The following is a 113,496-nucleotide window of genomic DNA, read 5'->3' as shown; positions in this document are numbered from 1 at the left end:
ATTATTTAATGCCTCTAAAATATAGAGGATCCAGTCTGTACAAGTGTTTTCATTCATAGCAAATATAGCAAATTTTGTTAAATGAACCGGCTAAGAATTGAATGTCTAATATTGAACTGGTAGATAAATGGAGAGTGATGAATCTGTGTAGATAGATACTTCAACATGGTCACCTGTACTGACCAAGCATCCTGGTGAGACTAAAAGATTGTCTCTTCATCACTCATTCTACACCTAAGGCGTTTTGCTGCTGCTTTTGTCCAGAGAGATTTACAATGAGTGAGCTAAGGAGGAAGTGTTAGTGTTTTGCTGTTGGGTTTTGCTGGAGGACACTCTGATAAAAACACATGGCTGTTGCAGGAATCAAACGTTTCATGGTCTGATTTACAGGACGGTGTCCATCCTCCACCTGTGTCCTGTGAGATGTCTGTGTTTTCCTGTAAACTCAGTCCATGCAAAACTGCATATTAGTTTACATCCTGTTTGCATCAATCTGGACAGGAGGAGTTTCTATGTATTTTGCATCATTATTTTATCCAGTGTGTTTGTATCTTTCCAAACCATGTACAGATTATTTTCTATTATCTACAGTATGTAGACAAACTGCAAATTTACAAATTTGATGCCATATGCAATAGCTTCAAATTAGCATTTTGAACTATAGAGAACATTAGAAAACATTGTTAGTGGTCAAGAGCTTTTTTTTTAATTTATTTTTTAGCTTTTTCTGTCATTCAAGTCCACTGATGGTGAAATGGAGAAACCTTATACCACAATTGTTTTAGGGTGTAATGCAAAAGTAATGTAACGAGTAGAGTAACTAATTACCTTTCTCAGGGAGTAATGTAAGTAAGTAATTCATTACTCTTAAGAAAAGTAACAAGTAAGGTGTAATTTATTACTTACCCAGTAACGACCCTGACACTGATACGGACAGAGGTTATCTAGGTGTAGGTGCGCCTCGCTGTCTCTCCGCCTCAGTCTCCACCCTGCCTGCCAAAGCTGCTTCTGACCCAGAGCAGAGAGGACAGGAGACACGATGGAGGGGAGACGACCTGTCGCGCTCTTTGTCTTGGGTCAGTACATTTACTTGTGCATGTGTTTAAGTGCATCTGTGTTTAAACGTGTGTGTGTGCATGAGAGAGACTGCTTGCTTTCGGTCTTAAACTTGATATATTATCTTATTACAAGCTTATGATTCATGACGTCTCTTTTAAGGATTCATCTCCAGAATAATATATATATACATACATACATATGTATATACATATGTTGTGGAAGAAAATTTAACATACATGTATGAACTGTGACCCTTGTTCCATAACTTTCTGTGACTGAGGTCTTGTTATCAGAGTGGCTCCTGGATGTCCCTGAGATGTCTATGGAAGCCCTAACTTATCTGTTCTAATGTCAGCACACCCTGTACATCCTTGGAAGATACGGTGCATAAAAGACTGGTCTTCCTATTCCTCTGGGAAGAAGTGTATGTAGCCTATGAGCTGTGTGCATCTCTTCCTCTCATGAGACTCCTATTAATAAATATATATTCAAATTAGACAAACCTCTGACTCAAGAACTTTTTCCTCAACATATGTATATATATATACATATTTATATATTTATATACATTTTGTAGAATAATTCATTATTGGATGAAGTTCATCATTCAGTGTCTCTAAATTATAGAGGATCCCATCAGTAAAAGTATTATTTACAGCTCAGGATACCTACTATCCCTCAATAAGTTGTTTTCATTTGTCTGTGTTAATTTTTGAGCATGTGTCATTTCTTTTTCCAAATCTATCTTCTCTCTGTTATTTTATACAGGGCTGTCTATGCTTTCATCTTGCCTCCTTCATGAGTATCACTTCATAGGAGAGAGAAAGAAATGGCCTGAAGCCCTGAGCTACTGTAGAGAGATCTACACTGACTTGGCCACATTGCACAACATGGAGGATTTAAGAAAAATCCATCAAATTATTGATGACAACAAAGCAGTTGAGGATGCCTGGACAGGCCTGAAAAGAGAAGGCGAGAGGACAGGTAACTAACTAGTTGAAAGCACTCACGGTACAGAAATTGCAATGCTATGTTTCAGAGCTTATTTTTTAAATTCTGAAGTTTTAAAGTGGTAATCTGCAAGATCCTTAGTTTTGCAACATGGCGGTCGCAGGAATCAAACGTTTCATGGTCTGATTACAGGTCCTGAGAGACGTCTGTGTTTACCTGTAAATTCAGTCCAAGCTAAACTGCATAGTAATTTACATACTGTTTGCATCAGTCTGGACAAGGAGTTTCCATGTATTTTGCATCAGTATTTTATCCACTGTGTTTGTGTCCTTCCAAACCATGTACAGATTATTTTCTATTATCTATGTAGACAAATGGCAAACCTACAAATATGAAGTCATATGCAGTAGCTTTAGATCAGCATTTTGACATAAAACCATAGAGAACATTAGAAAGCATGGTGAGTGGTCAAGAGCTTTATAACCGTCACTCAAGTCACTCCACTGATGGTGAAATGGAGACTTTTTTTTCTCACACACATAAATACAAATGAAAAAATACATATGAAAATGGTGCGGATTATTACTTTAAACTTGGGTTCTTTTTCTCAAGTATTTAATCCAATTTATACTCAAGTATGTTTTATGTTTAAGTCAAAGCAGTTATTCTGGACTAAAACATAAAAATAGGTTTACTGACATGAGCTAGAAAGTATTAAAAAATAAAAACTATTCCCATCCTTTGGCTGGCAACAAGTCATCAAATTACACAAGGACTCGGAGCATGCACTAGAGGTCTGCATGGGCCTGAAATTTAAGGCCAAGTCCGACCCGTACCTTTGTCGTTCAATTTAATTTAATTAATTTAATTTAGTGCCCAAACCCTGCCCACACCCCATCTGTTTAATAGAAAATCAGCCCAAGCTCGGTCTTAATCTAACAATTGCTGCAGGCTGGGTGGCAGACTTCTAGCATGCACCAAACCTTAATGATTTTTGCTTGTATTTTTGTAAGGTATTCTTTTACTTGAATCTTTTTCTAGACACATGTACGCCAAGTCTGAAATTTAACAGAAGTTAACAGTGCGCTTGCTTGAGTAAAACCGTCAAGTACTCTATTTACCTCTGCTAGGAGCCTCTGGGAAATGGCAGTGGTCTTTGGCAGATGAGGACCAATATGGCGAGGGTGAGAGGGACTACAGGAAGTGGGCTAGAGGACACCCTAAATACACAGAGGGGGACGAGGACTGTGCTGTGTTTGATCGAGGATACTGGCACAACACACACTGCTCCGAGAGAAAGTTCTCATTCGTCTGTTTGTCAGGTGTGTGTTGCAGCTAATGCATTTGCGTTTACCAGAGCTGGGGACTTGAGTCACAGTTTTAATCACTTGAGACTTGACTTGATGCATGAAGAGAAGACTTGAGACTTGACTTTACTTGGGTTCTGGTGACTTGGGACTCGACTTTGACTTGTACTTTGACGACTTGAAAAGGTTTCTAAAGTCTTGACCAAAGATCTTGTGTTTGTGTAAATGACTCGGTTTGAAAGTGATGAGATTTGTGAATTTAAATTCTGTTTTCTGAATTTGTATGGAATGACTGAATTTATTGAAGTTGAAACTGATTATAGAAATCAAACTCATGATGCTCTTACCAAGTTTTTATCCTATTAAAACCATAGATAGATAGATATTTAGTTAGATATTTAGATATTTAGTTTTCTTTAAGATATTAAATTGATACTGGACTCTTGATTTGTTCTGACTTGACTTGCTGTTCTACATTTAGACTTGAGACTTGACATTAATGACATGGACTAGACTTGGTAATCTACATTTAGACTTGTGCCTCAAGACTTGAGACTGACTTGGGATTGGAGCAAAGTTGACTTGGTCACACCTCTGGCATTTACAAGAGGAAATCATGTATTTAATAAATTACTGCATTTGTTGTTATCAAAAAGTTGTTGAGTTGTGTTGAAGCGAATAGGGTAGGACAGAATTACATTGAATTGCACTGAACTGAATTACTGAATTGAAGCGATGCTCTGTGGCTTTAGGGGCCGGCCGTGGTGTGTATACCAGAGTAGACGATCCAAAGACCTGGACCGAAGCTCAGCGCTACTGCAGGCAGCACCACACGGACCTGGCCAGTGTGAGGAACCAGGCTGAGAACCAGGAGATCCAGAAGGTGGTACCAGAGACACAGCAGGTCTGGATCGGTCTGTTCAGAGACTCCTGGACTTGGTCGGATGGGAGCGACTCCTCATTCAGATACTGGGTTTCAGGAGCGCCTGTAAATAACCCACAAAAGAACTGCGTCAGATACTTCAAAGAAGGAGGAGGATTGGTGAATCGGTTATGTTACATTAAGAGACCTTTCATCTGTTACAAAGGTGAGTTGGTGAATTATGAGAAGGGGTGAGGTGGTGATGATAGTAACGGTGTGTGTGTGCGTACATGCACATTTGTGTGTTTGTGTGTGTCTGTGTAGTGGACATTTGTGTGTATCTCTGTGTGAGTGTATTCGTGTTTTGTGTGTGTGTGTGTGTGTGTGTGTGTATGTGTTCATTTAGGCCATCATCAGATAGGACGCGTTTTCCTCCTGCTCAAATGAAACGATTACATTCCTCCATCACAAATTGGATTCTGTGACAATAACACAACATTTTCAGCTAAAAGTTGGCTAACGGCAACGTTTAGGCAAGTAAAACAACTTTGGTTAAGGTTTGGGTTAAGGTTAAGGTTATGGTTAAGGTTAGGCGACTAAAACAACTTGGTTAAGGTAAGGGAAAGGCTTTGGTCATGGTTAAATAAGAAAAACATAGCCTACAGTACCAGTCAAAAGTTTGGACACACCTGATTGAATGTTCTATGTTTTTTTATTATCTTAAAGCCATTTTGATCTGAAGGCTTCTACTTAAATGCTTGAAATTTGTTTCTCAGACAAATATAAACAGTGAACTTGATGCCTATGTATGAATTTCTTTCCAAAGCCTTTGTCTTTCCATCAAGGCAAAGGGCAGCTGCTTTAAAGAATCTAAAATATAAGATAGCTTTGATTTGTTTAATACATTTTTTGGTCACTGCATAATTCCATTTGTGTTATTTCATAGTTTTGATGTCTTTATTATTATTCTAAAATGTGATAGTAAATAGTAAAAATAAAGAAAAATTTGTGTGTCCAAACTTTTGACTGGTAGCACATGTGATCATGGTCTGTGCATATGCATGACAGCATGGGCTAATCAAAAGTCTCTGCATAACCAATGTGTGTGTGTGTGTGTGTGTGTGTGTGTGTGTGTGTGTGTGTGTGTGTGTGTGTCTATTTTTTGCATATTTGTACTGTCAAAGACTCTCGAAGGCAGGTGCTGAGACTGAAGCTGAGCCCACAGGACTCCTCTGTTGACCTGAATGATCCTGATGTGATGGAGGCCATCTTGAAGCTGGTGAGTCTCTCTTCCACCCCACTACACCGTACCATACACAGGCCTTTTCTCATCATTACCGCAGCCTGACATTACTTCCAGATGACAACAGACTTCTTCACCTCACTTGCTCCCTTTGTGCCTCTGTCTGCTCAATAGTTAAAGTTGATGAAAGAAATCATTTTAGCCAATACCTTGATGATAAGAAATATTAGAAACCGTGACATTTAGTGACAGTCTCACTTTTTTATAAAAGTCTGTACTCTTATTCCCATTTTTTATTCCCAGTATTTACTCCTAGTTTTAAGTTTTATTTATGGCTGCTTGTTGGTTTTATTTTTTAGAAATCTACCTCCGCATAAGTCTACTTGCTTCTCATGTTAAGATTTTTTTTTCATTTCTTTCTTTTAAGATGATTAGTTTTTTTCCCTTTTTATCCCTTTTTATTTTTCATTGGAAAACAACGGGAAGACATGTTTGTTATTCCGTTGCTGAAAGCTGAAAATTAAATCCTTAAAATAAAAAAGAAAGGGAGGGAGAGGACAACTGACTGCTTGTGTTGTTCAGATGAAGGCGAGGCTGAGGGAGAAGGGGATCGCCCAGCATGTAAAACTCACCTGGAGGATTCAGCCGACTGGAAAAGTCTTCAGCAAGCAGAACCAGGACAGGGATCTGAAATAAATCAATTACATGTTGTGCCTTATATGCTGTTAGTTATTCATACGTTCTCAGAGGAAAGCAATATCCCAAATCAGATCTCCTCTTCCTCTCATTTACTTTTCCTATAGACGTAGATCAGTTTGGTTTGGTTTTTGACCATTTTCTCACATTCTGCTCCTTAGAAACAAGCCTAGGACTGTCTCATGCTTCTCACTCTGCTCTTTCATTTGGTTTCTCACATGTCTTAATATGCACTCACGTTATTCTCAGTCTGTAATGGGTCAGTGAGGAGAAACATCTCAGAAATCTGTCAGTGTGACATCTACAAATGAAATATCATGCTTTTCTTATTTGTCTCCAGCACTTCTTACAATGAATGCAGATGTACAGTATATTCCCATGTGTATCTCTTTATTGCTCCTAAGGGGGGATTTAGGAGAAAGAATTCAGATATCATTGATCCTAAATGAATACAATATTGAGATATGCTGTATTTGACAAAGAACATGTATCCTTTGGAGGTCCTGATTTAGCCTAGGCCTGTGTGAAACAAATAAACTTCTCTAAAATCAAAATCTTGAGAATTTTTTTCCCCTATGACTTATAGTTTATTATTATATAAGTAGTAGTAGTAGTAGTCCTAGTTGTTGCTGTTGTGGTAGAGGTAGTAGCAGTTGTAGCCTAGTGGTTGTGGTAGTAGCAGTAGTGTGAGTAGTAGCCTAGTTGGCTACTAGTAGTTGTAGTAGCCTAGTAGTAGTATTAGTAGTAGTAATAGTAATTGTAGTAGTAGTAGTAAGTAGTAAAGAGCAAAGGTTGCAGCCATGTCTTTCACCACTAGAGACAGCCAAGTCAAGGAGTCTGCTCTGGACCAGACGACGGCGACGCCCAAACTTTTACGTAAGGAAGGAGGGAGTAGTTTCTTTCCAAGATGGCGGCGACCATAGACAACAGCAATGCCGTACAGGCGACAAAGAAAAAGCACCTCGGGATCCCCGAAGCAACATTTGTGGTGCGTAAACCATGACATTTCACACTGTATCCGCTGTCAGCATCAGGATCAGACGGTTGAAAACACATACACATGTTTCTATCTTCTGTGCGGGCGTGTCTTCCTTGCTACCAGCTAGCTAACCTAGCAGGTTAGCTAAAACATTTAACGCTGCTGGGCGGCTACTCACGTCCATGTAGGGAAATAACTGCTTGGAAGCAGCTCGCCGGTGTGCTAGCTTGTTCTTGCTTTCACGTAAATTGCCTAGCAGAAGCTGACCCTCGCTTCCTCGTCCTATTTAAGCTAGCTAGACGTTAGCCAGTCAACTTAGTTGCAAGTTATGTTGTTAGTCTGCGTGGAATCTAACTTGCTGTCAACCGGGATAACGTTACCATAAATAATCGTTTCTAACAGTGTAGTTAATCTCTTAGCTAGCTAGCCCATTCATTAGCCAGTATTTCAGTGCAAGACCTAGCCCAACTCATTCGTAAATAAGCACTTTAATAAATCCCGGTTGAATTTTGTCCCCAAAGGAATGAATGCATGTAGCTAAACTCGGTAGCAGACTAACAGTTGGCTTGTCATCAGGCTAACTGTCAGGAACACTAAAATGAACCCATTGTCATGCAATCAACATAATATAGGTGTCAATTGTGGCACTGTCGGGTTAATTTGGATATTCTGCCTCTGATAATGTGTTGGCTCATTGCTGTGCTGGTTTACAGGAGGATGTGGAGTCGTTTATGAAGCAGCCAGGCAATGAGACAGCAGATGCAGTCCTGAGGAAGCTGGATGAGCAGTACCAGAAATACAAATACATGGAGCTCAACCTGTCTCAGAAGAAGCTCAGGTAAGGCTAATCAGAAGCACTGTATTCACCAAGCACAGGAGTTTGTCTTGGTGCCACTGGGGACATACTAACAACTTATTTTCACAGTATATACTTAAACACGTGGTACAAGGACAATAAGATCTGGCTTACAGTGCGAAGGGAAGTGTGAGACGTACTAGTATGGACAATAGTCTTTATATACCACTCTATAGTTCTGTATTCAGCATTATTTAGCTTTGCGTGCTGAAGCAGCAGACATGGAAATGAACCAGGCTCGGAAGAAACTTAACCACAATTGGCTAACTTAGTCCTTTGCTAATGATAGAGCTTTCATTCTCAATTATTTCTGATAGAGTGGATAATGCAGCCTTCTCAAGCCAATTTGAATTTCAGAGAAATTCCTTGTTTGAATTTAGCCCATCCTTGGTGTGTATACACTGACACACACACACACACACATTCCTCTAACAACATCCACATGTGTTAGGCTATATAACAATATAGTGACTTACTGAATGCTTTCTTTTCTTGACTAAAATCTCTCTTTTCTCTTGGTTTGTAGGTTGAAAAACCAGATCCCACAAATCAAACAGACGCTAGAAATCCTACGACACATGCAGAAGAAAAAGGTAAACCAGGAACAGGGTTGGAAAACCTGGAAAAGGGGATTTTCCAGGAGGGTTTGTGTTTTTGTAAATGTAAAGGCCTGGAAAGTGATACATATCCACAAGGTTTTTGAAATGTCATGAAAATGTGTCTTTTAATTTGTTTCTGAAACGATCCAGAGGTTAATCTTGTCTTCTGGTAAAAACATGTATCTTTTGAAGGAATAATAACCAAATAGCAAATTGTCTGATGGCTGTTCTAGCCAAAAGAAGACGCTGGACATTCAAGTTAGCTATTCAACAAAAAATGTACAATGTCATTTGAACACAAATGCTGACAAATTTTTGTCATGTTATTTGCGTTGTATGCCATTGGATTTTCAATGAATTGGAACCATGCAGAACTGCAGTGACTCTGCTTTGTCCTCTTCATCACACTCTGTACCCTCATCCATCATTACCTCCTCTTCACTCTGTTAAAAATTGAGAATAAAAACATTCCCTTTTTCATCTCTGAGCACAGTATTTGCAAAAAACCACCCCACGATTTTACAAAACATATCTCAAGTTGGGGCTTGAATGTGATTGATTGAGGAACACCTTTTGACTTTCCATATGTTTCCTATGCTCTTTTATTTTTCCCAGGAAACCACAGACCCCATGGAAACACACTTCCTATTGGCTGACAATGTTTACTGCAAGGCCTCAGTGCCGCCCACTGACAAAGTCTGCCTATGGCTAGGGGTAAGTAGCAGCTTAGAGTCCTCCTCAAATAGTACATTGAAACATGACCACATTGTCATTTTCCTGTACAATAAATCAATCAAAAAAACAAATCAAAAAATCATAATGATATTCTTTATTCATATGTCAGTTATCTAAAATCACAGTTTACAAAGTGCTTCACAAGACCGCATAAAAACATGAATAGTAACATATATAAGAAGGAGAAAATAATACTAAAACTTACTGTTGAGCTTGTGGGTCTAATTCAAAGAAACATGTAGTTCCATCAGATCCTGTGTGTTTGGTAAATGTTCATATCATCAGCTGCTCCACAGCATCACTTTGTCACGTCTTGGCTGTGTAGGTTAGGTTAGATTTGGAGACCTGGGCCTGTTTTACAGGCTATTTTTTGGTCTGTTGTAATTATGATATTCTAAACATGATCTTTGCTCTTTTAGATACTTTTTGAAATCGCACCCTTGAGTGGGGTTTTTGACATGAACACTCACAAAGAGAAAGGCTTTCTCTTTACCCAATCACAAGTGTCAGTTCTTTAAATCGAATGCCCTTCTGGGATAAATAAATCCCTATTTGTCTTTTGAACCTACTTATCTATTGGAATATTGACCTATTTATCTATGTGGCGTGAGCCAATTGAGAGACGGTAGCATAGGGTTAGGTTGGTACTTTCTGATTTAATTTCACTCAAAAAAGCAAACGCAATAGGAATGAAGCAACAGAAATGTGCAGGAGAGGTCACAAAATACGTGGCTGTTCTTGACCTCACCTTAAAGCATACCAACTCATTTTCTATTTTTTTTCTATTATTTTTCTTTACACAAACCGACTTGTTTAAATAAATATCACTTCCTCCCTCACTTCTTTTACCCTCATTCACCCCCCCCCCCCCCCCCCCCCCCCCCCCCCCCCCCCCCCTCAAAGGCGAATGTCATGTTAGAGTACGACATCGACGAAGCCCAGGCGCTCCTAGAGAAGAACCTATCCACAGCGACTCGTAATCTAGAGTCACTCGAGGAGGATCTGGATTTCCTGCGAGACCAGTTCACCACCACCGAAGTCAGTATCCTTCCGCCTAGATGCGTAAACTGCCCAGTTTTGGGTGACAACTGGCCCCAAGGTGCCGGGAAGTTCTGTAACGCTGTGGTTTGTTCAATTTTCTTGCACTTGTTGTAACTCTTTTTCTAACATATCCCCCATTCATGTTATTTCTTGTTTTAGTGCAGTGGTTCTCAACCTTTTTTGTAGTCAACATTTTTCATGTCCAGCACCGTACTGTAAAAAACACCACCTTTTTATATTGTAGTTACAATAGACGTATTTGTAAATGTAAGAAAAACAAAAGAAAGGATGCAACTTAAGTTCAAACCTGAGACATTTATTTCAACTTGTTCATGTTTAGTCTGCTGCTACTGGTGTTTACATTGACAGCCAGTGATGTTTGTCTGGCAAATTCAGCAGATTTTTATGTTTTCATAAAATTCCCTGCACCCATCTGGTTGAGAAACACTGTTTTAGCAGCTGATATATTAATTTGGTCGACACTTGAATTAAGAGCCAACTGTGCTATGAGTGTAGTTTTTTTACATTTCCTAGGAATTTATTAAGCAAGGCTGCTCCATCACAGTGAGATAAAATGTTACAAGTTTAAATGGTATCATTTATCCAGATTTCCCTCTTAAACATAAGTAAGTTTAGTCTTAAATGTTTACAGTTTTTATTTATTTATGTATAAGTCTCCCAACACAATCATTATTACCCCTGCAACCTGCACTAGAACCATAACTGGAAACTAAAATTACCTCTCAAGCTGCAATATGACATAAAATTTAAAGAGGAAACAGTAGTTTAGTATGACTGTTCCGTCACTGTGCCGTCACTCTCCTGCCATCATTCCTTAACCCGTTGCCCCTCCCAGACATGGCGCGGGTCTACAACTGGGACGTGAAGAGAAGGAGCAAAGACAACCTCCTCAAATCAGCCGACAAGTCTTAATATCGACGGGACAGCGCCCCACATCCCCCCCTGCTAACTATCTTCCCCCCCTTAGTGAAAAAACAAACCCCCGTCCCCCTCTTGTCATGTACATGTTCACCCCAGAGCCGGGCAGACGGAAGGCATGTTTGAAATGTTTCCAAAAGTTGCGGTGCGCTTGATTTAACTCACTTATGTTTGGAGTGAAAAGTGCAGGTGCCGAACGCAAAGCCGATTAAATCAAGCGTACCTCACACTTTGTTTTTGTTTTTTTTAATATGTCTTCTGTCCAGATCCCAAGCTCAATCTTCCACCACTACTGTTTTCTGTTGATTTGTTACTTTTTAAAGTATTTTTTCAAGTAAAAACTAACAAAAAACAAAAGGCAACGAGGCAGTTTTTGTATTCTTTTTAGTGATTAAGTATATTCATATTATTTTTGGAGGATCATCAGTGAGGTTTCTCTCGTGTTGTCTTTCTTCTTGTCATTCTCTCCACTTACTGACCTGGCACTTGTGTTTTTTCTGACCTGTTTACTGTTAACTATGATCTCGTTCGGGACTGTTGGTTAGGTTGATTATCGTACTTAGTAGAATCGGGCTTGTAGGATGAGGTAGATCTCAACGGGTTAGAGTAACAGAAGAAGAATACAAGGCGTTATCATTTTGGACTGTTTCGCCTCGTGGTGCCACCGTTTCACTTCTATCAAATCAAAAGTTCACAGGAGTTCAGAAGGATCTATGTTCCCGTTCTGTAGTTCTGTTCCCAATCTGCGCCTCCTCCTCCGTCCCTCCTCGTCCATCTCTTCCTCTCTTCTCCGGTTCTCCTCCTCCTCCTCCTCCTCCTCCTCCTCCTCTTCTTCTCCTGTTTGCCGCTGTTCTGTCTGTATTTATTTGTCTCTCACTGTACCCATTAAACAATGAATGAAGTAAAAGAAGAAAATTTGGGGAAAGAGATAAGACCTTGACCTGGTGGTCTGTGTGTGGTTTATTGTGCCGATGAGAAGCTGTAGTCCTTTCAGGTATGGGGTCAAATACCTTTCAGTCCAGGAAGTGTTTTTTCTTTAAAATCCAAATGCTTGTGGCATCTGAGATAAGTCATATGCAATCTATTGAGTAATAATTGAGAATGAACGCTCTAATGAAGTACAGTTTCTAATTGTAATAAACACAGTTAAAGCTGTATAGCACTTAAAATGTTTCAGTTGATCGAAGTAAAGGTTTTGCAAATTCCCACCGTCTGTGTTCATCCCTCCAGTTCTGGCTTCTGGGGCTTTTTTCCCTCTCTTCCTCTTCCTCCTAACAATTGTCTAAAAACGTTAACGTTTTCCCTCCTTATACCTTTTCCTCTGCTCTCAAACTTTGGACAGATTGGCTTAAGTAAGCTGCAAGTAGAGCAGAGAGGTTAAGGCATTTTGATTACAGCCAGCAGAGAGACATACACAAGTATCTAGACTTAAGTTTGTGCATTCAGACAGTAACTAGTAACTATAAGCATATCACCTGCTGGGTTGCAGTTACTTCTATTCATCCCTTACTGTGTACTGTACATCCTCAAAGCTCAGTGTTGCCACCAAGTGGTTATATGTGGAACTACAGCACAACAAGCTTGAGACAGCAAAAAGAAGCAGTGCTAATGTACAACAGCATTATTTTGCTTTTTAGTCTATAATGAATCAAATATGAAAGAGGATTTTTTTGAGAAATAGCTATGTTTTTTATACCCTTCTTTTCCCTCCCCTGTATTTGATTCCATTATAACATGTTACAGTTATTTAGAAACCTGGCTTGGATTGTAGCTATCTGTGTTTCTTTGATTATTCTGATCGCAGGGTTTTATGTGAAAGAGAAGCGAGGCCTATTAGACTGTTTCCAGAACGACATGCCACCATATTGGAGGAGATACAATGACAACAAAGTGTAAGATTGCATCGCTGTTGCTTCTTCCTGGCAAAACAAAGAAAAGTGACCCATTTCTGAGCAGCGACAGGACGTTCAGATTGTGCCGTAAGAGGAAAAATAATCATCTCAGAATACCAAACAGACTGGACCGGCCTGATTATCACATTACAGTCCTGTTATATTCTGTCACTCCTCCAAAATGGTGGCTTGTTCCATATTGTGTATATATAACTCTCCAAATATTCCAAAACTGGCCATTCTTGTTTAAAGACAAAGAATAAATTTGTTACTGCTTAGTTTTCTGATATTTTACCTCTGAAATGCTCAACAGATTTGGGCCCAAAGCAAAAGCAAACCCAAAAAACCCAACAACCTCGACCGAAGAAGAATATCAGTGAGAGTATGTTTATTTTTTTCCAGTCACATTTTATTCATTTTTTTTTTTAGTACATTTCAGTTTGTTGATAGATAAGTGGTAGAGCAGAGGAAGAGAGAGTGTCCCGTTTTACCCGGTGGGATTAAGGACAGTAATATATCGTCTGTACAGCTCAAGAGGGTTGAACAGAAGAGTGAAAGACCATTTTCTTTGCACCATGGCTCCTGTGAGAGGAAGCGTCACGTCCAGGGCAGGAAATAGACATTTTCACCCACCAGGCACAGTGGCTGACGGATCCAGAAATACACCACCCACTGTCGCCATTTTACCAGCCAAACATGAGTTTTTGAATGCAAGATAACACCTAGATGATGGAGGTTTACCTACCAAAGTGGCAGATGGAGTAGAAAAGCCAGCCACAGGCAAAACTTAGCAACATTCAGCTGGTGGCTGATGTTTGTTTCCTACCCTGGTTCGGTTAGAGTCGTTGGATTTTCCTTCGACCCCTCAGATGTTTGTGAGGAGTATCAAAGAAAGTTTGCAGAGTCCCAAGGCAGAAACATTGCTGAGAAGCCATGGCATGTAGCTACTGTAATTCCAGTGGGAAATTAACACCAGGTAGGAAAAGTATTGTTTTCTCTAGAGGCCACAATGTCTGGTAAATCCCCAAAATCACAAGCCAGTTTCAGCATCTTACCTACCTGACTAGAATAAAACTGGTCCTCCAAATTATTTTTGGCTGCATACCAAAGTGGCAGGTAGAGAAGACAAGCTCATCAGCCACAGAAAAATATTAACCAACATTTGGCTGGAGGCTGGTGTTAATTTCCCACCTTAGGACACTGGCAGGCTGAATTTCAGATGAGTTTTCTTTAACCTCTTGAACAGGGAGGCAAAAGTCACAAGGGAATGATGAAGCTTGAACATTATGTTTTGACAAAAGTGACAACAGCAGAATTAACCGGCCCTCGACGCACCCCCTTCGTTGGAAGATGAAGTTAGTCCAGCAGTGTTACATATTCTTCACGTGAAAGCAACCTTACACAAATCAAACACTGCCGAGGGGACTGGCAGAGAAACGGTGCAGCGTCCCAGTAAATCACTCTTTACATCTGTCTGGAAACGAGCCAAAAGCAGATTGCAATGCCGTCAAACATGGAGTGCTTTCCATCACATGAAAGCGGCTCCCTTCAAAGTGCCCTTCCTTGATCCCTTCAAAGGTCCCGAGGTGACTTTGTCAGCTTCTCTGAATCTCCATCTTGTTACTTGCACCAAGTCGAGCCTCAGATCTATAACGGGAGAGTGAAGCGGCTCATAAAAAAGGGAACAACTTCATGAAATGGAGTGCAGCACTCAGCCAGAAATGCTTCTTTCAAGTGCAGTAACATCATGTGACTTACTGTACTGCACTGGATTCAGGGAAGGGAACGAACTTGCTTTGTCCACAGGCTACAGTGTCTAGAGAAGCCCAAAAAGTCCCGGCCACTTCCACCATTTTACCAGCTGACTAGGCTTTTAGAAAAGATGAGGACTTCCAGATATTAGTTGTGTGCAGCGTTTGGCTGGTAGCTGCTTATTCCCAGTCCGATTGACTGGAATCAGCTGACTAGTGACCCAGTCCTGCCCATTTGGCTCTCTAAGCATGACTGCTTCAGGACTGGACCAGACTGAGCTGGTCCAGTCCTGACAATGGCATCATGGCCTACTGGCATCATGGCCGACAAGCTGCCATGATGGTTCACTCTGAAAAAGGATGTGTCACCTGTCTGTCTAGTTGTCACTGGTGAACGACACACATTTCTGATACTTTTCAACACAAACTATATTAATAACAACATGGTGTGTCAGTCGGCGTTGCTGTTAACATGTTTGTGTTGAAAAGCAACACAGACGTGTCATTTCAAGACGTGATGAAAGTCCATTCAATCTGATCTGTTTTTCCTCTGCTTGACCTAACCTGGGCAAAAAATCTATTTAAAATGCGTGGATCAAGTGGGAAAAATGACTGGCAAAACAAGCCAAACTGAGCTTCCTCCAGGTTTTCAAATAGATTCATGAAATTTATTTACTTAAGCGTACTCAAATATGTAATTTTTTTTGGCCAAGTTTTGGGATAGAAACATGAGCAACCAAGAGCTGAGTCGAAACATCCCAATCAAGCATCTTTTCTTTCACTGTAGCTACTTAGAAGATCTTTTAGAGTGGAAGCAAGATATTACAGAGCAGAGAGATAACCAACTGCGTGCTGTACAGCGGAGCAGGTCGACCAGCTGACTGACGTTTGGTGAAAGTTGGCCCATAAGAAGGCAAGGCGGGGCTACGAACACAAAGGGACCGCATTCAGGTACAAAAGTAGTCTGGACACTCGCTCGCAGTTTTCTACCATGGTGTAAAAACCCAGTCGGACCTTTTCTACGCTTAACACTTCTATCCTGCGTGCTTCATAACGTCCGGCTATCATCTCAAAGTTGAGTGACTTTGGGAACTGTTTCAATTTGTGTTTCAGTAGAGAGCATTGGTAATGATACAGCTTATAATGAGACTCACTGAAGTAGAGGCAGACAGCTTTTTGCCGCTGTCGTGGAAAAAAGAAAACATAATTGCAGTTAAGGTGTTTTTGTTACTTGGAACTGTGAGTTTCATGACCCTCAGGCCCTTGCAACCTGTTAGAACCTCATTGTACCATTTAAAAAATACATGGGTATGGGTTTTTTATCTTTTTTCTAGTTCGCCACCCTCCTTCAGCAAGGAACATTGCGGTGCATGGAGCCATGGAAACGGACCATCATTCAAATAATTTCCAATCATGTCTCAGAACAATCAGATGAACCATGTCAAGGCCTGGGGGCGGGAAAGACCTGTCCCTTTGACTTGGAAAAGACTCTCATTCACACGTAATTGCGCACATTTTCCAGTGATACGATGCTTAATGTAAAATGTCACCCTTTTCTTCAATGATACATTCACATACAAATACAATGAAACAAGCAAAAATGTCTTTGGAAACATATCTAAAGAAGGCATACAGTGTGTGAAAATGATGCACTTTATCCTCACTGACCTATATCATGGTAACTATGGGGGGAAAGGCATTGGATGAATGAATTAAAAAAAAAGAAATAGTCAAGCAGGGATGTAGCAAGCCGTCCAGGATTGTGTATCAGATCAGATAGTCACACAGAGTAGAAAAATAAAACGATAATGCAACGATATTTCTCTCCTACATCTAGAGTCGCTTCGTAATCAGACAAAACAAATTCTTCATCTATTGAGAGGAGAAGAAAAGGAACCACTTAAAATGTAGATCCAGCAAAAAAGTATATATAGATCTATATCTATATCAGGCCATCCAGGTACTTGTGAGGTACAGTTAACTCGCTAACGATGCTACCAGTGTCTCTCTATTCCCTCTCCGTATTAAAACGTTATTTATTCACTCCATTTTGCAGTCTGTTGACAGCAGAGACAGCCAAATATGTAAAGGTCGACATGGCTAACACAAGCATAAAACAGATGACTATATTTGGTTCAGCAATGATCTAAGAGTATGTGGTTCGGATGGGAATCTACAAGTGGTGGATGAGGGTGTACCGTGTTTTTCCACTTTTCTCCACCTTTTCCATACAGATGCAAACAGCTGGGAATTCAGTAAAAGTGGAAGTTGAGCATACACTCCCAGTAGGACAGTGTATTTTCAGATCACCGATGCATCTAAATTATGAATATTGCCCAGAAAATACAAAGAATGGGTCGTTTCTTGTAGCTAACAGACGCTAATTAAGGCTGATAGCATTTCCATCATGATTCCCATACTAAAATATTAATTCTGGTGTCGACATTCCAAAAAAGGCAGATTAGCAAGCAAACTGAAATACAAAATAGATGTTTAGTTAATCTGTCAACTAACATTATTTTATTCTAGTTATTTTGTTGGATGTGAATGCGATCTAAAAGTGGCCCCAACTTCTGCCTTTTTCATGTCTTTCTCCCAGCCCTCCTGTATGTATTGACAGTATGTAAATAGTTTGATGGGATCCATGAGACTATAAACCAACGTAATACTATCATTTACCATCTGACTCCACATTGCTTTGTCTGTCTTTAAGGGAAAATCAGGCCTAAAAACATTGGTGTAACAGTGAAATAACTACTTTAAACTGCCGAAATTCACACTGAAATGCCAGTAACTATGTTAGTTACATCAACCTGCAGCTTTAGATACAGGCGATGCAGTGCATTAAACTTAAAGTAAAACCTCTATGTTATATTACACACACACACACACACACACACACACACACACGCACACAAAGAAAGGTATGGAAATCACTCGCTCAGAACAAAATCTAACCCCTGTACCTGTGTCTATGTTGGGTTGCATTTATTGAATGCACTGAACGTCTGCCAGTTGGACTTTCTTTGCATGATTACAGTGTGGTACAATTCTATCTGTATGCGTGCATTGTGGGTAATGTTGTGATGTTTTTTTGGGGGGAGGGGTGGAGTCCATTCCTCCGGTTTCCTGTATGCTGCTGCCATGGTTTCCTCTGTGTGGTCCGGTCCCTCGCTGTCCATTTCGCCTTTTGAAATCAATTCTCTCTGGTTTGCTGTCCCAAAGTTCCCAAATGAGACTCCACAGTTCAGGTGGACAGGTGCTGTCCAGCTGTAGGCCTTAGGTGTGTCCAGCATTCCCACAAGTCCACCTTAACAAGTCCCCAGGTAATGGTGGACAGTCAGGAAGCTTCTGGTGCGTTCAATGTCCCCACGAGTCCGCCTCACTTGGTCAGTTTAGCTGTACACGTTTCCTAGAGTCGGTGTCTTTCTGCTTAAGGAGTCCTGCAGGGATTGGATCGGTGACAGTTGTGTTGTTACAGTGCGGTATATTAGCTGAATGATAGTGGACATAACCATGTAATCAAAGTCCTCCAAGCTTCACTGGAGGCTGAAATTGTTTTGTAAGAGGAATAATGTTGTCTCTGGCAACAAAACAGCAGTTCTGGGAAGAAGACTTGACCCTTCCTGCTCTCCTGCGTTCAATTTCAGACTTCCAGGACTCCAAAGAGCTCTGATAGCTGAATATAGAGCAAGATGGGGTTGGGCAGAAGAGAAACTCTCATAAACAGCAGGAAGGTTGAATCTAAGGTTGCTGACTATAACTTTTTGAATGGTATGTGCTAAAATGATGCTAGACACCAACAAAAAAAGGTATGTGGGGTTTTGTTTGTATGTGATCATGTAATTGCATATTGGAGGAGAGGAGGAGATCAAGAAGGGGAGGAAGGGAGAAGAGATGAGGGAAGAGACGGGGAGAGAAAGGGAAGATGCTGAGCCTTACTGGAACTAGAAGAGAAAGAGAGAGGAAGATGAATCAAGTGAAGAGCATGGCCCTGACTCAGCGAGGAACCTAAATGGACCCTTTTTCTAAGGCTGCCCTCCTCAGCACAGACCTTCAGGTAGGGATCATCAGGCAAGCAGCCAAACAAAAGAAAAAAAAAAAAAAACACCTAAAGGAAGTGAGTCACGCGAGCCCCCACGAGTCGACAACCGTTTGTGTCCCTTCCTCTCCGTGAAATAAAATGTATACGAATAGAAAAGGGCACAAGCCCTGCGCTACCCTGCCCCGCGCTTCAGATCTTTTTCGTCTTCATCAGCCAGTCTTTTCCTCAGAATCCCTCGCTCATCCTCCTCCATATCCAATCAGAACAGAGAACAACAGAGGGTTACCAATAGTTTCAGTCAGAGGGCCGACACCCCGACCAGCCAGCCAGTCCCCTCTGAATCCTTCCCGGATATCCCCCCTTTCGTCACCAATCCCATCGTTCGAGCTCTTCCCAGATCAACAGAGACAGCGGCGGTCGCTCTTGGTCACCTCCTCCGAGGAGTGAACCACGTTGGGGACGAACCCGCTCTTGACGCCCTCCCAGCCCTCCTGGATGGTGATGTCGCCGGACCGCACCAGGGCGAAGATGTCTCTGGTCAGCTCGGTGAAGGCGTGCTCCACGTTGATGGCGTCGCGGGCCGACGTCTCGACGTAGCGCATCCCGTACGCCCCCGCCAGCTTCTCTGCCTCCTGCCGGGTTACCTGCAAGATAAAATGAGATGAGATGAAACTTCCCCGTGGGGAATTTGGGCAGTAGAGTGCTTTCAGCTGACGTGACGCACACTCTGGCTGTCATAGTCGAGGTCCTCAGCTCTTGGACAACAGTGGCTGAGAATGGCTGATTGCGTTTTTTAAACGTACAAGTGGACAGTCTCAAAAGAATTGGAAAACGTGACAAATTTCTGTGCTGTTGACGGGGAACTCATCATTTCCCCAGTGATAGGTCGGAACAATTTTGTGCTCAGATATCATCATCTAACACATGAGACTGAACAACAACATCCAATCATACGTACTGAGTAGTGTTGCTAGTCTACAGTGCTGAGATGTTGTCAGCTATGTGGCCAGTAACTTACAATCTTCAAGGTCCACAACTGATGATGAAAGCAGACAGATCAAGATGATGAAGAGTTAAGTGGCTAAGACTCAAAAGTGTTCAGTCTGAGATGGGGCCTATACCTTACACAATTTCCTGATTTATTATTGTGTAATATGAGTGTAGTGTGTCTTGTACAGAGCATTTTGCATGTCATCTTGTAAATATCAGTGATCATATTCTTGCTTTGTGTCCACCAACTGCCCCATGAGAATTAATCAAACGATAAAGACTTGCTTCAGATCCAAATGTGCATTGATCTAAATGTGGACAGAGGACTCTTTTAAAAGCTGCAGACTCCAATATATCAAGTGTAAATTAAGTAACATTTAAAATAGCAAACACATTACCCCTGGCATGAATTTTAACACAATTTATGAGAAATTGAAACACTTATTCACATTCACTTTTACACGACGCCCACCTGACGTTGTGCTTCCAGGTCACACTTGTGGCCGACCAATAGGAAGACGATGCTGTGGGGCTGGACGTGGCTGCGAGCCTCCTCCAGCCAATCATGGACGTTCTGGAAGGAGCGGCGATTGGTGATGTCGAACAGGAGGAGCCCGCCCACCGAGTTGCGGTAGTAAGCCCTGGTGATGGACCTGGAGAGGCCGTGAAAGGGAGGGAAAGACGGAGGTCAGAGTCAGAAACGCTTCATTTCTCAAGTGAAATAAATATGCAGGAATTTGCAAAAAGCCAGCGAAGCAAAAGCCCACACGCCGAGTTCAAGGCGTCTAATGAGAGAGAAACCGACAGAAAGTGAGAGAGTGCAGATTTAGAAAGAGAAGGTTGCTTGGTGATGGGGCAAGAAGGAGTGATAAATTCAGGGAAAAAGAGATTCACAGGGAGAGAGAGAGAGAGAGAGAGATGACAGACGAGGTGTGAAAGAGGGAAGGAGGCAGAAGTGAAGGAGGTGTCAGGCGGAGGAGCTGAGAAGTCGTGAACAAATGAGATGGAGAGAGAGGAGGAGAGAGGATGACAGAGGAGCTGCGGATGAACGATCAGGGCTGAGACGGTAATCTTCATGATTTTGCCAGATATTATGACCACGATTATTCGTTTCAGTTATTTAAATAGCAAAAAATTCTTTCATTTTCTAATTTGATTTCATTTGGGAAACAGAATAATACATGGTTAAAGATAAAAAAAATGTCATGCATATTTAACCCCAGAGGATAGCACAAACAAGTGTCGCTTAAAACACTTATTTTCTCTTTGGAAGACAAAATAACTGGACATACAATACAAAACACTGAAAACAACACAGTCAAAAGATCATAGAATATACGTGACACTAGCAAAATTTTCTTATCACTGGCCTCTTCACAATTTGTTCCAACGGAAAGGTCTGACTTTTAAACATAGCTTTGGTAGGACAGTTTTTGATTTGATTTGACTTGATTTTTACTGCACTTTTGCTGCATTTCAGAGGCTTTTCCACCCTGACAAGAATACAATTCTGGGCGGAAAACACTGAATACTATTTATTTTTTAGCATGAAAATGGAAAAATGTAGAGATATTGGAATATTGGCACAAAACATCAGTGATCGGCAGCTTCGATACAAAAATAGCGGTGTCTGTATCTGCAAAAACCCGTATCAGAAAAGAGAATAATTAACTGCAGCCCGACTAGGAGGAGTGCTGCAAGGGATTCTGACAAGATGTGACACCGACACCCTCCCCACACACACACACGCACACACACACATACACACACACAGCCACCACCACCAGAAACATAAATATAACAATGAGAGGGAAAATTACAGGCTGAGTTGGAGACGGAAACAGAGCGGCATCATGAAAGAGGAAGAGGGGGGAGGATTATTCGCTGGAGAGAATACAGTAAGGGAGAAGAGTAGGTGGCAAAAACTCAGAACCAGCGAGTGATTCACTTGATTCGACACACACACACACACACACACACACACACCCTCACATATTTATGGAGGGAAGGATGACCACACAGATGAAACGACACTGACGAAGACGAGATCTGTGTCGTCGGTAGGAGGAAGAGGGAAGGAGAGGAGGAGGACAGACGAGGAAGATGAGGTCTGTGTGGAGGTTTTTACGCACATCCTGAATCTCTTCGCAAGAGCGGGACATCAGCAAAAATCAGCCAGAGCGTCAGGGAAAATCTTTCATATCTATAAATGGAAAGAAAAACTATTGCTACCTCGCCTTACAACCACGATGCCTGAACTATAAAAATGTAGAAAGGAAGAACAAATTCAGCTACTCTTGAAGGATGCATGGTCTAAAAAAATGTCTTCATTTTTTCAGAAAAAAATATTGTTTTGGCAGAAAGCTTTCATCTTAAATACCTTTTCAAAATGGCCTCTTAAAGTCAAAATGGCAACCATAGTGGACTTAAACCAATCATAGAATAGGTCAAAGGTCAATGTCTGGGAGGCAAGCAACAATGAAGCTTGAAATTTGCTTGATATATGGGTCACACAGAATAAATAAATCAATACATACCTCCAAGAACAATAATAATAATAATAATGATAAAAAAAAAACAAGCATTAGAACCTATAAAAAAATTATTTGTGTTAAAAATGTTGTGTGTACCATTATTAAAATTAAAGATCCAAAATGCTTCTCTCTTTTTCCTGATGGCAGTAACATTTGTAATACTCTCAGTACCAATAAAGATGAACATTATGAGGATATAAATGCAATGTAGGCCTATCCATTTTAGGGAAAAAGATGATATTGAAGTTTATTGTATCTCTAAAATACAAAGGATCCAGTCTGCACAGGAGCTGTCATTTTCTTCATCAAGGACTTAAAATCCTTTAAAAAAAAAAGTACCATCATTTAATGTTTAATAGGTACCATTTTCCTGCCAGTGGTTAGAGTAAGAAATAGTTCCAAAGTTTATCCTGAGCAGTGGATTTTATTTAAGCGATTCTGATTCGCTGTTCGGTCTCGCGGGGATGTGTCACAGTTGCTATGGAGACGCTAATCACGCTGACAGGTGAGACCAGTCTCCTTCTGTCAAGATGATGAGTCGAGCTGTGTGTGTGTGAGTGTGTGAGTGTGTGTGTGTATGAGTGTGTGAGTGAGGGTGTGCATGCATACATGTGTGAATATGCGTTTTTGCCTGTGAGCCATACATCATTTTTGCATTGTACCACTAAAAATTGGTTTCTTATATGGAAATATTGCAGTTACTTTTGCACTTTAGGCCTTTAGCTGAACTTCTAGTCAGTGAGGAGTTGGGGATTCAGTGCCTTGCTCAACGGCACTTCTACAGGACACATGGCTGTTGCTGGGATTGAACCTGCAGCCTGCCCAGTCTATCAGTTTGTTATCTAACATATCGGGTCGCAACCAGGTTCCAGGGGGTCCCCAGCAAAGTGGTGAATTGTTAAACTTCACCATTATTTCATTTACAAGAAGTTAACACAATTAGAGAATGCAGAAGAATGACTGTTTTGATCATAGTTTCTCTGTTATCTCTCTACCTACAATACAGACAGTCATGGAATTCTGGACAAAATCATATCTGACAATAAAAATATTCTCAAATTTGGGTTCAAGAGACAAAGTCTCATCAAATGGAGGTCCGTGGGTCTAATGTGATTTTTGTGATCCATTAATAGTTGTGTTTTAAAATTAGAACATCAGTACTTATACTGTACTCATACTGTACTTCTTATAAGCTACTAACAGTAACTTTTTTTTCTTCCATACTGTTTAATTTCTGTTCGTGCAATGTTTTTAAATAAAGTAGAAAAAAAGTGATAAACATGCAGACAACATGCTGCTAATTGAAAAACACAATCTAAATCTGCTTGAGGCTGGCTTACTGTTTTGAAAACAGTGATCAATAGTCTCACATTGCATTTTAAAATGAAAATTATCACTTGGCACCATCAGCAATATTACTACAGCGTGTTTTTGAGGTGGAGAACGCAAAAGTACTACTACTAGTCTACTAACTTTCTTTTTAACTGTAACGTAACTACTTACTTTTTAAGATAAGTAGGCTAACAAAGTAAAGATTACTTTTAAAAGTTACTTTCCCCAACATGTATAGATGATATACTAACATTACTATACAAGTGCTAATAGTGTTTCTCATCTGTGTTTTCAGCACATCCCATATTTAACTAACAGCCACATATTAGGTGACACTCTAAAGGAAGAAAAGAGGAAACCAAAGGCGGTTTGGTTGATAGCCAAATCCAAAATGAAATATCCACCATTTGAAATAAACTCCTACTCTTATAAAATGACTGGTGGCATGAAAGTAAAAGCACATTATGAGTTATTTTCATACGTATGATTCACCTTAAGACCTTCGCCAGCAAAACAGGTTTATTTTGAGAACAGAATCACCTGGCTGGTGAATTTCAGGTGGGATTTTTTTTATACATAACATTTGCAGTTATTTACTTGTTAGAAACACCATCCTCGTCTGTTTCTCTACCTGTATCACCTCCATCCACATTTGAATAATGGCTATTTATTCTGTACAGGCAAACTCTACTAGTTATTCCTAAGTAGTACTTCGGGTTTTGGGACCTCTGGGCTATGTGTGTTTTCTAGGTAAACAGATTCACCAGAACCAATTGTTCCCTGCTGATACACACTCTGAGTACGAAACATTAGTGGCTGATATTGAGTACTGATCCATCCAGTCCTGTAATTCTTCTGAACAAATCTTTAACATATCTTTAGTTTGGGCTCTTTAGACACAAAATAGTTTAGATTTAACCTGTTTTTCTTGGGGGTTTTTTTCACATTCTGCTATGTCTTAAATGGCTTGTTATTTGATTTGATAAGACTTGGTATTTGATTTTGGTGATGAAAATGAAATTGTCCGTTTTCAGTCTGTTCTCAGTCTGATATCAGTGTTTGTGTTGGTAAAGTCTGTCTTCCCTCGGCCTGCACAGCGAGGTCAGAGGTCACACCGTTTTTGGAAGGTACAAAAAGCCTGAAAAAGATGTTGCACCATTTGAAGCATTGCACCATGGATAACTTTGGGTCAACAAGACCTCTCTCTCTCTCTCCCTCTCTCTCTCTGACTCTTTCAGTTTTCTAATACATCAGCACTGACATTTTTACCGGAATTGCTGAAAGTGCTAATCCTTGAATTCTTCTTCTTCTTTTTTTTTTTTTTTGGTGACATCTTTGTTGCTAAGCGCTCATTGCTGTGGTGTTTCTGCACTGCACTTCCCAGAGATCACCTGTCAATCAAACAGTGTGTCCAGTACTGTGACTTCCACATACACACTACTGACCCTATAGAAAGAGTATTGTGATACTATACCATCAATTACCATAAGATCACTATAAACTCACTATAAACACATCGTAAGTCCCTATAGGAATATTATAAGATATTAAACCACAGGAGATTTAAAAACATCATCAACAACCATGAGATCACTATAAATTGTTTCTGGTACTCAATAGTGAGATAGAATAGAATAGAATACAGAGAATAGAATACAACTGGACATCTGTTCTGTTCTGTTCCATTCTAACTCACTGTATAAAGTTCTGTTCTATTCTATTGTTTTCTATTCCATTCTAATTCACTGGACAACAATGCTCTATTCAGTTCTATTCCATTCCATTCTAACTCAGTGCACAACAATGTTCTATTCTATTCTATTCTATTCTATTCTATTCTATTCTATTCCATTCTATTCCATTCTAACTCACTGGACAACAATGCTCTATTCTATTCTATTCTATTCTATGCTATTCTATTCTAACTCACTGGACAACAGTGTTCTATTCAATTCTATTCTGTTCCATTCTATTTTATTCTATTATGTTCTAACTCACTGGACAATAAAGTTCTGTTCTGTTCTGTTCTGTTCTATTGTTTTCTATTCCATTCTAATTCACTGGACAACAATGTTCTATTCAATTCTATTCTATTCCATTCTAACTCACTGGACAACAATGTTCTATTCTATTCTATTTTATTCTATTATATTCTAACTCACTGGACAATAAAGTTCTGTTCTGTTCTGTTCTGTTCTGTTCTAATTCACTAGTGAGTACCAGAAACACACTACTGTCCCTATAGGAGTACTGTAGGATTATTATAGTAATTTTTCGTTGCATGGGGCTATTCTCATCTCGCTGATGACTCTCTCTCTCCCTCACACACACACACACACACACACACACACACACACACACACACACACACACACATCCCGCCCCTCACCTGAAGCGCTCCTGTCCCGCGGTGTCCCAGATCTGCAGCTTGATCCGTTTCCCCGGCTCAATCTCCACCAGGCGGGAGAAGAAGTCCACGCCGACGGTGGGGTCCGACACCTGGGCGAACCGGCCCTCCGTGAACCGGCGGATCAGACACGACTTGCCCACCGTCGAGTCCCCGATGACGATCAGCCGGAACTGATAGAGCCATATCGCCTCCATGACTGCCTGTCTGTCTGCCGGTCTGCGGGGGTTAGAGATGAGACGGGTGTGCGTGCGTGTGTGTGTGTGTGTGTGTGTGTGTGTGTGTGTGTGTACAGAGAGAAAGAGATACACAGAGAGAGAGAGAGAGAGAGAGAGAGAGAGAGAGAGAGAGAGAGAGAGAGAGCAACAAGATGAGAACAGCCCTATTGCAAAATCACTAGGCTATAATACTCCTATAATATCACTAGTGTTTCTCCATAGTGAGTTTATAGTGATCTTAAGTTTTTTTTTTTTTATCTTCTATGATATAATATTCCTATAGTATGTGTCTAATGTACTCAACAGTGGATTTTTTGACCTTATGGTAGTTTATGGTATTTTTTTTATCTCCTATGGTATCACTATAGTAGTCCTATAGCCTTTTTTAAATCTCCTATATTCCATATAGAACAATAAGGTGTCTGTGGTAGCGTACTCGATGACTAATGAGTGTATAGTGACTTTATGGTAGTATATGGTATTATTTTTTGTTTTATCTTATATGGTATCACCAGGCTATAAATATTTCTATAATATTCCTAGAGTGTGCCTGTGGTATTCAATGGCGACTTTAGTTATCTAATGATAGTTTTAGGGTATTTTGGTGTGGTATCACTGTAATATTCCTATACTTATAGTATTCCTATAAGGATTAACAAGGCGCTACTGCTGTTAAATGCAAATTGAATGGGCAGAAAGTAACCTGCTGACTCATTCAGTGCTAATTAACTAACCCGATGAATAGGAAGAATAACAGCTTAAAAAACACATATTTGCATCCTAGTTAACTGTCCCTTGATTAAATTACTGAAATGTAATCTTTAACTGACGACTTGGCGCCCCCCCCCCCCCCCCCCCCCTCTCTCTCTCTCTCTCACACACACACACCGCTAGCTATAGTGGCTTCATTATATTCACAGCATGATTCAATTAAAACCACGTGATTAAGAAAATCCGCTTACTTTCTAGTCACTTGATCGCGTCAATTGATGTTTTCATAAGCCTGTTTTTGAATTACGGCCATAATGCCCCTTTTGATACGAGGCTTAATGTGTCCTTCCAACTCCTATATGCTATATTAATGATGTAGCGTTGCATTAGTGGGTTATATACTTCTGTATCTCCACTTCTGCTTTCTCTGCTTTTTGCTTTTGCTATCATAAATCAGGGGGTTTTCACTTCAAGGCTTCCCCGAACAGATGCATCATCTGATAGTTTTTGTCTTAGGGACCTTTAGCTGAGTAGATTTATGTTGTTAGTCATGATTTAATAGAAATGTCTCTGGGGTGATAGCAGGGATCAAACTATGTATCTCCATGTATAAAACCTCTCACTGTACCATATTCAAATGAATGAAACGACAAGGAAATGAAACTATTCCTCCTTTGCTTTGGTTCGGAACCTCCTCTAGGGCCCCTGACTGGTCCCCGGACCCCAGCTTGAGAGCCCCTGCACTGATCTAAACGTCTCTTTCCACTCCAGCCTTCACACCAAAGCCACCCTGCTCGTCCCGGCAGGGCGGGCAGGCAGCCAGACAGCCTCCCAGCACCCTCTCTGTCTGTGGCTGGATTGCGTAGCTGGGTCGGTATGCAAACATTAGTGTCCGGATCCCGGTGAATAGCCGCCTTATGGCCTCATACCGGATGCGTTAGGGCAATTTAGGTCCACAGCCTATACAGCGTATCAAATATCCAACCTTTGGAGATTTTCCGTCTCAAACAACAGCCATATCTAAGCGATGAATCACTATAATATTCTCTATAATATTCCTATAGGGAGTTACAGCGTGTCTGTGGGGCTCAATAGTGAGTTCATTATTTTATCTCCTGTGGCATCACTATAGGAGCTTATAGTGTATCTGTGGTGCTCACTAGTGATTTTATAATGATCATATCACACGTATTATTTCACTATTAGGCTACTAGCCTGGAGCTTATAGTGTGTCTGTGGTATAGTGAGTTTATATGGTATTTTGCTCATATAATACTATTCCTTTAGCGACTTTTCCTGTGATATTTGTATAGTAGACTATGATTATAACATTTTCTATAGGATGACTGTAGTTCATATGGGTATGACTGTTTATTTTCAGGGGGGGGGGTTTTCGGGATCACTCTATAGGTTTCCCGTCAGTTAAGCACTTCATATAAATCGCAACGCCTCATGTATAGGCTATTATAGATTAAGATGGACTCCAGCCTGATCTGAAGGCGGAGAGTGTGTAGGCCTACACTTAAAAACACGTCTTATAATAGATGTTTTTATCACAGTAGGCCTGTGGGCATCATGACAGGAAGACAGGCCCGTGTCCTGTCCTAACCGAACACACAGCCTTTCCCCTTTTTAGGCTCCGCGCTTTGATAAATAACAGAAATACAGACTTAAAATAGCCTACTTGGAACAGGAGTGTAGTCTAATTTAGGCCAGAATGGTTGCTCTTCTTACGGTGTTTGGTTGCGCCGTTCAAGACCAAGAGGATGTGGGCTCCATGGCACCGAGAAGTCTGTCTGGATGGATCCTCAGGACGCAGGAAAATCACCGAAATGACGAGGGAGACTCCGGGGATCGCGGACAGGGGCGATGTGTGTGTCTTGTTTTTTTTCCCCCACTCTGAAAACGGAGGCTGGTGTAGGCCTTGTCCTCGGCTGATTTCCTCGTTATGTCAGGCCCGAGAGTTGGATAGAAAAACGCACCCGGAGCAGGTGCAAAAAACCGGATCTTGCGCTTCAGCACGAGCCACGAATAACCGGCGCAGTCTGTCTGTCTCTCCGTCGAAACCAAAATCGTCGATATAGAAGACAGGATGTTCGCCGAGAGAGGGGAATCCCGTGCTATCACTCTGTGTTTGGTGTGTTTGTAGGTTTTGCTGATGATGAAATGGCAGCAGTAGCAGCAGCATCATATAGCCTGACTCATCCCGCATCAGTACCACTACCGTAATGGACCGTGGAAATGCGCACCACGTACGAAAAATAACTATAGTAATCCTATAATAGGTCTACTATACAAACATCACAGCAAAACTATAAGTCTATATGGTAATATTATTGTGAAGCAGTAGGATATAAATCACACAAAGTAAAATATGCTCACTATAAATCCACTATTGAGTAACACAGACACAATTTACGCTCCTACAGGAATATTACAGTAATTTTTTGTTTGGGACATGATAAATGACAAGGGCCTATGTCTCTTTCAGTCAAACTATAAGTCCCTATAGGAATGTTGTAGTGATATTACAAGAGATTAAAAACATAAAGCACAAAAAGATCATTAAAACTCACCATTGAAAACCACACATAGGCTACTCAATAAGTCCCTATATGAATAATATAGGAATATTATCGTGATTTTTCCTTAGGGACATTTTTAATGTATTGGAGAGGGGGAGTGGGGGGGGGGGGGGGGGTCCTCGTTGATTTAGAGACTAGGCTACTTATCCTGCTGCACAGTTAGTGCAACAACAGGGAAGCTCACTGCGCGGTCGTTGTGCGCACAAACGCCCAGTGCGCAGCCACGGAAATGTACGCGCTGGTAGATGTAGTTTTTTTGTAGACATGATGCGCGCGCGCGCGTGTGTGTGTGTGTGTGTGTATTTCTGCCTATAGGCTACTTATTTCACCCATTTTAAGAACTGAACGACTGGCAAAAGGCATCCAAAAATCACATTAATTTTCATAGAATATAGCCTATTCTATATTTATGTATAGGCATGTAGTGGAGAGGATTAACGTCAGTGTTATAGGACAGGGAATGGATGTTGTCAATGAAGGTCCTCACAAGTATAGCAATACAAATATAACAATGTGTTTTTGTGTGTGTGTGATGGGATAGATAGATAGATAGATAGATAGATAGATAGATAGATAGATAGATAGATAGATAGATAGATAGATAGATAGATAGAGCATTGAATAGAACATTGTTGTCCAGTTAATTAGAATGGAATAGAAAACAATAGAATAGAACCGAACTTTTTTAAGTCTCCTGTGGTTTAATATCTTATAATATTCCTATAGGGACTTACGGTGTGTTTATAGTGAGTTTATAGTGATCTTGGTAATTGATGGTATAGTATCACAATACTCTTTCTATAGGGTCAGTAGTGTGTATGTGGAAGTCACAGTACTGGACAGACTGTTTGATTGACAGGTGATCTCTGGGAAGTGCAGTGCAGAAACACCACAGCAATGAGCGCTTAGCAACAAAGATGTCACCAAAAAAAAAAAAAGGATTAGCACTTTCAGCAATTCCGGTAAAAATGTCAGTGTTGATGTATTAGAAAACTCGGAGAGAGAGAGAGAGAGAGAGAGAGAGAGAGAGAGAGAGAGAGAGAGAGATTCATATTGATGCTTTGGCGATATTGTTCGTAAACGTTCATGCCAATAAAGCGAATTGAAATTAATTCAACTGAGAGAGAGAGACAGACAGAAAGACAGACAAACAGAAGAGCAGGCAAAAAGACAGAAACAAACACAGACAAAAAGACAGACAGAAAGACAGACAGAAAGACGGACAGAAAGACAGACGGACAGACAGGTAGACGGGCAGACAGACAGACAGACAGACAGTATGGAGGTGTGGTCTTCCAGACAGACAGACAGTCAGGCAGCTCCAGGCTTCCAGAAGCAAACAGCTGACAGGCGTTTCAGTCAGTTGGGTTTCTTCTTCGGGGACATGGCAGCGGACCAGGCAGCGGGAGGTGGTGTGCACACAAACCGCAGGCTAAACAGATAACAACTGCTCTTTTTCTTTTTTTTTTTCTTTCTTTTTTTTTTTTTTTACATGGCCACGACAGCAGTTTACCTTCAACAAGTTCTCCTTTTTTTTTTCTCTGCGACGCAAACTTTTGCGCACGCAGGGAGGAATTCTATTTACCATTATGGACATGAGACGGTAATTTGACAGAATCAGTAGCCTACTATAACATTCCTATACACGCTTATACTGCGACTGTGGTACTTAATAGTGAGTTTATTATACTTTATGGTAGTTTTATCTCATATGGTAGCCTCACTATAATATTCCTGTAATATTCCTATACGGATTTCTAGTGTGTCTGTGCTGATTAAAGTGTTCTTATCGTTGCCCATCTACTCCTATGGTATCGCTATAGACTATTATTCCTATAATATTACTATAGTGAGCTGTAGTGTGTCTGTGGTACTCAATAGTGAATTTAGGCTATTAGTGACACTGCCATAGGCGTTTCCAGCCTATATGATTGACCTGTTTTTGATTTTTTTTCGACATTTCTATGATAGTTTCCTTCTAAAATTACAGGGATCCTGTTGTTGTTTGTCCTTAGGGGAGTGCATGGCTCATTTGTTTATTTAAAAAACTAAGTGGATTATGTCTCTGTTTCCCCCCTGCAGACCAAACAGAGCTGCTGTCACTCGTCAAACCCTCCAGATTTTGCAACAAGCTCACTGACTTTGTTTTTTTCACATGCGGAACCGATGGTGTAATTGGAGCCCGTACCGGTCTGATTTGGCAACACAGTCTCATAAACACTCACCATGATGCAGCAGGAGCGCTTGCTCAAAGTGTTGGTCATCGGGGACCTGGGAGTCGGGAAAACGTCCATTATAAAGCGCTACGTGCATCAGATCTTCTCGCAGCATTACCGGGCCACGATCGGAGTTGACTTCGCCCTCAAAGTGCTCAACTGGGATCACAAGACGGTGGTGCGGCTGCAGCTGTGGGACATTGCCGGTGCGTAAAACTCAGTCCGGTGTGACTCCGTGCATGTACGGGATGTAGTGGTAAATACAATGTAGGTGACACATCGGTCACACTTTGTTTGGATAGTCCAGGGCTGATAGTGAACTTGCTATAAAGTGACTATAATGTGTCATTTGAAAGTCTACCGAGTTTCAGATGGTGCAATATTAGTCTAGATATATTGTAGATAGTCTATAGGTTATACAGTGGTTCTCAGTGTGGGGTCCGGGGACCACCAACGGTCCCTGAATTGTTAAACTTCATTATTTAATTTACAAGAGGTTAATCCAATTAGAGACTGTAGAAGAATGACTGTTTTGATCATAGTTTCACTGTCATCTCTCTACCTACAATACAGATAGTCATGGGATTCTGGACAAAATCATATCTAACAATAAAAACATTCTCCGATTTGCATCCAAGAGACAAAATCTTATCAAACGGGGGTCCTTCTGTGTACTAAGTTCGGGGTCCTTGATATGGAAAAGGTTGAGAATCACTGACACAGTCTATAGATGCAGCAAACAGACAAGTGACCCTGTTAAAAATCTACTTTCTGTCACCTGAAGCTAGCAATGTTGCACTATCCAGATAAAGTGTTTCCAAAAAAATCTATTTCACTTTACTATGCTTTTTATCCCTTATAAGACAATATCCTCAGTTTGACGCCACTTACGATGAAGTATACTATGTGTGTCAGCCTAAAAACTCTATTCTGCACATAAAAAGGTGTGTAAACTGACTTCAGGTGAGTTTAGCCCTCCACTACATCCCATTACCTACAAGTGGAAAATGTCCTACTGTATTTGAGGTGTTATGAAAAGAAACACTCTTTGTGTTTTGCTTATAATCCCTCACTACACTGTCAGTCTCTCTCCCTCATGGGACGTAATTTGATGTGCATACCTTGGGAAACACTTCCCCCTTCTCTCTCTCTCTCTCTCTCTCTCACATACACACACTCTGACACACACACACACACACACACTCAGGGCAGTTTATCTTCTGTCTCCTCATGCTGAGCATATGGGTGTTGAGCCACATGACTGCTGATAAGAGCCATCATTTACATGAAGAAGACAGACTGCGGCTGTTGGAGAGACGGACTTTAGACCGGCGGCCAGTGATGGCTCTGCACCGGAGACACCGGAGACACTTCATACATGCTTTTAAACTGGGTCAATGGGTCTGCCTCATACACACACACACACACACACACACACTAGCAGGTGATAATTGTATCACAGTTGTGTGTGTGTGTGTGTGTAAGTCCTTGTTCGTTTCCATCAGTTGGCCCCCATACAACGGTTCACATAAGGTCAAGTGATCGTTTTCAGGTCAAAACGTCAAACTCTTATCTGATGTGTTTCATTAGCAGAACGTGTCAAGAGTCTCTCTCTCTCTCTCTCTCTGTCTCTCTCTCCCTCTCTCTCTGTCTCTCTCTCCCTCTCTCTCTGCCTCTCTCTCTCTCTCTGTCTCTCTGTGTGTGTGTCTCTCTCTCTCTCTGTCTCTCTCTGTATCTCTCTCTCACCCTCTCCCTCTCTGTCTCTCTCTCCCCCTCTCTCTGTCTCTCTCCCCCTCTTTCTGTCTCTCTCCCTCTCTCTCTCTGTCTCTCTCCTTCTCTCACTCTGTCTCCCTCTCTCTCTCTCTATCCCTCTCTGTCTCTCTCTCTCTCTCTCTCTCTCTCTCTCTGTGAGTGAAAGAACAAGATAGTGTCTGCTGTCAGGAGACAATGCTGAGACTGCTTGTGTGTGTGTGTGTGTGCGTGCGTGTGTGTGTTGCTTGGCATGCTTCTGTGTGTGTGTGTCCTTGTGTGTGCAGAGTGTGTATGCATGCGTATGTGTATGTGGTTGGGAATATAAGCGTGTGTGCCTGAGTCTTTTTTGTATCTTGCAATTGGGATCATGTGCAGTGTTTGTGCCAGTGTGTGTGTGTGTGTGTGTGTGTGTGTGTGAGTGTGTGAGTGTACCAGATGTTCTCTTGCTGATTCACTGGTATATTAGGATCATGTGAGGGAAGTTAGTTTCCAGGATAGAACCTTATTTATATATATTCATTTACGCACACACACACACACACACACACACACACACACACACACACACACACACACACACACACACACACAGACAGTTTAAGACAATTATATTTTACCCAATAGTCTCTGTAAGTCTATTAAGTCTTTGATTATCCTATTGATTTTCATAGAAGCATTATTCAGTCAGAATGTCAGTATCATGTTTTCCCAACTCTTAGTTACAGTTTGAGTCACAGAAGATAATTTTTAACAGGATGGAAGTCAGCAGTATGAAAAACAACTTGGACATTATTAAATTTTATGCATTTCGCAAAATCTCATTTGAGACATTTCATTTTGGAATTAAATATTTATATGTGTTGAACTGTATGAATGTGATGCAGGGTGTCGCTGAAAAAGAGCAAGCGAGCTTAGTCAACTTTCCCAGGATAATTAAGTGTTCATTCCCAAACCTGAAATGTTCATTGATCAATATCAACGATTACATTATTTAGACAAATGTATTACACAGGTAAACAATGTTGCAAAGGGTCTTTAGATATCAAATAACTTAAATAACAATCTATAATGCGTTTTATTTTCATGCCACTCATATCTCAATTTGGAATGAAACTCTTCAAATACCTGTACTTAATTTAAAGCCACAATGAAACGTAATTTTGAGAGCATCTTGCTTCCTTAATGTGATGTATTTCCTGTTGAAACAGGATGTTGGGGTGGGACATAACACAGGGAGGGATTATTCAAAAGTGTAAACCAATGGGAGGTCAGTTAGGGAGAGAAAGGCAGTTTGATTTGATGGGAGGGGCAGAGGGGCGGGATTGTTCAAAAATCTGTGATGTTTTATTGGCTAGAATTTATATTTATGCCTCCTGGTACACGAGGATGTCACCACTAAAGATTTTCTGTTTTCCAGGAAGTAAAAGTAATGCCCTATTGATATAGAAATACAAGAAAATGATTGCCTTTCTTTTTTGTGGCATAAATTGTCAAATAAGTGTATTGTATGATAGTTAAAATGAGTTTAAAAGGTGATTCATTTCTGTGTGACTTTAATTATTAAAACAGTTTTCACCTTCTGGCAAACCACAAAGACTGAGACTCCCTACATCTTCAAGATCGCAAAACAAGTCTTTTTTTGGTCTCTATTTTAAGTTAAGTTCAGGCATAATGTCTCTAATAAAGTTAATCTCAGAGTTCAGACTAGCTTTAGGTATCTAATCAACTTGTCAGGTGAAACTTATGAGGAGTTCCTGCTTTGCAGCTGGGCCAGAAAGTAACAATATGTGACTGCCCTTTCAAAGCCCTTTCCAACAGTTAAACTGTTTACTCACTTCCCTATTGTTCAAGTCACATTTGCGGTGCTACAAGGATCGTTCAGTCTAGATAAACTGCACACACACTCAGTGTGGGAAATTTTTGCAAATCAACAACTAATAGCAGGAACAAAACCCCCAGCAGAAATAATGTAAACTATATTTAGTCTGTTGTCCTTTATTTAAAATTGTATTTATTTGCTCCCAGGTCAGGAACGCTATGGCAACATGACTCGTGTGTACTACAGAGAGGCAGTGGGGGCGCTGGTCGTCTTCGACATGACCCGGCTCTCCACGTTTCAGGCCATCCTCAAGTGGAAAGGAGACCTGGACTCCAAGGTAAACTGAGAGAGAGGGGAAGAGAGGGAGGGAAGAAGTTAGGAAGTAGAGTGCTTTAACTTGTTTGCTTTACAGGTTAGTGAGGGTCTTGATATCCAACATCAAACTAACTTTACTCTGATCTTAGTGAAGGTGAAGCGAGCGACAGCGGCAGCGCTTACTGTTGTTGCCGGTCGAGAAAAAGTGAGAGTTCCTCCCCTTATGCAAAACTCAACATGTCTTGTAGCTGCATTGCATTCTGGTCTATTGAGGCTGCGGTGGGTGGAGTAACTGGTCTCTCTGCCTCTTCTACGATGGATTTCTCCCTGTATCGTTGTTGAACATCGGTGCAAAATGGCAGCTCTGGGGACTGTGGATTCTGAGGGACTGACACCAAAACCTGACGTTTACCATTGATGTTTTAAATTGCTAAAACATTTTCTGCTACAAACCATTGTAGCTGCTGGAAATATCTCAGTGTGACGTGACGTAACTTGTTTGGCCAGTTGTCCACAAGAATAAGAATAATACACCAGCAAACAACTAAATGAGCCCAGGAATGCAAAGTACATCACCAGTAGCTGTTTGTTAACAGTGTTAAAGTGTGTTAAGGTGGATTTTTACTTTAGTGTGTGTAGGCGAGTGAACAGAGCGGTGGATGAGTGTGGGAGTCAGAGACTTGGCCAAGGTCTCCAGCTTTCACTCTGCTCTTTAAAAGCAGGTAAAACATAGACCTGGCAACCTCAGTGTGAACTGATGGAAGGAGGGATGGATGGAGGAAACATAGAGGAATGATATATAATGCATTTTAATTTTAAATAATTCATTTCCAAAACATTATATATGCATTTGGGGGTTAAAAATCTGATTTTGGAGCAAAACTCAACACACGTTCCTTGAATAAAAGAACGGATGAGTGAAGCAGTGAGGGAATGGTGTCGCGTTTCCTCAACTGTCTACTTCCTGGTTGCGGTAGGTCGCCCTGGGCAACGGGAGGCCGGTTCCAGCCGTCCTATTGGCTAACAAGTGTGACCAGCGGCGCCAGGGCTTGTGCTCCAAAATGCCCAAACTGGAGAGCTTCTCTAGAGAGCACGGCTTCGTCGGCTGGTACGAGACCTCCGCCAAGGTAAGATGCTGTTCTGTGTGTGTGTGTGTGTGTGTGTGTGTGTGTGTGTGTGTGTGTGTGTGTGTGTGTGTGTGCATCCCTTGTTCTCACCAGCCCCTTAAAACACAGTGAGAGAGAGAATGACAGGGACAGAAAGAGAGAGCAGAAGTTTTAGCGTTTGAAATGATGATGGTCATGACTCGGAACTTCATTGTCTGTGTGTATGTGTGTGTGTGTGTGTGTGTGTGTGTGTGTGTGTGTGTGCGTGCACGTCTCCACACTGCTCACTCACAGACACAGAATGCAAATATTATCTTACACTCTGATCTGTTGTCTCTCTTCCCTCTCCGCTCTTTCCTCATTCTCTCTTTAAACAAATGTCACGGCATTTTTTTCTCTGTGAATTTCTTAATACCTCGCTCTCTCTCTTTTTCTCTCTCTCTCCCTTTCACACACTCCTCCACTTCCCTTCACTCTTTTACCTGTACACCCATTCAAGTCTTTCTCTTTTTTTTTTTTTAAGCTGCACTCGGCAAGATGCTTTTTTTTAAAAGTTTAAATCACAAAAACAGTGAAGAGCATCCCATCCCCACCAATTGAGACACTGTAGATTTGCCCTATTTGCCCAAATATATTATTTCTATTATTTTGGTGTCAGATATGATCAGTGGCGGGAAATTTTCTTTGTGGCACAGGAAGTGTCGAATCGAAATACAAAACTTGCCCCTAAACCTCAGAGAGAAAGATGGCCGAACCTCTTCACCTCCGCTCCCACCAAACACTAAGAAGAAGAAATTTAGGTCTGAGAAGTGTGCAGGAGTGTTTTCTCATATTTACATGATTTCTGGGTAACGACATCGTCAAAATTCAAGCTTTCCCCTCGCTGCTATTTGCGAAGTGGCCCAGTGCAGCTTTAATTGACAGGAGCAAGGCTCAAACACTGTTATGTGTAACTGAGGGACTTCTGCCCCCTTTAGGGTTGTGGACAAGGATCTTATTGTTGCAGATGTGTTGCGTTAGGTTAACTGGATTTTTGTTTATCTACTTATTCAATTTGTTTATTTTTGAGACTAAAGCGCACGTTGGAAGCCTGGCTGTTTTAAGTGCTGCTAAAATGATTCTTTATACTCTCCATCTGTCTCTCTCTCTGTTTCTCTATCCCTCTCTTTCACGCTTCATCCTCTCATTCTGTGTATCTGTGAGACTAAGGCCTGGTACAAAGTTAACACAAGGCAGGCTTTCTTCAACACATGTTTGTACATATGCAAGCGCTCGACTTACATTGTACACGCACATCGATGGGCTTCCTTGAGCGTTATAACCTGCTTATCCACAAGGGGGAAGCCCGAAACCCTCTGCGGGTATTTACAGTGACAAGCACAGATCCTGTACAGACCAGGGTGCGTGTGTTCAATTCTATGCACTGAAGCACTGCGACGCGGTTCAATTACCTAATTCCACTAACAATATTTAAATACCACATGGTAATAAGACTGCTAAAGTTCGTAGGGCAGCAGAAGACGTGTTACAGTCTACAAATCCTGTTACTAACACAGGTGAGTTTGGAGCAGATTGTGGATTGAGTTCAGTGCTGCTGGTCGACTGTCAGTATATCTCCACATGACAAACATGACGTGATGTGACATCAGAGATCGATTTAGATCAATTTCTATACACTGACCAACTTGATTTTGTGCCTCTGTATGGAAAACAATGCATCTCACAGTCAAAGACGCCCTCTAGAGGCCATCTGACGAAGCGCATCATCTCACGAAGCGACAGGTGTCTGACTGACTGCCTGCCTGACCAGAATTTGCCTCATTTCAAGCTGTGCGGTGGGAAAAATGGCTGCTGAAGAGGAACAGGAACTGCTTTTATACATTCTCGATCGCAACTGAAAGAAAAAGTTTAAAAAAAAAAAATGATGGTATGCCTGTACTTTAAATTGCCTGAGAATGCAAGATGGGGAATGTTCTTCTCTCGTTTTGCCCACGCAGAACTTAGCTGAAGAGAGGCATTTCCAACATTTTTTGTCGAAATTTCCTCCTTCATCGTATCGCCTCTGATCAGCCATGACAGGACCCGCTGCAGTCTGCTGGGCTGCTGTCACACTGAGCTGCTTAGAGGCTGGGATCAGACAGCAGGCTTTGGTATAGCTACTTACAAGTCGGACACTACGACGGTTGTTGGTATGTGTTCAGAACTGCACATTTTGCTACATAAGAACGTGAGAAATGCTCCTTGTGCTGCTTGCGTAGACGATGTAACCGTCGCCTTATGTGTATAAGATGAAGGCCGGTTCAACTTCACTCAACTCTGTCTCTTTCTCCCTCTCTCCCTCTCTCTCTCTCTCTCTATCCTCCCCCTCTCTCTCTCTCTCTCTGCAGGACAACACCAACATCGACGCGGCCATCACGTGCCTGGTGGAGAACATCATGACGGTGGAGGAGGAGCGGGCGGCGAGCGGCGCCGCCAGGGGCGAGGCGGACGCCAGCGTCCTGGTGCTGCCGCGCTTCGACTACAACATGAAGGAGAAGGGACTGACCGGCTGCTCGGGATGCCCCGCCCTCAAGCCCAGAGACAGAGAGGACGACTAGGGGAGGGGGCGGGGCCAAGGCGGGGAGACAGTGGGAGGAGACGGTGGGAGGAGAGGGAAGGATTAAAGAGGATGAGGAAGAAGATTACTCTGTTGAATAATTTATACGTAGTAAGATCAATTTGAATCCTTTCCTTCCCTCTAGATACACACACACGCACACACTCACACACACACAAAAACCCCTTTCAAATGCATTTCTTCAGAGGAAACGTGCACCAGTTTTGGGGTTCATGCCTTGCTCAAGGGCAGTTAGCAAACACAAAATATTTTTTAGAAAGCGACTGAGTTGAAAAAAGCATAACTTTGTCCTGTGTTTCTTTTTCTTTTGATATTGCCATGATTTTACCCATTTTAAAGGACAGAACGATTGGTAAACGGGAACCAAAAAATCCTATTTATTTTCAACTCTTCAGCTCTCATCATCTGTGTGTATTATCAGCTGTTACTTATGTGCAAAACAATGTTTGTGTCTATATAGTCTCTTAATCTAAATGCCTTTTTCCATATGTTTCAGAGAAATCCACTAAGTAATCACATATTATGTCGAAAGTAATGTGATTACTGTACAGTAGATATGGGAAAAAATCAGCTGCATCATTCCATACATGTGATATCTACCATTTGGAAAAAGTAATGCATTTTTTTTTTTTTAGGATGGAATTGTCTGTGTGTTTGAAATAAAGATGAATTTTTAGATACACAGCATATTGGAATGAAACCCTTCAATTGGTAAACAATAGATTCAGAAACTTCAATTACAGAACCAATGCATATTGTTATTAATGTGGCCTATATGCTGCGTACATTTAACTTCCTCATTTCTAATCTCACATCCTGTCTCTTATCAAGTCCCCATGTCCGACCATGTTGATGCTCCTTTTTTGCTTTCATGCTTTTGCACAACAGAAAATGGTACTTATTCCTCTTTGAGAAAAAAACAAAACATTTTCTAATTAAAATAGGACAAAAAAAGTCTTCCAAACCTTGTGAATGGGAGAAGTATTTTGCCTGGAAATGAAGTGCTAATTAGCTATGAAGCAGCGATGTTGCAGCTGTAACGCAATGTAAATATCAAACCATGTACTTTATTATTGCTATTTTATATGAGATAAATTAAAGGAGGGTTATCTGTGTTTCTTGAGTATAAGTGAGCCGTATTTTAACTGTAACAAGATGCTTTTGGCTCGTTTCACACCCACTAATGTCTTCACAGGGCAAAAGTGTTGAGTTTGTCAGAATGGAACCACAGCTCAGCCAGGCGTCACCAGACCAAACACACTGCTGATGACGCTTCACTTAAGGTTTTTGTTTAAAAGTGACTGTGACTTGTTTTCTCAATAAACTGCAATTTGGTATTTTTGACCGGTTGTGTGTGTGTCTGTTATCCCTGATACAACTTGATGATCATTTGTGTCATCTTTCCCTCTCTCTCCCTCATATTCTCCCTCTCTCTGTCTGTCTTAATGGTATGGTAATGGAAAATGCAAAATTCATATTTCCATGATAGTATCTCTAAAGTTATAGAGGATCCAGACTGTTAATGTTTCAACCAAGGACTTAAAGTGGTAATCCTTGTGTTCCTCGTTTTTTTGTTTTGTCTCCATCTTTGTTGCTCAGCCTCATCACTGTGGTGTTTCTGCACTGCACTTCCCACAGATCACCTGTCAATCAAACAGTGTGGGCGGAGCTTGGACTTTCTGTTGATGCAGTTTGAGTGTCTCTTTTCTTTGTCTGTTCAGTCATGGTGGCTATCGCTGCTCATGCTAACTGCCCAGTTCTTCTTCTTCTTCTGTTTATTCCAAACAAACCGGAAACGTAAAACGCATCACTTCCTGTGCGCCAGAGGATTTTTCCCGGGAAAAGAGCTACCAGACACCGGCTGTTTAGAACAGACAGTGTAAACACAGAGTGAATTGGCTATAGGTTGAATCATTACTTTAATTTCCTTCATATATCTTTAAATATGAAATATCAGCGCGCATGTCTAATATTTCCTCTGCTTCTGTCAGCTTTCACTCACCGCTGTTAGTTTATAAACACAGGAATAACAAGGAGAATAACCTTAGGAGTAAGATTTAATTCCTCCTTTTATTCTTACTGTTATCACTGTCATTGTATGAATTATATTTTCCTTTCTATTGTTTTTTCTCACGTTCCTGCTGTTCTCTGTATGTTTTGCTCTGCAGCTAAAAGCTCACACATCAGCCCTAATTACATGGAAGATTGTCAAGAGCAGTGTGTGTGTGTGTGTGTGTGTGTGTGTGTGTGTTGCTCAGCTCGGCTGTTCCCACTTGCCATCCATCCTGATGGGTAATGCTCTATAATTTTACTCCCACCCGCCTGTATATTCCCACTAACCGTGCCAGAAAATGCATTAGCAGCTGAAGTGCCTTAAGAATCAGACTCTGTACACAAATACCCTTTATTTTCTCTGGCTTCTCTTTGCTGAGCATGAAAGCTCTCTTTCCTAATCACCCTGCTTCACATTCATAGAACAGCCTGCTTTCACACCTGGTTGCTGCCCAGTACAACCATAATCTTGTGCAACCGGCTATTGAGAAGCTCCACTGAAGCAAGAGGGGATAAGTGCCTTGCAGGTAAGGAAAACACTAATTTAGATCAACATAGACACCAAAATTATCCATGTGTCCCCGGTAGATCACTGGCTCTGTGCTGCATGCTAACACTTTACCATTCACTATTTTGAGTGATAGTAGGCAACATAGCATTACCTAAAATAAGAACTCTGACCTTTCAGTATTATGTTGTCAGCGGGTCTGTACATTCATATATTTTAAAGATAAAAATATCAGTAACTCAATACAGCTGCTGTACCTGGGTCTATTTCACGTGAGCATCCACGTATTCATCCGCTGTGCAGTGATTTTTAGCTGCACACAGTCTCCCACCACCTTAATTTCCTATGGAAACAGGGAAAATAGTTCCAGCTAGCGCAAAACAGTTATTTTGCATCATATTTTGAGTACATTTTACCAATATTGCTTTACAATTACAATTTTGCTTTAGAGTGGCTACAAGTTCTCATCTAGTTGCACTCAACATAGTGTATGCTAAAGTGTTAGCATGTAGCAGTGGAGCAAATTTTCTACTGGGGACACATGAATGACTTTGGTGTCTAGTCGACCAATGAGCCAATCTCCATATCTGTCCATATTGCAACATAGCAAGTAGTTAAGCAATGAGGAGGCATTTTGAATGGTTGCTCTGCACTTCATTTTTCATCCCAGGTCTTGGTTTTAGGTTTACGCATTGCTTTGAAATATAATTAATGTGATGCCACCTCTTGTCCACCCTATATAACATGATAAGAAAAGAGAAGAGAAGATATTATAGCACAACATGACATAGCATAACATTACATAAGAAGAAGCTTCAGTGATCCTCAATGGCGCAAATTGGGTCAATTCAACAATAAACAATATTATACAGATAAGAATACAACAAATACATCATACAGTACTGAAGAGTAAAGCTAGTGTCTTTATCATGCTAATCCAAAGCTCCAATGAAACTGAAAGAATTCTCACTCTGTTGACAAGAGACTTACGGAGTATCAGATGTTTACAGTTTATACATGTATGAATTTACAGTCTAATGCTAGAGCGTTTATGCAGAATATGCAGATTTTTTCAGATTTACTCATGAAAGTAACATATGTTCAGAAACATGTACCACTGCAAGACACAGCATACTGCAGTTTGGCAGTTTCTTGGCATGAGATCGAAACGAGTAACTGCAACGTCCTCGGTTGGAGTTGTACCTGGGACACCCAATCCCATCTTTCCTGCCTCTCTCTACTGTAAAAGTATCAAATAAATCGAAAATGCCCCAAAAGATCCTTTATATCAGAGCGAGGCCTGTTAGCAGAGACTTCAGCAGGGTAACGCCCATATCTGTCATCTTTCGAAATCCAAACTCTGCAGGCCGATTTGAACCACTAGAGGGAGCAACAAGCTGTGACTTTCTTCAAAAGTGAAAAAAAATGTCTGTGCACAATATGGCCAAATACTTAGAGAGTGGCTGCAGTCAGTGTGTATAACCGTTCAGTCATTCCTATTTTGGAAAGTAAAGATTCAATCACACTTGATTGTGCAGCACAGATCTTTCTCTCCGTCTCTCTGTCCTCTCCTGCTTTCTTTTACCTTTCTGTCATCTCCCTTGAGTGGAATATGTTGCAGCTCTATACATGGTTATTTCCCCACTGACCTCTATTTTTAGACGTTGTCAGCCTGTCTCTCTTTCTCTCTCTCTTTCTCTCACATCCCCTGCTGTTTCCTCGGTGCTCCTGTTCTCTCCGATCATCCAGATGCAGTGTGTGTTATCAGAGGAGCAGAGACGCGGATCGCAAAAGCACTGCAAGAAGAAGAAGAAGAAAGAGCACAGAGTAGAGGGGGATTCTGCTCAAGGCTCGCCAGCATTAATGATAGGGGCCGATTGTTGGTAATTAGTTTAGGTGAGAGGAAATCTGAAACATCTCTCCTCTGAATTTGTTTTCTTGTTTTCCCTCGGAGTCCTTTGAAGAAGAGTGAAAGGATTATTCCTGTGTGTTTTTTTTGTTTGTTTTTTTGATGAGAGACCTGTTGCTTCCAAGAGGAGTTTTACATATTACTCTGTGAGTTGGGACAGTAATGGAAAATCCTTTTATTTTTATTCCTTTTTCCTTATTTTCTTTAGCAAAAATACTTTATGTTCGTGTTATCACTTGCTCATGTTATGTTTTCAAGAGGTTAATTTCCTTTCTCAAACCCCAATTTTACATCATCAGAAGTTAATTTCCTTGCAGACCTCTATTTTACTTTGTTAAGTTATTAAGAGGATCATTTTCTTTCAAAAAAAAATCTTTTGTATCATCAGTGGGTCAATTCTTTCTCTTCTTTCTCTAATTTTGTATTTTCAATAGACTGATCCTCTTTCTCACACCTCTACATTACATCATAAATAGGTGTAAAATGGCAGATATTATGTTACTCATACCTCTGTTCTCTGTTACCTACAGGTCAGTTCATTACATGGCTTTCATTATATGATTACTCTGATTTATATTTGAAGATAAGCAGGTATTTTATTCTATTCTATTATTGTATTCTATTTTATAGACCATGGACATTACTTTAGAAAGCTTGGAATATCAGTTAGCAGTGGTTTGGGATTATTATAATATTAAAAAACACCATTCAAACTCTGTGTGTAAATCAGAATCAGTCTGTTAATCTTAATATTTTGTAAATGTTGGGGCATAACAATTCCTAAAGTGATTGAAATTAATTCGATCATGTTTGGCAGATCATGCTTGTGTTCATAATCAGGCTGAGTTTGAATAAGCCAGTGGATTTTGTTATTGAATTATAAGAATGCAATCAATTATTTGAATGTAACTTTTCCAAACCAACCCTGTCCAATAATTCCTGTCTTCCCAGTAAATCCAGTCCAGATGTTCATCATGCAGCTCACTGCTGTCAGGATTTCCATCGCTCTGCTGCTGATTCTACAGTCTGGCAGAGGTGAGCGCCGTCCAGTGCGTCGGTATACAACAGGTAGTTTCCACCTCGATCGTTTCAACCATGCTATAAAACCTAAAACTGTGGTAACTAGGTTGATTTTTATGAATCTTTATGAATTATCTTTCTTGTTTTGTCCACTTTTTTCATTCCTGTATATGTTAACATTTAAGAAAATGTCCTTGCGTTCCTTCTTTCTATACCCCCTATATCTCCTCCTCTTTCTTTCCACACCTTGTCTCTCTCTCTCTCTCTCTCTCTCTCTCTCTCTCTCTCTCAATTCAGTTCAATTCAATTCAATTCAATTTGCTTTATTGGCATGAAAATTTACAAACAATGTTGCCAACGCATGACGGTACAGAGAGAGAGAGAAAGAGAGTGTGTGTGTGGGTACGACTTAAGTCACTTTCAGGGACACAAACCAGACTTAAGACCAGTTGATTGGGGACGGCTTGTGCGATTGGGGACAAAAGCCGTGTCCCCAATTGGTAAAAAGCAGATTTTTGGGTCAGTGGTTAAGGTTAGGGTTAGGTTAAGGTTAGGGTAAGGGTTAGATTTAGGCAAGTAGTGGTTATGGTTATGGTTAGGGTAAGTCTCCAGGAAATGAATGTAAGTCTATGTAAATACCCCAAAAGTGGCATAAGTAAGACTGTGTGTGTGTGTGTGTGTGTGTGTGTGTGTGTGTGAGGGAGAGAGAGAGTCATCAGCGAGATGAGAACAGACCTTGTGTATGTGCGTATGTGTTGGTCACTCACTGTGTTTCCTTCTCCCAGTCTGGGCTTGTCATCCAGCTCTTTGAAGTTGTGAATTCGGATGCTTGGGAGTTTGTTAAGGAACATTTCTCCGGCTGGTTTGAATTTTTCACATTTTAGGAGGAAGTGCATCTCCGTCTCGACCTCACCTGTCGCACAGTGACCACATGTTCTGTTTTCTTTTGGTTGCCATAATTTCTTATGTATGTCTTCCTGTTTCGATTGCCAATTGGTGGTCACTGAACCACCAATCTCTCTCTCTCTCTCTCTCTCTCTCTCTCTCAATACCTTATTTTACTCTTGTTTTGGCTTGCTATCCAGTATCAGTTTTAGTTAATCCCTTGCTAAACTCTGTGCTATATTTGTGAAAGGTAAAGGCAGCAGGTCCCAGCAGGCCTTGTGCATCATTAAAAGCACCTTGCATAACCTCCTGTCAGCACCTATAAGGTCTCTCTCTCTTTCTCTCTCTCTTTCTCTTTTCTGACTTTTTCCTCCTCTTTCTTCCAGCCCAGACCTCCGGTGACGACTCCATCCCGAGCCCCCAGTCCCTCATTAGCCTCCTGCTGCTGGGCCTGACGGCGGTCGTGTCCGGCTGTGTCTACCTGTGTGTCCTCAGATACGTCTGCGTCGGCTGCTGCCAGCCCATCGCCGTCGGCTCCGAATCAGAAACCTTGTCTGGGATGGTGTGAGGTCGAATATGACTCATGTGCCGTAAAAAAAAAAAAAAAAAAGTCACCTGGGAAATTTCCTGCTTCACATGTGAAAATTACATTTTTCACCTGTGAACTGTCTGTGAAATGAAATTCTTTTTTCCACAATAAACAAATACTGTCACATCACGTAATGACAGGTGGCAGCGTGAGAAAACATGTTCACATGAAAAGGAGAAAAAAAAACGGGAAGGAGGAAAATAAACACAATACAACACTGTTCACATGTGAAATGGGAAATGTCACTCTTCACAACTGGAATACATTTTTCACATTAAACAAATTCTGTCACATGTAATGACAGAAAACATGTTCACGTGTGTGGGGAAAAAAACCCACTTTTCACCTGTGAATTGAAATTTTCACATTTGAAGTAAAAACTATAATGTGAATATGAATACATTGTTCACATGTGAAATGGGAAATGCCACTCTTCAGATCTAGAATTAATTTTTCACACTCAACAAATACTGTCAAATACATATAATGAGAGGTGACAAAGCGGGGAAAAAAACTTTTTTCACATTTGAAGTAAAAAACTGTCACATGTGAATCGGAATTCAACATGTGAAGTTTAGCATTGCACACGTGAAGAACTGTTCTCGCCTGTGAATTTCCTCTTTTCACATTTGAGAAGGAACTTTAAACCAGTGGTGGAATGTAACTAAGTGCATTTACTCAAGTACTGTACTTAAGTACAATTTAGAGGTACTTGTACTTTACTTGAGTATTTCCATTTCATGCTACTTTATACTTCTACTCCATTACATTTCAGAGTGAAATATTGTACTTTTTACTCCACTACATTTATTTGACAGCTTTAGTTACTAGTTACTTTGCAGATTTAGATTATTAATACAAATTATAAATCAATTAATAAATTGTGATATATTTTTATAGGTTAAGGTACCCAGCAGTATATAAAGTAATTAAAATTAGCTCCACCTTTACCAGCTGCAACATTAAAGCTGATGAACACATTAATGCATCAATAATTACAGTCCAATAACATGATATATATGATTCTGAAATGGGCCATTCTGCATAATGACTACTTTTACTTTTGCTACTTTAAGTACATTTTGATGCTAATACTTTTGTACTTTGACTTAAGTAAGATTTTGAATGCAGGACTTTTACTTGTAACAAAGTATTTTTACACTGTGGTATTGCTACTTTTACTTAAGTCAAAGATCTGAATATTTCTTCCACCACTGCTTTAAACCAAATGTGTCACATGTACTCAAGTCAAAACATGCGACACAAAACGTTCACGTGGTTTACATGTGAGTTTGTATGTTACATATATATATGTATATGTATTTAGCGTTTTCACATGTGACCCTAGCCCTAATCCCTGTCCCTGCAAATTCCACCTATGAACTACTTGAGCGATATGTTTGTTAGACTAAAAGCTCAGTTTTCACAAGTGGTTTTAACATGTGAAGATCAAACAGAGTGTGAATTATGAAAATCTTTAACATGTGACACTTTCATCACACATGAAACCTGTGAACAAATGTATCACATTGAGCTAAAAATATACTACATGTGCAAAAATGAATTGAACATACAAACACACGGTATCTCCTTTCTTTCTCAATATATCTTTTATACACTCTTGTTATATATTTTATTCTATTCTTTTATGTTCTGTTGTATTCTATTTGTAATACATCCTGTATATATTCTACACAGTACTAAGGGAGACTACGCTCTCAAGACTCTTCATACTGTCTGTATCCGTGTCTTTGAATAAATAAGAAAGAAAATATTTTAAATGAAAGATGAGTCACTTCATCTTCCGTCCGCAGCTGAATAGTAATAGACCGAGCGGCTCCGCGAGAAGTAGGCTATCAAGTTTGCATCTTAACAGATCCAATTAAATTTTATCAGTCTCATAATTCAACAGCTTCACATCTCTTAAAAGCTCAATGAATGAATAAGTAATCTGAGAGATTCATTAACAGGCAGAAGGCTTTGCAGCAGCATTTCATATTTTAGCCTGCAATTATACACACACACACACACACACACACACACACATGCACAGTCACACATGGAATGCATGCACTAGAACACACACATGTTGCTCTAAGAACATTCTAGAACGCTGAGGAACAGAACATGAATGAGTGAAAAAAAAAAACACATGTTGACAGCCCTTCCATTGATTTACACTGATTCCAAGTCTGCAGCAACCTAATTATTTACCAGCTACCTTTTAATCACTCAGACTCTTCTGAAACCTGATGGATTTTTACCAGCTCTTGGAGATTCTACCTGACATGAACCTGAAGTGACTGACAGGGAGGAAAAATCTATGGGTTGTGCGGCAGTCAGACGAGTTACTAACAGCATATTAATAGACTTTACACTGTCCGACTGGTCAAAGTAGTTGATAATTCCCATAATGCCTTGTTTTATTGCTTTGTTTATAGATGCACTAAATCCTGTGGCAACCAGAGAGCAGGTTTGTGATCTCGCTTGCTTTTTTTTGTTTTGTTTTTCTTCTCATGAACGCACACTACTTTGGAGGAAACTTTTCAGACAGCACACATGTATTGGTAACCACTGTATAAAAGCCATTACACCCACAAGGGTCTTCCTCACTGTCATTACAGCTCACTCCATAATCCCAGTAAAAACGATCCTCTCTGACATTATTGCTACAGTCTGCACCTTGATCCCTCTGTCCTCTGTCTTCGCCTCTGTGACTCTTTTCATCTGACCCCGCTCCCCCCTTCAATAGTGTGATAATGGATTTATTCATATCTGTCTGGGCACATTCGCCTCGGGCAAGGCAACTCCTCATCCGTGATTGACAGCCGCTGATAGAACTCTCACAGGACGGAGCAAGCCTAGTCTGGGAGCCTGTTGCCAGGGGCTACGGGCTCCTGCATCCACGCAGTTGCCATGGAAATCAGGGAGTTCTGCCCTTCTGCCTGCAGATGGCAACAGAGTCCAACTGAAGGAGAGAGAGGGAGTCATGAGTCTGCCATATAAGCTGGATGTAGGATGTGTGTCAGCAAAAAGGAGGTGGGTTTGATTCCCGGCCCGGGTCGTTTCCGAGTGGAGTTTCCTCTTGGCGCCCCGGTTTCCTCCAATTACATGCAGCTCAGGTGGCATGGAGACTCTGAATCTGCCTGTAGGTGTGGGTGGGAGCGTCTGTCTATGTGTGTTAGCTCTGTGATGGAGCGGCAACCTGTCCGAGGATTCTCCCTGTACTCTGCGCAATGCATGCTGGGATAGGCTGCAGCCGCCCATGACCCTGAAAAGGATTAAGCGGGTAGAGAAAATTAATGAATTAAATTGCTGTATATGCTCCTTATATAAAGTCATGTTTTTGCTTCTTTTATTGCATATCTCATGTGTCTATTAATTATGACGTGAAGGCCAAATCTCCAACAAGCCTTTAGACCGTAATTGCAACAAAAACATAATTGCTAATCATCTATCTCAATGAGGAACAACTGATTCATCCCAATGGTGAAGCTGTTATAGGTTAAACTCAATTGTGAGAGGCTGTTTTCCTTCAGTACATGTTGGTTTACGTTCGGCTGTGACACTAAACGTAAAAAAGAAAACAAAAAAAAAACACTGGGAACTGAGCACTGATCTCTGCAACACTAACCACTTCCATTTCCTATTTCTTCATTTCTACGTGCCCTCCCACACACACACACACACACACACACACACGCCCTCTCTGTGGTTACTATGATGACAGAGACAGAGAAATACAGTTAGGCTGACAGCTGCTGCAGCTTTGACTGAAAACTCTTACTGTCATCTAATAGGTGGAGTACACACACACACACACACACACACACAGACTAGGCATATTTTGGATGGTCTTTGCTATTGGATTGCTGCATGAATTCACCTGCTACTGGGGTCAGCGGAGGAAACGAGTGCAGCCGACTGTATTTCCCACCCTGATGGGAATCTGCTAGTTCTGTAAACCGAACAGAAACCGCCTGAGACTACACCCCAGGGGCTGCAGGCTGAGCCAACACACACACACACACACACATATATACACACACACACACTCCATCATCAGGCACTACATCAGTGAGTTATGATATCACTCAACCTCTCTCTGTCTCTCTCTCTCACGCTCTCTCTCTCTCACACACACACACACACTAATGAAAGGCATGCACACCCAAAATAGGATTCTATATAGGTTTATTGCATTATAAAAGCCCACTTGCATCTATGCAACTGTAATAAATGTGAACAAGTTATGACTGGGAACAGCAGCCGAGTATCTAATTACATCCATAGGTGTGGAAGAGTCTGGTCTGCAGCCGCCTGCAGTTGATTTATTCAGCTCACAGATCCGGTGTGATACCTACTGTGCAGCATGAGCGGTTCCCACAGATTTTCAGCACACTATGTTCCATAGTCTGGAGTCAAACAAGGACACGGCGTCTGAGAAATAATTTAATACGACCTTAAATTTGGATTAAAACGACACATAAAAATGCTTTAATTAAATGAGTACACCGAACTAGAGGTCAATTTGTTATATCATAGTGGTAGAAGCGACCGTATAATCCAAATAGAGATGAAATTTGAGGCATTTGCTTCATAAATTCCGTTACAATTGCATCCATGCCACCTTAAACGCTACACGCACCCCTCGGGTCTCCGCCAATGGACCATTGCTTCCTTCGAGTGCTGTCGGAAATATTGCGGTTAAAGCATACATAACATACTCAGCGAAGTCCTAAATGGATTTTGTTTTATGGTACCCGGGTTGCCGAGATGTGACGTTTAGGGGGATGGAGAGCATGGACACCGTGTCAACAATTGATGCTAAAAGTGATGTATTTTATCATAGTTTTTGCTACTGTTTGGAGTTGTATGTAAATGATTTGCACCGTTGAATGTTTTTATTTCACTCGTTTAAATTCTAGCATAACGTTTGGATAAATCAATTAAAACAGCAAATACGTGCTTGATGCGCATTTCTGCTCTTTCTTCTACCGCTGTAGCACAGAGCGGCTCTGTACTACTTGGTTTCTAAAATAAAAAACAGCTACCAAAATTGTCTTTCTTGACAAGGTCGGATTTGTTATTATTTCTGACCAAAAGCATTTGAATTCGCGAAAAGTCATATTTAAAGCTCATAGATTCGAATCTTACGAGGGGCACTTGAAGGCAGCATAGTTCTGAGATCAGCTGATTTTTTACGCTGCCATTTTGTCCGGTAGAGAAGCAGGCAGACAGTCAGTCCGTAAGCGGCGTAAGGAGCTACTGGCGAGACTTTTCAGACAGCGGGACAGTACTGTCGGTGAAACGAGCCGATAATGTGGAGGCGGCAGCCGAGGACAGCACTTACTGAGATTTAGGACCGTGAAGGAAAATAACATAACGGACGGAGCTGTCATTTTTAACGGATCCGCCGGTTCGGCTGTTCAGTCACAGGCTAGAAGCGTTCGCTGGCTGGGCTGACTGGCTAACAGGCTAGCTAACCTGGCTAGCTACCAGGCTAACGTTAACGGGTCCTCGCGTCTTTTCTCGTCCGGGGAAACTGCACCTGTCAGGGCTGTCAGTTTCAGAGTGTCGTTCTGTTTACTTTAAACAATGTGCTGCTCAAATCTAAGTGACTTTCTTGCCCGGGGGAGGTTTTAACACACACTTTGCCAAGCAACCTGTGATAGCTAACAGCTAGCTGCCAAGCTAACGACGGCAAGTTGACGTGGAGGAACTCGGATTTTTTTTTGGATTGCATATAGATTGTTGTTAATGTTGGCCAAACTGTGATTTCATACGGATTCATTTTTTTCCCCGAGCGGACTTGTCTCTTCGGTGATCCCAAGCAAGGCGTCCAGGTTGCTAACCAGCCAGTTAGCTATGTTTATTTGTGGCCAGAAAGTGATTTCCAGTGTTTACAAATTCCACAGTGGGACTCTTTCCTGGTTCGAATACTGCAACGGAAACATTAGCTAACACAAACTAGCTTAGATTAGTGTCGTTGTCTTTTGTTTACTAGATAGATAGTTATTCCGAATAAATTGTTGCCAAACAATTCAGTTACTGAGCAAAACCGCATTTTAGCTGGTAATTGTGGGTTTCATTCTCATGCCAAGCTGATAAACCGAAATTCTTGTACCTCCAGATTTTTGCCACCTGTGACCTGACATTACTGCAGACGAGACTGCACAAGTTTTGTACATTAACTGTAGCGCACCTAAAAAAACCAAAGGGTGCCTGTTTGCCCCCCTTACCTCCACTTGACAGTGAAGTCACGTTCAGCTATCCCGCAGGGAGTGATCCATTGATCGGATCATTATTGTGCTATTTTAGCTGATTGGGGAAAGGCAAAGAGAGAAAGAATGTCGGGCCAATCTATCACGGATCGGATCGCAGCAGCGCAGCACAGCATGACCGGGTCGGCTATCAGCAAGGCTGTCTGTAAAGCCACCACACATGAAGTCAGCGGACCCAAGAAGAAACATCTTGATTGTGAGTATGACTGTAGCTGTGTTGTCAACCGCAAGGGCTTCAAAAGCAGACATACCGGTCCTGGGCTTTCAGTGCTGAAGCTCTGCAACACACATTCCTCCATACACCGCCTGGCTGGTTGGAGAATGTCAGTGATTCCAGCAGTAAGACATTCAAAGGAGTATGTGGATTTTACATTGATTCTTCTTGACAGTTATAACCCACCTGCAGTCTGTGAACACCATTTCATGAATTGTGAAGGCAAGTAGGCCATTAGTGATAATGATGATGATGGTGGTGGTGGTGATGGTAGTCAATACAAACATCATTGCAATCCTTGACAAAATACACAACTCTTTTGAGTGCAGCCTAGCCCTAAAATCAACTTTTCCCATCAGACCTGGCTGCCCAAGAAGGACAGACTGTGTTCTCTCTGCTTCCAATGAGAGATGGAGACAGATTCTCTGAAATTGCACAGATAGTTAGAAAATATCAAACACATTTCCTCATAATGCAGCCTTTATTTTCCCATAACAAATTGAAGTGTAGGGTGTCTTTGGAGAGGAGTCAGTGTCAACATGTAGCATCCTCTTGCACCTTTGGAAAGAGTAGTCAAGTGAGCTCCACATGCAGCAGTTTCTGAATTGTTCATGTTAATTCTCTAGATTGTTGTTTTTTTTTTTTTTTTGATTGATTATTTTGTGACTATATGGACAATGGATTAGGCTGTGCAATGCCAGTAAAGCCCATTGGAACTAAACTGAGTCATATTGAAGGTGGAAATGATGCAAGTGGGACAACAGAAGCATGACTGGATAAATTCATAAGGACTAACAACAAACACATAAGCTTAATAGTAGTGTTTTTTCTATAATTCAGTGGGACAAAATGGTCTGCACTGCTTCTGGGAAAAGTTATTTTAAGTGTAGAGGCTGCACATGTTCGATCCATGTGTCAGCTTGGCCGCCTCACATCCGTCTCCAGTCGTCAGCTCCTGCTCGCTCACAAGACTCAGCTGCTGACGTTCACCAGCAGCCACGTATTGTCACCGCTCCTTTGTGAACTTGGCCAGACCTTCACAGCCTATACACCGCGTCTCGCTTAATCATTGTAGGCTATTGATTTCCCTGTGAGAGCAACGACCACAGTGCCGTAGGGGGAAAGCTCCGCCGTCAGCGAAAGGGCGAATCACATGAAGGCCTGATCGTCACGTTATTTGTCCATTGGATGAATTTTACCTTGAAGGTGTAAGCCTGTTGTTGGGCTGTCAGGTTCATTGTGTTGATGTCATGAGGAAGGAGGGCAGTCGGCTAGGAATAGAGGCAGGTAATTGGTTTGGTTGTCAGTCAGTCGGTAATTTAGTCAATTAGCCTAGTCAATTATCAATCTGGGAATGCTGGCTGGCCGTTGGTTAGTCAGCCAGCCAGCCAGCCAGCTAGTCAGTCGATCAACCAGTCAGTAATGAACACAAGCAGGCAGTTGGTAAGGTAGTTAGTCAGTCATTCACCCACTCAGTCAACAGCTGGGAAAGCTAGGGGGCAGGTCTGAAAGATACTGACAAGAAATCGAATTGCGATTGTTTGACAGAATATTGCAATTGCGATTTAAACTGTGATTCATATCATCAAGTTTTTCTTGTCATACATTTTTTAGAACTTTAAAATTGTTTAATGAAAAGTGATTTTGTAAAAAAAAAAAAAATAGATGCCAGTGTGCAAGATTTACTGAGTTTGAGTATGATGAAAGGTTTTCATCAATATTGCACTTTTCATTCATGGACCAAAGATTACCCAAAGCACTAAATTACCTTGTTTAGAAATCCACACAACCTCCACTCTTTCTTAAGCAATTAAATGCAGCTTCTGCAATTTGGAAATTACAGAAGTTCATATTGCGATTTCATTTGTTTTGTTTTTGATTAATTGTTCAGCTCTACTAAGGGGACAGTCAGTGACTCAGGCTGCCAGCCAGTCAGCCAACTAGCCAGTCAGCCAAGTAGCCTGTCAGTCAGATACTATAGTCAGCTAACCAGTCCACCAGTTAGTGAATTGTGTTCCTGCAGAACCATTTATCAAGGGTAAGGGAGAAACCTTTGGTAGGCTATGGGAAGAGACCTATAAACCTAGGCTATGTTGTCTCAAACTTTTTTTTTTCCTGTTTTCCTTTGAGTGCCTCAATTTCTCACAGTCAGCCCCCCCCCCTCCCTCCCTCAGCACCACCCCACCTCATTTTCTCTCTTTCTCTCCCCTTGGCTTACCTCGGCACAAATTCACCGCAAGCAGCTGTGGCTGTCTGACAGCAAGCTGTGAATGATATCACCGGCGGTATTTGCATCCAGACCCAATAACCGAATAACCCTTGCAGAAGTCTTTCAGCGCTGCCAGCGTGGAGCCGCCCGGCAGCGAGCGCTCTAGGATTTTTGGGGAGGCTACTCGCCGGAGCAGCCATGACATTCACGCACCATTGGAGAAAATAAATGGCGTTTTAAAGCCATTTAGTCTCATGATTGGGACTGTCCACCTCAATTACCCCAGGCTTGTGACTCACTGGCAGAGATGATGACTCCCTCCCATCTTCTTTCAAAAGCTCTTGCATCTATTGAGATTATTGTCACACAAGTCTATTGGTCAGATGATTCATATCAGATGGGGAAGTTAAAATGTTTGAATATGTCTGTGGCCGTATGTGTGTACACTCGCTCTCAGTTTGCATGTTGTCAAGGTGAGCGGTATTATGTGCTTTATCCAGTTTTCATAAGCGGTCAAGTGCTTGCTACACACACACACACACACACACACACACACACACACACACACACACCGCCACAGAAGAGACCACTTCTTTCTGCTTTGGCATCATTGAAGCGCTGTTTGTTTCGCCGTCTTATAGCTGTTAGAGAGAAGTTGTGACATTTAAACTCAAGTCTAGTTTCCCCTCTGCCTACACTCTGTTGTCATGGCAGCAAACCAGCCACCAGCCAACTGGCTCGTGTTAAATGGAGTTAAATTGACAGGGGAAGTTGGATGGTGAAATCGGCTGCAGCCATAGCAATGGCGCTACCCATTTTTGTAACCTTTATTTATCCAGTTGAGCTCGCTGTTTGTCGAGCATGTCTTAAGGGCGGTGAGTGAGAGGAAGCGGGAAGAGTTGAGTAGAGGGTGGACTAACCCCGAGGAGAGAGTGGTGGCCGAGTTGTGGTCACAGACTTCAGGGTGGATGAGTCAAGAAGACTTGGTGACACTGAATAAGGCCTAGCTGTTTAGACAGTGAGGTAGAGGGCAACACTTTGGGTGCAGTGAGTTGGGAAACTACTCTTTAACTGGGGGAATTTGGGCTCAAGCTCCTGTGTCAGCAAGCATCCTCCCTGCTGAAGTGTCTCTGAGCAAGACATTTAATCCCCACCAGCTCCAGGGTTGCGGTCGCTGTAGCTGACCTCTGACCTCCCTGTGGAGGCATGGCGGGCAAGAGAAAAGAGGATTTCCCTATGGGGATCAATAAAGTATCACATTAATCAAGAGTAACTAAACCCCAAACCCAAATCTGTGTTGAAACCTGACATCAAATGGTGAAATAGAGTACAGAACTGGCCATCTGCTATTGGCTGGTCTTTGGTGCAGTACAACAGGTGATGACATCACCTGTCATCAAAGATCAGCCAATAGCAAGTTATTGTTGTCCATGGAGTAGCCTCAGTTTTGTTGCTTTGATCACACAGAAACATTTTGTTGCCAGGATACATTTGAATGTTTTTTTGACCTTTTGGCTTGCTTTATTGTTTGTTGCTAGGAGCGTTGCCCATCTACATTGCTCATGCATCACCACCCTTAGAGGACTTCTTATTCTACAGTCCAGTCTATTTCAGAATGACACAGTGCTGATTTAATAATAGTTAGGCCCAGAAAAAAATAATCTTTTCTTATTCATAGGCCACAGTGGCTGGTTCATCGCCCAACATTCATCAGCTAGTGTCCCTATTTTACCCACCAGCTAGATTTTTTACACTACATTAGCACCTCCAAAAGATGTTGATTACTTGCCAAAGTGGCAGGAAGAGCAGACAAACCTACAAACCACAGCCAAAATTGGTCATTTAGCTGGTGTCTGGTGTTATTTTCTCACCTTGGTTAGGCCTCTCTAGGGCCATTTTAGACTGACCTGCATGCCATTTTTAACAGAAGTCTTTTCACAGCCTTTGGTCCAGTTGCTTAGTTAGGCTATGCTGCTGCTATTGGGGGCATTTTCAGGCTTTTCTACTCAGTTGCAGCTTTTTTACCAGCTGACTAAGCTACTAGCCCACATGTCCTTTGATATTATCTTGTGTTGGGCCATTTTTAGCCAAACCTTAAAACTAGGTTACACTAACATGACAAATTGATGTGGTGTTAGAGTAGTTCTCCGCACCACCACTTTGACTGGCTCTCTCTGGGCTAGAGTGTGTGTGTGTGTGTGTGTCTATGTCTCTGTTTGTGTCTGTGTCTCTGGGTTAGATTAGAGAGCCGGAGAGAGACTGTGTATTTATGATTGTGCTTGTTTTCCTGTGTGTTTAGTGTTTGTGTGGTGCCCATGTAAACTTTATGACACCTCTTTTCAGACACAAGCTTTTGGGTCACCTTGGCTGACCTCCTTTGTTTGCATGGGAGTGTGTGTGTGTGTGGGTGTGTGAGTGGGAGGTGTGTGTCTGTGGGAGTGCGAGTAAGTGGTGTGTGCAGATGTGGGTGTGGATAGGAGTGTGTGCAAGTGGTACTTGAGAGATTATTTCAGTTATCTCAAGGTTGTGGTGCAAATATTTCCCTCATACAGTAATGAATAGGAATATAGGCTTAATACTTGATACTGTGCTGTGGAGAAGGCAGGGACACAACATATTAATTTCTCTCCCCTCTGTATGCGTTTTTAGTCATGTAACTGTGATTCCTCCCTTTGTTTCTTTCTCTTTCTCTTTCTCTCTGTCTCTCTCACACACATCGTACACATATTAAATGCTTTATTGGAATCCATTAAATCAGACTAAAAGGATTCAAATATTCCACGGGTTCAAAATGGTTTAAGGACATTTAAGGATTCAAACACAGCAGTTTGTTCCTGGTATTTGTGCTGCCTTGATTCCAGCCCTGATAGACTTGCTAGTGGGTGTAGCTCGTTGTTAATGGGGTGGGGAGGCCTGTGTCTTAAGTGATTGTAGGTAAGTCTATTGCTGTCCAAACAGAGCGGGAAAGCCCCTCCCTGGCTGCATAGCAGAGATAGGCCGAGTTTAGACTAGCAGGGAGGAAAAAAGGCTTACTGCTGACTGTCTGAAGACGTCTGTTTCAAGTGGACCCCAAGGGAACGCACGTGTGTGAGAGTGTGTGAGAGTGTGTGTGTGTGTGTGTGTGTGTGTGTAGCACAAAGAGGGAGAAATTGCTTTGGTGTCTCTGGTGAGAGTGCTTCAGTCTCTGGGAGTGTGTCTGAAATCAGATGCAAACACGCTACATACTCACACAGAGAATGTGTAATGCATGCTGCACACTCGAGTAGTGATGAAGTATACTAATATCAGTGGACAGTTCACATTGAATTATAGTCAAACAGGACATTGCATGACCAGGCCAAGCTATAAAACAGCTCAGATGAAAAGCAATATAGACTACTTTTTTCAAGGGTATACATAATTTAGAATTCTATAAAATATTTGTTACATTACATAAAGCCTTAGTTATTTTGGCTACATTTTATTAGCCTGCATGTCAGCACTTGACATTTGGCATATCACTGCTATCAATTCCTGACAATTTTTCTTATTTTGCATAATGCATCTTCCCCCTCCTTTACTGTCTGTCTTCTGGTAAAACCCTTTATCTCTAGTTATCTCTCCTCACCACCACTACAGATAAATCCCCTATTACTTTTTGTCCACATTGCTTATCACGTACCACACTATGGAGCAAATACAGCAAAAAGAAGGCGAAGCTGCTCGCCCATGGAGGCCACTGCTCCATATAGCCCTATGTCTGAATTTTAAGTTTGTCTCAGAGGTAAATATTAGTGCCTGGCCAGCTAACTCCCAGCGTCTTACATGATGTAGTACTGAGGTAGCCTAGATGCCATCGGGAAGTATTCTTTACAGTCAAACTGCTGTATAGGAGCATTGGAATATTATCACAAAGTAAACTCATTTTTGTCTCCTGTCACACAAAATGAGACTTAAATGTTATTGAGCTTTTTAATAATTTCATGCGTCGAACACATTAAGAAAATATTCTTTTATATAAAATAAAAGACCTTATTACATGATCAGATTATACATGGAACATGCACAACTTTAATCCAACAAATATACATAGATAGACCTGCTCAGTAATACACATAAGCACTTAATTGGTCTGAGAAGTGATTAATCAAATTATATCCCTTTCTCTCCATGGGGAGAGAGGCAGGCACTAACATACACCTGGATTTATTCTGACATATTTGCAACCTCAACGCTAACAGCTAGTGTGAACTACCATAATCCAAGCACACTGCGAGCTAACTGTGTCGCTAACCTCTATGGTAAATTACCACAAGCAGGCTAACAGGCTAGCAGGCTTTGTAGGACTGTTGCTTCATCATCCGATCATCCGATCATCCGAAACATTACTTGGCAGCATACTCTGAGTTTTTTTTCAACCTTTATTTCAGGAAAGTCAGCTGAACATGCTTGCTCTTTTTCCAGCTCCACCAGTTCTCTACTGGAGGAAGGTGGGGGGGGGTTTAAGTGCCTTGCTCAAGGGCTCCCTGCTGCCCCCTCTGGCTAAAGCAGCACACATTCGACCTCACACACACACACAAAACCAACACACTGTACTATGCAGTGGAAACACACTCATAGTAATTTTACATCACACTTAGTAAGTTAACTGTGGATAGTACGCAGTTTCAGACACATTGCGTCTCTCTTTCCGTGTCTCTGTTTGTTTGTGTGTGTGTATTTGCGTGTGTGTGTGTGTGTGTGTTTTGGAACATTCAGTGCTCCTGTTCTCATCCCGTTCTGATGTTGGGTTATTTTTAGCCGTGTTCTCTCAAAGCCTTTGGCTGGGTTCAACAGCTTGTTTCTCTTCCCCCTACCCTACCTCTGTGTGTGTGTGTGTGTGTGTGTGTGTGCGCCTGCCTGCCATTCTCTGTCGGTGTCACTCTCTTTTTTTGACAGAGACCGGCAGACATTCCCCCAAGATACACACATACACACACACACACATGCACACACACACTCAGACATATACACAGCGACTTCAATCCTATTCACTTGACAAGATTTCCAGAATCCCCCATGAAAACAGTGCAGTTGGAGAAGAGTGTATTTGTGTGAGTGTGTGTGTCAGTCTGTGTGTGTGTGTGTGTGTGTGTGTGACTGAGAGAGACTGATACACAAAAGAGAGGAGAAACGGCTCTTCTTTAAAGCCTCAAAGGGGGAATTAACGCTATAGAGCCAGAGCTCGGCTATTAATAGAACAACTTCTGGTGACTCTTTCTGTCTCTCTCTACCCTCTCTCTTTTTTTCTCCCTGTCTTTCCCCCTCTCTCTCTCTATTTCTCCCTCCACCCTGCATCCTCTTCCTTCCTTCCTTCCTTCCCTCCTTCATTCCTGCTTGGTCCGCCCTGCCTCCTGCAATCCTCTGTCTCTCCTCCTCTCCTTCTGTCTCTTACAATTCTTCATACCTCTCTCCTCCTCCTCCTATCAGTAGGATTTGGGAGTGGTGTCAGGAGAGAGAGAGAGAGAGAGGGGGGGGGGGGGGGAATCCTCTTTTGAGGCAAACCCTTTCAGCAGTCGGTAACGGAGACGGACAGAGAGGAGAGGGAGATTACTAATACATGCCAGACAAGGTGCTGATAATGCGGTGCGTTAATCTTTCACAGATTGGGGCTTGCACTCCTTCTGGTGTCTTGGTGCCTTGTCTGTTTACCTTTTCATCTGTGTTGTGTGTGTGTGTGTACACCCCTTCTGTTACTCAGTGCCTGAATGAAGGTCAATCAACTCAGTGGCAGTACTCTTGTTTTTCAGTTGCAGTGCGATTCAGCCCTCGCTAATCTGAACATTTATTTGGTGATTTCCAGGTCTAGAAAAGTGTGGGACTTAAACATAAAGTCTGGAAAGACACCACTATGAGGCAAAGGTTGGTTTGTACTAATACACATATGACCACACATGTCCCGTAGTCATAGATCTGCAGTCCTTTCACATGTTGATATTTGTTGTGAAGTAGGTTCTCAACGTGGGGTCCGGGGACCACCAGGGGTCCTTTAGACACTTTCAGGGGGTCCCCAGCAAATTGATTAATTGTTAAACGTCAGTATTATTTAATTTACAAGAAAATAACACAATTAGAGAATGTAGAAGTATGACTGTTTTGATCATAGTTTCACTGTTATCTACCTACAATACAGACAGTCACAATAAAAGTATTTTCAGATTTGGCTCCGAGAGACAAAATCTCATCAAATGGGGGTCCGTGGCCCAAATGCATACTAAATTAGGGGTCCTTGATAATGAAAACGGTTGAGAATCACTGGCCTAGTTGACATTCATTATCAAGCTGTTAGCAGGGTGCATCGTTTTGACAAAAAAAAATCGAAACCAGTCATGGTCTGAATGGAAATACATGTAAATACTCAGCCAAAGCCAATTCACAGTATGAAACAAGATAACAACCTGTTCCAAAACATGTGTCTTTTGTTGAATGTATCAACAAAGAAACCCCAGCCACTGTGCACGACTGATACAATCGGATATTCTTACATCACCTTCTTACATCACTACATATTGTATTCATTACGGCTGTTGGGTTGATCGTGTGAAGTTTGGACGTCTGGGGTTTGCGTAAGCGAGGCTCTTCTCTTGGCGATGCTGCGCTGTTTTTTGGGGTAATGCAGATGGTGAAAGTGAGCAACTGTGTGAAGTAGTGCTACATTCACACTACAGGTGAAAGTGGCCCAAATCAGATTTTTTTTGCCTACATCTGACATAGATCAGATTTTTTTCAGAGCAGTGTGAACACCAAAAAACATCTGGAATCTGATCTTTTTATTTCTTTTTTTTAACAATATTTTTTTGAAAAGAAACGTAACAGTACATGACATACAGCTGGCCGGAAGAACAAGGCATTTTTAAGGTTTCGCAAAAACAACAACCCAAACCCATTTTCCCTCAACCCAGTGCATTTTAAATCAGATTTGGGTATGTGGTCCTGGATCCGATGCATAGGCCTATCTGATACGTGGCAATGCGACCTGAGTCTCTCCAGTCAGATCAGAATTCATGTGGTTTTTACCTCACGCTCCACAGCACAGATCACTGTTGTTGTCACTCTGCGTCAGCACACTTCAAAAAAAGATGGAGGACAGCAACAAGATGGAAGTTATCTTCATCAGCAAACGAAGCCTCATCCGACCTCCGCTGCAAATATTCCTTAAAAATGATATGTTGTTGTTCAATTGTGCATGGAATTATAGGTAGAGGTCCGTTCATACTGATGTCGGATATGGGTCGCAAATCAAACATGAATGAGAACAAGCAACAAAATCAGATCTGAGCAAGAAATCGGAATTGAGCATTAAGGCCTGTATTGCCTCGGACGTCCTCTTCAGAGGATAGTTGGGTGGCCTGGTTTTTAGAAAGATCACAGGTTCGATCCCTGTAATAGTCAGTGTGTGTGTCCATCAACAGTCATCTGTCCTGATTAAAATGTCTTTGAGCAAGATGCTTAACCCCTACTTACTCATTGAAGGTCACTCTTTATAAGACTACCAGCTAAATGACTAAGACCTTGAATTTCTGTTTCCCAGAAAATTTCCCTATGTATCCCTGTCTTTATAAGGAACTCCTCCGATGTGAACTTGACCTTCCCTCGATGGTCTCTAAAGGGATATGACTCAGACTGAGAGAGACAAAGTAAGGCAGAGATATCCCTCTACACCAGACCAGGGGTTTTAAAAGATCTTGAGGTGGGGTTGAGGAAGGGGAAGCTGATCCCAAGTCAGTTTTTAAGGGTTAATTCACTCTTTATTCTCATCTTCTTCCACACAGTTAGCAGCAGCTCATATGTTATCCTAGAGGCTTGGTAAAATAAACTAGATCAGGCTTTCCCAACCTTGATGTCAAGTCCACTGATAGTAGGGTTGATTGGGGAATAAAATCCACTAAATAATCAAAGATGATGTGAATTTATCTTGTTGGGAAGACTGGATTTTCATTGTTCAGCTTCTAGACAGATCTGCACTTAATGCCTACCTTTTTAAATGTGGCACAGTAGGCTCCCATTTTGGATTGTGGGGCTTTTTCAGCCGTTTTTGGCACCATTGTATCCGCTCACAGCATGGCTAATGATCCCATGCGGCTGAAATGGATTAAACATAGGAGAGTGGAGGAGAGAGGGAGCACAGAGAGGGGAGATGGGAGAGGAAGAGGAAGAGGAAGAGGAGTGGGGAAAGCGATGACCAGAGAGGGAGGGAGAGAGGGGAACGGGGGGGGGGGGCAGAAGCAGGGGAAAGAGCAGGGATGTGATCAGGAACCCGAAAGCAGGAAAAACAGAGATCTGGTTAAAATTCCAAAAAAACCCCTGAAAACTAGGAAAAACAACATCAGAAAGACAGACAGAGAAAGAGAGATATGGAAACAGAGTCCGAGAGAGGAAACAAGTCTGAAGTTTGCTTGCAGACCAGAAGGGAAGAGGAAGGAGATGAAAGGAATGAAAGGCAAGAGTCGGGGTGTGTGTGGGTATGTGTGTGTGTGTGTGTGTATATGTATGTGTGTGTGTGTGTTTGGGGGGTTAAAGAAGGATGACAAGATGAGAGGAGACCACATTTCGAAAGTAGCCAGCTGGGCCAGATGTGATCTCTCTCTCTCTCTCTCTCTCTCTCTCTCTCTCTCTCTCTCTCTCTCTCTCTCTCTCTCTCTCTCTCTCTCTCTCTCTCTCTCTCTCTCTCTCTCTCTCTCTCTCCTCCTGCACTTCTTTTTCTGCTTGATCTGACCACCTGCTCTCTCTCGCTCTCTCTTTCTCTCTCTCTGTCTCTCACACACACGCCCACACACACACACACACACTCAAGTTCAACCTTGTAGATGCATATTGGCACGACTGACAAAATACCCTCAGAGAAATAACAATCATGTCAAAGAATATTGAGAAATATCTCAATCTCTTGGCTTACTGTATTGAAGGATCACTTGACTTGAGTGCATCCCCAGCACACACAACACACACACACACTCTCTTCCTCATTCTGAGTATAGTGGTTCCAGCTGACATACTGGTCCCTCGGTACCAGGAAGTGTCTGGGCTATTGTGGTCCAATCAAAGACCACAGAGGTCAACAGATGACCAATAACAATGGACCTCTGACAGGAGAGGAACAGAGAAGGTCACTGTTGGGAATGAGATCACCTTCTACTCAGCAGTCATATATATGTGTGTGTGTGTGAGAGAGAGAGAGAGTTTGAGGCGCTCGGCTCATTTCTAACTTGTATAGAGCATAGAGATGAAAGATATTGACAAAAAATCAAATTGGGATTATTTGACAGAATGTTGCAATTGTGATTTAAACTGTGATTAATATCACCACAAGTTTTTCTTGTCCTAATTTTTTAAGAATTTTCAAATAGTTAACTTTAAAGAAAAGTGATTTTGTGAAAAAAAAAAAATGTCAGTGTGCAGGATTTACTGAGATTTATGATGAAAGGTTTTCATCAATATTGTATTTGATTCATGGACCAAAGATCATCTCCAGCTCTAAAAAACCTTGTTCAGAATTCCATTTTGCAGCCTCTGCGATTTGGAAATTGCCCTAACCCTAACCCTCATATTCCGATTTCGATATTTTTTCGATTTAATTGTTCAGCTCTAATAGAGCAGCAGCAGTGTTCTGTCTCGGGCAGAAGGGGAAGAGATGGGAAAGACGGAAAGCGAGAGAGATGAGCAGGGAGAGAAGACTGAAGAAGGAGAGAGAGGAGAGTGGACAGTTTTTTTTTTATTATTTATTTTTGTTTGATTGAGAAATACATACCATGCGAGTAGTAGTCGTTTTTATTAGGTCAGGTGTTGAATGTATCCACACTGAATTCTAGCTCCCCCTTAGACCCGGCTTTGAATGTGTAATTGTGTTAATGTGAAGTCTATTTTCATACGGTACATCCTGTCTCTGCGTATGTAAAGCACTGTTGGGTTTCGCCCTACACCTAGTGTGTCATTCCAGCATTGTGTAACTATCTTGTAATGTGTCAGCGCCAATTAGCCGGGTCAGAGTCCTTGTGCAGCTGTTGCTCGCAAGACACTGAAGCGCCGGTCAGAGCGGCTGCAGCTGAGGATTGTTAGGTTGAATCCAGTGGTCTTATGTATTTTTTTTATTTTTTTTTTACATTTGCGTTGCGAATAATTGGCCATGGTTGGCAAGGAAAAAATGGACCTGGACCTGTTTCTGCCGTCGGCCATGTCGGCAAGATAAAGAGAGAGGAGAGATAAAGAGAGGAGAGGAGGCTTGTTGAGCCATGCGTGGATTCCTGTAAAACGTCTGGATGAAGAGACACTCATTTCTCCCCTCTCTCTCTCTCTCGCTCTCTCTCATTTTCTATCTGTTTTCATCTTGGTCATTCCCCTCTTTCTCTCTATTTTTCTCTGTTTCTTCTGTATCTCCCTCGCTCTTTCCCTCTTATCCTCTAGTCCTCTCTCTTCTCTTTCTCTCTTGTTTTCTCCTCTTTCTCCCCATTCCTCCCTTTTCTTTACCCCTCTCCTGTCTTCTCTTTTCTCTCTCCCTCGTCTTTCTCCTTCTCAGTCTCCTTCCTTTTCTCTGTCTCTCTCTCTGGTCTGGGATCAATGGCATCTAATGCCTTCCACTCTGCCTGATTAAGTCAGCACATGTACCCCCTTTACATTATCTCTCTCTCTCTCTCTCTCACTCGCACACACACACACACACAGCGTCCCCACAGACCTAATCAGTTCTTCTCTTAGTTCTGTCTCTCACACCACTCCAGACCTAATGAAAAAACATGAGCGCTGTTAAAAAAGAGAAGAGATGGACAGATGAGGGAGGGAAGACAGAAAGAGGGGGTAAAGACAGAAAAAGAGAGAAAAGTCGTGTGTGTATTGATATATGAATATGGACTAATGTGGTATTTGCAGAGTGTAGCTAATTCATTAACGAGGCCACCAGTCTCTCTCGAAGCCTGTTTGCATCACAGAGTTATTAATTCTTTGTAAATCAGTATTAGTATATGGAGTCTAGGAGTCGGGAGAGAGGCAGAAAAGACAAAGAGCAAGACTGATATTCAGCATTATGCGCGTTCAACATGCTGATGCATTCACACGGCTGGAACGTTTCCCAACAGGAGCGCCGTCTCCGCAGGCATGAAATCCTGTGATTTATTCTCCCGCCAGTCTCTCTGCCCAAGACTGCAATTCAAACACACTCCGGTACCCACTAGACATCGTTCTGGTCGGCTGTCAGTCACGCCGCGGCTAAATGGATGTACTGTAATGTAACATTGCATTACATTACTCTACGCCCATTTGTATTGACAGAATATTGCTCGGCGTGTGTGTGTTTGTGTTTGTGTGTGTGTGTGTGTGTGGTGGGGGGGGGAAGTGGGAAAGCTGCCATGTTAAGTGAGTGAAGGAGGAGGAATACGCCGGACTGAAAGTCTGGTGTGTTTTGTTAGCGTGTGTTAGTGTGTGTGTGTGTGTGTGTGTGGGCAAGTGCTTCTGGGAGATAATGCGTTAAGTGACTGAAGGAAAGAGCGAAGATGTGCTTCAGTGGATGTGTGTGTATGTGTGTGCGCGCGCGCGTACGTGCGTGCGTGTCTGATTATGATGATGAAGTCTCCCGACGGGACTCTCCCTTCTACAGTCTTCCAGTAGTCTAATGAGAAGCCGTTTCCGTAGTTACCAGGTGTGGGAGCCGGCAGCCCATAATGTCCTGTGGTGAAGAACAAAGGAAGGAGAGAGGAGGTGGATGGAGAGAGAGAGAGAAGGGGTGGAAGTAAAGCAGAGGGAATAAAAGGGGTGGAGGGCGCTAGAGAACAGAAAAACCCTGATGTCTTGTGTGTGAAGGATCAATTTAGCTGTGTGTCTGTATTTATGTTTGTGCTTGAGAATCCTTGCGTGTGTGTGTGTGTGTGTGTGTTTCTGCATGCGTGTGTGTTCCATCTTGTAAGCATGTGTGTCTGCACTCTATATTGTGTGTGTGTGTGTGTGCTGGTTAGCATGCAGGTAGTAGGTTTATGTCTTTACATTGTTCATTTTTTACTATTTTCCACATTTTAGAATAACAGTAAAGACATCAAAACATAACACAAATGGAATTATGCAGTGATCAAAAAAAGTGTTAAACAAATGAAAACTATCTTATATTTTAGATTCTTTAAAGTAGCCACCCTAGAAATTCATACATAGGCATCTACTTCACTATTTATATTTGCCTAAGAAACGAATTTCAAGCATTTAAGCATAAGCCTTTAGATCAAAATGGCTTTAAGAAGTGTATCTTCTTTTGAGTGTGAATGTCTGTATAGGCGCCTATGCATTAGAGTGTATGTGTCTGTGTGTGTGTGTGTGTACCTATTCTGTGTGTGTGTCACAACACAACACCACCTGAATGAGACCTTTTCTCTCTCTCTGGTTTCTGAGTCGTGTAACTCGACGTTCCTCTGCCCCGAGGTTCAATTTCCTTCCAGCGTCAGGAATGTCAGGTTTCTTCGGCAGCGGATGCTATACTTTGTCCGTGAATGAATGACACCTGACCCTTCTGCTTCTGTGTCTCGAGAGAGAATAGAGAAGAGGGAGATGGTGCGACAGAGTGAAAGTGAGGAGGAGGAGGAGGAGGAGTGGGTGAATGGAGAAGGGGAGTGCAGGGAAAGTTGTACAGCTAGAACCTGTCCTTCACGCTTTAGCCACTTAAGAATTCAGCCGGAGTGTGTGATGTGTGTTTGTCTGTCCTTGGTGCGGATCTCTGTGTGTCTGTATTTTTGCGTCTAGGTGTGAAAAGCCATTTGCTATCATCCTTGATCAGGGTATCAGTTAGAACTGAGCAATTAATCAAAATAAAATCCAAATCGCAAATATATGGACTTCTGCAATTTCCAAATCTGGGCTGCAATTAATTGCTTAAGAGAGAGTTTCGTCCAAAATGGATTTCTGAACAAGGTGTTTTAGAGCTGCAGGTAATATTTGGTCCATGAATTAAGTACAGTATTGGTGAAATAAATGTAATAAAATCAACAATTTTAAAGTTCTAAAAAATTCATGACAGGAAAAACTTTGAATCGCAGTTTTTTTTAGTTTCGCAATTGCAATATTCTGTCAAATAGTCACAATCACAATATCTTACAGCCCTAGTATCAAACCTTTCAAAGGGTTTTTTCTCAATACTTCTCTTTCTCCTTGTGTGACTGTCTGTGTGTGTGTGTGGTGTGTGTGTGTACCAGATCTGATCCACTGCACCAATGAGATGAACGTGAGCGTCCCCCAGCTGGCGGACACGCTGTTCGAGCGCACGGCCAACTCCAGCTGGGTGGTGGTCTTCAAAGCCCTCATCACCACCCACCACCTCATGATGTACGGCAACGAGGTGAGAGGAGAGCGCACGCACACACACACACACACACAACACACACACACACACACAAAGGCACATTCACACAAACACAAAAATCCTCCAGGGCGGTTGACGGATGCCGCATCAATAAGTTATGTTATTACTCACTCACACTCTCTCTCACCCACTCATTCTCATATGCAGACATACATAAACATATTCAGATTATTTATTCATGGCCATATCAACACAAGAATTAGTGGGCGGGCGGGGGGGGGGGGGGATGCATATGGGATACAAACGGCGTGTACAGCTACAATCGGACACATGGAGAGAACAATCAAAATGGCCGAGGAGTGCAGAGAAATTAATTAGCTCTGTACCAATTTGAAGCAAGATGGGAGAGAGAGATGGAAGCTAATGAATAATCAAATAAATTAACTTAATAAAAACGAGCTTGAAAGCCCATTTCATGAAAGCTGGAAGAATAACACAGTCTCTGCAGGGATTTGTGGTCTGGAAAACGCAATAATAAATGCAAATTCAACCGATCCTCGCAATGTTTGGGAGAACTTGCACTTCTGCCGAAGCAACATAGTGTTTATAGTTTTGGCCAGTCATCACACTTTTTTTTTGTTATTGTCCAAACAAACCATGCGTCAACAAATGTGTCTTTTCTTACTGTAACCGATGACTTTGCGGTGCAGTTTGAGTCACTCCTGCAACTGTAATAAGCTGAGTGCACTTTGTTGTTTTTTTTGTCTGAAGAGCTCATATTCGTAACATATGGACTGATTTCATTTGGTGCCTACTGTGCTGATGTGGACTTGAATGTATATCTTATAAAGACCATTTCCTTTGAAAAAACAAAAAACAAAAAAAAACTCTGAGCCCATGTTTTTCCTGTAAATTCTAAAATTGATGATCACTAAACTTTTTGCAGTAGTTTCTGTGACATGCAGTATGCATATTATGAAGTGATTTTATATGAGTCTTTCTTAATGTCTAGCTAGTTATGGAAAATTTAAAAGTTTTGGTATCTCTTTAGTGCCACTGTAGTACCTTTTTTTCCCTTGACTTTACCAGTTCCTATAATTTTGCTGCAAAAAAGCGACTAAAACTGAAAATGTTATCAGTTTTCATTGCTAAACGAAGCATCTTTGGTTGCAAAACTCGTGAAATTGTGGAAATTGTTTTATAATAATTGGTAGTCATGCCCATGTGTACGTGCGTGTGCATGCAGACATCATACATATTATAACATACATTCACATACGCTAACACTTAGTCACTTGGTCACACACTCTCACACAAACACACAAGAACTCCTGAAAGCCAACACACCCTGTGACACATCCTTTTAAATTTTAATTCAAATAGGGAAGCAGTGCTTTCTTGTATAGCTAGCACAGTTTATGTTACGTAACACTTCCTTTTGTAGGTTCCCGTTTATTGCATTAAACTGAACACCCAGTGAGAAGAGGAAGGATGGGATTTGAGTTCATAGATTTTTCTCCAACTTCACTGAAACTAAACTGCAGGTCTGGCTAAACTCACTGCTACTCACCTTGGTGCTTTAGGTGTGGGAAATTACTCAGTAAAGTGCTTCAGAATCAAAATCACTCTCGGAAATTGGAATTGGAAATATACTGACAGCTTCCATAGAAACATACTAATCTGTGAAGGACATACAATGCAGAGGGACTAAAGGCTTGCAGACATCAGATCATCAAACGATTATGTTGGCTTTAGCTGTGGAAATCCCCCTCACATTTATGGTAAACCAAATCAAGCTAACTAGGTCACTGTAGAGCACCAGGAAGCAGCGTGGAGGCGCTCCCAAGCTGCAGGCCAACTCACATCTCCTCAACTTCTTACCTATCGGTGGGACAATAATCTATAATCCCTAGATCACATTACAACATTACAAGAAACAAGAGTTAGTCCTGTGACGCTAGAATGATGATGAAAGTGCTGAGAAAGGAAGTGAAAAAGGAGACATAGAAGGGATCTTTTTTTGCATTAATATAGCTTTATATTACCATATTTTCTCACCGTTTTTCTCCTAATCATGGGGAAGTGGTGATATTGAAGTGATGACATGGCCTTTCTGCAGACCTAGGCGGTTGTTCAACTTTTTCAGCCTGGGAACTAAAGGAGAAGTTACATTTCATTTTGAAGCAACAGCAAAACATCCCTGCACACTGGATACTCATTTATAATCATATATTGTGATTTTAGCTTTTGCAATTAACGCAAAATTCAGCAACATTAAATTACATTTTCTCATTACATTTTATTTCGTATCGAGAGAGAGAGAGAGAGAGAGTGTCCAGGTTGTAGTGGCGCGACTGTACTTCACCAGGCTGTGTTCATCAGTGCTGACGGAGGCTCAGCAGCCAGGTGTCTCCCCCCCCCCCCACCCCCCGCGCGGCCGTCCCATCCATTACGGTCCGAGCCGAGAGAAACGGGGCCGTAAAAATTAGAAACCACAGACCCGCAGAATTGGGGTCAGCGGCGTGGACGTTTCTTCTCAGATCGACACTCTGACCGGTTGCAGTTTGGCCGCCGTGCGACGTTTGATAAACGGTCTGACGGCGAAGAGCATTTACATGTAGTGAAAGTAGAGCAGCGGCACGCACGCCGCAGACAGCTGCTCAGGCAGGTGCTGGACTCAGTGGTAGACCGTATGCAAAAGTACAAGTCACCGTTGCAGTCGGTTTACTTTTTTTTTGTGATCAGTTGTTTATTAAATTACATAAACACATAGGAATATCACAACAAAGAGGGGGTTTAGTGAGGAAAAAATGAAAATACGATGACTGTATGAACCACGCTGAACAAGACAGCAGACAGAGCATATACATATGGATATATATATATATATATATACACACAGTCAGTTTATTAGCACTAAGTAAAGGGACATTGCTCTTGATCAGATTATTTGCATCATGGCAATTATACTTAAGTGGAAAAAACTTTTCATAACGATGTGATAGAAATGAGCATTTACATAGCACATGTGACTCAGAAAGCTTGAGCGTGTCAGTGACAGGCGCATCATTTGAATATTCAAGTGATAGACCGATATATAATGGTTTGCTGATATATCAGGCCAATATTGGGCTTTTATTATATATCGGATATCGACCAGTCAGTGTCATCTACCTCCGATATGATGGATGCACCTCCCTGAAATGTTGTTTTCTTTTGCACATTTTTCATATAATTGTTCAAAAATGTTTGGGGAAATTAATTCTAATCCTAATGTATCCCAGAGTTCCCCTGCCATTGAATACATGCAGTGGGTCACCCTGCCTTAAGGGGGAGAATTTCAGTAGTCTGGGTTTCACTGGAGAATTGTAGTCTCCCATTGTCTCACTGACAAGAATAAAATTCTGGAGGAAACACTGAAAACTTGTAATTTTTTGGACATAAAAATTATGAAATTTAAAGTTATTGAATATCGTCACAAAATATCAATTACTGGCAGATCCAGTCCAAAAATATTGGTACTGGTATTGGCTTTCAGAAACCCATATTGGTCGAACATATTGGTTTTAGCCTTCCAGCCTTCTGAATCTCAAGTAAAACACTAATTTCCATTTCACCAAAGATTACATGGCAGCCATCTTATGTTGACCAAAGGACAACATGGACACACATGCTATCTGGGTAAACACTGGGTATAGATAACTGGATACTGGTGCCGCCAGTCTCTCTTTATGACTGTCTGCAATGCAAATGTCTCACTTTTCACTCTGCCTATACCAGTGCAGTCCAGGAGGCGTCCTTTCTATCCGTTTTAATTCTGTGATCTCAACTTGAATCTAAATCGGCGGCCCACAGTACGTGAGCATATTTAACTTTTTTCTGCTGTAGCGCTCATTGTAAGTCTCTCTGGGTAAGAGTGTCGGGGAAATGCGAGTGGACACCAAGGCTCCTTTTAAATGCTGGGCTATTCTACTCTGCTGTTCCAGTTTGATATATTCAGTTCAGGCTTTCAGATCTAAAGTGGGAATTCACCATTCATAGCAAATAGCAGGTCAATTAAGTTGTAATATGTTTTCTTTGCCTCAGCTGCCTTATTCGCAAAAGGGGTTGGGATCTTGATTGGATTAATGGCCCATTGTGGGGTTTTTTGTGTGTGTGTGAGAGAGAGAGAGAGAGAGAGAGAGAGAATGGTCGACAGGCCAGTATTGATACTCTTTCAATTCTTCACCTCCAGTTTTTCCTCCCTGCCAAGAAGCAATCCTGGCTCGCTCCCCAGTGACACTCTGAATCTTATGGGCGATCAACAGACAGTCAATATCTCCGATCACGATTTCACTTTTGTGCCGGTACAAAGCCACTTCACCGGTGCGTCTTAAAGAAACACTGTGCTGCAGCATCCTAATGTTGTGCCTGAGTGTTTCTGCCTGTGGGTGTTCAAGGCTGTGAATTGACACACACACACACACATACACAGGATGTCCCGGTACTTACAGTGTACTAGTCAGAGCAGAGACAGATATACAAAAGACAACATTTCGAACAAAAAGACAAAAAATACACTACCAATCAAAAGTTTGGACACACCTGATTGAATGTACTATGATTTTCATTCTCTTAAAGCCATTCTGATCTAAAGGCTTCTGCTTAAATGCTTGAAATGTGTTTCTTAGACAAATATAAATAGTGAAGTTGATGCCTATGTATGAATTTCTTTCCAAAGCCTTTTGCCTTTCCATCAAGGCAAAGGGAGGCTACTTTAAATAATCTAAAATATAAGATAGTTTTGATTTGTTTGGTCACTGCATAATTCCATTTGTGTTATTTCATAGTTTTGATGTCCAAACTTTCGACTGGTAGTGTCGATGTTTAGATTTGGATCACAGACAATCTAAAAATACAAGTTTTGAATGGGGAATCTATGAGTAGGGATGAGTGTATCCCCTGTTAAAGTCTTTTCCTGCTTAGCCCCGACTCTGTTTATATCTAGTATAGACCTGGCTCCTTCTCTAGCCATTGTCCTGGTTGTTATCATTTGTGTGTGTGTGTGTGTGTGTGCCTTAGCCTCCGTATGATAGGTCGCCATGTACCAAAAACAATCGAGCAGGAAACCCCAAAACAATGGCAGGGGGAGCCGTGTTTCCACCCACTCACCCCCAGCCACGATGCTCTTATCCCCCGCCCCAACCCCTCGAGGGAGCTCCATCCCTGGACACGAGCGCTCAGGCTGCTGGGTGTCCCTCCTGAGCAAGGTTATAGGTAGAGAGAGAGGGAGGGAGGGAGGATAGGGAAAGATGAAGGGAGTGTTTACGAGGAAAACGAGAACGATGGGAAGGGGGAGGGGGGGGGAGAGAGGTAGAGGACGACATTGGAAGAAATGTAGCAAAGAAAAGATGAAGGGGGCAAAATGGGTTCATATAAAAATCACAGTTCTGTATTTCTCTGTTCTACATTTTAAATAGATTTTTGAAGGGCTAAAATCTCTTCATTAAAGGGGTATTTGACACGTAATCCAGCTGTTTTTTCCCAGCCTTTGATGTAATTGATTCTCCAAGTCTGCTCCGGTGTAGGTAATAAGATATTTGGGTGGTAATGACTTGTTTTGTATGGATTCCAAAAATCCCCAAACAACATGCTAAAATTTAATTTCCCCAATGGTTTCCCTCTGAGGCATTAGGCATTTTTAAAAATGTATTTATCATCTCATAGAGTAATTCTACATGAAATACGTGACCACTGGATGGCGTCACTCACTGAACTCATCAGCTGTCAATAACTTAAACCAATTGAATTTATGCAAGGCTGTGTACAGTTTTGGGAAAAAGTGTGTAATCATACGCATAATAAATCATTTTTTTACCTTTATTTATCCAGGGAAGAGTGACTCTGTGCCCTGCTTTATATTCACACAGTTACATATATTCACACCTGGGTGCTGCCCAGTTCAGCACATAGACTGTAAAAACAGATGGACGTAGTGAGTGAGGTGTCTGAAGGGCCATTTTGAAGCCTGGAGATTGGGTTCAAAATGATTGATAATTTTTGGAGCCGGAGCAGCCAAAGTGAGACTGAGGGTGGAGTTTGGGTCGTCAACAGAGCCACAGCGCCACCTGCTGTTGGCCCGTAATCGGCGACCTGTCGATCGCTGGACAGGCGACCTGTCAATCACTAGGCAAACAGTCCTGTTTTATATCCGGTTAATGCCACAATTATTTTGAAAAGGAGACCATAACTTATGCAAAACCTCCATAAGGAGACCATAACTTCTTGTCAAAAAATGTATTGGCTTTATATTCTTTAGCAAGAAGTTGGGTTGGGGTCCCATTGACTTGCATGGAGTTGGGCCGGGTTTGGAGTCTTTTTGGAGCCGGCTTCTAGCGTTCGAGGAACAGATGCCTGATGCCACTTCCTTATTGGCTTCAAAATTCACCCGCTTGGTTCAACACAGCCATCCACTACTGGCCACTGAGCAACTCAACTGGAGCATTTTGGGGTTAAGTGTGGCTCAAGAGCACTTCAACGAGAGTTTCTGAGGCAAGGGAGAGCAGTCTGGGATTTGAACCGCCGGCCTGTTCCTCTATCTTCAAGGCCACCGTCGTCCCCAGAGGTCACATTGTGCTGCGGTGAAATGCCCCTTTAAAGAGTTTCTTTGGTATCACCGGAAAGATACGCCTGTCATCTCTATCTGTATCACGATATCCTGCCCTCATTATGTGACTGTATTGTGTTACATGTCTACTCATCTTTAACTGAGCCTTCTCGTTCCAAAATAAGATGTCCGCCGATTGAAAAGCATGACATCTACCCCAACAAGATGATTTCTGACATGAGTGTATATTAATGTCATGCGCTATGAATTTGTATTGACAGTATTAGTTACTGTATCCTAAGGCCTGTGATTACAAAATGGCAACCGTTTTGATGACTCAATCTGTGGTATTTTTATAATGTGTAGCAATGAATTAGGTAATAGCCCCCCCCAACACACACACACACACACACACACACACACACAGTTATTTGCCAAAGGAACACAACAGAAAGTAAACTTCTTGAAACCCTACCATGTTCCCCTCAAGTATTTTGCCAGTTGAACAGTCTTTTGAATAGTCTGCATAGTTGTTTTTTTTTTTTTTTTTTTTCTCAGCACACTGTGACTTCTAGGAATGGCACAGCCCAAAAAAAATCCCCATCTGCGAGACGATTCCCAGACCACAAGGTGTAACACACACACAGCCAAGTAAAAACATGTTTGGGTGTTTGTCTCTCATGCCTCTAAGTCCTTGAAAATATTACCGATAATCTTTTTTTTTTTTTTTTTTCTTCACCAAGCGATAAGTGTAACTGTCATCGGTGGGAAAGTAACGATTTGTTGGATCAAACCTCAATGCATCTGGAATCATAACGCTGAGTCGTGACCCCGTACGTCAAAACTGAATGCTGGAGTAGAGGAGAGAATAACTCTGAAAGAGAAACATCAGAAAGAGAGAAGCTTCAGGTTTTATTGGGGGGAATGCAAACACTGTAGAACTAGCAGCTCAGTTTGTTAGTAAATGTCACGAGCTGCCTGAGAAAATCTAAATATTACTGAAAGAGAATGTATTGTCTGTGAGATTTACCCTCCTTTCTGTCTATTTACTCTTTCAAAAGAGTTCTTCTCTGTCCAATATTGCTGTCAATTGAACTGAATTGCAGAATTGATCTGAGCTAGTAATGTCACTGAATGAGAATCTCTGCCTTAGACTACTGTTGATTCACTATTATTAGTCAATTTTGCCATCTTACCTAATTCTAAATGCTGTACTGCTTTGCCAACGTAGGTTTCTTTCCTATCACGCCAATAAAGCATATCTCAATTCGAATTTGAAAGGGAGATGGGGCGAGTGAAGGAGAAGACGGAGAGAGAGAGGGAGAGAGAGAGAGAGAGGTAGAGAGAGAGAGAGGGAGGTAGGGAGTAGAGAGTCATTAAGGACATGAGAGGAGATGGGGACGGTCTGGCGAGGACACCGGCGAAAGTGCTGACGCTAGCAGGACATGCAGCGCTGGCCTGTGTGTGTGTGGGAGAGAGAGAGAGAGAGAGAGAGTGTGTGTGTGTGTGTGTGTGTGTGACAGGACTCAGTGCATTCGTGCGCCTTTTGTTAGCATAAAGTTGCGATATGAGTCTCCCCCCCCCACCCCCACCCCCCTCCAATGTCCCAGATAGCGAATGTCCCATTTGTTTCAGTGACGTCACCCAAGCTCTCTCATCACGACACTGCTTCACCTCCTCCGAGAGAGAGAGAGAGAGAGAGAGAGAGGGAGATTTAAAGGGAAGATGGGTTGAGAGAGATATTCGGAAAGACAGACATTTTGACAGAGCGAGAGGAGGAAAGAAAGAAAGGGCAGGACAGACTGAAAAAAAGGGAAGGAGGAGGAGACAGAAGGGGTTTGACAGGGACTGAGGAAGGGGAGATGAGAGAGAGAGAGAGAGAGAGAGAGAGACGGCATAGAAAACTGCTGACTCAAGTGTTGTGTCAGAGGGAACAGGGACGGGGGAGGATGTTATTTGTGTGTGTGTGTGTGTGTAAGGTCACGCTGACTCTAATGGGGGTCACTCGCCATAATAATCTGGAGACCTTGGATGCACACACACACACACACACACACGCAAAGTACGGTAGGCAGCTCGCATGTGCTTCCCATCAGCTGATGGTGTGGTGAACAGAAAGATGATGAGTCAAAGAGCGAAGAGGCGAGGATGAGGATGGATCGTGGTGCATGAACAAGGAGGTGTGTGTGTGTGTGTGTGTGTGTGCTCTTGAAGGACTCCTGCTTATCTCTGAAGCACAAACATCCTATCTTTAAAAAAAAATAACAAATAACTCCAGGGTGACCCAGCCCAGCAGGACAGACACACACACATGCGCGCACACACACACGCACACACACACACACACACAGGCAGACAGAGACACACACACACACACACACAGACAGACAGACCGTCACCACACACTTCCTCATGCCCCTTCAGGCAGATAAACAAGTTTTTCCAACTCAAATAAATTGGCTGCATCTAGGTAATCAATAGATGAGAGTAGAGTTGTGTGTGTGTGTGTGTGTGTGTGTGTGTCCATCTTACTGGGGTCGGCCATCCAGGAACTTGGGGCGTACATCTGCTGTAATTAGTGATGCTACCAGTTAGCGATGTTCGCATATACATTTTTTTTTTGTCTCCAATACCAATCAGAGTTATTAAATATTGTAAGTGCGATCAGATATTTTTGTAATTAGCAGAAAAATGTAATTTTCCACCACAAGGTCAAATCAATCCAGTGCACAGTGAAACTCTCCAGATGTCTGTAGTAGAAACTAATTGTGTTTACATCTTTGAAGCAGACTATAGCATGACTCCTGATGCTGCATTAAAGCCCATCAAGAGGGGCTTGTCATCCAGGGCCATAAACTCAATTCAATTCTATTTTTCAGCTTTTGGGCGCGGACTTCTTCTGAGCTCTGAGAAGCCGCTGTGCTCCTTCGAATGGTGTTTCTTCGAGTGCCTGGTTAAATTAGCAGTATTGTAATTAGCTCTGCTGCTGCCGCCCCTTCCAAACAATTGCGCCGCAAACATTACAATTAGCTGTTCGACTGCTTTTCATTTTAACTCCGGTTCCAGAGCGGTTCCAGGCTGCAGACATGGCCGCGATCCAGCTGCCTTCAAACAGAGCGCCGCACTGCCGCAAATCGTGGACGAATTTTGTTTACGGAAAATACTTTTTCACTTGTATTTGCATAAATGGATTAGAGATGCGGGGCGGGGGGGGGGGGGACTAAATAAGTAAATAAATAAATGGAGGGTGATCGTACAACCCGGAAACTGATACCATTAAGTCAAAATTAGCCTTGACCGGACCCAATTCTGATATTGGATATTGGATTGGTGCATCTCTGCTACCTGCCTCTGTTTACACTCTGTTTGGGTTAAGAACATATTGTATGGAGAAGGCTGTAGCAGTACCCAACCTGTGTGTGTGTGTGTGTGTGTGTGTGTGTGTGTGTGTGTGTGTGTGTGTCTCAAGCGGTGACTCATGTTGCTTGGCTGCATCATTGACCTCGCAGACACGCTCATCTACCAGCAAGACACAACTGCTCCCCTGACAGCAGGAGCCAACACGCGATTAGCCTTGTCACCTCCTAGGAACACAGACACACACACACACACACACACACACACACACACCATACACAACACGTCCCAGTATCGACACATTTTTTTTTTAATCCGATCATTCCCCTCACCCACCCACCGTCTCTTTCTGCCTCGGTTTCTTTCACACTTGGATTGGATGCAGAGGGTAAATGGTTGATTGCATAAGAGAGGAGGAGAAATACTACGTAGGAGAGAGAGGAGGAGGAAGAGGAGGAGGAGGAGGAGGAGAACGGGAGGACAATCCCTGGCAGGATTTAGGCTAGTAGTGTGTGTTTTTGCGTCTGTGTGCTTCTGTGTGTGTGTGTGTCTGTCCACATGTGTCTGTTTCTTGTGTGTGTGTGTGTGTGTGTGTGTGTGTGTGTGCTTGCATAAGAGCTGTTTTCATTGAACGCAGCCCGATCACGACTCATTCTTCTTGTGTGAATCATCACCTCTCAGTGGAACTCGGTGTGCAGTCAGTTTTGATGATTCTGAGTGTGTGTGTGTGTGTGTGTGTGTGTGTGTGTGTGAGTGTGTGTGTGTGTGTGCGTGAGAAGAGAGTAAACCAAGCAAATCCTGGCGGGTGGGGATAACAAGGTTTACAAGATGTATGGCTGTGCAAAAGTTTATTTTTTCTGAGAACTTTGTCTCTGAACAAGACTGAGGCTTTCAAACAAAATCAATTCAGTAATTTGGGGTTTAGGGATGAGAGAGGCCAGACCGCCCCTTTGACCGCAAGACCTGGGTCGCCTCGCGTCGGCCAAGCGTCCGCCCCACCAGCTCCCGGGGGTGCTGCTCTCTGTACTTTGCCCTCCACTCTGCCAAAGCAAAAACACTATTTCACTACTGGTATTAATAAAGTACACACATGATGATGGCTTTGAAGCGGCAAGAAAAAAACCCCCAAAATTCCAGCATTTTGTGGCCTTGTGAAGCTGTTTTGTGAAAATTGAGTAATGCGTTAACATACAGTACTGTGCAAAATTCTTAGGCATATGTCAAAGATATCCATAAAGCGAAGATGCTTTCAAAACTAATGAAATAAAACGTTTCTGAATATCAAAAATTTACAACAAACAGCAGTCTACTGACACACTAATGCAGAAAACAAATAAACATCTAAGATCTAAAAATCTAGAGTGCCTAAGACTTTTGCACAGTACTGTATGTAATAACTTTATGATATGTCATTTCTACTTAGATTATTTCACCCATTTTAAGAACAAACAATTGGCAAACGGGATCCAAAAAAATCCCATTCATTTTCACCATATGCGGGCAAAATTTGATGCGGATAGAATACGAAAAGCATTCCAATTAGGGGAGATGGGACGCTCTTCTCTATTGCATCCCCACTTTCTTTCTTTTTTACATAACAACATGATTTTTTTTGTCAAGTCAATTCATTTTTAGATCGTAATCCAGCCACGATTTGCTTTGTCCGAATTCTGGCGCATTCTTTACAGCCGCGGCTCCTCCGCTACAGAACCTTAGTTATATAAAAAAGACTCCTGAACTCGCTGTTTCAGGTCAGTGTCGAAGCCGTCGTGTTCGGTTACTACGGAAACCACCAACTTCTCCACTTTTGAAAGGAGTACATGGTAGAGATAGAGAGAGAGAGAGAGAGAGGGGGGGGAGAGAGAGAGCGATACAGTGGAAGACAGAAGATGGGTGAGAGCTGGATGTGGTAGCTCTATGTATAGCGCTGTGTTTTTCTGTTTGAACAACACTAGGGAGAGAGAGAGAGAGAGAGAGAGAGAGAGAGGGAGAGAGAGAGATAGAGGGGTAGCCTGGATCTAGCAGTATCAATAATACATGAGGTTGTTCTCCGATATGCTAACATGAATTATTTGACAAGCTGACTCGACCTGTTTCTCGATCTCACCCACTCCTACTCTCCATCTGTACGTCTGTCTCTCTCTCTGTCTCTCTCTCTCTATTCTTACACCTATTCTCACAATCCTCCTCTCTTCTCAGAATCGCGGATTTTCCTTGGAACAGTCTTCGTTGAATTATCTAGGGCTCGGCTCTCCGCGCCGACTCTTTCTTCCCCTTTTTAGATTTTCTTTTTTTTTTTTTTTTTTTAACTGTATCCCTGCGTTTTGTGTGTGTGTGTTCTTTTCTGCCTCCGCCTTTTGTGTGTGAGGCAGAGGGAGAAACGCAGATTCTCGTCAGATGGACTTTTGATGAGGGGAGAGAAGCCGGCACACAAGACGAGACGGAGAGAGAGAGAGCTTAGATCTCAGTCCCTCTCTCTCTCTCTCCCTGTCTCTCTCTCTCTTTCTCTCTCTCTTTGTCTCTTTGTGTCTTTCTCTCTCTCTGTCCCTGTGACCATCTTGTCAAAGTTTCTCTGTCTTAGCCTGGGTTCATTTTGCCACAGGCAGAATGCTTAACTCGCCGCACACACATGCACACACACACACACTCTCTCACACACACACACACACACACACACACACACACACAGTCAATTCCCAGTCCCCAAAGCGTATTTTCTTTGCCCTGCAACTTAAACTTGTTCTGAAGAAGTCTCAAGACAGCGTCGCCTCTACCCTCTTGCTGTGTGATACTGAGAAACACACACACACACACACACACACATAAAGGACAACAAGAAATCATATTCTTTATGCCTTTTTAAACAGTCCCAGAGCCCCTGGAAGCATGTCAGTGCAGCTGAATCCAACACACACGCCCGCTAGCATAAAATCGTGCACACACACACACACACACACACACACACACACACACACACACACACATACACTTAGCCACACACACACAGACATTCCTAGATGCTCCAACCAGCCAGCGAGGGCTGGTTTTCAGCCAAATCGGGAACTGGCAAACTGGCAAATCTCAGATCATTTTAAGTCAGTTGGACAGAGACGGCCTTAGCGCTAAGATGCTTTTGGGAAGCCTGAGGCCCGAGTTCCCATAAGCATGGAGGAAGGCCAGGACACATTCCACTCCGCTCCGTTGTTCAGCGACGCGAGAAAGACCGGATGGATCGAGGCAGTATGGCGGAAATGTGGATGATAGCACCTGCTCAGTGACCGCGCTTCAGTCAAAGTGGCGGTAGCAATAGCGAAAGTGCAGAGAAACACGGTTTGAATCCTCAGAAAATCTCTCTCTCGGAAAAAGCTCTCCTCTTCATAAATATCTAACGCTGAGCCGTTCTTGAACGAGGCACAAAAAGCCCTTGCAGCTCCAGTGAAGCTGCTCAGCGGCCAGCAGTAAAAGACTGTGGTTGTGCTGGGCAGCTCCCAGGTGTGAGTGTTTGAAGCTGTGTAAATGTGAAGCGGGGCGGTGCTGAGGAAAGAGCAAGCACGCTCAGCAAACCTTCCCTGAATAATGCTTCAGAAAAAAAAATAATAATAAAAGAGCTGCCAGCACCTGCTCACTGACCTCAGATCTGTCAAAACGAACAAGCAACTAGTGTCTAAGAGTTGGACGAGTCGGAAAGCGGAGGGGTCAAGTTTCTGTTATGATACACAGCAGTGGAAAAATGAGAGAAATGTCACCAATAGGGCTGCAACTAACGATTATGTTCATTGTCGATTAATCTGTCGTTTAATCGATTAGTTGTTTGATCTATAAAATGTCCGAGAAATGGTAACGATAGATATTCAAAGATATTCAGTTTACTGTCATAGATGAGTAAAGAAACCAGAAAATATTCATATTTAAGAATCTGGAATCAGAGAATTTTGACTTATTTTCTTAAAAATTACTCAAACCGATTAAACGATTATCAAAATAGTTAGCGCGATTAATTTAATAGTTGACAACTCATCGATTAATCGATTAATTGTTGTAGCTCTAGTCACCAAGTCTTTAAGTGACAGGGACGGGGGTGATTCATCCATCTTTGGCAGACGACTTTTAGCATGAGATTTGATCTCATTAGCAGTTTTCACTCTGTTGCTACACTGTAATTTATTGGATTATTTATTAACTCCAGCCAATCCTCCGCTCCTTCCCAAACAGTACAAGGTTAATTAATTTCTTTTCATTTCAAGACCGCTGTGACTGCTTCCTCTAGTCAGTTTTCCTCCCTCACCACTGCTGTGTGAGCACTTCAGAGTGAGTCCTCATAAGTGACTGGAAAACATAGGTGTGGTTCTGTTCTGTTCTGTCCTGTACTTGACCTTTGACCTGTGGCCTCCCCGCAGGAAGGCAAACAAAATACAAGAGACAAGAAAAGAGAATTTCCCCACAATTTCCCTAGTTTAAGAAAGTATGACATTATTACACAGTTAAATTAAAACAATAAACATATCACTTATTCATCACAGTGTCATAAAACATCCTGAGAGATTAATAGTGTTTGAGTCATGGCACTCCTGTCACTTCTGATTCATATTGTTCCTTCTCAGTAGCTGTTGGCTAATGAGCACCAAATATTACAGTCTAACAAACACTGTGTGTGTGTGTGTGTGTGTGTGTGTGTATGTTTATAGGGCTTTTAGGGCTTTAGGGCTAAAAAATATACCATTAAGTTTGGTAGATCCATTTTATCTCTTCAGTCATTTCATTAATCTGTAAAATGAGTGACGATGCCCTTTGCCAATTGGTTAGAGGCAGTTTTTAACCTTTGTCTGTTGACTGAGCATGTGCGTCTTCAACAACTTAAACACTTATTCAGTTACACACATTCACACCTGGGGGCTTCCCATGTCATCCATAGTCTTCCACTGTGGGAGATGGAGAACCTTCACTGCAGCAATTTGTGTTTTGCTTAAAGGCAGTGGTAATTGTTGGAGGAGGGAAGATATTTTCCCAGCCAGTCCACGATTCAAACTGACAACCTTACAGTTAAAAACGCGCATCTCTAACTTCTAGAGTACCACCATCCAAATTAAGGCTTCTCTCAGAACATTATATATATATATCTATGGGGGAATATGTTACTTGAAATGAATCACTCAACATTTCAAAAATATAGATTCCATCCACAAAATTGTAACCCTCTTATAACTTATATATGCTCTTTCCAAACTACTTTTCCTTTCATTTTGTTGGACTATGTGCCACTTTTCCATATTTCATATTGGAACAACGCTTTTGAAACGTTTGCTTTGACTTGGCGCTGACTTTCCTTTGTCTTTCCTCTCTCAGCGTTTCATCCAGTACCTGGCCTCCAGAAACACTCTGTTTAACCTGAACAACTTCCTGGATAAGGGAGCTCTGCAAGGTAAAGCACGCCTGCATAAACACACACACACACACACACATACACATTATACACACACACACCCTCAAAAGTTCTGTGCAAATAATTCACAGCATTTGTTTTTTGTTTTCATTTGTTCTTGGAGGAGCAGATGGGCAGGATTTGCCTCGTAGGACAATACACTGAGTACCAGAATGTTTTAGACAATCACAGGAAAATATTTGAAAGTCAAACTTTTCTGGGATTGATGACTTGCCTGACACGAGCCAAATGGTTTTGATGCATTCCACACACCCATCTGGTAATATATAATACAAATACAAAAATATTTAAGAGAAACTGTTTTTAAATGTAATGGAATGTACATATGCATAAAAGAAATGTAGTTTAATACTACAGATGGGACGATATATAACAAAATTCAATATATCGCAATACAAAAATGTGGGGCAGAAAAATGAATGGCGATATTAGCTGCATTTTATTCTGCAGTAGTCTTATCACAATTTCACAAGCTCTCCATCCAATTAAATTATTTGTACAAATGATTTGTTTACATTCTAGTGAGCCAATGCCATCGCTAGGAAGATCTGTGTCTCAGAAATAAACATAAATCTGCACAGTCTGACTTTGTTGTCAATTAACTTTTATTTATTATATCATATCATGGTTGTGTTGAATCGTGAACCCCGTATCGTGTATTGAATCGTATCATGAGATAAGCAGATCGTCCCATCCCTATTTAATACAAATGGTAAGAATCTTTTGCAATTACTAGGCTCAAATCTAACACATACACGGAGTCAGTTACCACTACACACACACTACACACTCACAGGCTCACTCACACACCCTCAGTTGTGTCAGAGCATTGACTTTGTTCCGACTCGCTCCTCTCTGCCCAGGTTACGACATGTCGACCTTCATCAGGCGGTACAGCCGCTACCTGAACGAGAAGGCCATGTCCTACAGACTGGTGGCTGTGGACTTCACCAAGATGAAGAGGGGGTAGGGGGACCACACACACACACACACACACACACACACACACACACACACACACTCACACTCATAATGTCACGCCCCGTCACACAACAGGAGCCAGTGTTTATCTTTGGCTCTAGACTGAGAGAGCAGTAAGTGTAATACTGTGTAAAGATTTTTCATGCACCACAGGAAACGTTGTATTTAGATTTAGAAGTTTTTTATGTTTAGCTGGTGGCGAGCTTTTGCCAAGTCTGGACAAATATTTGTCTTTCCATCAGCTTGGTCGAAGCAAATAAATAATCTTCCCGAACGTAGAACTAAAAACGCACCCATGAGAAAAAATGTGTTGCGAGTCTTTTAAAGACCCCATGAAACGGCATCTTTACTCCCTTGATTTGGTGTAAGAAACAGGATGTTGGGGCGGGACATAACGCAGTGAGGGATCATTCAAATGTCTGAACCAGTGGAATATCAGTGAAGGAGAGAAAGGTAGTTTTATTTGATGGGAGGGGCGGGATTGTTCAAAAATCTGTGATGATTATATTGGCTGGAATTTATATTTACGCCTCCTGGTGCAGCATGAGGTCACCATGAAAGATAATCTATTTTTTGAGGAAGTAAAAGTAATGGGAGTTAATTTCATGGGGACTTTAAGAATTGATTAGTATTAGGTAAGTTGTTAGTGTTCTTTAGTGTCCTTTAGTGCAGTGGTTCTCCACGTGGGGTCCGGGGACCACCAGGGGTCCTTATGGGGGTTCCAGGGGGTCCCCAGCAAATTGATGAATTGTTAAACTTCACCATTACGTAATATACAAGAAGTTAACGCAATTAGAGAATGTAGAAGAATAACTGTTTTGACCATAGTTTCACTGTTATCTCTCTACCTACAATATAGATAGTTTTCTGGACAAATCATATCCAACAACAAAAATATTCTCAGATTTGGGTCCGAGAGACAAAAACTCATCAAATGGGGGTCTGTGGCCCTAATGTGGACTAAATTAGGGGTCCTTGATATGAAAAAGGTTGAGAATCACTGCTTTAGTGGCCATGTTTCCTGCTGTCTAATGGTCTAATGGTCCAACAGCCACACTGGAGACTCATAAAATGGGAGTGACAGCGGGTCCGACATTTCTGGGAAGTCGTTGTGGACAGACAGTTTACAGACAACATTTCAGAACATCCCGAGCCACTTTTGAACTCTTGTGCAATGAGATTGAACCCGTTATCAGGCTGATCCCGCCGAGCCGACCTCATTATTTACTTGACAAAGCCTTTCGATCACCATTCGTTGCATAATCGCCTTATCAACAAAACACAAATTTCAACCCAAGCGAGCGTGAAAACTTTTTTTTACAATACTGAGGAAATTGTAGCCTTTCTTTCTTATTTCTTTCTTCATAATTTGCATGAAAATGTCCCTCCACAAACTGCCCTCTACAGTTGTGTTAGTTTTGTTTGTTGCTGTTTTGTCTGTTTCAGAATTGACGGTGTGATGCGTACTATGAACATAGAGAAGCTGATCAAGACCCTGCCCATCATTCAGAACCAGCTGGACGCTCTGCTGGACTTCCAGGTAACACCCCTGTCTGTCTGTGTGTGTGTGTGTGTGTGTCAAAGTTGGGGTCGATTCAGTTTCAACTCAAAATGTAAATTGAAACAACAGTTCACAAAGAAATGACACAGCCTCCATTCTCATGAATGTTTTCAAAGATTGGGTATAAGAACCTTATTATGGCTAAAGATTCCCAGTGTTTGGATTTGTGTGCGTGCTTGTGTGTGTGTGTGTGTGTGTGTGTGTGTGTGTGTGTGTGTACACAAGAAAAGAGGGAGGGGGATTGGGTGGGGAATTGCTGAAATTGGTGGGTGCATTGTGGTTTGTGCCAGCCAGCTTCAAAGAGTGATAAAAATGGATGGTGAAGTTTCTCATTGGAATGTATGTGTATATGTGTGTGTGTGTGTGTGTGTGTCTGTGTGTGTTTTTTCCACTGAAACTAAACTGACAGTTGCTAGGTGTGTGTTGATGTGCTGTGGGGATTTGGAAAGAGAGATGTTTGTGCATATTTGAAAGAGATGTTTTTGTGAAAAGACGGTGAAAGCTTTGGAGAGAAGTGATAGAGATGTCTCCCTTGCCTCCACACACACACACACTCACTCTCTCTCTCTCTTTCCCTCTCTCTCTCTCTCCTCTCGTTTTTCCAGGCCAACCCTAACGAGCTGACCAATGGCGTGATCAACTCAGCCTTCATGTTGCTCTTCAAAGACTCCATAAGGCTGTTTGCTGCTTACAATGAAGGGGTCATCAACCTCCTGGGTAACACACACACACACACACACACACACACACACACTCTCACACACCTGTACACACACACACACACACACACTTGTGAATACACACATGCTGCCTGCAGTGACTGCAACCATCTGAAGAACACTGTCCTAGATGTGTAAGTTTGTCTTGGACGTACACACACACTCATGTCCAGGAAGTATCTAAACACACACACAACAGCAGGACAGACACACACACACACACACACACACACACACACACACACACACACACATATGTGCGCACAGTCTGGTTGTCAGCAGTAGAGTTGTTTCTGACAGGCTGTCATGTAGCTGCTAAGCTGTTCTGTCTCCACTCTATCATGCACTGATTGTTCCTCCCTCCTCTCTCCTTCCTTCCTTCCTTCCTCCCTCCTTCCTTCCTTTACCTCTGCCTCCCTCTCTTCTCCTTCATCCCCCGCTCTCCCGGCCTTTTGACTCTTCATTCTACTGTCTTTATTTCTCTTTCTGCCTGCCTGCCTCCCTTCCCTCCCTCCCTCCCTCTTCTTCTTCCTCCTCCTGTCTTTCTGTCTGTAGAGAAATACTTTGACATGAAGAAGAACCAGTGTAAAGACGCTCTGGACATCTACAAGAAATTCCTTTACAGGATGACCAAGCTCTCCGAGTTCCTCAAAGTGGCCGAGGTACACACACTCACACACACACACACACACACCAGGGATGCGACTTTTCTGTGGTTTTGTTTTCTCTCCCCCCAGAATTTATTTTTTAGGACACACAGCTCCCGTTAATTTCTGATCACCTTTTTCCTGCTTTTCGCATAATTTCTTGTGTTCCTGATCACATCCCTTAAAAAAAACACACACACACACACACACACACACACACAACTCACTTAAATGCAGACACTCAAAGACCAGTTTAATAACGGATATATACTTATATATTTCTCACATTGCCATGTTTTCTCACTGCTACTGCACTGTGTGTAGCCGATTCCCCCCGCTGACGACGCTACACACAAAGACTAGACAAGAATACCTGACTTACCCTCACTGCCCCACATTTTGCCGTGCAAACACACACACACACACACACACACACACACCCGAAATAACCCTAAGATGGAGGATGTGGTTAGGCGCTCTGTTAGCTCCCTCTCCCTCCGTTCCCACACTCCTCCATCTAATCCTTTCTTCTCCCTTTCTCTTCCCTCTCTTCCTGACAAAGATGGATACTCATGTGCCTCTCCTTCGCCCAGTGCCCACAGATCATCCCTCTTTCCTGCCCTCTCCTCTCCCCTCCTTTTTTTTTTTTTTTTTTTTTTTTCCCAGCAGACTTGGAACACAGTGAGAGTCAGCTGCTGTATCTCCAGAAGCAGCGGCACACTGCTGGTTTTCTGGCTCTGCTTTAACACACATTCACACAGATGATCCCAATGAAATTCCTTTTGTCTTTTTTAATTAGGTTTTAAGGAGCTCCCCGGACAATTAAAGGGTTTGTTTCCCAGATACAATTAAAAACAGAACTGTGCTCAATTTAAGAAAGTAGATACATTGAGTGTACAAAATAGTAGACACAACTTCCTAATGATCAGTTGCAGCCCTCTTTTTCACAAGCCATTTCTCAATTGTGTCAAGGCTTCAGAATCCTTATTTAAAGCATAACTCCTGCCATTTTTTAGCCTATTTTCCCATCATTTTCCATCATGCCAGTCGGTTCGGAAAGAAATCTTGTCAATTGCTTCACTATAGAGTTACTTAGGTCTTTCCAGTGCGGTCCTAACGGGCCAATGGACTCTCCAAAATCAACCCCGAAAGCACCCAAAGCATGACATATTGACACTCACTCTGTAATGAGACATCCACAACTTTCACTGTTTATTTTGCTCTACCTTTTACACAGCAGTGCATGTAAACACAGGCGCAAAGAAAGCAAGAAATTGCTAAAATAAAGGCCAAGGTAGCATCAAAATTGTATGAGAAGTAGTAGACGTGACTGAGATAATTTACATTGTTTAATCGATGTCTCATTACAGAGCGAGTAATCAGTATGCTGGAAAAAAGACATGCTTGGGTGCTTTAAGGGTTGATTTTTGTCAGTTGGCCCAATAGGAACACTGCAGAGCCGCACACCCAGGCAAGCAGCATGTAAGTAGCTCTATAGGGAGGCAGTTGCTGAGATTTTGGGCAGCATCATCGGTAAAAGATGGAAAAATAGAGTACAGGTTGAAAATTGCTGCAGTTCTGCTTTGACCTCTTTCTCCTGCTTCTACTGCATCTTCCCTCTATGGCCGAAGTGGGTTTAATAGTTGAAATGAATAAGGTGAATTGTAAATTTCACCTGGATTTACCTGGTCTGGTCTATTTCAGGCAAAGGAAAGGCTAGTTGTAATATTCTGTACACTCAGCCTGTAATAGGCTTATGATATCTGGCAGGCTAAGTATTAATAAATCGATAATAACTCTCTCCCAAAGCCAGGAGGCGGAGAACCAGGTATCTATGACGGCATGTGGGGAGCTCCCATCCACTGTTCAATATGTGCTATTGATAAAGTTTGATAAAGCAAAAGCAAGTTGATGTTGTCCAGGTCGAATGTTCTTTATCTGTGTCCCAATAAGTCAACGTGTTCACACAAACGCTATCTGTGTAAGTTTCAAGTCTATTTTTTTTGATGATGAGGTGATTTTTTTTTTTTTCTTTAAATGTGTTTTTATGTAACAAATATCAGTGTTTGGCACATCACCATCCATCAGTCGCCATGCCCACTCTTCCCTCATTGGTCAGACACATTTATCAGCGTGCAATCATCACCGTCATTCAGCGTGAGGATTGGCTGCTTTATCAGCCAATCGAGATGCCGGAGGGTCCTGTCCGATAAGTTTTTCTTGTTTATTTCTGTTGTCGTTTATGTTGACACTGCCACTGCATGAAGTAATGATTCCCTTCTTTTTGTTTTCTTTCTTTTCTCATTCTTTTTTTTTCCTAATGGATCCCGCCCCTCTTCTTTTTTATTTTGTTTTTTTTTTATTTTTTCTCCATTTTGCCCCACTTCCCTTTCCCCCCCCCTTTTTATTTTTTTATTTTTTTATTTTTTTATTTGTGACGACAGCAAGTTGGAATAGATCAGGGTGACATCCCAGATCTCTCACAGGTCAGTGTACATCTCACCTCTCACTCTCTCTCTCTTCTTCTCTCTCGTCTTCTCTCACTCTCATATAGTCTTTCCTTCTATCTATCTTTCTTGCTCTCTCTCTTTCTTTCTCCCTCTCTCTCTCTCTGCCTCTCTTGCAACACTACATGTGCTTTCATCGCTCCATCCGTCCTCTTATCCATCGACTCGTTCCTCACCTCACTCATCCATATAGCTGTGTTCTGCCCTTTACCATTTGTTCACTAATTCCCTCTCTCTCCTCCTCTCTTCCTGCTCTCTCTCCTTCTCTCTCCTCCGCCCCACCCACCCCCCACCCCACCCCCCATTTTATTTGAAACAAGCCATCTCGTCTAACCTGATCTTACTGTTCGAGTCTAGGCAACTCCCCTCTGGTTTGATTGATTTTGCTCTCCTGCTTTCTCTTTCACTTCTTAATGCTTGTTATGGATCCAACACAGGCTCCGGTGTTGAAGTGCGGCTGCTTAAACACTGCGCCGTCAGCAGGCCTAACGTAGGTTTCACCAAGTGGATTTGAAACCCTAACATCCGACGGCTATGAGCTTAGACCTTGGGTATACAATAATAATGATAATTATAACAACAAAGGGCTCGAAAGGCAAGATAGCGTCGCTGCGGGGAGATCGACTGCATGATTTCTCGAAATTGCCAAGGATAAAGTTGCCCTTCTTCGTAGCCTAATTTTGAATTCAAGGGAATCGCTGGAGAAAAAGCACTGAAGCGTGGTTTTCAGCCTTCTAATATTTTTGCGGGAGGACTTAATAGAGACTGTGGGCATCCCCGCTTAGGCTGTCACACATGAATTTAGAAATGAGGCTGAGCAGAAGAAAGATTTTATAATTGAAGCCTTCAGACAAAGAGCCCACATAGAAATTCAGTTTAAAACTCGGGTGATTTATACTGTCAAATTGCGAAAGACCGTTTGCTCGAGTGCTCTGTGTGTTCACAGTTAAAGAAAGCAGAGGTTGTGTCCTTTTCAGATGTGAGTGTGATAATGATGTTTGACCATATCACCGTTGAGTGCTATAGATTTACTAAAGATTTCTTAAAGGGCTTCAATTCTTCCCATCTTCTCCCGTCTCAGTCAAACAAAGAGATCAAACAAAAGGTACAATGCTGAAAACATAGAATGCATGTTGTCCATCTACAAGTCACTTTCAAATTACATTACAAACAGTGAATTTCAGTATCGTAGCATCCAATATCTCATTCAGAATTCAAAATAAATAAGGACTCTTCCTTTCTTTTCCACACCGTATAAATGTATTGGGCAGTGTCAAAGTCTTGGTTTCTAAACAGATATTGAACTTAATTCTCAAATCATTATATAAAGGCCAATAAAACAAAGTGAATTTAATTTTCAACCTCATTTAAGCCGCAGAGTGAACATTAGTCGCTCTTCCTCTGTGGTGTTGTTGTATCGTCTAGTTTCAGTAGCGAGGGGTAATGTACCTGATCTCAACTGTGCACATAACGGTCTTTTACCTTTCGTTAGATTGTGAGTTAACGTACTGACGATGAAAACTTGGCATCGTTTGGTGCTTAACTACATCCAAGAAACTCCGAAATGAGACACTCACACAGCTGGGAGGTTCTCCGGCTGCAGTGGGATGTGGGCTTGCTCGTGCATTAGCGAGGCTTCGACTTGCCAGCGTGTGGACCGGCTGGTGATCGGGCGTGGGTGTTGAACTCATCGTGAAACTGCACAGTTCACTGTAGCGGTTAAATAGAGGTTCTCTCTCTCTTCTCCCTCCTCTGTCACAGACAACAAAAGGATCATACATTGTAGGTGGTGGGTTGCATACTGCATTGCTCACCCCCCCCCCCTCTCCCTCCCCTCCACCTCCCCCTCATCCTGCATGAGCATCATACTTGCTCATAATATGTGTGTGTTTAGCCACACACACACATACGCTCACACACTCACAGGCATGCTCTCACACACTGATTGTGCTCTTTTTTTTTTTAACAGTGGAGTCAATGGCCTTAGTCATAGCTGCTTTGATATGGTGTTGACTCACTATGATGTGTGTGTGTGTGTTGGTGTTGTGGCCTCAGATGGCTCATTTGTAGCTCTCACACACACACACACACACACACACACACATAGAGCTACACACACAAGAGCTGTGGCATGATGAGCAAAAGGCCATGAAACCTCATGAATAGAAAATCAGTCCTCACCCCTCCTCCCTCCTCCCCTCCGTCTTCATCTACATGAAAGAATCCCTGCTTTGGCTTTTGACTCGCTCATTTAAATTCCATCTACCCCCCACCCCCCCCTCCCTTTTAGATGTTGTTTATTTCATCTCTGTCTTGCACGCCGTCATCGCTTTAAAGTATTTGGCGGAGGTGCTTTCATAGTGAATGACCTGAACGTTGCTGTGTGATCATTATGAGAGGAAGAACATGAGCTCTGTAGAGAGAAGAAAGGGGGAGAGTTTGGATTCTCCCCTTTCTTGATCTGTCTGTGATGTCTTGTCTCTCTCCCTCTCTCTCTCTCTCTCCGCGTCTCCGTGGCTTTTAAAGTTAGTGCTGTCACTATGGGAACATCTTTAGATTCGAGGAAGATAGGCGCTCGAGTCGTCAGCGTGACAAGAGGTAGGGAGTCAAGAGATGAGGAGGAGAGGCAGGCACCCCGCTGTGTGCGCGTGTGTGTGTGCGTGCGTGTGTGTGTGTGTGTGTGTGTGTGTGTGTGTGTGCGTGTGTGTGTCAGAGCTAATATTGACTAGGTAGACACAAGCTCTTCTAGACGCCCATTCAGACCCAGTGACAGTTAAAGAAGGTCTCTTTCTCTCTGTGAGTCTCTGTTTCTTTAACAACTAGGCAACAATTTGGCAAGAAACCACCAGCCAGCCAGCCACAAAGAACACAGAAGCCAAAACACTCCCAAATGCTCTGTGTGTCTGTGTGTGTGTGTATGTGTGTGTGTGTGTCTGTGTCTGCCTGCTCTCTCTCTCTGACAGAGCACACTCACATTCCTGTGGACGGAGAGAAAGACATGACGTTGTCATATTTTCACATTGGAAGAATTTCCTCTCCTCTCTCCCCAGCCAGCTGAAATAAGCTTCAAACATCAGTAGAGAGCTGAACTATTCCTTCTTCCCTGTGTTAAATCAGTAGAATTGCGTAAGCGAGCCACTCATTGTACACTCAGGCAGCCATTGCGCTCACACTTCCCCGCTGTTTCCCATGGTTTCAGAGCAGGAATGACGCACCTTACGACCGCGGAGGACGCCCCGCTGTGCGATGCGAACATTTGAAGCAGAATTTTCGATTGCGACCGGATTGTGTTTCCTGTAGTTGCGTAGCAGCGATCCCCAGGTAGTCTGCTCACTAGCTTGCGCCTCACATTATCAACGCCTCCTGCCTGATCGCTGCCTTATGGCCACTTCTGTAGATAACCATGTGGAGACGACAGCCAAACTGTCACATTTCCTTGGCAACAGCGCATCGGCAACTGTATCAACACTTCCCTTATGTCAGCTCACGAGTTGTTTACTCCTCCAAATCGTGACTCAGTATCAAATCGATAAACCTTGACGTTATAACAAGGAGCATTATGGAGAGACAGAGAGAGAGGACAAGAGATGAAGAGAAACTGAAAGATTGAGTATCTCTTTTATCACCAATACAATAAGTGTGTAGGAATTTGTCTTTATGACACCGGTGCAGAGACATATTGACAAGTGGAGAGTTACACACAGTGCATTCTGGCACTCGATGGCAGGACCTTACAGTGCGAAGGGACACTGAAAGATATGCGGGCCAAAGAAGGCAAAGGGAAGTAGAAAGGTAAAACGAAAGAAAGAATAAAGAAATAGTAGGCTCCTATGAAGTCTGGAGAATATGCCTGTGGCGCGACCTCTCCTCTGCTCTCCACCTTTTCCTCGTTCTTTGTTTTCCAACCTCCTCCTTTGTTCTCTCTCTTCTTTGAGTCTCCAGCGTTGAGTGTTTGCTGCATGTTGCCATGGCTATTCTTGGAGCCTGATGCACTCTGTTACCTTCCTGTGAGACCAACTAACTCTGCTAACTCTGGGTGCTGTGTGTGTGTGTGTGTGTGTGTGTGTGTGTGTGTGTTACTGTATGTGTGGGCAGGTTTTTTTTGTGCATATGAGAGAGAGAGAATGGTTTAAGAAGCTGAAGGAATACTGTTCAGTTGCTTACTCTCTCTCTGTCTCTCTCTCTCCCTCTCTCTCTCCCCCTCTCTCCCTCTCTCTCTCTCTCCCTCTCTCTCTCCCAGGCCCCCAGCAGTCTCCTGGAGGCTTTAGAGCAGCACCTGGCCTCTCTGGAGGGCAAGAAGACCAAGGAGTTGAATGCAGACACCAGGTTAGACCGCTGGTTACATCAGGGTTTCTTTAACTTTTTAAGCCCGAGACCCAAAAGAGGAAAGGAGTTGCTTAGTCTATTTTAGTGTGTTTCAAAGTTGGCCACAGAGATTAAAATTAATCTGAAAATCTACATCAGTTTTGAGTTGTGACGGAGTAAAAATAAATATAAAAATTTGGATCCCTTGAGAAGTCTTTATTCTGTTTTGTCTGGGGACACAGTTTAGTTTAGACCAGGGATGGGATGATATGCTTATCTCACGATTCAATATGTGATATGGGGTTCACGATTTGATAAAACCACGATACGATGTAGTAAATAAAATTTCAGTGACAACATTATGACATGTGCAGAATTATGTTTATTTCTGAGCCACAGATCTTTCCAGCGATGGCATTGGCCTGCTACAGTAGAATGTAAACAACAATGTTAAAATGTCATTACAAAAGTGAAAATAATATCATTTGGATGGAGAGCTTGTGAAATTGTGATGGACAAGCTGTCTCATTTGTGGGTTTGCGAGTTAATATCACGATTCACTTTTCTGCCCCATGTTGCGTATTGTCACATTTTTGTATTGTGATATATTGAATATCCATATATCATCCCGTCGCTACAAGTGACCATTGCAGAAAGGTGATTTCAGTAGGAACTCTATTCAGTCTAATTCCCTGTCCTCGTCTCCTGTGGTGCAGAGCGTCCACCCTGTCCAGCGCCGTGTCGTCTCTCTCCTCCACCGGCATGTCCTTCAGCCGCATGGACGAGAAGGAGAGGCAGCAGGCCCTGGAGGAGGAGCAGGCCAGACTGCAGGCTCTGAAGGTAACAGCTCTTACACCTTTATACCTCGAGACCACTGGGTCACACTGTGGGCTTTACAGTCATGTTGAACTTTGGTAGTACCTTGGGTTGTGTAGCTTCCCGCGTGATAAAACCCCAAAGTCAGCGATTCTGTTATCTGTTGCTCCGGTAGAGGAGATTGGAGAATTGTGTTTTTTTTTTCTCTCCATTCACTGCCATTGTATGGAGGGACAAGTCTGGAAATCACACTTCTAGCTCTAGCTCTGTTACATTATCAGTTGCTACAAAGCTCTAAAGTTAACTGGATTTGTTAATGTTATGTTTTCGTCGTATCGTGTGATATTACAGCTAGTAAACAAAGTCTCTCCTATAAATGAGTTAACAGACATTTACTTTGACTACCATCTTAATACTGAAAAGTTTTATGATGGTCGATCAACATGATGTTGATGATAATTATTATCATATGGCTCATGATTTCAGTTTTTCCTATCTGTCATTTCACTCCAGGATGCCTTAAGCGACCGGTCTGGATGCACAAAATTCAGATTTTATTCACACTGCTGTCGCATCTTCAAAACCAGAAATCAGACTCACATTTTCTAAAATTGTCACAATCCAGCCACAGTGAGCATGCAATTAATATAAAGAGATGGTGAGGGACAGTGGGAAAAAGTAATGCAGGGAATGTAAGTAATCCACCACAGATTAAAATAAATACAGGCAAAGGAGATGCATAACAGCCATTTTCAGGCCCAGTGTGCATATACAGAGATAATGTAAATAATGACCTAAAACGATCTGAACTTCAGAATCACATCACAGAATCACATCACATTTTGAGGGAGAGAATAAACAGCAAACCTGCAGCAGCAACATAACACTTGAGCTAAGACGCATGGCACAAAACGCCAATAAAAAAAAATAAATAAAAAAAAAAGCACTCCACCTTGCTGCGCTTTAGAAGTCAGACTGTGTGCTGAGGATTGCTGATAGATTGCCCAGCAACTTTGCTGTTTGGTGAGTTTAACTCTAGTTGAGGATAAAGGCCAGGAGTCTCGCTGGCAAGCCGAGCAATAGAAAAGTCAAGTGTAAAATGTGTTGACATTTCTTGCTCCGGCCCTGGGAGCCCTGCCTTACAGCAAACTGTAATTGAGTAAGAGCACTGAGGCTGGAAAACTGGCACAGGGGGGCTGAGTGTGAAGGTGTGTGTGCGTGTGTGTGTTAAGCATGCTTACATCCTGGCAGAGTAGAGTATGCGTCTGGTGGTGTTGCCAGTATTTCTCTGCTTTCTTGTGGATGTGTGTGTGTGTGTGTGTGTGTGTCTAGCACATGTACATCCTGGCAGAATAGCAGCAGTATGTGCTGCCAGTGTTTTTCTGTGTGTGTTTGTTCGTGTGCGCGGGTGATTGCATTAAGCACGCTGTTTACTCTGTGCCCTTGGTTGCCCCGTTTCTGCCAAGGTCTGCTGATTACCTTTGGGTTTAGTGAGAAAGGAGAGGGAAGATGAAGTGAGAGAGAGAAAATGAGAGCGTAAGAGAGAGAGTGGGAGGAACAGAGGGAGAAATAGAGAAGTGGAGAGAGAGGGAGAGAGAGAGAGACTGCCGGGGTTACAGAGGTCGTACAAATACTAGTCCAGCTGTCTGCGCGCTCTGGAGTCCATATGGGTCCAACACACACACGCACACACACATGCACGCACGTACAAAAACACTACCACACAGAGCTACTGTCCAGCTGGGGCCTCAGCCCAAACAATAACAGCAGTTCCCATTTGTTCCTAGCTGCACTGTCTGAATATAAATGAAGGCGATTCGGCCAGGATCGGCCCGGTGCAGCGGGAGACTCCGGTTATTAAGCTGCTCGAAGTCAGAATTCTTGCACAGGTCCGGGAAAAGGTTGGAAAGTGAATTCGATCATTTCCATTTCTAGAAGTTCTGAGAATTGCTCTAATATATCTGTGTGTTCCTGTGTATCTTACTGAGCAGAGCGAGACACTTAACACTTTCAGAAGCAGCAGTTTCATTCCACCCATACTAAAAATATGTGCTCTTGTGGTTCCTCAAGGTGCTCCGGGATACACTTGTCTACCAAACAGTGCATGTTCCGAAATAGGAAAGAGGTTGTTCTTTCCCAATACATGTTCCCACATGATAAGATAAGATGAAACTTTATTGATCCCTGTGGAAAATGAGGTCATCGCGGCAGTAAAAGTAATAGGATTCAGCCGGGGGGAAAAAGATGAATGGTATACAAGCACAAAAATCCAATATAAAATAAGCAATAAAATAGAGGATAATCAATTGTGGGGTGATATAAACATAGGATGCTGACAAGTTGGCCATGTTGAATAGACTGTAGAATATAGGTGGGAAATGAGGGGAAGGAGTATGGATTACTTACATACTGTAGGTGACATTAAACCCACTGTCATTTCACATTATTGCAGTATTTTTTGTTGTAAAGAATAAGCATTAGCCATAGAGTGAAACACCTGCAAGGCTTCACAAACTCCTGGCTGAATCACCTTGAATCAACTAAAGACCACTGGCTCAAAATGTAAAAAAAAAACGTATTGCCGGTTCCTCTTTTGACTTCATTTAATTTTAGCTGTAGCAGTGGCTGGACTTTGCTGACGTTTGTATAGCTGTCGCTGGAGAGAACCGCACCATGCGTTTTTAGTTCCACCTGGGTCTCAGCAGGCCAAACACCGTGTCCTGCTGATTCTTAGCGTTTGTTTTAAATCTGCATGGAGCTTGCGGCGGGTGGGATCTACAGAACCAGGACATTCAGATAGCGTCAGGTGAGCTGTCAAGTCACTGAAAAGTACACTAAGTTTTTTAAAGCGTTCTCCTGGGATTGTTTAAACTTACTGTCTCTCACTATATTGTTCTGCATGGTTAACCCCACCCCCCATCTGGCACCTTAGCAGACTAAAACAAACAATAAAACATGTTTGCAAATCTCGGGCCCTGGTTCTCAGACTTTAATCTCAGGCCAACAAACCATCTGAACGTCACAAAGAGAGAAACACAAACTTCTCCTTTTTATGTTCTTGTTGATAATCGCATGGGATTTGGCAAAAGTGCATCTCACGATCCAACTCTGAAACGCTTGACATGGATCTCTAAGCAACACGACTCGAGAGGAATGGAGGGCTCTTGACAGGAGAGGTGTTTAACCTGAGGGCCGTGACACAGAGCTGTTGATGTTCCACAGGCTTCAAGAATGTAATTTCTCCTTGTAAAGAAGCATTTCACTCTGAAGATTGTTTACTTTGTGTGTGAGAATATGTTTCTGTGTGTTTGTGTTTGCCTTTGTTCGCACCTGTGTGCGTCTTAGAGTGTGTGAGAGAATGTGTTCTCAGTTACCATGGATTTAGGAGTTTACTGGAAACAAAACTCCTATTCATTTCCAATGGGAAATGACTGTTTACCGCTCTCTTCCTGCTTTTCTTATGTCCGTAATCACATTTGTGGTGTGTGCGTGTGTGTGTGTGGGCGGGTGTCGTCCAGGACCAGCGTCTGAAGGAGATCGGCATGCAGACTCCGCCCTCTGCCTCCCCCAGCAGCCAATCGATAGGCAGCGCCAACAACAACCACATCACACACACCCCGGAGTTGTTCACCTCCACACCGTCTACCAACAGGTACACACACACACACACTTTGACAATTGAATGAGATGAGAGCCCACCATTGGAAAAAATTACACCTACTCTTATTATATTATTATTATTGATTACATATATATATATATAAAAAAAAGTGGTACTTTTAAATATATGTCTTTATTTTCACCAAAGCAAATTCCTGTACATCGATTACACTTGTGGTTTAAAGTGATTCTAATCCTGGTACAGTAATGATTACAGTAAATTCACACACACACACACTGTAACACTCTAAATTCACTGTTCTTAACGGTTTTATTGCTCTGTGGAATGTTTTACAGCCCTTTAGGAAGCATGGATTAGTCTTTATCTGTGACAAAGGAACATTTTTACTGGCGGCTTAGCTATTTATGCTTGATTGATTAAATATTAATGCCTCGTCTCCCTGTCCTCCATCTGTCTTTCCATATCTCTCCCTCCTGTTTCTTTTCGTCTCTTTCTGACCTATTCACCCGTTTTCTTTCGCTTCCCTCACTCCTCTCTGTCTCTCCCTCCATTCCTCTCCCTTATTCCTCCCTCCCCTCTTCACCCATCTCTTCTTCATCCCTCCTTTTCTCCCTGCGCCTTCCCTCTCTCTCTCTCTGTTCCCCTCTCCCTCATTTATTTATCCCTCCGTCCCGCTCTTTCTCTCGTCTCCTTCCCCTTCCATCCATGTTCTTCGCTCTTCCCCTTACCCAACCTCCTCTTCCTCTGTCCTTTTCCGTCCCTTCTTCTCTCCTCTCTCCATCCCTCTCACTTGTATCTTCATCCTTGTTTTCTCCTCCTCCCTCCACCCATTTGCCATCCTTCCCTCCCTCCCTCCCTCCCTTCGTCTCTCTCACCAATCCCTCCCTCACTTTTCTCTCCCCCTCTCCTTATCTCTGTCCCATTGCTATCCCTCTGTCTCTCCATCCCTCCCTCCCTTCTCACCGCTCCTTCCCTTCTCTCTCTTTCTCTCTCTCTCTTTTCAGTATGCCCAATCTGAACAGTGACCTGTTTGATCTACAGCCGGCCTTCATCCCCGCTGTGCAGAGCACTCCCTCCATCTCCACCGCCAACAGTGCCTGGGGAGGTACGGAGACACACACACACACACACAACCGCAAATAACACACATATACAGACACATATATATATACACACACATACGCATGTACACATCTAAAGTGAATCAATTTCCTGAGCAAAAAGTCACTTTGCTAATAATTATTGAAAGAGTGTTGAGGCATCTCCAGGAAATATCCCCTCTAGCCATTCATTTACCTGTCCGCCCCTCCATCTATCAAGCCGTTCATTTGCCTTTTTATGAATACCATCCATGCATCATTCGCCTTTTCTTTCCCCCCAAAATTAATGTTGTGCGACTGTAGCGGGTGTCTTTGTGTAGAGAGAACACGGTAGCGCTGTACAGTGTGCGCTGTCATTCTTAGGTAATGATGTTTAGCAACAGGGTTTAGCCATAAACAAGCGCTGTAACTGTGTGTTGACACTGTAATCAACTCAAGAAACCATTAATTTTTTTTTATGACGAGGAGAAATGTCAGCCAACGTTCAGCCACCCCTCGCCTTGTTCCCTTTGTTTGTCAGCATGGAAATTTGGCTGCAGCAGAAGTGTTGGGCGACATCGGCCAGGAAGAGACACTTAACATTGCGTACTAGCTTTAATATACAGTACATCCCACCTATTTCTGAAGAAAAAAAAAAAGAGTCGACATTACAGCTCACACTATCAGCTAGCTCAAATCGACCATAAAAAAGTAGCACAAAGATGCGGTTGGTAGCGCCGTGAACGCAGAGTAAGTATTATAGGCTTTATGACAGCGGATTAAACCGGAGCCGTTGATAAAGAGTTTGGCCCGGCTCCAGAGGCGGAGCTGCTTCTTTAAAGCTTAGATATCAGCCTTTCACACTATCAATGGCTCTGACACCGGATCAGATACAACTGTCCCCTGTGCCATCCCAAAAATAGCACAAAGGATACTTAACTTTAGTGAATGTCCAAGACTGTACCGCTGCCAGTTTTTATAAAATTCAGATATCGGCTTTTCAGTTATGGCGCATGTTTCATCAATAACGCGCTCATTAAAAGCTTGCGAGATGGCGAAATTCCAAACAGCTTGACTACTAGTTATATACAGATCAAAGTGAGGTGGTTAAGTTGGGTAAGACACATTAGAGAAGAGTAAAGCTTGTAACTCTATTGGTATACCATTTACTACATAAAGATATTATCCACTTCTTGGCCTTAATATGTTTAACTATACGTGTATCCTCCATGTTTAAAGTCTCCATGAAATGAACTCCCATCACCAATAAAACCATCACCCCTCCGCACCCCTCCCATCAAATAAAATCGTCTTTCTCTCCCTGACTCATATTCGATTGGTTTAGACTTTTGAATGATCCCTCGCTGCGTTATGTCCCGCCCCCAACATCCTGTTTCAACAAGAAATGCAATCAAATCAAGGAAGTAAAGAAGCCGTTTCATGGGGTCTTTAATGTTTATCAGCTGCATTTATGAGATTTCACGTACCTGACAAATTTCTCGAAATGGTTATGCTGTAATATCTACAGTATGTCTATTAATGTTCATCATGGTGTACTGTTTATTTTCTCAAGTCAGTTGTGTTGTACTGTCTTTTTTATGGACCCCAGGAAGACTAGTGTGCACTGAGGCGTCAAGCCCTAATCTCTAATGTGGATCTAAACGAAGAATAAAAAACAAAAGGTGCACTAGTGGAGTTCCTCGTGCGTGAGCTTTACTCTCTTCTAACTGCCCGACAATCCAAGCCAACATGGCTGCACGCTGAAGGCTCCAATGGATTAGTTTAACAGGAGGAGGCGTAATCAATACCAGAGGTTTAAATCGGTGTCAGACTGCGTTCATCTGAATCAGTTATGAATGTTTTCCCTACAGTTATTTGCCTTGTAAAAACGAGGACAGGTAAAACTAGTCCTAATGGAGAGGCCACCTAGCCACTCCCATCTCTGAGATTACAGATTACATGCTTATCTTGTGCAAATTGGTCACTGACTTTACAGACGCCCTATGATAACAATTACATTTCACGTGTTATCCTGACAACTTAAACGTCCGAATCGGGCTTTAACCAGTCGTATTTAACTGCATCCCTCAGGAATGGAGAGCCAGCCTCTGCAGCAGACGGCCGCAGCCATGTCTGTAGATTTCGATGCAGTGTTTGGGAATAAGGCCGCAGCCGGCAACAACGGCCTACAACCTGCAGCCCCCGGTAAAGCCCCGTCTGTCTGACTCTCCAGACAGAGCTAGACTCAAACTAAACCCTCTTTGGCTTTGCTCGCGGCACAGTCACAGTATTTGACTAACCCTCTGACTGCTGCAACAGCAACTTGTGGCTGCTCCTAACACTGGGTGGGCGTTTCTAGCTTTCTTATAGTCTGTAATAATGACAGCGACTCTAACACTAAAACACAACAGCTTACAAACCAGAGTTGGGGGGGGGGGGGGTCATTTCACTTTTAATTCAGTCAAATCAGGAAGAGGAATTGCTTCGAAAACGCGAAATAATGCAAACCTGTTTGCAAGTCCAACTTATTAATGCATACCTGAGAAATGAATGGGCTATCGGCAGCAAATTGTCTGTTCTTTCTGGTTAGATTTTCAACTGATTGAATCAAAAGTTAACTGACCCCATCCCTGTTGGAAACTACTTTTCTGTGAGCAACTCCTCTTTCCATACTGGGTTCCTACGCAGATCTGCAAAATCTTGAAAAAGTATCGACAATTTGATCATTTCCAGGTATTAAAAAGTTTTGGTCTTGTACAAAATGGTCTGGAGAAGTACTGTGGTTCCTGATACTCCTACCTGCACATTTTATGTAGCTGTAGACCCACTGTCATTTACATATGATACTTGTGAAGAAAAATCATAGCAATAGGGGCTAATTGCCAGTGATATTGCCCGTTGGCTATCGGTGTACATCATTTGAACACCAACCAGAATCTTCAAATCCAGTCAAGAAATGAAGGTCTGGAAAAAGTCTTGAATTTTGTATAATTGTGCAGGAACCCGGTCCACAGCTATACTTCAGCTTTCCTTGTTGTGGTCTCCTGCCAGTTACGCTAACGGCTTTAGACCGATGGCTCTTAAGCGTTGCAGGTCTGGTACTTTGGCTCTGGGCCTTCTTATTAGCTTACTCTCTCTTAACCTCTCGTCGACTGGCATAATCAATCCCCGTGCTTCTCAACCCTTTTTGGACTGGAGACACTTGTGCAAAGCATATCATTTTGAGGCACGCCAAGTTATCGACCGCTCCGAAGGAGGCGCGGCAGATGGCGGCGATCGCCCGCAAAGGTCATCTGAAGCTTATTTGAGTCATGCAGAGGGGGAAGCACACGCAGCGGGCCGCAGGTCCAGACTGCACCGTCTCAAAGGAAGCCGTGTGACTGACTGTTAAAGTGAATTTTATGTACATTTATATTGTGCTTTTATTTAACATTGATTTTCTGTTAGTGGAGATATTTGATGAAAAATCACCTTATCCCGGTGTGTCATGTTCCACTGGTGTGCCTAGTCTTTGCCTAGTCTTAAGTGTAATATATAGATATTTTACGCATTTTGGGACTTGTCAAGCCTTTATTTGCATAACATTACCAATCCTTTGTGTGACATTTCTGAACAATCAATACAACATGTTTATTTATGTCTCTCCAAAGCGTGATAAGACTCTTTAAAAGATAAAAAAAACAAAACACAATTCTAGGTTTAGGTGTGTTTCCTGACTTAATCTAGCTGAGGTAATTTTCACATGGACAGCGCCCATCAATCAGCATTACTGGAAATTTGCCAAGGATTAATCAGCCAGCTGTTTTTCCCCGGCAGCCTCTCAGCATGTTGTTAAAAGTCATTTAGGATGACATGGATCAAAACTATAGCTAGATCACAAATCATATATCTGATAGGGCTGCAACTAACGATTATTTTCATCGTTGATTAATTTGTCGATTATTTATTCGATTGATCGATTAGTTGTTTGGTCTATAAAATGTCAGAAAATGGTGAAAAATGTGGATCAGTGTTTCCCAAAGCCCAAGATGACGTCCTCAAATGTCTTGTTTTGTCCACAACCCAAAGATATTCAGTTTACTGTCATAGAGGAGTAAAGAAACCAGAAAATATTCACATTTAAGAAGCTGGAATCAGAGAATTTTTACTTATTTTTCTTAAAAAATTACTCACACTGATTAATCGATTATAAATAGTTGGCGATTAATTTAACAGTTGACAACTGATCGATTAATCGTTGCAGCTCTAATATCTGAAACCAGTTTTCTGGATCTTATAACCTCACTAAAATGGAATGGAAAGACATTTGCTTTGTGTTCATTTTGGGCGTTACTATTAGGAGTAGTCGTTGCCTCTCAACTGTTACCATTCACCAACAGAAAGCATTGTTATGTGTACATGCCAGCAGATATTTTGTGAGTCCACAGTGCAGATTGTGTGTTGGACCGGCTCGCGTTGGCCTCGTTTAACCCGGCCCGCCTCCTCGGCCCGGCTCAGTAGTAACAGTTGGGGACTCGGGCGGCTCCAGTGTGCAGCCTGGTTTGGGCTTTGTGCAGACTAACTACTTTCTATAAATAGAGCTAGTGTTGAAGCTGCCACACTACAAACTACCACTACACCATCTGGGCAACTGGCAGCACCTCACACAAATCTGTGCTCAAGCGTGTGTGTGTGTGTGTGTGTGTGTGTGTCTCTCTCTCTCTCTCTTCATGTCTGTTTCTTTCTCTCAGTGTGTGTTTAATGTGTTATCTGTATGTGTATGTACTCCTGCGTCTATATATTTCTACATGTGACTGTGTGCGTGTGTCTGTGTGTGTGTTCACACGTCGTCTGTCATTTCACTCCATCCCTTCTGTCTGCTTCCACTCATCCGTTTTGTTTGTTGTTGCTCACACCATCCCGCTCTCCCCTTCCCCCTCTCTGCCGCTCCCTCCCTCCAGTTTTTCATCTCTCTCCGTCTCTGTCTCCGTCCCCTCATCTCTCCATCACACTTCACGAGGCAAGAATCACCCAGGCAACTCCTCCCCATCTGCTCTCCTCCTTCTCCATCTTCCCCCCTCTTTTCCCACGTCCTCTACTCATACTTGTTTTTTCTCTCGTCTTTGCTGTCTCCTCCATTTCCTTCCCATCTTCTGTTCTTATTCTGTATCTAAATCCCTTGTCCGCTCTCTGCTAACATCCTACTATATGTGTGCTTTTGTTCGCTGAGAGTTTACGGTGTAATTGCTCTGTTTTTATTACAGAGATTTCTTTTTTTTTTTGTGTGTGTGTGTGTGTGTGTGTGTGTGTGTGTGGGGCGAACCACAATTCGCGTTCATTTCCGATTGGAAAATTACAGTTTTGTCTTTGTGATCTTCTCTTTATATACTCTCCATATCCCATCATCCATATCTGTTCTCCTCGCAATTATTTCCTTTTTCCTTCTGTCTGCCCAGACTCAAGGATGTGATTTTGAGTTGTTTTCAGCTGTTTCTTAGGGTTTGCTGGTTTCTGGCCTTATAATTCCTATAAATGTTCAATTTTCAATGGGAGAATGCTGCCTTTATTCCTTTTTTTTATCGTATCTCTGTCTATTATCAGGCTATATCTGTTATATTTCTTATGTTATCTATATGTGTTCTCTTCTCCACTCTGTTTGCCAATACTACATTTTCCTTTTGGCCAGCCAAACTCAGGACTAGACAAAACTCTCTTTCATTTCTAATGGGAGATTGTCATTTTCCTCCCTTTTCACTGCTTTTTTCGTTTTCCTGCTCACATCCCTGTCTCCTCTGTCATGAATATCTGTTTGCAGTCTCCGCTCTCTCTCTCTCTGTTTATATTCTGTTGTCTTCCAAGAATCAGGAATGCATTTTGCCTTATTTCTTCTCAATATTCTGCATTTTTGGACACACAGTCCCAGTTTTCTTGCCTTTCTCTGTTCCTGCTCACATCCAGTTCAGCCTGCTCCTCCTGCCTGCTACACTGCCACTTATCTGGGTCTTACCCTCTCTCCCCATCCTATTTTTTTTTATCATTTGCAGTTATTTTTTTAATTTTTTTTTCCATTTGAAGAGTTTCATTCCAAAATGAAATATCCACCTTGTTAAAATGTGACTCCCACCCTTACGAAATGATTCCTGGCATGAAAAGTAAAACCCGCTAAGGATTATGGTTGGAAGTTATCAGCAAACTAAAGACATTTGCTTGCAAAATACCACCACATTAGATACTGCAATCAGTTGTATTTTTAACATGCTGAGCACTGAGTAACAGGCCTCCCTCTCAAAATGTCCAGTGTTTTGGATTCGCTCCATTCCCTCCCATTGACCGTAAACTCTCCTCCATCCTGCTGAAACACCTAACTTAACTCAGATGGCATTATCCTCTCCTCTCCTGGCCAATCTAATTTAATTCATTACAACTCTTCTCTCTGCTCCCTTCATCATCTCCTCCTCCTCCTCCTCCTCCCTCCCTCTTCTCCTTTCTCCCAATTTTCTTGTTTTCTCGCTGCCCTGTGGTGTGTGTGATCGAGTGAGTGGGCTTGTTTCAGTCTCTCTCTCTCTCTCTCTCTCTCTCTCTCCCTCTCCCTCTCCCCTCTCCCCTCTCCCTCTCTCTCTCTGTCTCTGTGTCTCTCTCTCTCTCCATGTCCTCCCCCTTTCCCCTTTATCTCTGCCTCTTGCTCTCTCTCCATTGCTCTCTCAATTCAATTAAATTCACTGGGCTTTACTGACACGGTGCTTTAAAAGAAAAAATCACCCACGTTGCCAAAGTATTTTATCACAGTGACAACAATAATGGAAATGCCAGCAATAGGAGGGAAATTAGAGTCAAGAGACTAAAAAAAAAACAGTGGGCAAAACCCCTCTCTTCTACCATGTTTCTCTTTCTCTTTATACATCTTTCTTCCTCTCTACCTCCTGTTCTCTCCCCTGTCCCCATCTTACCCACTCTCTTTATTTCTCCCCTCTCTCCTTGACTGTCTCTCTCCTTCCCTGTCTGTCTCTCTCTCTCCCTCTCTTTTTTTCTGTCTCTTTCTCCGTCTGCTTCCCCTCCCCCCCCCCCCCCCCCCCTCCCTCTCTCATCTGCTAGGCTAGCAGGAAACAGTGTTTTCTGAATCTCCTGTGTCAGCACCGCTGTCAGACCTACATGGTGCTTCCTAACTAAATATTATTCCTCCCTCTTTTTTTCCACTGTCCGTTGCCTTTTTTTTTTTTTTTTTGTTCTCCTCCTCCTCCCTGTTTTGTTCCAGCAGGGATATGTCTACCCCAGCTTGTCTTGCATTCACCTCCCGCTCGTTCTTGTTTAGTTTTTTTTTTTTTTCTGTCTTCCGTCTGCTCCCATCTTCTTTTTTTTATTTCTCTTGTAGTGTGTATTTTTTTCACCCTATTTTCAGGGCTTGAAGGCAGTAACACTGCCAGGGTTAGGGGTTCAGTTCCTACTGGGGTTCAATTCCCACCCATACTTCACATTATTTATTCAATTTATGACCTATGAATTGTAAATGCATGCTCTCATGGAATTACAGTATATCTTATACTGTAATTCCACTGTAATTCCATGCTGCTTTGATGTCCATCACATACGTTATGTTATGTTATGTCCAGTTATGTCATGTTATGTCACGTTATGTTATGTTGTTATGTCATTTTATAATATGCTATGCTATTCTATCCTATGTTATGTTATGTCACGTTATGTCACGTTATGTCATGTTATGTCATGTTATTTCACATTATGTCACGATATGATATTCTATCCTATGTTATGTTATGTCACGTTATGTCATGTTATGTCCAGTTATGTCATGTTATGCCACGTTATGTCCAGTTATGTCATGTTATGTCACGTTATGTCATGTTATGTCCAGTTATGTCATGTTATGCCACGTTATGTCCAGTTATGTCATGTTCAGTTATGTTATGTCATGTTATAATGTTATGTCCAGTTATGTCATGTTATGTCACGTTATGTCATGTTATGTCACGTTATGTTATGTTGTTATGTCATGTTATAATATGCTATGCTATTCTATCCTATGTTATGTTATGTCACGTTATGTCATGTTATGTCATGTTATGTCACATTATGTCACATTATGTTATGTTATGATATTCTATCCTATGTTATGTTATGTCACGTTGTCATGTTATGTTATGATGTTATGTCATGTTATTTCACGTTATGTTATGTTATGTCATGTTATGTTATGATGTTATGTCATGTTATTTCACGTTATGTTATGTCATGTTATGTTATGATGTTATGTCATGTTATGTTATATCATGTTATGTTTTGTTATGTCATGTTATGCTATGTTTTCCAGGCTGTATTAGCCATGTTATTTCTTCCTGTCTTAGCCATGTTTTGTGACTATCCTCTTTCTTCTCATTACTTCCCCACTTTTTTTTGCTCTCGTCTTCCTCCCTTCATCTCAGCCCTATTTTCTTCTTTCTTCCCAACACACACACACACACACACAAACACTCACACACACTCACACCTCCAGGCTTCCACCAGCAGAGTAATATCCAACCATTAGCTGGATGAGTGCTGACATGGGAAGTTGTTAACACAGACAATTATCGACACACGCGCACACACACACGCATGTGTTTGCTAACACAGGAAATTACTCTGTCATTTGTACCCACTGCCCATGGACAAGAGCAATCAGTTTTCAGTCTTTCACTCACTCTCTCTCCCTCTCTTCCCCCTCCCCTCTCTCACTCTCTCTCTCTGTCTCTCTCTCTCTCTCTCTCTCCCCCTCTCCCTCTCACTCCCCCCCCCCCCCCCCCCCCCCCCTCTCTCACATACATGCGTATCCATAACTAATCAGTGTTATGAGTCAGAGTGTGTACATGACAGCTACAAACGGATAAATCACTCATGTAGAACAAGTGCTGCAAGCTACTGAGTCAGGGATTACAGGCTCACTGCTGATAGAATGGGGCTGCTGTGTGATGATGGAAAGAGTAGAGTCTGGATAGAGTGTCCCACACGGATAGAGCTGCTTAAAACCGGAGCCTCTGTCTAGGTAAATGTTAGAAATGGAGCCAGGAGAATTGAATTAATAGAGAGGTAGACTGGGAAGCTAGCTCATTGGCCACTTTCAATGTATTAGTGTTAGCCTTGTTAGCACAGATTCCCAGTTATAAGTAGGCACAACAAACCACATGGCTCTGCTTCATTACCAGTCAAACCATGAATGGATGTTTTTGAAAAGTTTAGATAAACGTCGGCATGGTGAATTAGACTGGGAGTCTGTGGGAATTATACTGAATGTGACGTTGACTGCGGCTCTCGATTAGATTCAAGATAAAATGTAAAGTGGAGCAATTTTTAATAACAGTCTCGCTCGTTCTCTAAGTGTCTCTCCTCACCTCCAGCATGCCTTTTGCTCAGCTTCTTTCAGATTGCCATGGCTTTACATTTCCATCTATCCCATATATCAAAGGGTTTTTGTGATTTTGACACAGCACATAGACAGTGCAGCACATGTACAATATGAACTGTGTTTGCACTTAATGCTTGTGTGTCTGTATGATGTTCTTATGTTATTTCTATTCAAAGGCATATTGAGGTTTTGAGTTTCTGAGTTCTCGCATGTGCTTTATCAGCATATGTACATGTATGAATTGTGTACTCTTGGCTCTTTTGACCGTGTGTGTGTGTATGTATGATTGTCTGACCTCATGTGTGCCCCCGTTCAGGTTTTGATGCCCTAGGAGACCTGTTGAAGCCTACAGTTCCCACACACAGCGCGCCTCCTCCTCCTCCTATGGCCATCCATCCTGGAGGAAAGCTGCTAGCCAACGACCTCGACTCCTCTCTGGCCAACCTCGTGGGCAGTGAGTGTATAGACACACACACACACACACACACACATACACAACTGAATTCATCAGGCAACAAATGGAAAGACACACACAGGCATTAGGCAATCATTTTCTCTCACTTTCTATGGAGCAATATTTTGCTGGTAAAACTTGTCATTTAACACCGATGTAAACCAACTGAAGTCAAGCAAGTGAAATCACAGAGACGATGTTGGAGGCTGAAACGCCTCCCCGTCTCTCTTTTACTCCTTTAAACATCATCACTCAGTTCCTCTGTATCCCTCTCCCTCCTCAGATCTGCAGTTCGGTGGGACCCCAGCCAAGAAGTAAGTATCTGAGTCGTGACGATACCTTTCTGAGTTGTGATCGGTGTCCAGGCTGCAGGATTTATCCGCTGACAAAACAAATAGGCCTCCCTGCCATATTTGTCTGTACTGTTGCCAGCATCCCTACCTACACTCTGCCTCACCCACAACATCCAGCATCTAGCACTTGAAGTCGAGACAAATTTGTTATGAAGTGTTAAGTACTTTTAAATGCCTCGGTTTGTCACAAAGTGCTTTATAGAGCGTTAAAAACAAGAGCGCCACACACGCATTCAGCTGTATGTTTCAGAAATACGGACAAGACTCTAATACTGTTTAATTCATGAGGCACCTAATTAAGAAAAATTAAGAAAAAATGAACAAGAAGCCAGTTGGCACAGAATCTAACAGTAAAGAGAGCAAACATTTTATTTTTCTCCCACCAAACGACTTGGCGGTTGTGTATGAAATTAGCCTCAGGTTGGTCAAGTAAATATGCAGAGAAATCCCTGATGGTGTGCTTGTTTTATTAATAATGGTAACAATAATAAACTTTATTTGCATAGCACCTTTCATGTAGAAATGTAGCCCAAAGCACTTTGCATAATAATAAATAAAAACAGGAAATTAAAGTTGAACAAAATGCACTACCAGTCGAAAGTTTGGACACGCGTTTTTCTTTTTTCCACATTTTAGAATAAGAGTAAAGACATCAAAACTATGAAATAACACAAATGGAATTATGCAGCGACCAAAAAAAGTGTTAAACAAATCAAAACTATCTTATATTTTAGATTCTTTAAAGTAGCCGCCCTTTGCCTTGATGGAAAGGCAAAAGGCTTTGGAAAGAAATTCATACATAGGCATCAACTTCACTATTTATATTTGTCTAAGAAGCACATTTCATGCATTTAAGCAGAAGCCTTTAGATCAGAATGGCTTTAAGAGAATGAAAAACATAGAACATTCAATCAGATGGGTCCAAACGTTTGACTGGCAGTGTAGTTGATGCAAAATGAAAGAGTAAAACAGGATGAACAGGTTATTAAGACTAAAAGAGTGAGACAAAATAGGAATATAAAGCTAAAATCCTGCGTGCATAATGTTGTAGTTGTTATGTGTCCTTATCCAGGCCAGAGATGCAGTGGAACCAGCCGGGCGAAAAGAAGCTGACGGGCGGACAGAACTGGCAAAACAAGACCATGTCCACCACACAGTGGAGCCCCGCCCCCATGGCCCCGCAGCCCATGCCTGTACCACACGTGGTGAGGAGGCGGAAGCACACTCCTGGCATGCTGAACACACACACACACACACACACACAGTGGTAGGATGGGGATTTCCCTACAGGAATCAGGATGTCTCTTGGTCCTGAAAAAACGTGTTTAATCATCTAAACTCAAGGCATTAGAAGCTCTTGAATACAGTTAGATAACAACATTTCTAGTCTTAAATCCAGTTTTGGACACTTTAAAATGTTGTGGTTTCTTACTGCAGTGTTTTCAAATCAGTCCCAGTCACACACACATACAGTATATTCTGATAGGTGTGCAGCTGTTTGCATTCTTAGGTGTATTTCATTGCGAAATTAGTCTAATATTTCATTCTAGCTGGTAAAAAAGGTGTTCAACTTTTACATTTAACTTGATGAAACTTGCAGAAACCCTGTCAATAGAGAAAAATAAAAGCATACAGTGTATCCACACACACACACACACACACACACACACACACACACACACACACACACACACACACACACACACACGAACATGATCTCTGAATGCTACACGTGTCTGTGTGCATGTGGATGTTTTCCTCTATATTTTGTCGTTTGCAGTGTCCTGTGTGCAGCCGAAGGTATTGGTGTGTGTGTGTGTGTTGAGTTTGTATATCTGCCTGTGCATGCTGTGTGTGTGTGTGTGTGTGTGTGTGTGTGTGTGTGTGTGTGTGTGTGCGTGTGCTGAGCTTGCCAGCCCCTGATTGTCCTCCTGATCTCTGGACTGCAATTTCTGGCTGACAAGGACAAACTGTCACTAACCCTCCACTTCCTCTCTCTCTCTCTCTCTCTCTCCCCTTCTCTCTCACTCTCTCATTCTTTTTTTTTTTTTCTCCTCGCTCTCTCCTGTTTTTGCCTTTTCATTCTTTGATTCTTCACCTTCCCTCTCACCCCTGCTGTCATTCTCTCTCTATCTTTCCTCGCTCTCTTCACGCGTTTCTTCCGTCTGTTTTGCTTTGTCATCCACTCGTCTTCCTTCCCCTCCTCTTCGTTTGCGCTCTTTCTTTCTTTTCTTTTTTTATCATGTCTCCGTTTTGCGCCGTCATCCGCCCGTCCTGTTTTCGCTACGTTGTCTTTGACATCTGCACCTCCTTATCGTGACCTCTCGTTCTCTCTCTCTCTCTCACTCGCACTTCCTTTGCTCATCTCTCCCTCTCTTTCCCTACCTTCATGTAATCTCTCTCTCTCTCTCTGTCTGTTTTTGTCTGTCTGTCCTGTCTTTTTTGTCTTTCTCATGCCCTCCCTCCCTTTCTCCGCCTTTCTCTCCCTTACTTACTTTCCCTCTTTCTGACCATCTCTCCCCCTTTTTTTCTCTTTTTCTCACTTTCTCACCATCATCCCCCTCCTTCTCTCACCCCATTTCCCATTCTCTTGTTTCTCTCTCTCTTACTCTATTTTTTGCCATCCCTCCCTCTTTTTTGTCTTTCTCACACTGTCTTTTTCTCTCTCTTACATCCCTTGCTCTCTTTCTTTTTATTGTTCTCTCACCCTCCCAACATTTCTGTCTCTTTCTCTCTTTCTTTTTGTCTTTCTCCTGCCCTCCCTCTCTCTTTATTTCTCTTCTCATCTTTCTCTCACCCTCCCGCCCCATTCTCTGTCTTTCTCTCTCCTACTCTCTCTCACTTTCTCTTTGTCCTCTCTCTCTCCCATCCCTCCCTCTCTTTCTTTCTTTTGGTCTCCTTTTCTTTCTTTTACTTTTCCTCTCTCATCATCCCATCCTATCTCTTTTTCCCTTTCATTTGGTCTCTCTCACCCTTCTGCCCTCTCTCTCTTACTCTCCCTCTTTTTCTCTCTCCTTTACTCTCTTTCTCACCACCCCTCCCTCCCTCCCTCTCTCTTATGTTCTCCCTCTCTCTGTTTCTCTTTCTCTTTGTCTCCCTCCCTCTCTCCGTCTTTCTCTGTCTGTCTTTTTTCCTTGTGCGTCCTCTCCTGGGGCAGAATGGAATGTTCTATACTAGT

The 113,496-nt window shown here is 42.2% G+C and overlaps 4 protein-coding genes and 1 long non-coding RNA gene across 5 annotated transcripts; 4 read left to right on the top strand and 1 right to left on the bottom strand.

Annotated features, from left to right (window-relative positions):
- Positions 1–4,319: 4,319 nt before the first annotated feature.
- On the top strand, positions 4,320–6,597 carry LOC139649004 (uncharacterized). Its single transcript, XR_011695591.1, has 3 exons — positions 4,320–4,405; positions 5,364–5,458; positions 6,005–6,597. It is a non-coding gene; the product is annotated as an uncharacterized lncRNA (long non-coding RNA).
- A 409-nt stretch (positions 6,598–7,006) lies between these two features.
- Positions 7,007–11,629, top strand: vbp1 (von Hippel-Lindau binding protein 1). Its single transcript, XM_071525288.1, has 6 exons — positions 7,007–7,106; positions 7,811–7,935; positions 8,480–8,546; positions 9,168–9,266; positions 10,191–10,329; positions 11,185–11,629. The coding sequence occupies exons 1-6, from the start codon at positions 7,026–7,028 to the stop codon at positions 11,259–11,261; spliced, it is 588 nt and encodes a 195-aa protein (XP_071381389.1). The 5' UTR covers positions 7,007–7,025; the 3' UTR covers positions 11,262–11,629.
- A 7,724-nt stretch (positions 11,630–19,353) lies between these two features.
- LOC139649000 (ras-related protein Rab-39B) lies at positions 19,354–26,415 on the bottom strand. Its single transcript, XM_071525285.1, has 3 exons — positions 26,201–26,415; positions 20,418–20,598; positions 19,354–19,599 (listed from the first exon to the last, which is right to left on the bottom strand). Exons 1-3 carry the CDS (start codon positions 26,413–26,415, stop codon positions 19,354–19,356), a joined length of 642 nt encoding a protein of 213 aa, XP_071381386.1.
- Positions 26,416–31,046: 4,631 nt separating this feature from the next.
- On the top strand, positions 31,047–39,669 carry LOC139649001 (ras-related protein Rab-38). The gene is made up of 5 exons (XM_071525286.1): positions 31,047–31,335; positions 31,815–32,154; positions 35,726–35,856; positions 36,812–36,961; positions 39,328–39,669. Exons 2-5 carry the CDS (start codon positions 31,959–31,961, stop codon positions 39,535–39,537), a joined length of 687 nt encoding a protein of 228 aa, XP_071381387.1. The 5' UTR covers positions 31,047–31,335; positions 31,815–31,958; the 3' UTR covers positions 39,538–39,669.
- A 12,087-nt stretch (positions 39,670–51,756) lies between these two features.
- Positions 51,757–111,523, top strand: LOC139649002 (phosphatidylinositol-binding clathrin assembly protein; the record flags this gene model as incomplete). Its single annotated transcript, XM_071525287.1, has 16 exons — positions 51,757–53,000; positions 68,409–68,551; positions 83,802–83,877; positions 84,762–84,864; positions 86,326–86,419; positions 87,046–87,157; positions 87,715–87,821; positions 90,251–90,292; positions 94,554–94,639; positions 95,335–95,458; positions 98,953–99,086; positions 100,061–100,161; positions 102,227–102,340; positions 109,828–109,965; positions 110,249–110,279; positions 111,370–111,523. Coding segments are annotated over exons 1-16 (1,689 nt in total), but the record flags the coding sequence as incomplete, so codon positions are not given.
- Between the last annotated feature and the right edge of the window lie 1,973 nt (positions 111,524–113,496).

Source organism: Centroberyx affinis, unplaced genomic scaffold (genome assembly GCF_046629955.1).
Source record: "Centroberyx affinis isolate AG114_WGS23_722 - 3 ecotype Tasmania unplaced genomic scaffold, CSIRO-AGI_Caff_v1 ptg001281l_1, whole genome shotgun sequence".
NCBI classification, from domain to species: Eukaryota; Metazoa; Chordata; class Actinopteri; order Beryciformes; family Berycidae; genus Centroberyx; species Centroberyx affinis.
The sequence above is the reverse complement of the archived record's forward strand: the minus strand, read 5'-3'. Positions and strand labels throughout refer to the sequence as shown.

Excerpts from the sequence above, each read along its gene's own strand:
- LOC139649000 (XM_071525285.1), bottom strand. The coding sequence starts at position 26,415 with ATGGAGGCGATATGGCTCTATCAGTTCCGGCTGATCGTCATCGGGGAC. Across the intron at positions 20,599-26,200 it reads GCGGGACAGGAGCGCTTCAG|GTCCATCACCAGGGCTTACT; the intron begins GTGAGGGGCGGG and ends CGGCCTCTCCAG. Across the intron at positions 19,600-20,417 it reads ACCTGGAAGCACAACGTCAG|GTAACCCGGCAGGAGGCAGA; the intron begins GTGGGCGTCGTG and ends TTTATCTTGCAG.
- vbp1 (XM_071525288.1), top strand. The coding sequence starts at position 7,026 with ATGGCGGCGACCATAGACAACAGCAATGCCGTACAGGCGACAAAGAAA. Across the intron at positions 9,267-10,190 it reads AAGTCTGCCTATGGCTAGGG|GCGAATGTCATGTTAGAGTA; the intron begins GTAAGTAGCAGC and ends CCCCCCTCAAAG. Across the intron at positions 10,330-11,184 it reads GTTCACCACCACCGAAGTCA|ACATGGCGCGGGTCTACAAC; the intron begins GTATCCTTCCGC and ends TGCCCCTCCCAG.
- LOC139649001 (XM_071525286.1), top strand. The coding sequence starts at position 31,959 with ATGATGCAGCAGGAGCGCTTGCTCAAAGTGTTGGTCATCGGGGACCTG. Across the intron at positions 32,155-35,725 it reads GCAGCTGTGGGACATTGCCG|GTCAGGAACGCTATGGCAAC; the intron begins GTGCGTAAAACT and ends ATTTGCTCCCAG. Across the intron at positions 35,857-36,811 it reads AAGGAGACCTGGACTCCAAG|GTCGCCCTGGGCAACGGGAG; the intron begins GTAAACTGAGAG and ends TGGTTGCGGTAG.